Here is a 144,179-nt window from a genome sequence, read left to right as displayed (position 1 = left end):
TAGAGGAAGCTCTCAAAGTTCATCCATTTCTCAAAATATATTTTTTATTCTGGGTCATTTTGCTTACCTGTTAAGATAGCTTTGACCATATACTGAATGGTTTTTACTATACTGTTCTTTGGTATCACACAGATTATTTTTATTTAGAGAAAATTAAAACAAAATACTAACATGCTTATTATTGTTATGTTATAAAGATATATAGGCTAAAATCTGTGCTTCATTCCATCTCTGCAGATATTTATGACAGGGTCCAGCCCCTAGGATTTTCTTGAGCTATCGGTATATTTTCATGTCTCAGATATACTGCTATTACCTATTTCTTGATTTTGCATTTATTTTTGTTAGGAAACCCAGGAATTTCAAGGTCAAAAGTGGGCAATATCATGCCCACTTTTAGAATTCTACAAGGCACCCATTTAGGGATGCTTACTTCATCTCTGAATTTATGTTATTTAACCTAGTCTCATTGTACCCTCACCAAAATATTTGCATAGTCTTTTAAAATTTTGTTTTATTTTGCAAGCTGCCTTAAATGCTTTTAGAATGAGTCATATTATAGGCAAACATTAAAAAAAACAAATTAACCAATCAAATGAATTCTCCTAAAATTATTTATAGTGTATAAATTTCTTTTTAGTATATTTTAACATTTTTGTAAAAAGAAAATTAAAAATCGTTAAGTAGTGAAACAAAAATATTATGAATTTGTGCTTAAAGAAGATGTTTTATTCCTAATATAGTCCAATTATTTTTAAAGTAGTCTATATCTCATTAGAGAGCACACATGACCTAAAGGTTATCAATAGAAAGTTAGCTAAGGTTTTGATTTTCTTTCTAAAATCATTACTTTTATTTCTATTTGGGTTTCTGAAATAGAAGGGTTAATAGGTTGGAGTCAGATAATCACAGACATATTGGGCAAATTATCTAATGTACCATGAGAATCTGTCATATTTTCTCATAAACATCTAACAACTGCCATATTATAATTTAGAAGAATCTCTTCCTTACACCAGTATTATTTTGGAAACCTATGAATTTGATTATATATAATGGTCTATAACTATATAAATACAAATAAAAGAGATAATATAAAAAATGTACATTCACCTTTTTTGATGTCCTTTTGAAAAGGACAGCAAAATAAATGGCAATAAAAATACAATAAAACAATGTAAAAAAATAAAAATTACATTAACTTTTAAAAATTCTGGATAAGTTGTTCAAAAAATACCAGCTTAAATTATTTTATTATGGATAATCCAATAAGCATATTTTACTTAAATTTAACTTTTTTCATATGACAGCTATTATTTAATTTATTTTTATTGTTTTTTCCATTACCATTTGTTCCTCCTAACCATCTTCCATCTCCATCCACCCCTTCCCCCCACAATCACCACACTATTATCCATGTATGACAACTATTAATTTCTTAAAGCTCTAATGCATTAGCAATGCATTAGAGGTGAGAAAGTATTTCTTCACAAAGAATATACAGAAATAAGGTGTCCATTTATGTCAGAATAATTCACAGCTAACAAAAAATAATGGAATTGTAGAATTCTGAAAAAATTACTTCAGAAATAGAAAAATCCCTGCTTTATCAACATTTAAAGTTTTTCTTCAGCATCTCATTGTCTCAATGTATTTTTTCTACTCATATATCACTCATCATTTTGTACTTTAGAATGTTCTAGAAGTAACAAAACATTCATGTCCCATCTATAAAATACTTTGTCCTTCTCCTTTTCATTTTTTTTCCTTCCAATAGTTTGTAAGTGACATGGGCTTACTTGACCCCATTGTTCAGTTCTTCAGAAGAATATGAGAATTCCTAAGTTGAGGAAACCCATTCTTGTAGAGTTTATGTGAATTCTAGAATCCAGTCCAGACATAGAGAAAAACAAATTCCTTTGATAAGTGTCCTCTTATATAGGCTTGAAGTAAGAATTCAGGTGTGTGGATTAGACTTACATGACACCCTGTGCTGTCAACTTCTCAAAACCAGGAGAGAATATACATATACCATGAATTCATAGGCACTCCCTCAAAGTTTATCTAACTGAGACCAGGTAGAGAATCTTTAAAATGGGAGCATCTTAATATGAAAAAAACAAAACACAAAGCCTTCTTTTCAGGTTGAAAACTAATGGCTGTGGATGCTGGTCTAGGTCTGGACAATGTGCCTCACTCTTTTTCCTCCAGGGGTACATACAACTAGTCCTTAATTTAATTATTTATTTTGTTTTGAAATAAATCAACATCAAATCTGACAAAAATAAAAACTTTCTAATTTAACTTATTTGGCTGTAGATTCTTTCATTTCAGAGAACCATAAAAATGAGGAAGTTCCCATAATATGACAGTAAAAAACAAATTTAGAAATGACATTAAACTTAATTCCTATATTCACCTTTAAATATTCATTACTTGACAGAATTAGGTATCAATTAGAAAGTGTGATGAAGTAATCTTTCATTTTATGTTAAGCATGGAATATAATGGATTAACATAAATACTTTAAAAATAAGTTTGATGTCTCTTTGTATGTAAGTGTTATAAACATAATTGCCTATTAGAAAAATATTGAAACCTGGAAGAGCCCTTTTATCTTGTGAGTTTGTTACTGACAACAAAATACTTCTACTTATATGTAATAACAAACAAGAAATGATAAGCCCTGGCTGGTGTAGCTCAGTGGATTGAGCGTGGGTTGGGAACCAAAGTGTCCCAGGTTCGATTCCCAGCCAGGGTACATGCCTGGGTTGCAGGACATAACCCCCAGCAACCACACATTGATGTTTCTCTCTCTCTCTCTCTCTATGTCCCTCCCTTCCTTCTCTAAAAATAAATAAATAAAATCTTTAAAAAAATTTAAAAAAAAGAAATGATAAAACATAGCTGGCAAGTCATACGCCTAAGTCATAAAGTAATGGGAAGTGATGTAGCTTGATGCCCTCTTTGATCATAATAGTGGGTGTAGTTTTTGTTAAGAGTTGGAGAATCCTCTCTTCCAATTATGTAATTTTCTCTCTGTGGAGTCAATTAATAACCTCCCTCTCCACACACATTAAAGTCCTCACAGAAGGAAAAGAGTGCTCATATACAAGCATAAAAATATTTACTTCATTATCGACTGAACTATAACATTCAGCATTCAGTAAAATATTTCAAGTCACACAGAAAGGCAAAGAATAAAAAAGTCTGTAGATAAAAAAGCAATCATCAAAACCAGAGTCAGATTTTTTTACATAAATGTTGAAACTCTCAAATAAGGAAGTTAAATAATTTTGATGAATGTTGAAGATCCTAATGGTAAGATAGACTTGCAAGATTACATAGGTAATTACAGCACAGAAATGAAAATTATGAGGAAGAAACAAGTGGAAATTCTAGAAATCAAAAGGTTCACAAACAGAAAAAGAGTACATTTGATTGGCTCATCAGTAGACTGAACACAGCTCGAGAAAGAATTAGAGAACTTAAAAAATACAGGAAAAATATGTGAATTTAGAAAAGAAAGGGCTGAGTTCAGATACTTGGAGAACATCAGTAGTTGTGTGGGAGAAAGAAGAGGAGTCCATTCAAATAATTTAGAAAAAATAGCTAAAGTAAAATTATAAGAATTACTAGGAAGTAAGTCTGTCTTATTCAATAGGTCCAAATAAAATTGTGCCCCTGAGGCCGCTTTCTTTTTCTATTATAATTTCAAGGCATAATATTAATAGTTTTTAATAATATAATAGTAATGTTAATAGTTGAAGACAAATATGTTAGCCTGTACATATCTACTCAATTAGTCATAGATATAATAATCATTATGACCTTTGCTACATATTTAAAAATGATAGATTACAGAAGAAAATTTCAAAAGCACTGAAAGAGCTGTTGGGACTTAGCTCTTAAAGAGCAAAACCCTCCTGAGTTAAGAGCTAAGTCCCACATGCTTTGAGACTTGAAGGAAACAGTTAAAGTTATGTTGAGATTATCAAATTATTGAAGTATCATATGAGGGAGATGGATAAAGTTTAGGCTTAATGGAGTCAATGTTGTCAATGTTGTCAATGAGGTAAGGGGAAATGTTTTCTAGTGAGATTAGTTGAGAGCTTAAAGAGAGTTGAAAAAGGCAGCTAACTCTAATGCCAACAAGACAGAGCCTGATAAGCAGTCTTCTCTGATGAACAAAGTTTAAAAAGAGACTTACTTTAGAATTCAGCTGCTTGATGCGGTGGCGGTAGAAATCAAGTTTACAGTGTTTTTAAGGTAGGACTAGGTAAAAAAGAGACAGAAGACTGTGTTTAAAATAATCAAGGACTAAGTCTGCGCTGTGTAAGAGAAGTGAGGCTAACAGGGAATAGAGAGAATGGAGTATAATCAGAATGTTAAGGAATGGAATGTTCTGTGATGACAAAGAAAGATTCTTAACTTCTACCTGTTATACCCTTTCAAAATATATGTCATTTGTTACCTCCTTCTCAAAATAAAAGTCCAGCCTGAACAAGAAAGGGAAGTGAGGCTAAGAAGAATTTGAAAGAATGGTTTGAAAAAGAAAAGTCTCCAATTTTCAAATCTTTTCACCAAAGACTCATATCATACAATGTCACTCCCCTGTGACAACTCCTCCAATGTCTTCCCATCACAACCAAATGTTTAACATAAATTTTTAAGCTCAAATAACTTTCATCTTTTTTTCTTCCTCATCCAAGGACATGCCTATTGATTTTAGAGAGAGGGGAAGGGGGCAGGGCGGGGGGGTGGGGGAGAGAGAGAGAGAGAGAGAGAGGGAAACATTGATCCATTGCCTCTTGTATACACATTGATTGGGGACCTAACCCACAACATAGGCATGTGCCCTGATGTGGAATTGAACTCACAACCTTTTGCTTCATGGGACAACACTCCATCCAACTGAGAAACACCAGGCATGGCATAACTTTTATCTTTATTCCTTTTTCCTGATCCACTTCACTTTAACTTTCCTCATCCCTGTATCCTCTCTGGACAAGTTCATCCTCCTAGAGTTTTTTCCTATAATCCATACATGCATCAACTTATTTACTTTTGCTTTTTTTTCATTTGTTGATACCATTCATAAGGGATTTGGAAGATGTATGTTTTTGTAGGGGTTCAAAACATGCCATCCCAAGATACGCCTCAGTAGTATGAGGATTATTTTGAACTAGAGGCAACTGAGGCCATGCGGGATCAAGAGAATCTTCTCTCCACTTAACCATCTAGACGAATTCACATTAGGAGTCTGCCCCATGATAAGAGTTTAGACCAGACATGACTTTCTATCTATCTATATGGTAGGCCAAACTAATAATTACTGAACATATGTTCTCCCTGCAATTATTTTCTAAAGCCCCAAGATGCGTTACCTCATTCTTAGCTTAGAATGTCATATACACTTCATTTTCCCTTTCTGTCTCTGAACCTCTTATGTTGTATGGGGTCTCTGACCCTCTTGTTTTCAGGATTCCCATACACATGTGTATAAATAATTTGGTCATTTTCTTTTGCTGATCTGTCTCATGTCTATTTGATTATTATTATTAGACTAGCCAAAATAACCTTCAGGGTAGAGAAAAGTTTCTTCCTCCCCTACATTCTCAATGCCCGACTCCCTATTGTAGTGTTGAAAATGTGAACTGAGAGAGGCACAAATTGAGGGTTATGGTGAAGGTTTGAGACTAAGGTAAATTGTGGCAAATTGTTATGATGAATAAATCAGAGAGATGGAAGGATGATGGCTAAATGGAAGTGTGAACCCAGTTTTGGTTGGAGAATATGATTTGTAGTGTTCAAGGTTCTCCATTCTGAGAAGTACATTAAAGTACTGAGAAAGTGTCCAGTTGTTTTGGTGGTAGCCAAGCTGGTTTAAATTTAAATCTTCAAAGACAATTTATATTATCATCAGCAGCCCAGTGGGCCAGTCTGAACAATGGAAATGATGATTACACACCAAAAGATGCATTGGAAATTTTATTTTTTGAGGAAAAGAAATGTGGTTCCATAACAGAGTGGTGAAAACTACTCTTAAATAATTATCTGCCCAGCTGGTATGAAATCACAATACAGACCCAGCATATTCAACATGACCTAACAGGAAGAGTTTAAAGAATTCAGGAAATATTCCACTCAGTTTTCTATTGGCTCGATATGTATGCCTTGTTAATAGGCCTGTCCAAACATGCTGGTAGTATGAAGTAGTATCATAGGTAGAAAACTGCAGGAGATAGATTTTCCAGTCAAACCTAAAAGGAAAAAGACAATACTTGTATTATTTATTAGACTTAAAGTGTAGCCCTGCCCTAGGCACCCCCCACCCCTCCCATCCCCATGCACAGTTTTGTCTTCTGCAGTTTCAGTTACCTATGGTCAATTGTGGTCTAAAGATTAAACAGAAAATTACAGAAATAAACAATTCATAAGCTTTCAATTGCATGCCATTCTGAGTATCATGATAGAATCTTGTACTATCCCACTCTGTCCCACCTGGGATGTGACTCATTCCTTTGTCTGTCATGTCTCTGCTGCATGTACTGCCCACACATTAGTCACTTAGTAGCCTTATGGATTATCAGATTACCTTTCATAGTCACAGTGCTGTGTTCAGGTAATCTTATAGTGGCCTAATGCTACAATGCCTATATCATTCACCCTACTCTGTCTCATTATGTAGACACTGTATCATCTCATATCATCATAAGAAGGGTGGGTATGGTAAGTACAATAAAGTATTTTGGGATACTACATTCATATAAAATTTATATAGTATACTGTTATCATTGTTCTATTTTATTTTCATTTATTGTTTTTAATCTCTTACTGTGCCTAATTTGTAAATTAAATTTTATTATAGGCATGTATATGTAGGAAAAATTTAGTATATGTAGGGTTTGGTACTATTTTCTTTGGATTTCTATCATGGCTTTACAACAATGATTAAAGTGTCCAAGAGAGAAACTATGAAAACTAGAAAAATAAGTATTCAGTATTATTTAATAATGATGATTTTCCAGAGAAAATGTGTGGGAACTGGTTTCACAATAACTTGACTTGTATAAGAAAGTTTTGATATTCCTGTATCTTCAAACAAACTGAAATGTTGTATCTGAAGTTTTTGTCTCAATTCAAACATGACAAGTAAACATCTCTGTGAAAATTAGGCTTGTGAGAATTTCCACCCAAAGCCACTGCTTCTGGCTGAATGTATCATCAGTTACAGAGAAAAGTTTTTATATTTTTAAAAGTATTTATAAAACACAGGCATACAAATTACACAGATGCCTTACATTTGTGAGTCAAGAACATATAAACAGAATTTAAAATATTTCATAAGACAAAATATTATTTAATTAAAGTTGAAACTATGTTACTAAACATATAAAGGTCACATTCTTCATATAAATTTTCTATTTAAATTACTGTTTAAATGCTAAACCTAAAGGCACTTACCAAAATCGAGTAGAAGCAATTAACTCAAGAACCTTAAAAGTACCTCTTTAAAAGGAAGAAATGACATATTTTAGCTTTTAATAATAAACAAAGAATATTTACATCTCCATGGAAATACTTAGAACTCTCTTTAGGCATTATATTAAAAAACTACAGAGGGGAAATTCATATTTTCTCTTCTATGAAGAAGATATCTTTAAATGCTACATGTATATCTAAAAAACTAAATCATATTTTAAAGAATCCTGAGAAATGAAGAGATTTGCCCCAAATCAAAGCTTATTTACGTCAGGTCTTCTGATTTTAAATTCCATATATTTTATATTAAATTATCGGTTCTTTGGGTTTGATTTCCTGCTCTTCCACTTATTCTTCATATTAAAAAATGTTTTCAGAGTCACATTTAAAAGAATGAAATAAAATATATGTTACCTAGAGCTTCGCCTAGCTAATTTCTATCATTTCAGACACTTTTGTAAAATGGAAATAATATTTTATATCTTGACCTACCTCTAAGAATTATTGTAGGAGTTAGATGAAATATAATAAGATAACACTTAAGAAATTTAAATCCAATATAAATGCAATTTATCATTATAGTTATTTTTGTTTATCATAGCTATATTTACACTGCAATTTATAATTTAATTTTCAACCTTGAAATTTTCATTTTGTTTCAAGCTTCTACTTGAAAACTTGAGATTTTATTTCTTTATTTGATTTGTTAGCTGCTTTTTCTATAAAAGATAACTCTATTTTTAAAATTAAAAGTAAAAAGAGGACTTACCACAATGGGGATAATTTGGTAAGCATTACTCTTAATTTGATTCCATGGCTTCATAGCTGTCTGGTATTGAACAGTCTTGAAATGTTGAGGCGAGGGGAACTTCTGGTGATATTGGGCCATTTTATTCTACAAATAAATTATAAGTAAGTTATAATATATTTATAACTTATAAATAATTTATAAACAAGTTAATGTAATTTATTTGTCAATTAGAAATCCCATGTGTCAGGGCACACTTGGCCATAACCAAATAAACTAAAACTTTATTTATCTGGATCAATTCTGAATGACATCAAACACACCTAACCAAAATAATATGTATCATACAAATTTAATTCTGTATTCATGTGCACAGAATTAACTGTAGGGATGAGAATATTTGTTGCTTAATTCAGATGCCCAAGGCCAAAATGCCTAAGTAAAAAACAAGAACAAAAAAAAACAACAAAAATAAAAAAAGTGAAAGAAAAGAAGTATGGGTAAGAAGACAAAAAATACATTTTTAATTTATAAAGATAAGTATCTCAGATTGTGGTTTCTTATCTATGTCTAGAGAAAGACTGTGGTTCTTTGAGTTTAGAGAATGTGTGATTTCACTTAGTGAACCTGACACTGAGACAATTGTTATTCTCTCTGAATGGCACTCACCTTGTAGAAGTACATAAATTAATATCAAAAGAGCACTTTGCATAATACCTGTCACTCATTTTATGGTTACATATTCTCTTCCTCCATTCTCTATTTTAAACTATATATATGCACATGGCTATAGATTATTATAGGAATTAAAACTGAAATTGTATACACATTGCTACATGCCTTCAGGATAATTTCCTATTTTTATAAAATGGAAAATCAATGGATTTTCAAAATAATCAGAAACAGTGTTTGGGTGGATACATAACAGGTACAATGGGAGACAAATTATAATTCTCATTTATAGAAATTAGAGTTTATAAAAGAGTTTTTGCTGTTATTGAGAGGATTATAGTACAGCAGTGTCTAAGCAAAGTCTGAATGTGTTATACATGTTTGTATGGAAACTTACCAGAAGATTTAGAATACTTTTGTTTTCTTTAGCCAGCTTAGTTTTCTGTTAGTAACAAAAATAAACCAGTAAATATGCATATAAAAGAAAATGTTATGAGGTGATATTTAATTAATTTTGTTTGAATACAAATGATTTTGTTGAATGAATACTTCAGTTGATTCCTTAGGGAAAGAAAAGGAGAACCAGTTTTACTTGGATGGCCCACCAGTAATATTGTCTCTATCATAAAGTAGAAAGCTAGAGTGAATTATTTTAATGATTTAGGGCCAAGCCACTGCTCTAGAGAATGTGATGTTTTCTAGGAATTTATTGTGAATTAAATGAGTTTAAATATTCATTATCAGAGTATTCTTTGTTTTAAGATAACGGTACTTAATGGAAAATCTCTTATTTCAAAATTTCCTTTTATCTGCATTGTTCATATAATGTCAAGTTGTCATGGAATATAGGGAGATGCCAAAAATAGAGAGAAAATGTGAGAGACAGGGAGGGAGGGAGAGAGTGCGGGCACAGGAAAACTAATGGAAAACTAATCAGGTCTAAGAGGTCTGTGGTAAAGCCTCCATGTCCTTTCTGGGAAGGCTATTGTCCTTACTTTTGGCCTTGGGCCCAAGGTTTGAGAGAAAGGGTAAAAGCAGGATTCTGAAGGCACAGAGGAAGAAGATGCTGGGCTGCAATCCATGCTTTATCTTCTCCCATTTTCCTACTGTCCTTATCCACTTTCATTTTTCTAACACAGTAGGTACTCTTTTACCTGGGATTTACACACTGATAGCCAAATCTAGTGTTTAACTCCCTAAACAATATGAGAGAGAATCAGGGTAAGACTATGGTGAAGGCAATTGACAGGATCTTGATTTGGCATTGGTGTATTTTAAAAACGCATTTTTCCAGTGAACCAGAGTTCACCTATATAAAACAACCACTCTTGCCTATGTAGACAGCTTATTCCAGACTTTTAAAACAACTTTGTATGTATGTTTATTTTTGAAAAGGATTTTTCTATGTGCATTGGACATGTTGAAGTGGCTCTATTAAACTTTTGGCAATACCTAATTTACCAAAGATAGTTAACCAGTAGCATGCAAGCACAGTATTTCTTAATAAAATAGTGAGTCTTTTTATTTTAAAAGTATAATTTCTCACTATATGAAATGCTAGATCTCTTGAGAAATAACAACAACAACAACAACAACAACAACAATAATTTGGGGGCCAGGGTAATTGTGTCTATAGCAATATATTCTTTATATCAGTGGAATGAAAGATCTCTCTCATATTACAATGAGGATATTAATATGACAGATGAAAAAAATTGCAGTAAAATTTCCAGTTCAAAAATAGTAAAATTCTGAGTTTTTAGAAAAAGCAGTGAAAATCATATAAAACTAAGGCTATGTGGAAGAATCTTGCTTACATGGAAGGAATTAATTGAAAGACTTCAGCACAAAGTTAAGAGGTAGAGTGGAATTGTATTATTAAGGGGAAAATATCACTCCATTTTATTAAAAGAAGAGCATTTCAGATAGGCCTAATTAGTAATATTTTAATATTAGTTTTTGAAAATAAGAATTAAATATAGCTTCATGTAAAATCAGTACCTTACCATATCAGTACTCTTGGGGATTTCCTTAAAAAAATAAAAGAAGAATTAGAGATTTTATTCTCACTGTACTAGATATACATAATTTCCTCTTGAATATATAGAGAAAATAACCCTCTTTTATAAAGGAGAAGAATTAACTTTAATTTTACCCATTCTTTTAATCATTTATATATTCCCAAGATCTAGGAACATGTAGTACTTATAGATACATATTTCTTAAATGAATGATGAGTGAAATGTCTCTTCAGTGAACCAATAAATAAATGAATTTTATCTGACTAGTATACTTAACCATATACTTTTCTGCTCATGTTTATACAAAATAAATAATATTTATTATATAGCCATAACAAAATAAAAAGTAATTTTTAAATATAATTAATATGAGTGGTTTTCACTTACTTCCTGAGAGATGCTGGCAGATTCCTTTAAAAAATGAAATAATACATTTTAATCTTATTTATAAAATTTTTATTTTAATTTTATTTTTTTGGACTTTTATTCATTCTCAGGGATTAAATAATTAGGAATAAAACTAAGTTGTTTTTGGGTGTTGTGAAAATATCTTTAGTCATCTGTGATGTGCAGGAATACATTTGGCCGATAGCACTTTGTATACATCTGGATCAACTAAATCCTTATTCCAGAATGACACATTGCATTCCTCTACCATGCTGACAACATTTAAGACATGCACTGTGCTGCTCTGGCTGTGTGGCTCAGCTGGTTGAAACCTTGTCCAGTACACCAAAAGGTTGTGGGTTCAGTCCCCGTCAGGATATATACTGGGTTGAGGTTCAGTCCTCAGGTGGGGTGCATATAGGAGGCAACCAACTGATATTTCTCTCTCTCTCTCTCTCCTTTCCTCTCTCTCTAATATCAATAAACATATCCTCAGGTTAGGATTAAAAAAGTATGTACACCATGTTTCCTAGTGTGATAGCAATATTGAGGTGATATTTTTAAAAAATAGTATTAAAATTTTTGGTAAAGTCTACTGGCATAAATCTCATTCTTTTGTGCTTGGATATATACAATTTTGTTCTTTTTTCCCAAATTTTTCTTAGAAGTATGAAGTTCTAATTCTCTAACATATGTAAATCTAGATTAACTGCTTAAAAAACTAAATTAAAGGATATCTAGTACAGTGTATTATATATACATACATATGTATATAAATTATATACACATATATAATTTCTAGTTACCGTGGTATTGTCTACATATTAAAATGTCTTACCTTGCCTGTGGAAAGCTGTTCTCTGCTCTGTATCCCCCCCAAAAAAGGCCAAGAGAAGTTTTGTTATTTATTCTTCATGTGAGAAAACATACAACTTTTATAAAACAAAATGGAAGAGAGTACTTACACTTGCAAGTTACTTCACTTCCTTACATTGTCTTACATTGTTATTTTCTTGTTATATAGACATAATGATTTCTAACCCCTCCCACACAGGAGTAACCAAGCAAAATGGTATATGAGCACTTAGGACATGTATGCTAAATTTAAATGAAATTGCTCACTTGGTGGTATTGTCATCATTGATATTTGTTACTCCTCTATTTGGACTATATTTCTTGCAATTTAGTTTCTGAATCACAAGGTTATATTCACAATTGTTCTATGGTACTTTCTAAATTAGAACTTGTTGGACACTTTGTCTCTGTTTTACATATCTTTATCCTGAGTTCATCCCTTACCAAAACCAAAAAGAACAAAAGAAACCCATAAACAAACAAATAAACAAAAACCAAAGAAAAAGACAGCACTCACCACAGCTGAGAAAGAGGGGTGGGCACTTGATTTAATCTGATCCCATGGGTTTCTAACAATCTGAGGTTGACGAAGAGCCTGGAGATATTGAAGGAAGTTCTTTTTCTGATAAAATGGATTGATTTTGTTCTAGAGAGACAGAAAATTATCAGATATTCCAATATTGAATTTCTTACAAGGGGGAAAAGCCAATTTTAGCAGAACAAAATTCCTTAGAACTTTAATTAGATGATTTATAAATGGTAGTAAATTTACCTAATGAAAGAATAGTTCAGGCCCGTACAATTTACTATAACTGTCTACATTTATAATAAATTATAGAACTAAAGAAATTATCTTATAATTAAGGCCTCCAAAACATTCTCTGTGTGAGAAAAAATGTATATCAATAATTCCATGAATTAGAAAGTATCTTTCATTTCTTTTCCATGTGTATAAGTAGTCTGGTGTTTGGAGTCAGAACTTATTTTAGATTCCCTTGATCCTGAACACTAGTATCAAGATCCCTTGATCCAATTGCTTAATCTTTCTGAGCATTAGTAACATATAGGATTATATCTGTTAAAATATGTAGCAGTTTGCATAATGTCTTTCATTTTTTATCTATTATCTATCATCTATCTATTTATCTATCTATCTATCATCTATCATCATCTATCTACCTAAACTTTAATCATCTATCAGGCTCAATAAATTGCTTAATAATTTCCAAAGCCTATGATCTAACTCTAAAGATTTTTTTTAAAACAATAAAATATCCCTGGCTGGAGTAGCTCAGTGGATAGAGTGCGGGCTGAGAACCAAAGTGTCGCAGGTTTGATTCCCAGCCAGGGTGCATGCCTGGGTTGTAGGCCATGACCCCCAGCAACTGCACATTGATGTTTCTTTCTCTCTCTCTTTCTCCCTCCCTTCCCTCTCTAAAAAATAAATAAATAAAATCTTTAGAAACAAAAAAAACAATAAAATATGAAACTACATGGTATCTTTCTCAGGACAATTTTCATTCCATACATATTGAGGATAAATGTCAATTGATCTTTAGAATTGCGTTGGAATAATTATTTCAGTGTTCAAAGAAAGGTTGTTTGTATTATGAAGATTTTAGAAGGAATTCTGCTCTGTGTAGTGCTATGATAAGGTGTAACCTTTTTAGATGCATCTAGTTTCTGTGTTCCAACATTTAAAAAACATATTTTACATAGATATCTATTATAACTCTTCAGGGTCAATATAACTATCTTCATTTTTAGTTGAGGAAACAGTAGCATGAAGATGTTAATAATGGTTTGTGGTCTCGGGGTTGGAATACAAGTTCCTGACTGAAGTGTGTGCTCTGCCCTTGCACAGGCAGCAAACTTCTCCAATCTGCAAAGGATGGGGTGCTTGACCACCTGTTTGACTTGAAAACTTTTATTTTCAAGACATCTGTGCATGATGCCATTGTCAAAGAGAAGCTGAATGGGCAATAATGTCATATCTCAACTACACTGGTATCTAACTTGCACCATTTAAACTTGAAAGAAAGTTTCAGAAACCTCAGTTTATGACTCCTTCAAAGTCAGTTAGATAATTATTTGACCTTCATTTTTCCTAACATATAAATCCACACATTTGACAAAACAATAGCAGGAAAGTAAAGTGATATAAATGGAAAAATATATATTACTATTAATATTTCACTGGGATGAAATGAGTTATGTGATCATTTGGGAGAAGAAAAGGCCATGATGTAATGGTTTACTTGAAATTATAAATTATATTAGAAGTTTATCAGTTGTTTTAGGTAGTGTTTTGTCTTTCCAGAGTGAACTTAACTCTCCCTTAAGAAAACAAAAACACTTGATACAAAAATATGCAAAAAACCTCCCAGCATTTAAGTGATAATTATTTTACTTGAATGAAAATTACTTACCTCTGTGGGAACTTCACCAGATTCCTTAGGGGAAGAAAAGAAGAATGAACTTAATTTGCATGACTTAGCCTTAGAGATGTACTACAGGAGAAGGGGCAATTAATTAAATATTTAGGGCTCCAGCAAGTACTAATGAGAAAATATATCATTTAGGAGGGATTTAGTAAGGTAAATATCATCACTCTGTGTCTAAGTAATAACATGTAACTGAAAATGTTTTATTTGAAAGTTTTGATCAATTCTACATTATTCATACAATATCAAATGCTTACAGAGTATAGGCAGATGACGAAAAGTTACTAAGTAGGTATGGAGACTAAGTCCTGTATACTTGTTCTAGAGGACACATTGTTATTTAGAAGTGGCCATTGGCTCTCCTTTTGAGCCAGACTTGCAGCCTAGAGAAAAAATGAAGCTTCCTAGACACTAAACTGAAGGACTTTCGGTTTGTCTCTGGCCTCAAGGCTCCAGGCCACAGCTGTGCTTCCTCCTTTTCCAAACACCTTTCTCCATTGTGCTTGCTACTTGGGTATTTCTACCACAGCGGTTGTTTCCCATGCCAGGGGCCATACATCTCGATCCATTCCTGAATTTGCTCCCTTTAAACACTAGGGTCTCATATTTAAAATTGCCCAGGTGATGCTGATTCTGCATGTTAAGGGAACACCACCTGAGAACTTTGAAGTAAGCAACATTGAGAGATTTTTCAGGGTAAAACTGTTTTGAAAGAAAATGGTAGGCTCTTGATTTGACCCTGACTTGATGTAAAATGCACTTCCTTTTGCAGCTAAACATCTGATATTCCCTGTCAAAGAGCAGCAGTGTAAACCATGGCGGAGAGGGTCACTTTCTATTTCCCCCCCGCAAAACAATAACTTTGAGTAAATGATTTCTCCCTTGCTTACGCTATTTGTGACTTTAACAACAATTAACACTTTGTTAGAAATCACTAGTTCTTCATAAACTTGCTATTTAATGTTTAAGGAAAAGTTTGCTTACCTCACTAGATGAGCCGTCAAAATGTTCCTTGGAAAATAATAATAAAAATAATCAAAATCTGGCAAGTAGAAGAAATCTTCAGCATTCTTTTATTGTTGGTGGTCATTTAGGATATCTCATGTTACGTACATGGTCATTAGTAGGATAAGCTAAAATCACTGAAATAAAAGCAGTATTTGGAAAACAAGTGAAAGAGGTAAAACTGATTTTCTAATTAAATGAAAGTGTCTCAAGAGAATATGGACCAAATTAGGTGAATATTATTCAAGTGGACAGGGAAAATTGTCATTTTGAGGCAATTTATAAATCTTTTTTTAGTTTATTAAAAGAGGGAATTTACAGATAGTTCCAAATGCCATGAATATTCTAATATTACATATTGGTCATACAAATTAAGACATTTTCAAATAAATAAATTTCTCACCATTTCTTTTACATTCCTTGCTCTTTCCTTAAAGACAAAAGAAAAAAATTAGATCTATTATCTCCACAGCATTTTAAATAAAACTTTCCTAAATTCAGAGGGAAAAATTACTCTTTCATAAGGAGAAGCATTAGAATAAATTTATCTTTATTGTATGAGTTTTGTATAAATTATATTAAAACTTCTCATTTGGAAATAAGCATACAACCACTGGTATGCATTGTTCTTATTATATTTATTATTGTAACCCTAGAGACTAAGGCAGTTTTCTGAACAGAGTTCTTATTCAATAAATGTTCTTCAAATAAATAAATGAATATGCAACATTAGTTTAGGCATTACATGGATGAGCTTTTTACTTTTCATTTGAATAGTCATTCTACTACATATTAGAAAAGTATAACACTAAACATGTGTTTTTAAAGGAAATATACATTGTTTCTATGACAAACAGATCAACTATTTTAAAGCTATTTATAAAATGTTTAAATTAATTTCAAGAAAATATTGCAAAAAAGAAAATAATGTTTAAAAAGGAGAAAATGTTAAGTTTGGAGCTTTTACAATTCTGAGAATCAAGTGTATCAATTCATGCAAAAATCTGTTTTCTTTAATAAAATTAAATAATAGGGTGTAATTTTTACCTTATTTTTAAAAAATAATCTTGGTTTTCTAATTTGTTTGAATTGGAATATATTTGGTTCAAAGTACTATAATGTTTTCACATTTTACTATAGATGTGAAATCAATATATACCTCACAAGATGGGGAATAAATGCCTTCCTAAAATAAAACACACAAAACCAAAAGGGATATAACGTTTACTAAAATGCAATTGAATATCCTTGGGCATAAAGTGAAAGCCAAGATAATATGAATTTGTGGACAAAACAGTACAGAACTGAGGAAGAAAAGTAAAGGTAAGAGACCATTAACAAGAATTTTTTTCAAGATATTCTGTTTTAACAATGTGGCTTGCAAATGCTCCCAAATCCTTTCTTAGGATCCCTTTCATGGTAGTCCATAATATTTTGGTAAAACAATGAAACATCACCATTTTCACAATCATAGTTAAAATAATTTTAATTTTGAGTGAATGAGAAAATGATCCATGTTTCATAGAAAAAGATATCAAAGATTAATACATTAAAATATTTAAAATTTACCTTAATGGGATAAATGACCACGTTTTTTTCTTGCTTAAATTTCTACAAAACAAATAAATTTATTTTTTAACCTCAATTCAATAAAAAAGTTGAAATACATGTAATTAAAAAATTAGCACTTACTTCATGTGACATGTTGACAGATTCCTTAGAAAGAAAAACAATGTAATTTATTTACCTAAACTGTATTCATGTTAGCCATAAAGTATCAATCCACAACCCTTATTCATTGTGTAGATAACATATTTAGTTTTTGCTTGGATTACAGAACAAAGTTGACTAAAGTTTCAGTTTCTTTATATAATTAACTCATCATATTTTAGATAGCAAACTCATTTCACACTGTGCTTTGGGTTATGAATTAAAAGCTTTTCCAGATGCTATTTGCAGAGAAGAAAATTTTTTTCTTCTGTACAATTCCCAATTTCCTTTTTTTTTTCATTACTACCTTTTTTTTCTTTTGAGTTTTTAAAAGAGATGAAATACATCACAGGACAATGAGAAAATCTGTAGGTGATGCTGAAGTAGCCTTTGGGCATCTGTCATACACCCATGGCCAAGCAGTCACTTGGAAATCAGCATTTAAAATGAATCCAGAAAAGCATGAGTCCTAATTGCAGAGATATAGATCGGATTCCTGTCACTGTACTCACAAAACATACAATGTTCATAAGGACTTCTGAGCTAATATCATTACTATTGAGAGACTTTTAGGTAAAAAACTCCACAAGTCTAATCTTGGTAATTTGAATGCACAGATTTTTTTGTTTTTATTACTCCATAGGTATTGTTTTATGGTTGCACTTCAATTTTCTAAGACTCTATAGCTCTAGACATATTGACTTAAAAAAGCAAACAAAAACCTGAATAAAACTATTATAAAGACTTAATATTTTAGGGCGCATTATGGTTTTACTAGGTGAAAGGATTTTATGTTTATGTTCAAGTATCTTACCCCACTGGATGAGCTATGTTTCATTTTCTATATTGAAAAAAAATCCCCAAAACAAAGCATAAGTTTCAGTTTTGTGGTTTATTTAAAATACTAAGCTCTCTCACTGTTTGTTTGTTTGTTTCTGTTACTGTTTTGGTGGCAAGGGACTTTTAGAAATCTGGTTCTGGGAACTTTTAGAGTTTAGTTGAATGCTTTCTATAATATTAATAAGCAAATCATTATATACCTCAAATAAATCCTTGTTATGGTTCAATATATTTCTCACTTTTGGGAAGTGGTTGGGTTCTTGGTTTTAAAGCATTAATCCTATCACATTTTAAAATATACATGTAGATGTGCTACAGAATCTTAAAATGCTATACTATAATGATATTATTATTTTCATTTAGTTTGTGTTAATTGCTAGGTTTATTTAATCTGAAAGGAAAGATTGAGGACAATTACTGATTTAGAGAGAAAGGGAGATGACTGGTTAAGGCTAGTAGATTATAAGCAGTAGAAACAATCAAGCTTGATGTAAGATTTATCACCAAAGCATTATTAGTATTTTTTTTCTATTTACCTAACTAAAATTTGTACCCTACTTATATTCTTGAATTGGCACTAAATTTAATAAATAACAAAAAACTTTTCAAGATTTATGTGTGAGAAACAGAAATGTGGAGGAAACAAAGAACCTTGGCCGCCCTGAGGATATGGCGCCCTTGGAGGGGTGACGGTGAAGGCTACGGAGTAAGAGGGGAAAGAGCTCCTCCTGAGGAGCTTCGTAGGTTACTGAGATGTGGTTTCAGAACACAAAGCACCGCGTCCACCTTTGTCATTCTGTGATATGAACATTTTTGTAACATTCTCCCCAGCAGAAAAATATGGTGCTTTGAGAAGGTAAGGATTATCTGATGTTTGTTTATTTGCCAAGGGATTTTTGGAGTTACTGCTCTAACACATCCTTGTTTCCTGTCCAGACATCATGGATGCTGATCTCCTGGAATGAAAATGGTGAAATTCTCACACTTGCTTGAGAGATGGTTTTGGAATCTATATCTTATTTATATGGTTGTCTGGAACTTTCAAATATATCCTAGTTATGGTTTATATGTGGCTATACATGATTTATATATGGATTATATATGGTGGTATATTTCCTATTTTTAGGAAGTAGTTCTTAGAGTGAAAATAGTTGCCCAGTAAATTCAGACATGAATGGAAGTGTATGCCTTTTAACCTATAACTAAAATCTCCCCAAACCTACAAGAAAAATGTTTTGTATAAAGAAGTTTGTCCACCTTGATATCTTACATAAGTCAGGACCAATGCTACTTTTAATTACATAGTTTTAAAGATCACACACTTAAGTTTTTCTTGTTGCCTATTTCTGCTATCACGTGCATAAAAAATTCACTCTTCCTATGTTTAAATATGAATAAAGTCATAAAGTTCTCATTACACTTACATGCTTTGCAAGAGCAACAGCCAAAAGGCAGGTAAAAATGAAGAACTTCATGTTGACTTAGTCCTGTAAAATACATAGAAAGTCAATAGTAGTTTTACTTAAAATCACATATTTCCTTATTATTTATGTTGATTTACCTTTCTTCCAAATAATTGGGAAAGGGGAATACAGACTGATAAAATCAAATTCATTGAGAAACACACAAATATGAATATAACAAGCTCTTTATATGGACAGCTTTTGTTAACAGAACATAATGTAAATTCTGTCAACTGTAATTAAAAACATGAAATAAAAAAAATAAAAAACACAAATTCATAATATCTAAAATGCAGAATTCCTTTACTGGCATAGCAAGCTAGTATTATTTGTATTATGTATAAATGACTAATTTATTTATTAACTTACTCAATGACTATTTGCTACCACAGATCACATTCTATTCCAGACATGAAGATACAAAATAGGTATAAAAATAGTCACTGGTGCTGAAAAATAGGTATAATCTATTAGGTCATATTATTTACAACTCTTGTTCAGTCTTGCGGAGAACAGCTATCAGAAATGCAAAATACCAAAGGAACTAATTTTTTATTAAATTTGTTAGGGTGACATTGGTTAATAAGATCATATAGGTTTCAAGTATACATTTCTATGATACAGGTTCTGTATATTGCATTGTGTGCCCACCCCCTAAAATCATGTCATCTTATATCACCATATATTTGGTCCCTTTTACCCTCTACTACCCCCACCCCCTTCCCTCTGGTAACCACTATACTAAACTAATTTTTTTAAAGATTTTTATTTATTTATTTTTAGACAGAGGGGAAGAAAGGGAGAAAGAGAGGGAGAGAAACATCTATGTGTGGTTGCCTCTTGTACATCCCCTGCTGGGGACCTGGCCCACAACCCAGGAATGTACCCTGACTGGGAGCTGAACTGGTGACCCTTTGGTTTGCAGGCCGGTGCTCAATCCATTGAACCACACCAGCCAGGGCACTGAATTAATTTAATTTTTGATTTTTAAAAGATTTTTGTATTTATTTTCATAGAGGGGAAGGGAGGAAGAATGGGAAGGAGAGAAACATAAGTTTATGGTAGCCTCTCAAATTCCCCCTACTGGGAACTGGGGCCAGAATCCAGGCATGTGCCCTGATTGGGAATCGAACTGGTGACCCTTTGGTTCACAGGCTGGCGCTCAATCCACTGAGACACACTAGCCAGGACTAAATCAACTTTAAAATCAGATTTCTAGTGAGCCAAAACATGCAGTGTGGCTTCCTCATAAAGAGAAGTCGCAGGTGAAAATATTACTGTGTTGGGTACACAGAGATTTACTAGTCTTGTTTGCACCTGGGACTGATTGCTGAAGCCTGTTTAAGTGGCTGTATATCACTGCACCTTATTTCTTACATCTAGCAAAAGAGTTATTTAATGAAGGATGCTTGATTTCTAAGCCTCTTTCCTGCTCAGTCTTTAATACTGTCACTATATATCAATCCACAAAGTTCTCTGACCACATGTCAGTTCAACATTTGCTATGGATAAACAGAGAACTGAAAATGAAATAAATGATTCAAATGCATTTTTGATATGTAACAGTGCTTTGCTCTCTAAAACTAGAAATACTAAATTAATTACTTTTAAAGGGCAACATTTAATTTTATTCAAGCAATATTAAGTTTGCTGGTGATCTGTACCTATGCACATCTAGAATGTATACACACAGATATTTTCTGTTTTAGATTTGCATTGCCTCATTTTGTTATTAATTTTTTATTTCTACTAAAAATTTCAGACATATTTATTTACTTATGATAAGGATGACATGTATAATATTCATTTAAAAGCATTTCACAACAACATTTTAAAGTAAAATTATAAGCATATCATTGCCTCTTAAAATCTGAAATGAATTTTTACATGTTGTGGCTTGCCTTTATTTTACTTAGACATTTCCATGGATAGAAGAAATTGGAACATGAAAAAATGTTAACTGAGAGTTAAAGAAATGCTTTTAGCTGTTGTTAAATGAGAAACAAAAATAGTTACAGTTACTAGGCACCTGTTATATACCAGGTATTGCACTGGGATGTAAAAACATTATCTGTAGTCTGCAGAACAGCTATGTTAGGTTAATGTGTCTGAGTAACAGATGAAGAATGTGATCCAGGAGGTCACACATCAAATGTATAATGCCTGGGATTTCCAAAAAACCTCATTATGATGACTTTGACTTTAAAATTACACTTTGGCACTTCAGTCTAAGATACAGAAGTATAATAGATGGTTTCCATGTGTATATGTTAATTGTATCCAGAAACACTGAAAAGGAAATGCATCAGTAGCTTATGTTACAAAACAACTTCTTAAAGTGTCCTAGGGTACACTGATATTAGTTTCTTTAAAATCTATTTTAGAGCAATGTTGTTAGGTTTTACAATATTAGAAGGGATGTAGAATAACAAAAAGATGAAAAAATATATTACCTTGTTTCCCACGTGGAAGACAAGAAGCCCAGGCAGTAGGAGATCTGCAAAAGGTGACCTGTCACAGCACTATTTAAACCTTGTTCCTCCATGGTATGGTAATTCTGTGGTTTAAAATACCTAAAATGAATTTGAATTCTAAGAAGTCATGATGATTAGAAATTGTTGTTTATCCAATGTTTGTAGCAGATATTCCAAGAAGTACTTCCCCTCAGGTTGATTTAGAAATAGCAAGAAATGAGGATCTTATAATGTGATTATCTATATTCTACATTTGTGTAGCTCACCTCTGTCATATACTAAATGTAGATGTTTAGGACAAATTTTTGTTTTTTTCTAGAGGCATCTTAATGCTATTTCTAGTCTAAAATATCTTGAATAAGATATTTTAAACTGACACTTTGGATAGGTTATTTAAAATGTCATTAGTGTATTAAAAATATCTTCACCATATACTGTGCTTACAATTTGCCAGCACTAAAAATATGATTATCATATGCAAGTTCATGTGAAATTATGGGAAACCCAGCTCTCTTATTAACTGGCACTAACTTTCATATGCATGTACTTTCTTAATGTCTCTCAGTAGTTTCCGAATCTGTAAAATAATAATAGCCATATTTAATCCAATTTATAAGACTATAATGATTACAATAATTTATGTAAAGTGAATTTGTATCTATATGGCACTGACTTTTCAGAAATCAAAATGAAATGGCTACAGTGACCAGGCAGGCACCATAACTGCCTACTTATCGTGGGGTTTAAGAAAAATAAGATATCGTGGGGACTGTGGGTTTCCTGAAAATGCAAACCTGGTCTGAGGGGAACGGTTAATACTCAGCTCCAGTTAATTTTGACACGTAATATAGTATATGCTGCATTGCTGCTGCAACTTCCACTTTTTTAGGATAAAATGTTTTATTATTTATTGATACTATGTTCATATATTGTCAACAAATTAAAACTGTTTATAAAGGTTGTGTCTGCTGACAGAGCCCCAGCACAGATGGATTTTGCCCAATGCTGCCAATCTGAGGCTTCTGGAGAAAATGCAAATTTCTAGGTGCGTGCAATTATTGGAAGATGAATCATTTTGAAAACCAAGTCTTCTGGTTAGCTGAAGCATTACTGTTTAAGAATCAAGATATTAAAATTCCTAATAATTTTATGTAGCAATCATTGCAAAATTTACTGCACATGTGACTATATTCTTAACACTTAGGAAGACTAATTATAGTACTCATGGTATTCAACAGCTTAAAGCTGTTTCTCCCATGGGATTATGTACCATGGAACTACTATTTTTACTTGTTTTTAGTTTTTTTCTTAGTAAATATTTTTATTCCTTAGGTACAAGGTTTACTTTAAAAAAAATAATAAGTTTGTACATTATAAAAAATTAATGTGATCTTTGTGGTCTTTTAAGTGGTATCAATCAAAAGGAATTCCATGACTTAGAAGGGTTGAGAGCCCCTAGAGTAGTCTAAGGGCAATGAGCAAAAATATTTTCTCTTTTTAAAAAACCATTTTACTACAAAATATGTAGAGAGAAGTCTATCATGATGTCTGTAAAGTCATAATTTAAATCAATCTATTATAGTTTCAATCAATGTGTGTTCTCTTTTAATTTGACTTGTAATTTACATATTTTCACATACTGTCATTATTCACGCTTTTGTCATTTTTAATAGCTAAAATGTATCCTATGATTTGCAATTCTCCAATATTCTTTGATTGGTGCTATGAGTCCATGTAACAAAGCGGAAACTGTGTATTTTTTAATTGTTGTTTAATTACAGGTGTCTCCATTTTCTCCTTATTACTTCCCCCGCCCTACACACCCCCCCACCTCCCACATTCAATCCTATCCCACCTTGTGTTTGTCCTTGGGTCCTTTAGACATGTTCTTTGACTTGGCCCTTCCCCTTCTTCTCCCTGTTACCCACCTCCTCACTCCCCTCTGGTCACTGTCAGTTTGTTTTTTATTCCCATGTCTCTGGTTCTATTTTGCTCACTTGTTTGTTTTGTTGATTAAGTTTCACCTATAGGTGAGATCATATGGTATTTGTCTTTCAGTGCCTGGCTTATTTCACTTAGCATAATGCCCTCCAGCTCCATCCTGTCCCATGTGGTGAGAAGGGTAGGAGTGGAAACTATTGTTTTTAATCTGTTTCTAATTTTTTGTCTCCTTTGTTGCTGCCTAGCAACCATCTTGTTGTTATTATTTTAATGGAATTATTTAAATAACTTTGTCCTCCAAAGAAGAAATCTGGCTTTTCATCATTTTTTATCTGCCACTTAGATTGGCCTGACAGTCTATATTTAATTTTCCTTGACAATCAGGACTACTTGCCTTTTAGCAGCAACAATTTCAGCATTTACTTACTGCTTTTAATCTTTAAGGGCATGGTAATAGGACAACCATGCTTTTTCATTTCTGTGACTCTCCAGTGTTTGACCTATGAGTTACTTTTCTAGGAGGTATGAGTCCATCTGCTCCTTCTCATCCTCTAAGAACTTATCTAAAGTTTATCCCTTTTCCCTACTACTTGTTTCCTTTTTAGTTGCTCCTTTGCTAAGACTACAATATCCTGTTTTCCTTCATCCTACTGATACCGTCTCATTCTGTGCCAGCCACTGGCCACATTGCTCATTTTCTTCTTTCAGCCACCACTGAACTTATTGGGAGACTTCTACCTGAGGCTTCCTTCTAACCTCTAAATCCTTCTGTGTCAGTTTATCTTCCATTGCTTAGGTAATTGTTAGGAGCTTCCTAGTAGATCTTTCCACTTCTTTATCTATTATTTCTAAAGTGCATTTCATAGCTCTTTATAAATATTTTCTTTCTAAAATAGATTTTATTGAATCAAAACATTTCCAGGGTTTCTTGCACTGTCCAGGGTAATTTTTAAGATATTTAACATAGAATACAATGTCATTGAAAAATCTTACCAGGAGATATTTTAGGCTCTCTTTCTTGACATGTTTTATGCAGCACTCACAATCTTCCCAGAGCACGCCATGAAATGTCCCTGTCCCATGTTCCTTCTGACTGAGAATGCCCTTCTGTCATATTCTGTGCTTCATAAATGCCTGTGTGTTTGTGAGTATCTAATTGAAATTTAAACCATCTATGAAAAGATCTCCTAATTTTTGATGTACTTGAACTTTTTAGGTATGCTATGAAGAAAATATTTGGACAGATGCTGAAGTTGAAAATGTAGTTAAGATTCTTTACTTTATTCAGTGAATAATTCTTGAATACCTATATGTGCTAGAAATTATTCTTAAGCATCTAGAAAAAAAGCCATGAACAAAACAAAGATTTTTGCTTTCATAAAGTTTATACTTTTACTGAGAGAGATAAACATATGGTAAATAATAAATTAGTGGTTTGTAGTGATGTATGCTGTGGAGAAACTTGAATTGGAGAAAGGAGATAGGAAGTATTGGTAGGAATGGGGCATTCACTCTTAGGATGGCCAGAAAATGCTTCTGTGAGCAAAAGAGAAAAAACTAGAAGGAAATGGGGAGGTAAGCACTGAAGACAGTTCAAGAGGAACTCATCTGCAATGGTCCTGGTATATGAGTGTGCTTGGCAAGTCAGAAATATTGAATAGGCCAGTGTGGTTGGAAAATAGTGAGTTTGGTGGAAATGATCTCAGAAAGGCAAATGTGACCAATAATGCAGAGTAAATAGTAAACAATATTGCTTAAACTACCTAATGGGATTAACGAAAGTGTTAAACGATAGACTAAAACAAAGCCCTTATCAGTATTTACAGTCATCACGGTTTCAGCCTTTCCTGATGCTATTGATGTACAGCTAATGTGAGAATGCAAAGAAAAGGAATCTCATACCATCAGTTAAAAATAAAAGACCTAGAGTAGAGAAGCTCAGTAGGATATAGATAAATAGAGAGAAAGACTAATAATATAGGAAGTCCTGTATTATTTCACTGGGTGTGTGCATATACCTATTGTCATATATTTAATGCCTTACAATGATTATAGCTCATCAAGGCACTTAGTTTTATAAAGAAATGTCCTTATGTAAAAGAAACAGGTCCAGAAAAAAATAACAAATGAAGGAGATTGTGCAGAGTTGAGAGAATTGAGAGGTAGGACATACACAACCAAACAAAAGGCCAGCAGCCCTGTAAGAATGGAAACAAAACTTGAACACAGGTTCATAAGAGCTAGAAATAATTTAAAAGTGTCTATTACCATCAAGCATATTAATAATTGATTAGAGAATGTTAAGTCATTGGAAATAACTTGATAAGTTTCATTAATTTCAGTCTTAGGGGAAATGATCTCTGGTAGAAGAATAATTTATGAGAAATACGTCTAACCATTTGTCTTTCTATAAATATTCAATTCCATATCTATTCTTGACATGCTTTAAAAACCTATGAATTAATTCTTATGCAGAATCAAAACATGAATAGTTACCTCTAATTTTAAAACCATAATTGTTGGGGACTACTTTGTGTGGTATCGGAGACTGTAGTCCTGCGAGAGCAAGGACTTAAAAGAGGCCTGTAAGTCTCGACCCAGAACACCGGGAATACAGGTGGCAGACATGATGCAGTACTGATACTGAGGGTTCCTGTGGGAAATCAGGCCTGAAGAATACATTGTACCCTTTGAAGCTTGTTTTGCTTTGTATGGCACTGTTGGTATAAACTGGATGTTTAAGTTCAAGACATAAGGAGTGAACTCTTTATCTCATGAAACTTGTCTTAAAGACCATCTGGCATCAGCGTGTCTCACAGACCCTGAGGCAGATCTCTGTGTTACTTCAGTCATTATCTATAGATAATACCTATTTTCTATAACTATGGCATTATGGCATTGATCGATGAGCTATGTGTGCATGCTGTATACCCTTACACATACCTATTCTAATAAACTGTTTTGGAGAAGGGCTTGGGGCATTCTCCACTAGAGGGTATCACCACCCCCTTTCCTGCCAGAACAACAGATTGTGTCTGGGAGGACTCATTTTATCCTCAACTGGGAGGACTCTGTGGGACAGGGTTACCCTCACGTATTGTTACTTTAATACACAGAAAAAATACTTTTAAGCTAAAGAGCCCATTGTAATAGCTATATGTATGTGTAGTACAAGTATAATGTATAATACCTGGGAGGCATACATACTAATTTCAGAATCGTGATTACCTCTGAGGAGATATGGTTGGGGACGAAGTTGAGTAGGAAGAACAAAGTTTCAGTTATATTGTTAATACTTTTTATTTTCATTAAGGGTTTTTAAATGACAAAATACACATATATCAACTGTATAGGTCAATTGATTACCAGGGTCAAAGTATGTAACATTTCATTCACCCCAGAAAGTTTCTTTCTGCCTTTTCCCATTGATCACCCCTCTCCGAAACAATCATTCACCTGAATTGATCAATAATCATATTTTTCTGTTTTAGAACATCACTTGTATGTGATCACAGAGCATGGCAAAATGTTTTTGAGATTTATGGGAATTATGATTAATTTAAGAATCTACACGTTTTTTGACTTTGGCCATTCTAACATGTATATAGTAATATCACATCTTGCTTTTAAATTGTATTTTTTCTGATGAGTTAGAGATTGAGCTCTAACTTCTACATCTCTTAGAATTTATTTCTTAAAAGCCACTTGCCTCAGATGCTTTAATTGTACTATTTCTGGGAAAAAATGGCATCTTTTGTTTAGTTATCCATCTATTTATTTTATCAATTAGTAAGAAGAGATTTTTGAAGTCATGGTATACTACTGTTTCATACTAAAGTGTTATGAGATATTTAAGTCACATGTCATTGGAAAGGTTACAAGGAATGAAATTTAGAAGTAACTTCTTGCATTATGCTATGTTATTTATGACAATTTATATAATTACCATCTAAAACATGCTAGAAACATAGTATCACAAATACATTAACATCCTAAATTAGGCATATACTGTAGTTAATAATAAAGAAGCTCAGAGTTTCTTCAGATTAACCCATTTATTTTCCAGATGAAGATGATAGATAATGAAGGTAAATGATTCTAAATTTGGAATTTTGGCATTTTCTGATTCTGAATATAAAATAGTTGCTAAGAGAAAAATATCTTTAGGTAATGTAAGATTATATATTCTATTTTTCTCAGAGAAAGCTTACAAGGTAATGGTTTCTACTATAATAATATACTGTTAAAATAAAACAGAAATATTTGAAAAGTAGATTATGAATAGTTCACGTAAATAAATGTCTTACTTTTCTAGATGAATTATCAGATTTATAGTAAGAGAAAAGCATAGAAAATATCTTTTATAACATGGTTGAGAGTGAAGTTTAAGCTGATCCTGTGTCATTGTAATGCTTAAACGGAGAACTGATGTAGATCATTGGTAATTTGTATACTAACCTTCTCATTTCTATTTGAGGATGTAATATAAAACTAGTAGTGAACATTAAGTAAAGATGTTTCTTAAGTCATAAGAATAAGAGTTTCATAAATTCAAATATTAGCTTTGCTGATTAGTACATTTTTCTGTTTTTACCTTCTTTTATGTAATAGTCCCTTTCCTTTTTTTCTATGGCATATGAAGTGGCCACCATGGTTTTATAATTCATTTCTAAATTTTAAACTCAGGGTAGAGCATCTGCTAGTATTTGGAGTATTTCCACTAATTATGTGTAACTTTCCCAGTAACTAGATTCAAGGAATGTTCAAGGTGGAAGATCCTCTAATTTTACCAGAAGGGGAAAAGAGGCCCCAGGAAGTCATGTGATGGGTCTATGTACACAGCTGGACTCAGAACAGGAATTATTGACATCTATTCTAAGGATCTTTACATTTAAGAACATTCTCTCACCTCACTTCTTTAGTAAGTAACCTTTTCAATTTTGATTTTGAAGTACATCTCAGTGAGTGTGTGTGTAAAAATATATTTGTTATCATAAGGAAGTTTTGTGAACTAATTTTAGAAAAATATTTACATAAAAATTATAGTTTAATAAACAACATATACAAACACAGTGTAGAACATAAATGAGATACCATTAATGTAACTAATAAGAATTTATCCTCTAAATTTTCTTATCTACTTATAGATGTGGCAACTACCAGAACAAGAATAAAAGTAATGAACCAAACTTGGTTTTGAGTCCTGATAAAGTTGATATGATAAAGGAGTAACTCATTCAATACTTTTGTGAAACATGTACTGCCATTTTATGTGCTAATGCATTATGACACTAGGAATAAAAAGAAAATTCAGATTAAACTCCCTGATTTCAAGGAGTTTACTTTCTAATAAACTTGTACAAAATAAGTTAACAAAATAGTATGGCATATACTAAAAATCAAAATGTTATAAGATACTAAAAATGTTTATATTTCTCAAATGATTAAGCAGGAACATTTATGTATGGATCAAAGTAAATGTTGGGCCAGGTCCTACAATAGGAAGGAGTTATAGAAACAAAGAGGTGGTAAATGTAAGTTGTTGGGAGCCTGAAAAGACACTAAAATTAGAGTGGAGCATGGTTAAGAGCAAAAAATTTGAGTACAAAGAAGGATTAGCAAGAGCTGAGGGTAGAGGTCTGCAAAGGCTAAAGATTCTATATCTTATTGTGAGGACTTAGTGTAGCATGAAAGACTTTAAGCCAACGTGTGTGACATTGGGAGAATTGTATTTTAGATTAATGACCATGACATCGATACAGAGAAAGATTAACAGTGGAACAAACTAGCAGACTGGATGACTGTGTAAGGGGGTGTGTGAATAAATAGACTGGTGTAAAATTATGAGAGATCATTTGGAGAAAATGGCATTAGGGATGATGATTAAGAAACAGATTGAAAGACTTCTGGTAAAGGCGGTAGAGTATAAAAATGCTGTGCTCACTTCCTCCCACAACCACATAAAAATTACAACTAATTTACAAACAACAATCATTCAGAAATGCCCGCAATGTAGCTGAACAGAAGTCCTTTAACTAAAAATATAAAGAGGTCACGTAAAGTCAGGAGGGGCAGAGATGCAGAAAAATCTGGTCCCATAACAACAGTGTGGTTAAAAATCAGGAGAAATATCTTGGCTGTGGCAGTCCTCCCTGAGGAGCAAGGGAGGGGGTCCTAGCTCCATACCAGGCTCTCCAGCACAGGGTTCTAGTCTGAGAACACTTACTTCCAGCTGTGAGCACCAGCAAGGATTGTGGCTGGGTGAGACAGAGGTCTTCTGGAGTCCCAGGCAGTTTCTCTCAAAGGGTCCATACACAGACTTGGAGTTACAGCAGCTACAAAGATGTCAGGAATATAAAGGGAGGAAGTGAATTGTGTAGCAAGTGCTATAATGGCAGGTTTCTCCCAGACAGAAGGGCTGACAGAGGCCATTGTTTTTTTCTGAGCCCTCCCCCAACAGAGCAAGCAGGCAGATACCATATCAGAGTCTCCATCAACCTGGCTATCACTGGTTGCCCTACCCTGACACCCAGCCTCACACAACTTGTGGTCCCACCCAAGCTGTTTCCAGTGACTTTTCCATACAGCCTACCTTGGCTCATAATTTAGATTATTCTAAAATTTCTCAAATTTACAGCACCTGGCAACTGCATGCCATATACTTCTCATTAAATGACCTCAGGTCTGGCAGTAGTGATGAATAGCCATGGTTCATAGTTTGGAATCTGCTAGGCACCTCCAAGCCCAGCATAATAGCAACCATCTGAAAACTGCATTGCAACTCATGCCCCCATGCCCTCAGAGAGAGTACAGGTGACAATTGACCTTGGACTGCATGCCTCAGTAAGGCCTCAGAGCCAATCCACCCAGTGGCCAGCTTCAGACCATCTACCATATCCACAGCTGACACACTCTTGGGAACAGCACCCCACGGAAATGAGCGCTGCTCTGTGGAATAAGCCCCTATGCAGTGGTAATGGCCACTACTTGAAGGTGGTTGGCTTGGGAGTAAGCCCCTCCCATTGAGGTGCCAACAGCAACCAAAGATCAAGTACAGCAGGAAAGTGTACACAGCCCACACAGGAGGTGCTCCTGGAGTGTCCAGATAAGGTACAGGCTGTGCCACTGTGTCCTACAGGATCCTGCTATAGTAGACCACTATACCAAGCCTAGGAATCATAGCAGCTCTACCCTAATACACAGAAAGAAACACAGAAAGGAAGCCAAAATTAGGAGACAAAGAAGCATGTCTTAAATGAAAGAACAGAATAAAACCTCAGATAATAACTAAGGAAAATAGAGACAAGCAATCTACTAGATGAAGAGTTCAAAACATAGTTATAAGGATGCTCAATGTCCTCAGTGAGAATTTCAACAAAAATATAGGCAACATAAAAATGGAGATAGAAAACATAAAAAAATAACCAATTGGAAATAAAGACTATAATAATCAAACTAAAGAATACACTACAGGGAATTAACATTGGAGTAGATGAAGCAGAGGATCAATCAGCGATTTGGAAGACAAGAAAGCAGAAAACACTCAAAAGCACAGAAAAAAAGTGAGGATAGTGTAAAAAGCCTTTGGGACACTTCAAGCATACCACCATTCACATCATGGGGAGCCAGAAGGAGAAATGAGAGAGCAAGAAATTGAAGACCTACTTGAAAAAATAATGCCAGAAAACATTCTTAAGAAGTGGTGCATATAGACAATGAGTCATAAAAGAATAAAGTCTTGGCATCTGCAACAATGTGGATAGACCTGGAGGATACTGTGCTAAGTGAAATAAATCAAACAGAGAAAGACAAATGTCAGGTGACTTCCATTATATATGGAGTCAAAAAGAAAAGTAAAACAAGCAGAAGAGAAACAGACTCCTATATACAAAGAACATTTGTATTGCTGCCAGATGGAAGGGGGTGGGAGATGGTTGAAAGAGGTGAAGGGATTAAGAAGTTCAAAAACTGGTGGTTGCAAAGTAGTCACGGGGATGTAAAGTACCGTATAGGCAATGTAGTCAATGATATTGTAATAACTATGTATGGTGTCAAATGGGTAGTAGATGTAGCAGGTAAACACTATGTAAGGTATACAATTTCTAATCACTGGGTTGTATGCCTGAAACTGATATAATATTGTATGTCAACTCTAATTGAAAAATTTAAAAAAGTATTTAAAAATAGAATTAAATTAAACCCTTTTGTTTTTTTCACCTGTCCCCCAAACTCTCCTATCTTACAACTGCCAAATTATTCTGGACCTATGAACCTATTTCTGTTCTGTTTGTTCATTTATTTTCTTTATAAAATTCCACATATAAGTAAGTGAAATTGTACGGCATTAGCCCTCCTCTGTCTGACTTATTTCACTTGAGCAATACCATCTAGGTCCATCCATGTTGCTGCAGTTGGCAAGTTTCATGTTTTCTATGGGTGAGTCATATTCTATTGTATATGTGCACCACTTCTTCTTTATCCATTCATCTATTGATAAACAGGGTGCTTTTATGTCTTGGGTATTGTAAATAATGCTGCAATGAACAATGGATGTATGTATCTTTTTGATTTCATGTTTCAGTTTTCTTCAGATGAATACCCAGAAGTGGAATTTCTGGGTCCTTCTTTATCTCATGTTATATAGCCTTTGTTTTAAAGTTTATTTTGTCTGTTATAACTATTGCTTCCACAGCCTTTGTTGTTGTTCCCATTTTCATGAAATACCCTTTTGCATCTATTTATGTTCAGTCTGAGTGTGTCTTTCAACCTATATATAAACATTATATTAACTAGCATATGGATATGGAGAAGGTGATTAATAATGATTAATCAACTGAATACATACTATTTATTGGTTGTACATACACCATTGTGTCTACAAGTGTGTCTCTTGTAGACAGTATATATAAAGGTTTTTTTGTTACACATTCAGCCTCCATATTTCTTTTGTTGGAGCATTTAATCCATTTGCATTTAAATTAATTGTTGGTAGGTATGTATTTCTACTCATTTTATTAATAATTTTTATCTTTTCTTCCTCTTCTTAAAGAAGACCCTTTAACATTTCTTGTAATACTGGTTTGGTGGCAATAAATTCCTTTAGTTTTTTTTTTTCTTGTCTGAGGAACTCTATATCCATCCTTTGATTCTGAATGATAGCTTTGCTGGGTAAACTTGCCATTCCCTTGTGGCCTGTGAAGTTTCTGTTGAGAAATCAGCTGACAGTGTAATGGGAGCTCTCTTGTAGGTAACTAACTGCTTTTCTCATATTGTTTTTAAGATTCTCTGTTTCATCAATCTTAGACATTTTAATTTTGATGTCTTAGTGTCCTCCTCTTTGGGTTCTTCTTGCTTGGAATTCTCTGTACATCCTGGACTTGTATGTCTGTTTCCTTTACCAGCTTCAGTAAATTTTCTGTCATTATTTTTTAAATAGATTTTCAGTTTCTTGCTCTCTCTTTTCTCATTCTGTCAACATTATGAGGCAACTTTTGGTGTTGCTTGAAGTTGTCCCAAGGGTCCTTTTACTGTTCTCATGTTTTGGGGTTCTTTTTTCTTTTTTCTGTTCTGATTGGCTGTTTTCTGTTTCCTTATCTTCCAAATTTCTGGTTTGAAATTTGCTTTATGTTCTCCACTTTTGCTTTCTTGTGATATACTCTTCACTTCAGTTAGTGTATTCTTCATTTAAACTGGCTCTTAATTTTGTTTTCTCTCTTTGTTTTTATGCTTCCTATCTTTTTTTGACATTCTCACTAAGTTCATCTACTCTTCCCCTAAGTTCAATGAGCATCCTTGTAACCAGTGTTTTCTGGACTCTTGTGTCTAGTAGATTGCTTGTGTCCATTTTGTTGAGTTCTGTTTATGGAGTTCTGTTCTGTTCTTTCATCTGGACCATATTTCTTTGTTTCCTCACTTTGGCTATCTCTTTGCATGTATTTCTCTGTATTAGTTAGAGCTGCTATATATCTTGGGCTTGGTAGGGTGGCCTAATTTAGTAGGTGTCCTATAGAGCTCCATGGTATAGCCTCTCCAGTGACCCAAACTGGGAACTCCAGGTGCACCACCCATGTGGGCTATGTCCACTCTCCTATTGTAGTTCAACTGTTGACAACTCAGTTGAAGGGATTTACCCCCAGGCTGATTGGCTGTCAGGTCCAGTGTCAACTGCTATGAAGAATCAGCTGCATAGGGTTCAACATCACAGAGCAGCACTTACATAAGAGGGGATTTTGTATCTGGGTGGTTCAGAAGAGGGGGTTCAATTTTAGTGTATCTTTTGTGGAGGAGATTGGGTGTTACTTTGATGTGGTCTGAAGTTGTCCACTGGGTTCATGGGCTCTGGGGCCTTCTGGGAGGGCAAGCCAGGGTTATGTGCCAACTATGTCCTACCTAAAGTCACCTGGCATTATTTACAAAACAACCTTTAGGTGGCTGCCACTTCAGATGGTGCTAGGCTAGGAGGCACCCAAGATAGGCCATTGGGAACCAAGGACAGATGTTGCTTGTTTGGAAGGTTTTCAGGAATCTCCACAGCATGAGCCAAGTCATGTTGTTGGTATTACAAAGCTTGGGTTGGGCCCTAAGTTGGGTGGGGCTGAGTCTCAGGAAATCACTAGTGCCAGGTTAACAGTGTTAGCCAGGTTGATGGAAACTCAGATATGGCACCCACCTGCTGGCTCCATGGAGTGATGGTCCACATGGAGTGACATGAATCACCACAAAGTGAAATTGTGGGTTGAAACATTTGAAAAAAAATGTATATATATCTAAGGATATTTCATTGAGTTGGAGGGCATTGATCAGATATTTAAAAGGTGATACTTGAATCTAGGTTCTTTCAAAAGAAAATTACAAAGCAGAGTTACTTGCCAATGCTTAATTTTATCATTAATGACTAATTAATAGAATGTCTACATGACCTCTGTCATTTAAAGACATACATATTTCAAAACCATGCTGTCCTTGATCTTCTTTATGAATAAATCTCACTGTGGTCACAAATAGTGAGTTGAGAAGTTAATCAACTATATACGTTTGTTAATATTAGAGGCAGAGCTTATTGAAGTGCAGAGGAAAAAATTATTATTGTTGGGTTTTGAATGTAAGTAAGTACAGGGCAAAAATTAACTGAGACCAGAGGAGAGGCACAACAAAGAGTTCATTTTTTATTTGTTCAATTTCAGCCTATTTTTGGTACAGTACAACAGGGGGTTCCTCCCCACCTATCTGGGTTCGTTTTGCCCGCTGCCTGAGGAAAGATGTCTCTTAGTACCAGATCAGTGAAAAGGAAAGGAATGTATCATTCATTTGAAATAACACAAACTAAAGTTCCTCACAAATGCACACAATCCTCCCAGCACCCTCCACGTGGCAAAAGGGAGCACCTCCAAAGCGTCATGGTCCTGACTCTCACCAAGCCTCATGATCCCCACCAAGACACCAAAGCCGCGTGGTCCTAAAGAGACCCATGGTCTCCAAAAGAGAGATGCCCAATAGCTGCTGTGCCTCAGTTTAAATCTCAGCGCTAATCTTTCTCTGCAGCCCCATTTCTGGTTCCTCTCACAATTGACCACAGCTGCCCGCATTCTGGGCAGGTGTGGCCCTGTTGTGTGGAGCCAATTATCTCCAAGCTCTTCTGGACCCTATTACAAATCCCTATTTTTGACTCCCCTCTTGGCTGCACCCTGTTATACTTTTACACATCAGTCAGAGTGTACAAACTGGAGGGTCTAAAAGAAATTCAGGAGAAAGCACACAGGAGGTGCAACTCATTATTCTGCTATTAAGGGAGTTAGCTAGTCCCTAATAAAGTAAAGAAGAAAAGGGAATTAGACCTTGTTGAATATAGTCAACTAGGGAGCATAAACCTGCTTGCTTAGCCAGGAGCTGCACCTTCACACACTCCAAAGGATCACAGCATTGTCCTGCAAAGGGGATTAACAACCCTCCCTCTGTGTACTGGGAGGAAGGCCAGTTTTTACAATCTCCTGATTCTACTTCCCCAGACTATAGGTGGAATAGGCATGGGAGCAATAGAAGTCAAAATGGCACAACTGAGGTGCTTCTGTGAGGCATGCATGATAGGAGCCCAAATGAACACCATAGAGTCCTGTCAGTCTAGCCTTGGGAAAAAAGGAATTGGTTGGGAGGTGGACGCATTAGAAGCCCACGAAGCTTTGAAGTTGACTGACTATTTAAAAAAGTCCCTGATGTCCCAAGCCTGAGATAATATAACCAAACTTAACAAAGAAGCCCTCTTTCCCTCAGTGAAACACACTTGCCCCATTCACTCACATATTCTCTCCATAGCAGGCACAGCAGCTGTCTGAACTCCAAGTGCAGGCTTCAGGCAGAAGCCTGGGTACAACAGCAGAGCTGGGAACAGAACTAAGCTACCTGGATGAGGACTGAGACTATTAGCAGCCTACTATGGGCTCCAAAAGACTAAGCTTTAACATGACACAGAAACTCCAGATACTGGCCTTTGTTTTGGTCTTGCTGAAGACACAGTTGGACTTTTTCTATGGAGGGGCAAGAGGAGAAGGATATTGAAAACCCAGAGGCAGTCGAGTAGTTTCACCTGAATAAATCTTGCTACACCAATATCTCCTGTCTGTGGGCCCACGGAAAGATTTCCTTGTGAGCCCAGGAAGTGATATGATCTCAACATGCAGCAATTCTACCAAATTTTCTTAACTCCCACATTTTTGCCTCAGCATCAGAGCCTTACTGTTCTCCTGTTGTTCCCTTCCAATTTCTTTGGTTCCAAAGATGCTTTCTTTGTTTTGTGCCACCCATGTCGGAAAGAGATTCACCATTATTTTTGACAGATTTTCTAAGGAACAGAAGTCCTCTGTCCATGATATTTTGGTAATGAATGATTTAATCTCATAAAAATTATAGTACATTGTAATTTGTAGATTTTAGATGCCAATATTTAAAACATTTATATAGCTGAGATTTTTCCCAGCCACCTGCTAAAAAGAAATAAGCTTTCTCTATAAATATGATTAAAGACAATGTTCTAGTGAATTTCTGCACACGACATGGATTGGAAATTCTTTTAATATAGAATTATTCACAATTAAAATGAGATGGCGTAGATGATCATCTTGCCCTTTGAATAGTCATCCAGCTGTGTCACAACCTGCTTTCTTCCATCCAGGGGATGATAAAATAAAACTATATGTCTTTTCTTTAAAAAATACTAAAACGGTAAAAAAGTATTGTGTGTTGGCATAAAATGTTGCAAAAATGCTAATGAGAATCAACAGAAACACAGGTGCCATGCATTCACTTGTGTCCTTATCCATAGATAAGTTCAAGAATGTGATCTCACTTGGAAATACGGATGTAATTAGTTAAGACCTATTTATCCAGGAGTAATGTGTGTGTCCTTAATTAAATATGACTAATGTTTATATAAGAATAGACATAGAAGGAGAAGACAGCTTTGTAACAGCAGAGATAGAGATTGCAGTGATGGGCTTACAAACCAAGAATTGTCGAGCATTGCCAATAATGCCAGAGAAAAAGTGAAAGCACAGTTGAATTGCACCCTAGACCTATCACAAACAGCAAAGCTCTGCTCTTGTTTTTTATTTTTTGCCACTAGAATTTGTACTTTATTTCAGCAGTGCTAAGAAATTAAAACAATGATATATCTGATATTTGCTTCATAGACTGATTTATTGTGTGAGGAAAGATTTTTTGTATAGTTTTATGATACTTCAATAAAGTGAACAAAATAAAAAACAATCAAATAGTGAAGAGAATATCATTACCACTGCATTAGAAATATAGATCACTGATCTCGGGTGTGTGTTTTTCATCTACCATGATTCAATTGGCTTTTTTTTCACAGCTGGAATTTGTACACAGAAACCTTATTGATGGGTTACATTTTTTAAGTCCCAATCTAATACATGAGAGAATACAAATAGTGCTCTACTTTTGGAATTGTTTTATGAAAGATGCTTTCAAATTCACTTTGGATGCTTTTATTGTACGTGGGCTGATAATATGTTGCTAGAAGGGGAAATCATTCTTGAGTAAGAAGAATGGTCATGAGTAGAGAGCAAAGAAGACTTCTGACCAGGACTGTGGAGAAAGAGAAACATTCCTTTCATTAAACTAAAGACTAAATCATTGGTAATATCAAACACTTTCTTGATTTTGAATTTTATCCATATCTATTTCTTTGTGTCTGACCAAGTGCTTACAATTGTCTTTTTGATATCCTTTACTTGGTCTCCACCAAATGATAGTCAAGCTGTTCTGTGACCCCCAATTCCGCTTGCTCTGCAGCTTGAACACGAACTAAAAGTGGAACATGCCCTTTATATCAGCTTATTCTGAGAACTGGTTGACCACAGCGAACACTATTTCCTACTGGTCATTTACATGCTTGCTCACCTTCCCTTTAAAAGCTAGTGCTATTCTTTGCATACCTCCATGTACACTTTTCAAAAAGGCTTTTCCTGTTAGATTTTGAGATGCTTAAAGATTTCTGAGATTTGAGCACTCACCCCATGACCATGTTCTTTTTTCTGAATAAAATCTTTCATTGTCTGTGTTTGTGTATTTCCTTGACATGACAGAGGATCCTTGACCCAAAACCATGCTTTCGCTAAAATAATTCACATGAGAAAGCTTTACTGAAATTACCTAAACTAGTTATGTAATCAGATTCACTTTAGAATGAATTGCTAGCACCTCTGCCACTTCTTTCTTGGTTCAAGCTCTTATTTTGCTTCTTAAATAACTGTTATAATTTCCCAATGAACTTATTAATGGCCTGTCAGTACTCCCTGTCACCCACTGGCCAGACTCACCCACTGTGAGTCTCCCACTCACCCAGTGGCCACCCACTGTGTAATAGGCCTCAAGAACACATGCAATCACATTACTGCTTTGTCAAATGATGTTCTGACTGCCGATGGCCAGCTTTGATATCCATCTTTATAACTAGGTAATAAGCTGCAACTGTGGAAACTCTGGCTCAATGGTATTTATATTCCAGTGCTATCTCACTGCTTACTCACAATGAGGCCCAGAAGAACTATCTGGTGACTTAATGTATACATATGTCAACCGAACCCCTATTTCCTCAAATAATATCACAAGTAACAGCTTTTATTTCCCATTGTTTTTTTCCAGTCACTTAAAGAGCTCTTAATTTCCATGTCTCTAAGTTTCATGGCCAACTAATTCTATACCAAGCTATGACTTTTCCCTGAACCTATTTCAGGGTCATAAGAAACATTGAAAAAATAATGAAAGACTTGTTGAATAAATTTCTATCATTTTTTTTTCACTTCTCACTTCTTACATGAGGTTCAGGTCTGCATATTAGCCCAGTGGCTTTTGAATTTGAATACTATTCACCTTCAAAACTAACATTTGTTAATACATCCTAATGTAAACCAAGCAAAACATAGGCATTCAGAAATATTCCCTAAAAAAAACCCCAAAACAAAATAAAGCAAAACAACCTCTGTCATGCCAAGAAACAGACAGAAGGAGGGCATTGGGAGAGCATTGATTCTTTTCTAAGAGGCATATTTGCTAAGCACTTCTATGTGTTCCTCCAGTTCTGAGAACTTATATCCATTTCCTCTTCTTCCCCTTCCTTCCCTGGTTTCACCTTTCATTCAGTTCATCATCAGACCTGATGATTCCTTTTCATAGTCTTCTTTCTCCTGTTACTTTTAAGTCTTTCTATCATGAGCCTATCTCAGGTCCCCTGCCCCTTTCCTTAAATACAGTGTACACATTTCATTCATATTTGTGTCTCTCAAATAATATTCTTAATATATTCTTTCTTTCCTTTTTAAAATATAGTCTTTCCTGATCAATTATATTCACCTATTACCTAGTGTCTAGGGAGTAAGTTCAGATTCTTCACCCTGTCAATAATGTGAATTATTTAGACTATATTATCCATGTGCATTCAAAAGTAATTGAAATTTATCAGAAGTATTTCAACTTTGAATTATAGAACTGCTTTTTTTTCTGTAGTGATATTTAATCTTTCCTGAATTTTATATTGGAGCAGTGTCCCTATCCTTAATGCTCATCACAGTGCCAAGGTGAAGTTTCTCAAATTCTCTTGTGGTCTGAAGCAATTAAAATGCAGATTCTGATTGAATAGCTCTGGGTGGGCTTCAGACTCTAAATTTCTGAACAGGTTCCCAGATGGTGTGTGTGCCGCTACTCCAAATGTTACATTTAAAAAGATATCCAGGCACAGATTTAGTGGCAGGGTATCATGGAGTCACAATTACATGCAACTCTATTCACAGGCATTGATGGAATATGTCTGTCAACAGTCTCCCCAATTTTATGAAGTGGTCACATATTGTTATAATGCCTGTTTGTCCATGATTAAAAAGCAGTTTAGAAAAGATGAGGAATAGTTTAAGGTCATGAAACTGGTAGTTGCTGAACCAGGATAAAAAGACACCAGAGCTCCCATTTGAAAATCTCACCTCTAACCATCCCAAGACAGGTGTTCTCTTTTAGAAACTTTTAGATGAATAAATGCACTTTAGGGGAACTACACCTGCTTATGTTGCTTCAGCTGTTCTGCTTTTGTTTTGATGGCTTGGTTTTATTTATTCTTGTTATAACTATCAGCACTAAAATTTCTGGAGAACAAAAAATGTCATTAGATCCTTGGCTGGGTGTTTCAGTTGGTGGAGCATCATCCTTTGCATCATAATGGTTACAGGTTCTATCTCCTGTCATGGTGCACACCTAGGTTGCAGGTTAGATGCCTTATTGGGGCACTTATGAGAGGCAACCATACCACGTTTCCCTGTCACACATTAAAGTTTCTCTCTCTCTGTATTTCTTTTATTTCTTTTTCCATTCCATCTTTCTAAAATCAATAAAAACATATTCTCTAGTGAGGATTTAAAAAGTAATAATAAAAATAAGATAAAAGTATTTTTCAATGTCATTAGTTGTAACTTACCTCTATAATCCATACTGTGCTTACTACTTTCTTCCATATGGATAAGGGTATGGATATGCCGGTGGATATGGATATGGTTGAAATGGATACCCTCCCTGAAAAAACAATGAAACAATTGAGACAATGGCAGTGTAAATAATTCACAGTAATTTCAATTACAGTCTGAGTTTTAAAGTTGGTAGAAATTCATGGATATTCTACATACTTTGATTTTTTCAAATGTTTATTATGCTTTCACTTTATTATAAAAAATGTTTAAAGGAAGAGACAAATAGGAAGCCATTTGCAGCTACACTGTTTGTTGACAGTTCTATTTTTTTATAATGCAAGTAAATCCATGGATTATAGAGGAATACACAAGTTTTAAATAATCATTAAAACATTACCTCTGAGCTCCTACTTTGCCTATCCTTGAATTTTTCAGGGAGAAGGAATTTGTTAATTTCAGGTTTGGTGGAATTGCTACTTCTCACTGTTGACCTATAATGACCTTACTCTCTCTTAAAACTCCTACTTTTTAAAATATCCACTTTGTTAATTTCAATATCCTGTCCCTCTTTCTTCATCTTTTAATTTGGTTCCTTGTTAAAATTCATCTATTTAATATATTAGTGGAATTTTTGAGAACATAGGATATTGATTGACATGGAAAAATAATATGACATTGAGGATATATTTTATTCTAAAAATGCTAGATAAGTGAAATTTTCTATCATATTTAAGAAGATCAGTTTAACTTTTCCTAATGACTTCATCATCCTCCACAAGGACAAAAAGGTGAAAACTTACCACATTATGTTTTTAGGAGACTTTATGCTCTCCCTTAGGCATGTATTATATTTTATGGATTTATAATCTCATTATTCTTTTAAAAAAAGATTTTGTTTATATATTTTTAGGGAGAGGGGAAGGGAAGAAGAAAGAGAGGGGGAGAAACATCAGTGTGTGGTTGACTGTCACGTGCCCCTTACTGGGAACCTGGCCTAAAACCTAGGCATGTGCCCTGCCTGGGAATCAAATCAGCGACCCTTCGTTTCTCAGCCTGTGCTCAATCCACTGAGCTACACCAACAACGGCTAGAATTTCATTATTCTTTGTGTTAAGGTAATTATTTACCAAAGATACTTACATTTTGCTAAATTAATTGGCTTCTTCAGGGCAGCATTATAAGTCTCTATCTAAGTCCTACCAGTGTACAACCTATGGGTCATTTACCAGTATATCATAAAAACTTAATATATACTTCAGCCATTCACCATAAAGATGTTTCAGAGATAAATATTGATTCTTATGATAGAACAAATACAGAAGAAAATGTGTTTCATTATATTCCATTATCCAGGAACACTTACATAGTATCCGCCTCTAAAGAAACGACGTTTCTGTTAAAATAGAGAACAAATTAAAATTGTTATCCATGCTTAATGATCAAGTTTTCCAGGATATGAAAGTGTCTTACCTCTTCAGATGAAGAATCTGCTCCCTTGAAAAAGGAAAAGAAGAAAGAGTGAACATCTAAAATTTATAATTTGATATTGTCGAAAGGTGCTTAGCTGCCACAAGTATGATTAAACAAAGGGAGGGAAAGTCTTAGATAACTGAAACCCTAAGCTAGTTGTTTTATATTTAGTGACATCTTTAACATGAACGAGGACTAGGCTTTGGCTGTAGTTAATTTGCTACATTCTCATACCAGTTCCCTTGGGTCCAAATTTCTTTTGTCTGTGATTTTTAAAAAAACCTACCCCTGTGACTAGGATAGTGAAATTGAAACATTAAAGTATGGGTCAGCTCAAGACCAATGTTTTTTAGGTGGGTATGTTTTAAGTTTCTGAAAAGCCATGTCTGTTTAAATATAGATTGTATAGGTAGTCTGGTATTATGATTATGTTTTCTCTTCTTTGATTTTATTGTTTCTCACATGCACTTCTGTGTGTGCTTAGTGACTCTGTGTGGGCACCTAAGAATTATCCTAAGTCCTTAAAGTACTGATGTAAGCTAATTGAAGGAAAATACTCATTCAAAACTTTAGAATTTACAAACCCACGTTCAGGCAATGTATTCATGTTCTTGGCACAACAGAGACATTCTCTGAATAAATAATGAGCACATATTCCTCTTAAAAATTTCTGCTATACTTACAATCATGGCAAACATGAGAGCCATGATAAAGGCCAAGGCAAGGATCTTCATATTTGGCCGAGTCCTGTGAAAGCACATGTGATAAATCAGTAACATATTCATTCCTGTGCTTTTAAATCACTCATTGATCAGACTATGATCTGCAACTTTTTGAAACTGGCTAGAGGTACAGAGTATTGAAACACATTGCATGACAACATGGAACTTAGAGACAAGTAGGGGACATTGTTGTGGCATAGAGATACTAAAGTATCATGAAACAGAAAAACAGGACATATTAAAGAGACCAAGAGAGGATAGAAACATGAAAGCAAAGAAAAAGGCAAAGCTTATGTGAGATTATATAGAATAGGTAAAGAAAGACTTATGGAACCTGCAAAGAAACAACAATGCAAGAGAGGATCGTATGTAGGAAATGAAATAGTTCTCCAGGTAAGAAGAACAAAAATGAGGACAGGCTGACCATTTAGATAGTTGTGAAATTATAGGGACCTTACATAATGACATATGGAATATTGGTTAAGGCAGAGTTGAAAAAATATTCAGAAGGTAGAATTACAAGAAACAGGGACAGATGTTATAATAGATCTTGAGAAAATAAGTCAGGTTCTCACTTGAGAACTGTGGAGTTGGTGTAACCCTAGTATTAGAAAAGGAAAGATGATGGATAGAGTCACATCAAATTGATAAAGAAGTTTTAGGGAAAATATTTGTAGATACAATGGTTTTGGTAAAAATAATCTCCAAATTATCTTATTCAATGAAAGTAACCTAATCTGGGCCTCTTTGATATATTTTTATAATTCAGTTTACACAATGAATTCAGTACTCTTACTGTTATGTAAGAAGTAAAGCAGATTATTTATTTCTCAGTTATGAACTTTTAAATAAAAATATTTTGCAAAGTATAAGGTAAGTATTAATAAAAGATTTTTTATTCCTGATCATTTTAGCCATCAGTTTTGATAAAACAATACAATAACATCTTTTTTTTTCTGATAATAAAGGAAACTGTTTTTCTGCCTAATAAATTTATCATATGAAGCACAATTTGTGACTGATGGTATTTCCATTGTTCCTTACCTGATGACTTTGCCTCAGTGGTTGAAACTCGGGACTTTGTCACTGGACAAACTGAGAAAATTGTATGTTTCTTGATAACATTTTGAAAATCATCTAATACTTACCCCAATATTCATTTATGTTATGATACAAATAAAGATGCAGCTTTCGGTGTTGTTCATACATGAAATTTTATTGAAAGCAGAGGATTAAGAGTAATTCATAGAAAATGGTCTTCTACAGATGGACAGATGCCCAGATGGATATTTAGCATCTTGGAAAGAATATTATCCAAAGAACACAATGTTGAAGTTTAACATAGCATAAAAACTCATTTGAAACAAAATCTCAAATGAAATGAGTATAGATTAAATAAAATAAATTAATAAAAGTCTGTTTCATAGTGCTAATAAAGCAGAAAATCATAAACTATTTTAATGATAGAAAGGATGATGAAAAGGTAAATAAAATGAGTTAGTGATGGTACTGCAGTAACTTTGATGAAGGTTAATTAAATCTTTAGAATAATACCCACATTTGCAAAAACTTTTGTTATTCTAATGATCGTTTTCTTATAAAATATAACCATGAAACTTAAGTTCAAGGTAAAACAAATGATCACACAGTAGATATTTTATGTTTAATCAAAAGAATAAAAAGACATCTGGGTACCAGCAGAGACCAAGGAGCAGAGACCAAGGAGCAGAGCTCCTGCTTTCCCCTCATCATTCATTTGGTGCAGCATTGCTGTCAATGCACAGGCATTGCAACCCTGTCCTCACCTTCAGATCCTGATGTAGGATCACCATTTCTTTAAGTGTTTCTTCATGAAAAATTATTGATAAATTATATACATTTTAAAAATAGTTTACAATTCATTCTAGCAAGTAAAAATTAGAATAAGACATCATATTAGATTGTCCATGAATACATTACCTTTACCCAAGATGAGATGCAAAAGTTCAAGAAGCTAAAATGGCAAAACCAGAAGAGATGATGTTCTTTTCTAGAAGACTGATGTATTTATATACACTGAAATCCTGCATTTGTTTATCTAAATTATGCCAATTATGAGATCATATTATTGAACTAAAAATAATCCCCAATATCTGTCTTGACAGATACAAAGAATAGACTTATACTTCATAATAGATGATTGTGAAGCAGAGTCACCAAAAAAAAAACTATACCCTTTACTTGTTAATCCCAGTGTTTGTCTAGGTATGCAAGAATAAGACAGAGAAAGGTATGCTAAAGTAAGCGTGGAAATGACTTGAAATGGCACAAGCATTTCCGTAGAACACCATCTGCCCTATTTAAATTAATGCATGTCCAGGATGGAAAAAACTCTATGCCCAAAATGATACCATCTTATCAAAATTTTACTGGTTCTTTAATATAGGGTGACAAATGGCATATTAAAATTGAAGACATTCCATTCAAATGTGTTTCCTAAAATTATTACATTGTATCCTTTTTTCTACTGAATCTAGTGTATTTTAAATCTATTTTTAAAAAGATTTTATTTACTTAATTTTAGAGAGAAGGAAAGAGAAGAACAAAGAGAGGGAGAGAAACATCAATATGCAGTTGTCTCTCCCATGCCGTCTACTGGAGACCTGGCTTGAAACCCAGACATGTGCCCTAACAAGGAATTGAACCAGTGACCTTTTGGTTTGCAGGCTGGCATTCAATCCACTGAGCCACCACACCAGCCAGAGCTGTATTTTAAGTTTTAAAGTATATTCAAATGTTTGACAAAATACAGTAATCCAGTAGAATACAATAAAACAGTTATTTTTAAAGTACAATGACCATAGAAGCTCAGTAATCTATGTCTCACATAGGAACTTGGTGTATATGTTTGGGTGTCGATTTTACTTCCTTTGAGTCTTTAGGGTTCGTGTTCCTCACTGGAAACCATGTGTTAAGTAAATAGGAGGGACAATTAGTGTTCACTTAGTCCCTAGGCAAATTTGTATAACATTCACCTCTTTGCTACTGGTTGGATAATGGAATGTACTCAAAACTAAATGCACCCCCAAAATACCACTTTTAAAGTTTAGGTATACTTTATGTCCTAGAGCATTGTTACTCAAAATGTAATGCATGTGATCATCAGAGCCAGCATCATCATATATCTGGTTGGAAATGAAAATTCATAGGCTCTCTTCCCAGGCACTTGTGTCAGAATCTAGGAGGTGCAGTAGGAATCTACTGTTATGAATAACTCTAGGTGATTCTTTGTTGACCATAAATTTTCAGAAACCACATAATTAACTCAAAATTATATTATGTGCCCATAAGCCTGACCCTATAAATAGAATTTAAGCTATAATTTTGTATCAGATGTTTTAAGGAAGTATTTATTATGTCTATCTTCTATACTATGTTTGGATAAATGCTTTGGAAATTGTTGTTATTCTCTGAGTAGAAAGCAAAACATTATAAATGTTTTATTAAGGTCAATAAAGTCTGATTCTATTTAATCATTCTGATAGTTTTTATTGATTTCTATGCCTTTTAGATATATAGTTGATTCTCAATGTAAAACAAGTCTAATCTATAGTATATTTTTAATGGGAAAAAGTTATACAAGGTTCAATAAGTATTGAGAGAAGTTTGATATTTTAAAGGTAAATCCTGCTTTAACCATTTTGAAAATGTAAAATGAATTTCTTCTTTCCTTCCTCTCACTTCCTCTCTTCATTACCTACTTACTGCACCTTCTTTCTTCACTCATTCACTTCTTTGGTGATATCTGTCAAGCCATGTTAAAAGGCAGTATTCTAACAGGTCTATGGTATTACAGCCTACTGAACAATATGTGAACTAGTGATTCAAAGGCACTACCAAGCAGCAACATCATAAAAGAAAAGAAAAAAAGCCTGCCAAGGTAATAAAAACAGACACATGATAGTATACAGAATTTAAACCTATATTTAATTTAAGTTACCCATATTTCAGGTAGGGACACAAAAGTATAGGTGTTATTCCACACATCATTTACTGCTTGAAAATGTTAGGAAGTGTGGGGATTATGTGTGACAGAAGGAACCAATAACAGGGCACTCTAAAGACAGGAGTACCTTTGTATGTTTCTCATGGTTTGATCCTCCAGGAACAGGTCGACTTAGAATATCGATGGACCTGAACTTATGCTATTATTGTATAATTAAGTAAAACAGGGATCATATCTTCTATAACCAAACACCACACTGTATGAAAATGCCAGGGTCTTTCAATGAAGGGAACAATTCAATAAAAAGTGACTGGTACAACACAAATTTGGTATTAAGTTGGTGGTATAAAGATACTATCTCCAAATGGGGGGTTATGATGATATTTATGCTGGATTTCATATCTCCTTATCCTCTTCCCTGTTATTTTTCTTTCTCATCTTTCTCCACTTTCTCCTTCCTTTCCTGCTTTTCATCTTTTACTTCTCCTACAATGAAAGTATGCTCTAGAGTATATGACATAATCTGGATGTTTATTTATTTAACTAAAACCCAGCTTGTGTTATATTCCTGTAGAGTCAGAAGAGAAGCAGGCAAAAGACCGAACCCTTTGATAACAGAAAAATAATGTGGGACAAAAATAGAGAAGTCCTGAAAATCTCCCAGAAAGGAAAGAGGAACAGAAGAGGAAAAAAATTCCAGACATTAGTGAATTGTGTAAGCTGAGTGTGAAATATCAGAAAGGAAGGTTAGTGTTCATGAACAACTTATACAGTAACCTTGAAGGTTGCTTAAGCTCCTTAAACTACAGTTTTCTTATCTAGAATAGATATAATCAAGTAGGACTGGATTAAATAAGAAGGTATATAATTTACATTGCAGATAGAAATAGTTCAAATATAAATTTAAGTATTATTTTTACATTTTTCATCATAATCTTCATTAGGAAGAACATTCTAATGTAAAAAAGATTACTCAGGATTATGCAGAAAATGAAAACTAAAGCACAGTGACAAAATATCTTTATAAATTATGTGTCACCAGAACTTTCATGACTAGAGTGAGAAAGTTACAAATTTGATCATAAATAAACCAGTTTACAGAATAATGAGGGTGGGAGTTTGAAGTCAGTCATGTCAAATGGATGCAGTTTTTTCTACAAAATTGGTAATTGTTTTCTGTAATTCAGTAATGGGTGTGATGATGTAGATATGTAAGAAATTAATGTTACTTTTGGATAATTTATTGAAGGAAAATGATTAAAGGTGTATGACCAAAAATGAGAAAAATTAAGCTGTATTTTAGTCCATGTTTATGAAACATGGACTAAATTAATTAGTCAATTACTAATGTACTCAATTAATTTTTTCCAAGAACTGAGTGTCCTAGGTAAAACAACAGTATAAGTAAACTGAAGAATTTGCCAAGATTGAGATTTTAACAAGTAGGGTTACTTAAACCTAGAATTTCACAGAAGTCATTTGAGTTATTGCAAGTATGCAATAAGTGATAAACATGAAACCCTAGATTTAAAAAAATGAAATAAGATTTAAAATGAACAGAGAAAATAAAAGTATATGGAAAGGGCAAGGCCTTGAGGTTTCTGTAAGGTCAAAGTCAAGAAGGTATCATTGCTTCAACCTTTGCTTCCTTCTAAAATATAAATGAAGATCATATCCTCTTCCAATGGCCTCTTTATCAAACCAAAGTCTAAACTTGACCTACTGAGCTTTAACAACTTGTATACCCCTTTACCTGTGACAGTTTCTTTCCATCCACTTCCTGCTTTCTTCTCTATCCAGCTGGTCTCCTTGAAATTCCCCAAACCTGGGAAATTTTATTTATACATATATGTGTGTGTATATATATGTATATATATATGTGTGTGTGTGTGTATGGTTATTAAATTGTTCTTACTACTTTTTCCACTTGAGATTTTGTTTCTCCATGCTTATTCCCATACTTAATTTATTTTTCTTAAATGTCAGAAGGATGTTCTGGACTCTCCTATTTAAAATATTCTCTGGGCCTTTGTCCTGTCAGCCTTTTACTTTTTCAGAGCACTTATCACCACTTCAGATACGTGTAGTATTTTGTTACTCCGGTTTGCAATTCCTAACTATAATATAAGCACCATGAAGGCATTGTTTTTGTTCTTTTGTTCTCTGCTGTGTCTTCATCCAGAGCAGCGCTTGACATCCAGGCACTCAACAAATAGATTACTCAATAAATATTTACTGAATGAAAGTCAATGAGGCAGCACTAATGGAGGGCCTTAGATCATTTCCATTTTTGTTACTTGCCTGTTGCGTGGAGTGACATAGGGGTTAATTTTAGGCTTCTATGAAGTTACAGGAAATACGAGACTCCTGAAAAGGTTGAGAATAGATATTGTAGCTAATGGAACCAGAGACATATGAGAGTAATATTTGAAAGAGTAGTTCAATAGAACCCTGCTGAGCATGGTCCAATAAGCTTCACAAGCAGCATAACAAAGGCAGATCTCTTCATGCACGAAACTTGCCAAGGTGAATTCTGTTTTGTGTGGTCAGTACCTGCACAGCAGTTTGGACACTGCAGCTGGGGTTGATCCTCACAGTAAGCCAGCCTCAGGGTCAACTTCAAGAATGAAAAAGTCAATAACAATCAACACTCTGTTATGATAGGAGAACCCACATAACCCACATGAGAAACATTCTTAAACAACTGAGCTCAGGTGATCAAGGTGACTGCACCCCTGGACCCCATAGGACACCTAATTCATAAGTCCACTGCACAAAACTGGAAGTCAGAGTAGATCTACCTTGTACATAAAACAAACACAAAGAGTTAGATAATGTGGAGAGACAAAGAAACAGGCCCCAAATTAAAAACAGGAGAAATCTCAAGGAAGAACTAAAGAAATGGAGGCAAGTAATTTCTCAGATAGAGAGGTCAAAGTAAAGTTATAAGGATGTTCCACAGCATGAAAAAAATGGAGACCATAAAAATGAAGACATCAGAAATAAAGAATACAATATATAAAATGAAGGCTATACTGGAAATAATAAAGAGTAGATTGGACAGAGCAGAGGGTTGGTCGAATCAGTGATTTGTCAGATAAGGTTGCAAACAAACACCCAGTGAGAGCAGCAAAAAGAAAAGAAAGAATAAAAAATAGGGATAGTTGAAGGGACCTTTAGGATGTAGCATAACAACCTCTACCTCATAGGGGTACCAGAATGAGAAGAGAGAGAGCAAGAGAGCAGACTGCAATAATGACTGAAATAATGGCTGAACAAATAATGACTGAAAACTTCCTTAACCTGGTGAAGGAAAAAAGACATACAAGTCCAGGAAGCACAGAGAATTCCAAGCAAGTTGAACCCAAAAGTCCCACACCAAGACATATCATAATTAAAATGGCAAAGGTCCAAGATGAAGAGATATTCTTAGAAGCAGCAAGAGAAAGATAATTATTTAACTAGAAGGGGGTTCCAATAAGAATGTTAGCTGATTTCTCAAAATAAACATTTCAGGCCAAAAGGAATTGGCATAAAACATTTCAAGTGAGGAAAAGGAAGGACCTACAATCAATACTACTTTATTCTGCAAGACTGTCATTTAAAATTGAAGGAGAAATAAAGAGCTTCCCAGACAAGAAAATGCTAAAGGAGTTTGGTACCATCAAGCAAACATTACAAAAAATGTTAAAGGGCATGTTTTAGGAAGGAGGAGGAGAAGAAGGAAGAAAAGGAGAGGGAGAAAGAGAAAGAGAAGGAGAATAGGAGAGAGAAGCAGCAGCAGAGGAAGAGTTAAAAGAATCAAGTAGCAATAAATATGTACCTATCAACAATCACTTTAAATGTAAATAGCTTAAATGCTCCAATCCAAAGGCATAGGGTAAATGAATGGAGAAGAAAAGAAGACCCACATAAATGCTGTCAACAAAGAGCTCACCTCAATATTAAAGATGCACACAGCTCAATAGTAAAGGGATGAAAAAATATCCCATGCAAATGCAAGTTTAAAAGAGCTGGGGTAGCAAATTGGACAAATGAGCACAGTAGAACCAGATGCATGGAAAAATGGAATAGTCTGTCAGTGGCCAGAGGGGAGGCTGAAGGGGGATAGTGGTAGAAAGAAGTGGAAAGGACTTGTCAAAGAACATGTATGATGACCCATGGACATAGTCAACAGTGTGGGGAATGACAGTGGGAGTGGGAGGTGGATTGGGTAGAGGAGGGAAAAGAGGGAAAATTGGGACAAGTGTAATAGAACAATAACATGTTTTTCAAAAACCCTAAAATGCTAGAAGACTGCTTTATAAATAGGTACTTTACTATGTACTTTTGAGGCCTGCTTTAGACTTCTTTATGGACTTTGGGTAAGTCTCTGTTTCTCTCTGGCCTTCAGCTCCCTTTCCTCTTACTAATCTATCCTTCCTTGAACAATAGCTCATAATCACTCACAGCAAAAGATATGAGCTCAAACCTGAAAAGACTCATTTTAATAAATTTTTATCATTATCAAGTATTTCAAGAAGTAGTTATTTTTCAGTGTTACTTTAGTCCTAAAATCCTTCAACCAATCCCCACTCTCTACAAAATAAAATTGATGTTCTCAAGGAGCACAGCATGCTCTGCTTTTCACTATCTTACCTCTTTCTCCTTCTCTGTTCTCATCTCCACCTACCGCCTTTGTTGTAATGCATGGCCCTGATTCACTACTTGACTTTGTTGTAGTTACTTGTGTCTGATATCTAAGACCCTTGTCTTCTTCACTTTTTAGCCTATAATTCTCTCCCCTACTCAGATCAAACTATTCATCCAGCTTCAAGAACTTACTCAGGACCCATACCTTCATGAAGATCCTCTTTAGCTCCCCTATGCAACAACAAATTAAAGTAGGTATTTCCTCTGTGCCTACTGTACCTTATGACAGCTTTATTAAGATGTTTATTACACTTGATGACAAGTAGGTTTCATATTAGTTTATTCTAAAGGATGTGATTTCTTTGGGGACAAAATTTTGCCTTTTTTATTGTTGTATGATTGACAACTAGCAACATTTGGGCAAGCATAGACATTTAATATGGAATATATTTCACTATTGCCTCTTATAACCTTCATGTTCACCTATCTTCAATATACAGTATTGCATGTATGACCATTCTTTGTATCTGGCCATCATCCAGGAGGTCTCTTCTTTCTGATGTTGTAATTCCCATGTCATAAAAAGCTATAATCTATACTTCATGGCATTGCTCACTCTCATTAGGCCTGGTCTTTGCCTTCTTTTCTATCTGTAGTCACTCAAGTCCCTTTGGGGGCACTGGTTCATTACTCAACAGCTGCCACCTCCTCCTCCCTAGAACAACCAGCACTTTATGATTAGTTATTTAGCACAAACAGATTCTATTCCCTGTTCCCACCCCAACAATTCCCTTGATCTATTCATATTATACTGCAACCATCTTAAAATAAATCCACTTAGGTAAAGAAAACAAGGTGATTTCTACTCTCATCTAGGTCTTAATGCTGTGGATAGTCTTATTCAATTTTATTTTCACATTAATCAAAAATATTTCCTGTTTCAAATACCCAAAAGCCACATCTATTTCCCTCACTGTCACTTGAAAATGCCATCCTGCACCTAACTGGAAAAGTAGAACCACTTAATTTTAATTTTTATTTGAAAAATAAAAATTGTGTTTCTAAGTATGTATATTTCCTGATCTTTTCCTTCTTTTCTTTATTCTCAGAGAAAGTGGTACACTCTGTATAGGTCTATTTCTTTTGGTTTTAACTCTGATCCTACTGGATCTTGCTTTTCATTTTAATCTATACCCCTTGGTGTGTTTCAGCCATTTCTGAACACTGGCCTCTTTGTTTTAATCTAAAAATCTGTCTCCCAAAATTAACCCTGTGTGATTCTGTTTTTGAAAGCATAGATGCTATTCCATAGATGCCCTTAGTTCTCTACTTCTGAAACCTATCAAGAGTGGAGTTGCTTTTAATTCCCCAGAAATACTTCTAACAGCTTTGAGTATATCTCAATGGTTACAATGTTAATGACCCTATATGTCCAAAAATCTCTTCTCTGTTTCACCTTGTTCCACACCTGTGTAGCATTTTCACTCTTGCCTTCACTTGCTTTTTTTTTAAAGAAACTTTTTAAGGATTTTATTTATTTATTTTTAGAGAGAGAAGGCAGGGAGAAAGAGAGAGAGAGAGAGAGAAACATCAATGTGTGGTTGCTGGGGGTCATGGCCTCCACCCCAGGCATGTGCCCTGACTGGGCATCGAACCTGCGACATTTTGGTTCACAGCGCGTGCTCAATCTACTGAGCTACGCCAGCCAGGGCTTTTTTTTTTTTTTTTTTTACCAGCTTTTTCTTTCCATGGCTCCAATGAACCTCTGCTTCCTTCTCCTCAGAACTCTGTATTATTCCCTATTTCCGGAAATAGGGCAGCTTTGAGTTCTATTTTTAGCTAATTTATCTTTTGATTTGTTACTTTCTTTTCCTGAAGGCGGTTCATTTATTCCTTTGTCAGAAAATAGAAATTCACTTCTACACTTGCACATATGACTTCATTCAGCATCATAGTTAATCCACATCACATCTTAGAAACATTCAAACTTACCATGTGGGAGATTTAACTGAGTATCTCCTTTCTAATTTCAGCTGTGTTCCAAATTGGCTTATAACATGTATAACTTTTCAATCACCCTGGCATATTCTAGTATTCATTTCCCTGACTTCTCAGATTTTCTTATTTTAATGTCAGTTTGCTTCCCATTGCCTAAGATGCTTAGCATCGTTTCTGTAACTGAGGTCATCATAATGTTTATTATAGCAACCTATCTTTCTAGGTTGTCTCAGATAGTGACATAAAGACATATATTCCAGAAAATTTTACAATCCATTTTTTCTTTGAAATCTCTCATATCTTCCTTATTTTTACTGAATTATGTTACAATGCATGTCTGAAATTCAAAAGCAGCCATGATTTGACTTCACCAAAACCCTGTAACAGTAACTTATAAACTCTGTATCCTCTAGGTTTCCTAAAATACAGAATCCAACACACATGGTGTATTGCTGTACAAATACCCAGAATTCCTTCAGCCAAAATAGTCTATTCACATTTAATTTTGTCTCAAAATTGTCCTCATTCTTGTTAAGTTCCAACTAGAATACGAGCTCCTTAAAGACAAGCAGTCCTGCTCACACTCAGAAAATGTGCCCATTCCTCCAATGCAGTCATAACAAAGGTGCATGTTTATGCCCAAATGCTACATTGATATATAAATTTTATAACAACTCATGGGTTTAATACATGGTCATTGCATATAATCAAATAGAAACACATGTACTCAGATATGGCTTTAAATATGACCTCTTTGCAATTAACAAAAATATGGATTTTGCAAGTTACTTAATTTATTAGTGTTTCAGTTTCTTGTGGAAAATATAGAGAGAAAGCTTTCTTGAAGTTTTTGCTACAATCATACAAGATAAATCTATAAAGGGCACAATGCCAGGAATAGGGCTGGTGCTAAGTAAAAAAGTAAAACTATTCTAATTTTTATGATTGATTATAAAAAGTTAACTAATATTTACCAGAAAAATAGGACTCTATGATATTTCACCAAAGATTTATTAGAGATTTACAAAAGATTTTGCCTATATGGGCCACTCAAATTCCTTTTCTGAGATGTTCTACTAAATAGAAAAACCTAATCCTCTTGAGGAAAAGATACTAGTTTTAAGTTAACTATTTATTGTGCCTAAATCAAATGGCCCTGGGAGCTTTGCAATTTGACTCACATGACAAAGTTACCATCATGGGCTTGTTATCTGTCATTTTTCTCCATGGCAGCATAAAACACTAACAGCTGCTCAGGTTAGCATGCAATTGTGGCCTTTGTAGCCCCTGCTCATGTCCAGTGCTCAGATAGCATCCCCCCAAGTGAGATCTTGAGGGTCCACCAAGTGCTAGAGACCTAATTAAGTCTGAACTTGGGGACTGAGCCAGAGGGTCACTGTCCTCCAATGATTGTCTTCAGTTATTAGACAACTGCATTTCCCTGGCAGATTTTCTTTGTCAGATGTGAATCGTTTCCTTCTTAAAATGCTTCCCAGCATTTCTGAGGACAGATATTGGGTAGAAGTCATTTTCTATTAATGCAGACTTCTTGGAATTGAAGCTTACTGTTGATTTTATCTCAAACCACAAAATTAACATGCCATCGAACACAGTATATAAACAGCCACAAAAGCAGACACAGCATCAGTCACTTAGCTCCTCCTTCACCTCTTGTCCTCCACCTTGCAAAAAGGTAAGAATTTCACGTACAAAATTTGATGTGTCTTCTCTGTAGCTTTATTTCAACTAGGTTGAGATATATGAAGAAAGTAATTTTTTAAACAGTCTTTGAAATAAAGGTATTTAAAGTCGTAGTGACATTATTCTCAACAATTAGGTTAAAAACAGTAGAAGTATCTCTGGAGATTTGGTGAAAGTTATAAGGCTGAATAAGCTTTATAAATCCAAAAAAGTAGTAATATTTTCAAATTGTTGTTATATATTCTTTAGTTTAGGGTAGTTAGCAGGCTATATGAAAAAACTTAATTTCTGATTTATATGTCTTCCAACTTGATTAAACATATTAATGTTATCAAACCAAATATATTTAAGGTATTTTAAGGAAATTATTGTGAAAGCTGTATTCAATAGAGGTCATAGAGGTAGCATATTGAATGAAGATATTATGGGAGTTCTTTAGAAACATGCACTACTTGAAATGCTTTCAAATAATATTTTTAGAAGAAGCATTCATTGAATGCTTCTAGTTTACAACTTATAACCTCCCAGACTACTGTTTGATTTAAGAGATTAAAAAATATTAAAATGGACAGGAAAAAGAAATTCAGTTAAAAATAAACTAAGTTTTACTTTGTAAGATAAATTCTAGAAAAGGTAGAAATAACTTGAAAACAAAAACAAAAACATTTTGAAGAAAGAGTACACTAGACTCTGTATTTTAATCATAATGGTTGCCTAAAAATTGGTATATAAAATGCTAACTATAAAATGTAGAAAATGCAATGACATCTTCTAAAATCATAATGACCTCTAATATAATGAGATATTAGAGGTCTTGAGCAAAATAAAATTAGTAAGAATTATATAATACCCATGAGAAAAATCTAGAAAACATATTTGCCTAGTGAAGAGAAATATTTCAGCCTTAAATATTGCAAGGTATATTTTTCACATGAATTAGGATCTTTTTCATGAAATATTTGTAACAGAAATTTAATTTATACATCTAAGATTGTAGATTGTATATCAAAGTATATTGGTAGCACAAACCTATTTTTTACTAGAAATTATAGAGATGGAACAAAATGGAGCTTTCAGTATACTTTGGTCAAAAGTGTGAATGTGTATTTTATATTATGCTACAATAAGAAGTAGGCTGCTATAGAGACTAGGTGAAAGAACTTGATCCTTTGGTAAATCATCAAGATAACAGAGAAAACAGAAGTGTGGTGTATGATGTCTAAAGCTATATGGCACAAAGGAAAAGATGTCATTAGGTGTGCGGGGATGAAGAGTGTGAAATGGCTACACATAGAGAATAAACAAATGGAACAGTCCTACAAAAACATCTGGATAAATGCAGCAAGTGAAATGCTCAAATAAAATCTCAGTCTTATTAGAAATAAAGACATATGATTAAGCCAAATATTCATAAAATTCTTTCATTCAATAAAGAAAAGGTACAATAAACTATGATCTTCTATGTGTACATTTTTAAATTAACCTGTTCCCAATGGATATGAGGATTCATTGGGACTGAAACCTTAATATTTTTTTCACTGCTTTAAATGCAGACCCTACACAGCTTTGGGCAATTAAGAGTGCTGAATAAATATCACTCATTTTGATGAAATGAATCAATCAATAAATAAAGCTTTATCTGTTTTCAATTTTTTTCTGTCTTTGAGAAATACACAATGTACTGTAAATGAGATAAAAGAAGGGTGAGGTGGGGTAGAGCTGAGAGCTGAAAACTCTGAATGGCTTTCATTGAAGTGTGAAGTTGATAAGTAAGGCTAAGATGCCATAGAAGGTTTTGACTTTAGTTATATAATAAAACTTCTACTAGTAATTTTTCTAACATACAGTCACTTCATTTTTCAAAGAGAGATAAGCCTACTTAATTAAGGAGTACATCTCATTGACAACCACAGTACTTTTTTCCCTCTCACAGGCCTTGAGCACCATGAAGGTCCTCATTCTTGCCTGCCTGGCGGCCCTTGCCCTTGCAACAGAGGTAAAAAAATCTCTAGATAATTAACATGAAGTGAAATGTCTTCCCATGTGTAGAGAACAATATCATCAATTTCATGAGTGTACAAATAAAGCAGAATTTCAGCAGAATTTATAAAAATTCTTTAAAGAAAATCACATACATCGTCTCACTATTTCAAAGTGTCCTGTAAGGCAACAAACCTGAGTTAAATTTCACCAGTCCCTAAAATAAAAACAAACCAGCAAATAAGCAACAGACAAAACAAAAGAAGCAAACATTAAAGACAGTAGTATTGCATAAGTACAATGGCATAAATGTCCAACCTAGAAAAATATACCATATCCAGTGATGAAACTCATGTACCTCTTCCCCTGGGGCATTGGGTCAAATCCTACTTGTGTCTGTCCAAAGACATCCAGAGGCTGAAGTATCAGGCAAAACACATAATTATAAACATATGTGTAATCTCAATAAAAAGTGTTTGATGCCTATTAAAATAACTCTCTGTTACCCATCAAATATGTTCTTCCTTCAGGTAAAATAAAAACATGCCATTTAGAGTAAGCAAATATAAAAGGCACAATTACCTTTCAAGGTTCCCAGAAGACATACATTTTTATTTCTTAAATTTGTGAAGGAGGCAGTTCTTCATAATGAAGGTGAAAAATAAGTAGGAAAAATGAGTTAGTTATGGAAAGTAAATAGTGTTTTCTTTTCTTTTTTTCCCCACAAGGAAGAGCTCCGTGTGTCCAGTGTGGTAAGATATTTTTTATTCGGAGAAAAATTTCACCATAAAATAGTAACATTCTCTGGCAATCTAGTTGTTGATTTTGCTTTTGTTTTTCTTTACAGACTGTAGAAAACCTTTCAAACACAGAGGTAAGATAATGTTCACTCTGAGGCTATTCCCAGTTTTGGAAGAGTAAAATGCTGTGGACTCTTTATATTGTGAAACTTAGGGCATTTAATCAATGCACTCATTCTGATATATAAGTTCTGATGTAAATTTCCATTATATATGTTTAAGGGCAAAATAAACGTCAGCAGAATTCAGTATTCAAACGTTTTCTGTGCCGGCTTGCTAACTCAAATTGCATCACTGTGCCCCACCCCCTTCCTTAAGTGGACTGTGCAGTCTTTTTATCTATCTTGAGCTCTCCCCATGGTGACCTCACTCACTGTGGTGACATTTATTGGTCGCCTTCTGTGGATCAGACATTGACTAGGGGCCAAGGTACAAACTGAAAAGAGGGTGCCCATGGGAAAAAATGGCAATATAGGAGGTGGGTGGACATGCAAATAGACATTTTTGTAATTTCAGTAGTCACTTTAGTGAATAAGAGGCAGTGAGACTTGGTTTCAGTCTTAAATGTGCCTGTGAGAGTCAGGTAGGTATTCATGCTTGCACCACTTTTGGGGTCTGTCAACACCTGCTAAAGGGTACATGGGTAAACCTGACCACGAATGCCATCAGATTCTAGGGCAAAGTATTCAGTTCTTACAATACATTTGAAGCTTAAACATTACAAATAAACTAAGAATGATTCACAAAATGTATCAAGGGTTATTATAATTGCTCATTAATGAGTTACATTCTTATAGAATGAGACGGTACATTAGAGATTATTTGTTGTCACAGAAGGGAACGTAGTGTGAGAGGAAAATGGCACCTAGTAAATGCCTCTTTTTGTACTATGTTCACTAATTTTCTTTTCCTTTTTTGTGTTTTTTACAAATTTTTAATTTTTAATTGAATTTATTGTGGTGACATTGGTTTGCAAAACAACTCTCAATTTTTCTTGACTGCGTTTATCTGTCTTTTGTACAACTCTTATGTAGAAGAGGGCAACTTATAAGTTTTACTAAAAATCCTGAGTTTTTAATGATGTTATCAAGCAAGGTGTCCACATTAACCTATTAAGTGCCTTATTTTCTGATTTATATGGACAGATAAAAATCCGTGAAAACGTAACTTAATTTGATTTTCATTTTTCTGTAGGAATCCATTACACACATTAATGAGGTAAACCTATTTATTTATTTAGAGTAAATTTATTGAGGTGATATTGGTTAATAAGATCATATAGGTTTCACGTGTACATTTTTGGGATACATGATCTGTACATGGCATTGTGTGCCCATCACCCAAATTCAAATTATTTTCCACCACCATATACTTGGCCCCCTTTACTTTCTATATCGGGCCAATCCCCTGCCCTTTGGGAGTGGCTGTACTGTTGTGGGTCTGTAAGTTTTACTTTGATATCCCACATTAGGGGGTCAAATTCTTCTATTTCAAAGTACCTATTTTCATAATTTCCTACATTCAGTTTTTACAGATTATACCATTTCTTTTCATGTGGTTTGTTTTCTAGCAGAAACCTGAGAAGTTTGAAAATGACAAAGAGCAGCAAAGACAGGTAATTTGTTCATAACATTTCTAAAATTTTTATAAAATAGGATAGAATATTTTTCTATTCTAAATATTTAAAAGGTGCTCATGGGTAGTCTAAAGAACTGTAATAAAAAAAATGTCAGTGAAAGAAATGAAATTTGTCAGGATATTTTGAAGACATAAATGCATTTTAGGCTCTCTTTGCAGAAAATAGACATACTTAAGAGTAATGATTAATTTTCTAACTTTACTAATGATATATCAGTTTTTCATAAACACGCATGAGTATATATATTTCCAGGATGGGAACTAGATTCCCCTTATTCTAAAATAGATAGGCTAATGAAAGGAATAAGAAAGCAATATGGCACAAATCTTAATTTGATCACTGATTAGCTCTATAACCTTGGCCCCAAGTTTCTCTGGACTTCAATCACTTCATCTGAAACCTGAAAATATTCCTAATCCCCTAGGGCTGATGAGCTGACACAATAAATATTGAATGGTTTACATTAAAATTTTACATGTTTTATAGTAACATTTATGAATACATGCAGTTAAAAGACTTTCCATTATGCAGATGAGAGCAGTGAGATACAGGACAATTGAGTACACAATTGTGTGCAAGCATCACACAGGAGTTTAGTAGCAGAGCTTGTTTAAAATGAAAGATTTTCTTAGACCACATGAAGTTCTTCATTTAAGTAAATTACACGTGTGCTAACATATTTCTCTAACTGTAATATTTTAGTGCCCTCTCCTATCAGTGGAGTGGGTTTGTTTAGAACTTACAAGTATTTTTCTAAATAAAAATAAATGTAACAATTGATGCTTCTTTTTTTGAATTTTATTTTAATCATTGTTCAATTACAGTTTTCTCCTTTTTACTCCCAATCCAGCCCCCCCACCCCACCCCACTTGCCTCCCATTACCACCCTTTCCTTAGTTTATGACCATGTGTCCTTTAAGTTTGTTCCCGTGAACCCTTCCCACTGTCCCCTGAAATTCCCTCTACTCTCTTCTGTGGGCACTGTCAGCCTGACCTCTATTTCAGTGTCTTTGGTTATATTTTGCTTGTTTATTTGTTTTGTTGTTTAGGATCCTGTTAAAGGTGAGATCATATGGTATTTGTCTTTCACTGACTGGCTTGTTTCGCTTAGCATAATGTTTTCCAGCCCCATCCAAGCTGCTGCAAAGGGTAGGAGCTCCTTCTTTCTTTCTGCTGCATAGAATTCCACTGTGTAAATGTACCATAGTTTTTTGATCCATTCATTCACTGATGGGCATCTTGGTTGCTTCCAGCATCTAGCTATTGTATATTGTGCTGCTACGAACATTGGGATGCATAGGTTCTTTTGGATTGGTGTTTTAGTATTCTTAGGATAGAGTCCCAGCAGTGGAATTACTGGGTCAAAAGGCAGATCCATTTTTAGTTTTCTGAGGAAATTCCATACTATTTTCCATAGTGGTTGTACTAGTCTGCAGTCCCACCAACAGTGCACTAGGGATCCCTTTTCTCCACAACCTCTCCAAAACTTGTTGTTTGTTGCTTTGTTTATGATGGCCATTCTGTCTGGTGTGAAGTGGTATCTCATTGTGGTTTTAATTTGCATCTCTCTGATAGCTACCAATATTGAACATCGTTTCATGTGTCTTTGGATTTTCTGTATGTCCTCCTTGGAGAAGTGTCTGTTCAAATCCTTTGCCCACTTTTTAATTGGATTCCTTGCCTTCTTAGAGTGCAGTCTTGTAAGTTCTTTATATATTTTGGAGATTAAACCCTTGTCTGAGGTATCATTGGCAAATATGTTTTCCCATACAGTTGGTTCTCTTTTAATTTTGATACTGTTTTCTTTAGGTGTGCAGAAGCTTTTAATTTTGATGAGATCCCATTTGTTTATTCTTTCCTTTATGTCCCTTGCTCTAGGGAACAAGTCAGTAAAAGAGTTTCTGCATGAAATATCTGAGATTTTCCTACCTATGTTGTTCTCTAGGACTTTAATAGTGTCATATTTTATATTTAAGTCTTTTATCCACCTTGAATTTATTTTTGTATATGGTGTAAGGTGGTGCTCAAGTTTCATTTTTTTGCATGTGGCTGTCCAGTTCTCCCAACACCATTTGTTGAAGAGGCTACTTTTACTCCATTTTATGTTGCTGCCTCCTTCGTCAAATATTAATTGACCATAGAGACTTGGGTTTGTTTCTGGGCTCTCTGTTCTGTTCCATTGGTCTATGTGCCTGTTTTTATGCCAGTACCAGGCTGTTTTGATTACAGTGGCCTTGTAGTATAGTTTAGTGTAGGGTATTGTGATCCCTCCTACTTTACTCTTCTTTCTCAAAATTGCAGCAGCTATTCGGGGTCATTTATAATTCCATATAAATTTTTGAAGTGTTTGTTCTATGTCTGTGAAATATGCCATTGGTACTTTAATGGGAATTGCATTGAATGTGTAAATTGCTTTGAGTAGTATAGACATTTTGATGATATTAATTCTTCCAATCCATGAACACGCTATATGTTTCCATTTGTTTGTGGCTTCCTTGATTTCTTTCCTGAGTGTTATATAGTTTTCTGAATACAGGTCTTTTACCTCTTTGGTTAGGTTTATTCCTAGATATTTTATTTTTCTTTTTGCTATTTCAAATGGGATTTTTTCCTTGATCTCTGCTTCTGCTGTTTCATTGTTGGTGTACAGAAATGCCTTTGATTTCTGGATATTGACTTTGTATCCCGCTGTTTTGCCAAGTTCATTTATTAGGTCAAGCAGTTTTTTGGTAGAGTCTATAGGATTTTCTATGTATACTATCATGTCATCTGCAAACAATGACAGTTTTGTTTCCTCCTTTCCAATTTGGATGACTTTTATTTCTTTTTCTTGTCTGATTGCTGTGGCTAAAACTTCCAGTTCTATATTGAATAGAAGTGGTGAAAGTAGACAGCCTTGTCTTGTTCCTAATCTTAGTGGAAAGGATTTTAATTTTTGCCCATTGAGTATGATGTTGGCTGTAGGTCTCTCATATATGGCCTTTATTATGTTGAGAAATGCTCCCTCTAGTTCCACTTTGCTGAGTGTTTTTATCATGAATGCGTGCTGTACCTTATCAAATGCTTTTTCTGCATCAACAATTGATGCTTCTTAAAGACTTATGGTAACTACCATCTACCAAGGGAAGTATTGCTTGGAAGTTAGCTGATGTAGAGTAAATCCTTCAATTAAACCACAAATTAAGATTTACTTTTCATTAAAACACACAAAAGCAACCTAGAAGTCATTTATCTAATTATTTTTAAAACAAATCTTCCTTATGAAAACCATTTGGTCCATTATCATCACATTATGTTGAAAATTCAATGCCCTCTCAACACCAAACTGTACAGCTAGCCAATAGTTGCTTAGCTATTGAAGGCAACTTGGAAAAGGAGAAACAAATCTGAGTCCTCAAACATTGATTTCAGTTTGATCTGTGTTCACTTATAAAAGAAATAGGTTATTGAGAAATCCCTCAATGAGAATTTAACTCGTTAGTGTTCATGTGACCCCAAATAATGTCTTAGCCAGCATAAATAAAAGATTTTCTTACTTTCCTTTAATCAGTTATGGTGGTTCAAAAGAGAGGAGTTTAATTCATCAAGAATGGGAATGATAGCTGAATGGTGGACTCAAAGATTCTTTCTCCTTCTCTCCAGGATGAACACCAGGAGAAAATCCAGTCCCCTGTCCAGCCACAGGCTCTTGTCTATCCTTTTGCTGAGCCCATCCCCTACACTGTCCTTCCACAAAATGTCCTGCCTCTTGCTCAGCCTGCTATGGTGCTGCCTGTCTTTCAGCCCGAAATGATTCAAGGTTCCAATTCTAAGGCAACCATCTTTCCTAAGCGCCATGTGATGCCATTTCTTAAATCTCCAGCAGTTCCAATTTTTCAACGCCAAATCCCAAACCTCACTGATCTCAAGAGTCCACAGCTTCCTCTGCCTCTGCTCCAGCCCTTGATGCACCAGGTGCCCCAGCCTCTTATTCAGGCTCCCATGCTTCCTACTCAGCCCCTTCTTTCCCCTCCTCAGCCCAAAGCCCTGCCTCTTTCCCAGCAAATGATCACCTACCCTCACAGAGATATGCCCATCCAAGCCCTTCTGCTTTACCCAGAGCCTCTGATTGACCCTACGCAGGGGTTCTACCCTGTGACTCAACCTATTGCTGCAGTTTACAGCTTGCAACAAGTAAGCCCTAACTTACCAACTCTGCTGTCTTATTCATGGTGTTTACATGATATTAAAGGAGTGAGAAATACAGAATAAATGAATAAGTGAATGATGCATGGAGCCAAATGCAAAACATTTAAATCAGGGATTCTCAACAGTAGTTACACAAATATATCACCTAGGAAATTTTTCCCTGCAAAATCCCAATGTCTACTACTACTCACAGAGATTTAGATACAATATTTCTGGTTTTCTATATAGAAGACACTGAGCATTGGAAGGAAATTATGTCAGAGATTCTGACTGAATTGATCTGTTGAGAATATAGATAAAGAAGTGCTAAAGGCAGAATTAAATTCTCTAATTTGGATGTGAAATAAAAAAGTTTTATTATTTTGTACAGTTTTGAAGTTTTCTTTTTTTCATATCTATTCTGTATATGCTTTAATTCACATCTTGTTTTTGTTATATGCCCATGGGAATGCAAATGATTTAGATGCTTATTTCATTACAGCATTTTTATAAATTTTTATTTTTTATTTTTTAATTTATTTTTTTAGTGAGGGCTTAAGAGAGGGAGAAAGAGAGGGACTAAAACATAGACGTGAAAAACATTAATAGGTTGCCTGTAATACACACTGCTGCTAGAGACTGAACCTCCAACTGAGGACTATGCCCTGGCTGGGAATTGAATCAGCAAACTTTTGTTTTGTGGGATGACACTCAACCAGTTGAGCCACAATGTTCATGGCTCACAGAATTTTTAGAAGTATACTTGTCAAAAAGTGAATTTATTTATTTATTTATTTTCTATTTATTTATATTTAAGATTTAAGAGGATTTCAAAGTTGTTTGTCCCTCAGTTTTGTAAGCTTTGGGAACTTGAAGATTAGACTAATTATGTTTACAGTTAATACATTTTTACATTTCTTTGACCTGAATAAGCCCAAGTAGTGAGAAACTCCATTACTAAATAAGTTCAATAAATATGAACTTATTTATTAATTATCAGTGTGTCAGGGACATCTGATTAGTTGACTATTATGTATTCACTTGAAATTATGTATTTGTATTTTAAATAATTTTAATTGTAATAGTGTTATTGACACATTTGTGGTTTGCTCTTAAGTGCCTATGTCCTTGTGCTTGATTATCATCATTTTCAGGGAAAAAAACTAAAAGCAGTTTCTTCTACTTTATGTAAATATGTGTGAGCTTTTAAAAAAATCAACTTATTGTCATTTTTTCCTTAAACTCCATAGCATTTAATTGTTTTTATTGCATTTAAAATTTGCATGTTATCTTTTAATTCATGGGTCAAAATAAAATGAATTACACTATGAGATAAGAAGGGTAGAGAACATAGCTTTGAGATTCTTATGCTATAAAATTTTTAGTGATTATGGTAGAATAGGTATTTCACTAAAACAGTTTCAAGTGAGAGGTTATTTGGTCTTTGGAGACTTTTCCATGCAATATGGGGCACAAGTTGGTACCATAGTAATAAAATGTTTCTAGTTGGTTAGTCATACTAAATTTACAAATGTAAAGAGATGTATGGTTATATAATAAAATGACTAATTCTATATTTGTTCTCTATTTTCTAGAATTGACTGCGACTGGAAATGTGACATGTTTTCAATGTTCATATCACTCCATCAAAAAATTAACAATTTTTATGATTCTACAGGGATAAAATGCAAATGTATTTCTTTATTTACTTTATTGTATTATATAATATTCATCTGAATTTGTATTTGACTCTTAACCCCTATTTTCTGAATTTTAATTCAAAAAGTACTACAGAATGTCACTTTTGAGTTGGAAGTTCCATAACCATATGAAAAGTATGTCTAAAAATAGTTTCTGGAATTGTATTTATTATCACTATTTCCTAGCCAGTCATTTCAATAAATTAATCCTTTATGCATATTTACATTTTCTTGTGCTTATTACAATTTGTGAAACCTAATTGGGCTGTTTAATGTTAACTTGAGATTATCACTGTTGTTAAAAGTAGCTGTGGCAAAACACAGACAACAGTGTAGTGACTGATGGGGAGAGGGGCATGGTTGGAGGTGGAAGAAGATGTAGGGGGGATAAATGGTGAGGGAAAAATATAAATAAACAAATACACAAAATATTCATGGGAGAATTGAAGTAAAGTGGGATGCTTTAAAGTGAATATTAAAAGATATCAAAGAGTGGAGAGAAAAGATTGTCATATGCTGCTTTTGCTCTAGAAAGTCTTGGTTTATACCCACAGTTCCACTTAAGCCATTACACCTTCACAACTACCCAGCATCAGATGTCAGGTTTTATGGTCACCATGGGAAAAAAAAGTTTCAATTGTGAAATCTGATTCACAGTTCTGTATCATAACAGCTAAGATGTGCTTTAAAAGGTATTTGATTTTTGGAGCTTCAATGTGCACACCTATATGACAGTCAACACACAGGGTTTTATTGTGATTCATGCACTGCACAGTGCATGGTAAGTGTTCTGTTTCTCTGTGTTACTGACAACTTCTATCAGAACAGCAAGAGACAGCACCACAGTCAGTGAGCTGGGTCCCAGTGAGCTGGGTCCTAGTGAGCTGGGATCCTTGCCTTTAGCCAGTAATGCTCCCAAACCAAAGGCTAACAGGAAACTCTGATGCATTGAAGTTGATCCACCTGAGTTTACACAATGATTCATCTCTAGCACTTATTCCATCTTTCTTGCATCCTCAATGTTTTCCTCTCATCAGGATCAAGTGCAAACCAAACTTACGCTATCATATCTTCTAGCTTTAATGAAAAAAAAATTGGTCTTAATAGTAGACTCCAATCCCTCTAATTAACTAAAATTTAAAAAAAATATTCCATACCAAGTATTAAAAAAACAAGCAAAAGGAATGGGTGAGCAATGTAAACTGACACAAGCACCTTGAAAATAAGTGTTGTGGTCTGTCAAAGATAAACATCTACATTTCTCATGACTAGGGGTTTCACTCAAGTATGTAGCAAAGAGAAATATATATGCACTATCAGATGTACCCAATGTTATTAGTGGTATTTTTCTGAAGACTATTAAGCTAAATCAAGCACTAATTTGAATCAACAGTATTTTGTATAAATAAATTGTGATATGCAATGGAATAGAATATTATAATTATGGTTGATGTGAATGAGTGACTGCCAGTAAAAACCAACTGGATGATTCCGTATAAATACTATTGAGTGACAATAACCCACCAAACAAAATAGAACAGTGTTTACAACCCAATAAATAGATTGTACTACAATCTATAAAAGTTAATTTATGGTGAAATAAGTTAGACTAGTAGCTATCTGAGAGGAGATGGATGCAGACACTGGCTCACAGTGTCTGAATCATTATGCATGAAATGAGACATTCACATGGACTACCAAGTCCTGTGGAGAAAAAGAGACAGCATGGCTTTTCTCTCAAGGGGAGCAAGAGCCTTGACCTTTGCTCCAATGAGCTTTTATTGTCTTACTGGGCACATTACAAGAAGATCCTCATTAACTATGCACAGCCTTGCTTTAGGTGGCTACCTTATACAGAAAACAAAGGAGAAGATACTGGTAATCACATCACAGAGGAGGGATATTTCCAAATGAAAACGCAAAAGTAGCTGGGTGGTTACACTCATCCTTGGAAGGTTTAGCATGGTTTTTAGGAAGTTGCTTTGCAGTAAATGTCCTCAATTCAGGGTGAGGGAGTTTTAGCAAAAAGCAAGACTCACAGTGGCCTAGGCACATTGCAGGCCTGATTCCTCACGGGAAAATCTATCTGTGGGTGTGGGTCCTGTGCATCTCTGAGTGGGAGCTGGGCCCACGCCACACAGAGCAGCCTCCCACAGGAGATAGATCTTGGTAGGGAACATCAGGGTGCTTTCAGGTACTAGTGGTATTTCTTTCCATTAACCTGGATGATGGATGCTTTGTAAAGTTTCATTTTGATATGTGAGTTTTCCTAAGTACATGCTTGTGGCTTTAAAATTTTAAATGTATATTAAATTTAAAATCATGTGTTTTTTTCCAGTGTCTAGCCTACTTGCTTTTTCTTCCCTATGTGTGGGGCCTCACTACTGCAGCATAACCTCTTTGACCTTGGACTTGAATGCCTTTCAATAATAGGGCACAGGACCTGGATTCCTAAGTAGCTGTGGAGTGGCTGGATAATACTGTCAGGATGGGCTTGGTAGGACAAAATGGTGCCTGGACTACAATCAGTCATGGTGGCTGAACTATAACCCGGAAGAGATGGCTGACGTCAAACCAGGATGCCAGGGGAACCACCAATGATATGTTGCTGCTTTGTTCATAAGGAACCAATCCCCAGCTCCCACAGAAAGCCAACCCAGAATAAAACCCCACCATTTTTCCTGCTGGGTGCGACTTCTCTGACCCCTTCTCTCTGGATCAGAGAACTTCGCCCAGGAGCACAAACCCCCAAAATAAAGCTCTATTCTGCCTAATTTGGTGGACAACTAGCATTTATTCCCCAGTGGGGTCTAAAAAAACCTTACAAATACTATTGCAAGATGCATAGATTTAGACTTACTGGAGTGAACTTTGAAAAATAAGAAGCAGGATATGGGGGAAAACTTGCAGCTTAGTTCCAGTTTCATTCTCTTCTCCGTATATTTTTCAGAGGTACAGTTTTTCTGTGCAGCCTGTGTTAGTGACACAATCATCACCATAAGTTTTTGATTGCTGAAAGGATTCATGAGGTTTGAACAGTTTACATTGACAAAACAGCTTTATTATGGACCATGAACCAGGTACAACAACATCAGGACAGGGATATGCATTAAAAGAGGTGCTGAGAACTCAGGAGCAAACTTATTTGTCCTTGCACTGTTTGGTAGCAAAGGATAAGCTGTGTCTCCAGGTGGTAAACCATGAATGGAGGGCCTACAAAACTCCTCCTCCCAGAAAGTTGAAAACCGCTTGTTGTGAGGGTCTCTTACAATAGTCCTCCAGGCATATTTTATCCACATGAGCAGTCTTAATGATTATTGAAAATTGTCCCCATTTCAGTCCCCTACTCCTGGATTCTACTGAGCCTGGTGCAAACCATATGCAATTATTAGTAATTCTGAAAGACTGATAATATCCTTCCCTAAGCAACTCACAGACACATGCTTGAATAAATAGCATTTATCTTTAGTTATTAAGAAACCTCAGTGTTGGCTGAGGGCTACTAACTGGAAATAAGTGTGTAGTAAATCTGGACAAGCTGAGATTAACAAATGTTATGCTTTGACCTTCTGGAGAAGTCTTGTATGCTAATAAAACATACCTGCTGAAAATCCTTCAACTTGTAGTGAAGTGGAGAGAAGTTGCTTTGCATCTTTCCTTACCTCAATTTACTTAAGGTGCTGACATCTGCATAAGTCATAGTTGCTTCCAAACCAGCTTCATAAACAATTCCCTTAAACAGAAGCTGAAGTTATAGAAATTTATAAATATTTATAAATATACAAAGTAAATGAACTATGATATATTGTGACAAAGTTGATATTAAATTTAATGAAATACTTCAACGTGACAGAGTGTGTTTTCTCTCAACAATTATCTAAAAGAACCAAACTGAAAGTCAGCCTAATGTATCGCAAAAATATTGAATTTTCTGTATAAATGAATATAGTGGGTGGAATTTTATTTCCTCAAAAGGCCTGTTTAAGTCCTAACCCATGGTACCTGTATATGTGATCTTATCTGAAAACAAGTTGTTTGTAGATATAATTGTTTAGAGGAGGTCATACTGGATTACAGTGGGCCCTAAATCCTATGACTGTTCTCTTTACAAGAAAAGAAAAAGTTGGAGGCAGATATACACAGACAAAGGATTGTCCTGTATAAAGACAGACACAGGCATTGGAGTTGTGCATTACAGGATGCAGCCACAAATATGGGAATGCTGCCAACAAGGAGAAACAAGGAAGAGGCCAGGAAAGATATGTAGGGCCTTCAGAGGAAACTGGTCTAATTCACATATTCTTTCCCTGATGTATGGAGCAAAGAGGTCAAATATGCTGAGTAAAAACCAATGGTATGTCTCCTGCTATAATTAAATGCTAATGTCATATATCTGAAGGAATTTCAGTGACTGTCAAAAGATGCAAAGATAGTGAATTATATCATTATCCTTTTCTTCACTTGGATTTTGCAATAGCTTCCTAGAGAATAGCAATAAATTATGGCAAATTTAATGAAGTGGTACTATCTATTACAGTTGGTATTTCAAATATACTGTTAAATGAATTTGTAATACTTGCATTATAGATAGTAACATGATAAATACAGCTTTCTCCAGTCTGTTTTTAAAACTAAAGAAATACAAGAAAATAATAAAAGAAAAGGTTTACTGCTACCTTATAAAATAGTGGCTTCTCCTTTATGGGACAGTTTTAAAAACTTGTCTGTTCTAATCTGGCAATCCATGTTAGTTTGCAGAAAACACGATTGTCTTATTGTCCTGCTGTTCACGTGCATTCATTAACTTGATGTCTTTATTCCTGTAGAATTTGAGACACAATCAGTATCAAGTACCCTTGGAAACTTGGGAAGTGACACAATGACAGAAGCTAAGAGATACATTATATGAAGACACAGGGGCCAACATCTTTATTAAATTTTTGCAGATCCAATGGTCTGAATACATTGACAAACCTCCAGAATGAAAAACAAACTGTTTCATTTTGTGCTTAACACTGAGAGAAAGCAAAACACCTAATGCTAAATGGCTATATATTTAAGGCAAAAAAATTGTTGTATGGGTGTTAGAAATATACATATAAGAATATATATATAATACCCATTATATATATATATTCAGTAAGATATAGAATAACTGATGACCATCTTGATGGTTTAGGGGGTTATTGTACAAGAGGCCTTGTCATTTCGATTTTATGGCCTGGTGGATACAATGGTGCTGAAAGGGTCATGAGATGTTATTTTGAAAAGTGAATCTCAAAAGAGGGTCATATATATGGTGGTGGAAGGAGATTTAACTGGGTTGTAAACACAATGCCATCTATAGATATATAGATAGTGCATCACATAATGGTATACTTGAAACCTACATGTTTTAATTAATTAATTATAAGACTGAATAAACAGGGATGAATAGTTGGTGTGTGCTATTAATTATGCAAAATGAATAAACATTTAATTATGAAAGAGAAATATAAAAATTTAAACAGAGATATAGAGGTAAAATGACTTAGGAATATTTATGTCAATCTTTAAAGCAATAAATAATTTTGCAAAATAAAACCCCTTTATTCTACCAAAGAGATAACATATGTACAAATTCTGAATTTACTTCAAGGTTAAAGTATAATTAATTTTAGCAAAATATATATTATATTTTCAGGCAATAAATATAATGCTTCTAGGTGCTCACAACAATTAACTAGCAACACATCCTCTACATTGCAAATTGACTCTTTTTTGGATCAAAAGACAAGGAATAAAAATATTTGATTGAGGCAACTGGGTAATTCAAATAAATAATTTTGGTATTTGATTTATAAATATTGTAGCAATGTAGTTTCCCTCTAAATAATTATTGGAGTAAGTGTAACTTTTAAGATATAGAAAGTCATACTCAAGTTTTATTCTTTTTTTTAAGATTTTATTTATTTATTTTTAGAGAGGGAAGTGGGGGAGAAAGAGAGAGAGAGAGAAACATCAGTGTGTGGTTGCTGGGGGCCGTGTTCTGCAACCCAGGCATGTGCCCTGACTTGGAATTGAACCTGCGATGCTTTGGTTCGCAGCTCAATCCACTGAGCTACGCCAGCCAGGGCTTCAAGGTTTATTCTAACACATTTGATTACATTCCCTTCCCCTCAAGTTTACCTCCCTCTTTCCCTTCCTTCTTCCTTCTTTCCTTCCTTCCCTTTCTTGCTTCCTTCCTTTTCTTCCCTCCTCCATTCATTTATTGTTTTTATTTCCCTATTCTTTCAAATGACAGATTTAAGCCCTATTACAGGTGTTCCAGTTGCACTATTGAGTAGATAAAAAGCAATATATGATAAAGTTAATATAAGGAATTTGGAGTTAGTATTCAGAAAATGCTTCTTTAATATAAATACAGATTTATTACAACAGTGAAATTTAACACACTTTATATTTTAAACTAGAACACAAACAATTATAGTGTTACATATTCAACAGGATATATTGAAAATATTTCAGCAAGATAGGACATGTGTTTATTATGTTTGACCTTCAGAAATAAGAACTGACACTTCTAAGCCTAGGAATGGCATTCTTTATCTATACTCATATTCCATGATCAGTTAATGACTTTAGAAAACTAATAGACCAAAACTTGTATTGCTACCTTTATAAAAAAGAAGAATTATTAATTTTCCTCCAAGACTAAATGTTATACCCTTGAAAATATCAAGGTGTTTTATTTACAACACAGCTCTACAAAGAGATGTTGATATCCCCTAAATATGGTGGGGTAAGATTACAATCCATAGCCAACATCTATAAGGTGTTTACCTGTTTTATGTTTTTTTTTAAGAATGTATTTATTTTTCAGAGAGAGGGGAAGGGAAGGAGAAAGAAAGGGAGAGAAACATCAATGTGTGGTTGCCCCTCACACACCCCCAGTTGGGGACCTGGCTTGCATGTGCCCTGGCTGGGAATTAAACCAGTGACACTTAGATTCACAGGCTCGTGCCCAATCCACCAAGCTACACCCACCAGGGCTTTCTTTTATGTTTTTTTTCATCTCTTCCATTTACAAGATGACCTTTTAGATCAATTCTTAACATTGACAAACCCAAAGATGTTGAGTCCTTGCCAGATTCTTTTTTTTATAAGATTTTATTTATTTATTTTTAGAGAGGGAAGGGAGGGAGAAGGAGAGAGAGAGAAACATCAATGTGCAGTTGCTGGGGGTCATGGCCTGCAACCCAGGCATGTACCCTGACTGGGAATTGAACCTGCGACATTTTGGTTTGCAGCCCACGCTCAATCCACTGAGCTATGCCAGCCAGGAGTCCTTGCCAGATTCTTAATGTATACTTCTTAAGTCCTAAACAGTTTAGGTGTATATTATATCACTGCTTCATTCTACTGTGATAAAGAAATGAGAGGTGATACACTAGAAACAATCTTTGAGTGCAACTAATATAGTTGGAATATATGGTTTTGAGTTCTAAGGATTCAAGTGAAAAAAAATGGACACTATTATGTTTGTTAATTTATTCTGTTCATAGATTCTACATATAAACAAAATTATATATTTGTTTCCCTTTGATTAACATTTCACTTATCATGATACTCTCCAGGTTCATTAATGATGTCCCAAAAGGTAAGATTTTCATCTTTTTTTTTATAGCTGAGTAGTATTCTATTGTGTAAACTTCCCTCAGCTTTTTTTTAATCCAGTCATTTAAAAATGGCAATGGGCCTTTGGCTGCTTCCAAATCTTGGCTATTGTAAATAATGCTGTAATGGACATAGAGGTGCATATATTCTTTCAAATCAGGTTTTCAGGACTTTTTGGGATACATTTCTAGAGGTGGGATTGCTGGATCACAAGGCACTTCCATTTATAATTTTCTGAGGCAACTCCAGGCTGTTTTCCACAGTGGCTGCACCAAATCTGCATTCCCAAATACCGTGCTGATGGTTCCTTTTCTCCACATCCTCACCAAGTTGTTTGTTGATGGTAGCCATCCTGACAAGTATGAGGTGATATCTCACTGTGGTTTTAATTTGCATTTCTCTAATGATTAGTGACATTGAACATCTTTTCATATATCTATTGGTCATCTGTATGTCCTAACAGACTCATAGATACAAACAATAGACTGACAGCTGTTCGAGGGGAAAGGTGTTCAGGGGTTAGATTATGTGCTAAGCAAAAGAAACAAACAAAACCCTCATTGACATAGACAAAAGTATGATGATTACCGGGAAGAAAGTGGGAGTGAGGAGAAGTATGTGAGGGTAAAAGGTGGATAGATGGTGATGGAAGGAGACTTTATTTTGGGTGGTGAACACACTATACAATGTACAGGTGATGTATTATAGAATTGCACACCTGAAATTTATATGATTTTATTAGCCATTGTCACCGCAACAAATTCAAGAAAAAAATGAAAAATGAAAAGATAGTACAAAGAAAAAAATACACAGACACTGCCCTCATGTTACTTCTATATGATTTCAAGTGACAAACAAATATTTAGAGGTGTCTAGGAGATAGTTGAATGTGTTTGTGAGTCATAGATATAGAAGATATAGAAGGTGAATAAAATGTGGGTAAGATGTTATAGGGAAAATGTAATCAGATATGTAGTAGGCTGAAGAAAGGACCTTAAAGAATATTGATATCATATATTGGAGAAAGAAGGGAAGTCTGTGAAAATACCTGGCAGAAATAACCAAATAAAGAGAATTATAAGTAGAATTTCCAAGAAGAAAAAAGAACGAAGAGAACTGAATTAAAATAGATACTTTCAGGGGCATATTACATGATCTATTTTGATGAAATTCCCTCATTTGCAAGATGCTATAGTAACAGTTTTAGGAAGAAGTTATGAAAATGCACATAAACACACTGCATATTAAAGTTGGAAAATAAATTTTAGGATGTAAAATTATAATTGTTATTTTTCTTACCATTATTGCCATTCAGAAAATAGATTGGATAGGGAAGAAAGGAAACAAAGTGTGCTTTGAGAAGAGGAGATCCAGGTTTTCATTTAAGACTATAGAAAACTTAATGCTTTATATTTAGCTACAAAAGTGTCCAATTGGGAGGTGATGGTCTTATGGTCTCAATATTTTGCACAAACTAGGGCAAAAAGGAAAACATTATTATAGAATGAAGCAAGCACAGAAAAAAAATTTAAATGAGATATGTGTTTCTGTAGACTACCATCAGTTATATTTTTAAAACACCAGGTTCAAATGCACATTCTAGTATGAAAAGGAGCACCCACAATATTATCAACTCACCCTGTTTGCTCTTACATGGAGATAAATGTCAAAATAAAATTAGGGCCTTATTGCGAATTTTGCCTGTGTTTTATTAAAATTCATATTTCTATTTTGCTATTTCATTTTCTCTCAGTTCTTTACAATAATAAAATAGATTCAACTCCCTCCAAAATTAAATGCCTCACTAGGTTTCATCTGATAAATTTGTCCTTAAAATGTGGCTTCCAGTCAAACTCTGTAGGCCTCAATTAACGAGTTCATCCCTACTACACAGAACTTAAGCTGGATGTGGAGGACTCATGTCCTTTAAGTAAGGCTATATGGTAACATGTTTACATGTCCCAGAAAAATAACTCTTTTCACTGACTTTCTCCACAAGTTGACTTAATGTTATTTCTTGTGGTTGGATAATTTAGTCAAACCAGATAATTATTGTTAGTTTTCTTTTGGTTAAGTTTCCTGGACTCAATAACGTGTTATTTGTCTGTGGGTTTGAGGTCAAAATAAAACTTAAAGCTTGATTTTGTATCATTTGTTTAAAGAATATTTCTAGAGCATACTAACAGAGTACCACTGGAAAGTGTCTCCCTTAGCTGCTTTCTGGCTAATATAGAGAAGAAAGTATATTTGAAAGAGGCAGATAAAGAACTCAAATCGATCATTTAAGTGAGAGAGTTCTAAATATTGTACTGCATAGGCTCTTTCCTGAATGTGCATAATTTCTGTTATACTCTTTGTATTTGTTGGGATAATTTGTAAAGAAAAATATACCCAGCACTACTGAAATGGATTGCGGGATGTTTAACATCCTATTTTCCTATTTATTTGTCCTTTCTCCCATCTTTCTTTTTTTCTTCGTACATTTCCTTTTCATCTAAACAATACTTTTGAGCACTATTCAAGAGTCTGAAAGTAAGAGTTATGTGGCCCTTTGGAGAGAATTCATTGTGACTATCAAGAGACTATAAGACATTGGGAAATTGAAGCTTTAGGTAACTACTGTTATTTAAATAAGAAGTTTAAAAAATAATTTTCAACTGAAACTAGACCTCTGGTTTAGTTTGGAACATATTTAGTTTGAAGTAGAGGCAATATTGCTCATTCTTCTTAACTCAGCTTTATAGGAAGTGTGCAGATCATGCCTGACAGAAATAAGAACACACAATAAACACAAAGTGGCACTTTATATATCTACAATCTCACACTTCACAAAGACGTGATCATTTTAGAAGACTGGTGGGCAAGAACATGTCCTTCCATTTTTTTAGTTAAAAAAGGAAAATGCACTTTTAACTCCGTAACTCATTTCCATGTCCTTTAAAAGGAAAAAGAAATCATTTAAATAGAAACACGTAAGAAAGTGCTAATGCAATTTTATAAGATTAGTGCCATGGTTTTAAACTACCTTTTTTGTTTTAATTTTTTCTTTTTTATCCATTTTACTTAGAAGTATAATATTTTAAGTAATTTTATTTTTTTAAATCATTTTATTGTTGTTCAAGTACAGTTGTCTCCATTTTCCCACCACCATTTCCCCCACCCCACCCATACCACCACCACCCTCAATCCTACCCCCTTTGGCTTTGTCAATGGGTCCTTCATACATGTCCCTTGATGACCATTCCCTTCCCTTCCCCAGTTATCCTCCTCCACAACCCTCTGGTTACTGTCAGTTTGTTCTTTATTTCAATGTATCTGGTTATATTTTGTTCACTTGTTTGTTTTGTTGATTAGACTTCTCTTATAGATGAGATCATATGGTATTTGCCTTTCACCGCCTGGCTTATTCCATTTAGCATAATGCTCTCCAGTTACATCCATGCTGTTGCAAAGGGAAATAGTTCCTGCTTCTTTCTGTTGCATAGTATTCCATTGTGTAATGGGGTAGTTTTTTGATCCACAAATTTACTGATGGGCCTTTGGGTTGCTTCCAACACTTGGCTATTGTAAATTGTGCTACTATGAACATTGGGGTACATAGGTTCTTTTGAATTGGTGTTTCAGGATTCTTAGAGTATAATCCCAGCAGCGGAATTGCTAAGTCAAAAAGCAGTTCCATTTTTAGTTTTGTGAGGAAATTCCATACTGTTTTCCACAGTGGCTGCACCAGTCTGCATTCAAACCAAGAATGTACTAGGGTTCCCTTTTCTCCACAACCTTGCCAGCATTTATTGTTTATTGATTTGGTTATGATGGCCACTCAGACCCATGTGAAATGGTAAATCCTTCTGGTTTTAATTTGCATCTCTCTGATGGCTAGTGATGCTGAGCATCCTCTCATATGTCTATGGGCCCTTTGTATGTCTTCCTTGGAGAAGTGTCTGTTCAAGTCTTTTGCCTAATTTTTAATTGGATTGTTTGTCTTCCTTGAGTGGGAGATCAAACCCTTGTCCAAGGGAACATTGGCAAATATATTTTCCCATATGGCTGGTTCTTTTCATTTTGCTGATGTTTCAGTTTTCTTTAGCTGTACAGAAGCTTTTTAATTTGATGAAGTCCCATTTGTTTATTCTTTCCTTTATGCCCATTGCTCTAAGGAACATATTGGTAGAAATATTGCTGTGTGGAATATCTGAGATTTTCTTGCCTATGCTCTCCTCTAGTACTTTTTTGGTGTCATTACTTATATTTAAGTCCTTTATCCATCTTGAGTTTATTTTTGTGTATGGTGTAAGTTGGTAATCAAGTTTCATTATTTTGCATGTAGCTGTTCAGCTCTCCCAACATCATTTGTCGGAGAGGCTATTTTTACTTCATTTAATGCTTCTGCCCCTTTGGTCAAATATTAATTGACCATAGAGACTTGGGTTAATCTGTGGGATTTCTATTCTATTCCATTTGTCCATGTGTCTTTTCTTATGCCAATACCAGAATGTTTTGATTGCCGTGGCCTACTAATACAGTGTGATGTCAGGTATTGTGATCTCTCCTACTTTGTTCTTCTTTCTCAAAATTGCTGTGGCTATTCAGGGTCACTTACTGTTCAATAAAGTTTTTTTTGAAATGTTTGTTTTATATCTGTGAAATATGTCATTGGTATTTTAATAAGGATTGTGTTTAAGCTATAAATTGCTTTGGGGTAGTATGGACATTTTGATGAAGTTAATTCTTCCAGTCCATGAACATGGTATATGCTTCCATTTATTTTTGTCTTTCTTAATTTCCTTCTTTAGTTTTCTGAGTACAGGTCTTTTATCTGCTTGGTTAGCTTTATTCCTAGGTACTTTATTTTTATTTTTGCTAAGGTACAGAATACTTGTCAATTAAAAGGTGACTGCCTAGATTATTACATTATCTTTTGAGTAGTTATCTAGTGATGTCATGACCTGCTTCAGTCCTTAATGATTATCCAGATAATCACAAAACTCAGATTATAACAACATAAAGGCGTAGAAAAACATGGCTGGCTTCCTATCTTGCCTCCTTACCCAGCCTTAGAGAAATTTACAACTAAATGACAAAACAACTCTTACTCCAAATAGAAATTGTGCTGTATGGGAACCCTGACAACCAAGGAATTAAAAAAAATCACATCCATCCAGATATGTAGGAGGGGCAGAGAGATAAAGATGAGGAATAGGTGGTCCAAAACCCATGTGTGGTTGATAAATACCAGGAGGGATACCTTAGGGGCAAGGGGTCCTAGCATCACACCAGACAACCCAGCCCAGGGTTGCAGCACCAGGAAGATAAGGTCCCATAACTTCTGGCTTTAAAAACCAATGGAGGTTGTGGTATTGGAAGAAACTTTGGGATTCTTAGGCATCTCTTCTTAAAGGGTCCCAAACAGACTTAAGGTGTATGAAGACTCATTCCCTCTGGTCTCTAGCACTGGACAACAGCTATAAGGGCACCAGTGACATATGGGGAGGAAATGAAGTGTCTGGCCGAAGAGCAAAGGCAGTGGGGTGGCTTCCTCCTGGACAAAACTCCAGAGCTCAGGCAGAAGCAATTGTCCCTTTTTCTAGCCCTCTCCTACACAGAGCCACAGAACAGTGACACCATATCTGATATTCCATCAACCTGGTTCACATGGGTTGCCCAGCCCTGGCCATTACCTAAGGCTCTGTCCCATCCAACTTATGTGTGCATTTTCTGCAATAGCCCATGATACTAAGACAAGAAATAAGTCAGCTATGCCTAATACATAGAAACACACAGGGAGGTTGTCAAATTGAAGAGACAAAGGAATGTAGTCCAAATGAAAGAACAAAAACAAACTTGAGAAGAAAAATAAACAAAATGGAATTAAGCATTCTATCAGATGCAGAGTTCAAAACACTTGTTATTAAGATACTCAAGTAACACATTGGTTAATTTAACAACATAAAAAAACCAAGGCATAAATGAAGTTTACAGTAAGTAAAATTGAGAAAAAATTACAGTGGATCAACAGTGGAGTTGATGGAGCAGAGAATCAAATCAATATTTTGGAATGTAAGGAAGAGAGAAACATTCAATCAGAACAGTAAGAAGGAAAGAAGAATACAAAATAAATGAGGATAGGGTAAAGAGCCTCTAGAACAACTTCAAATGTATCAGCACTCAATTCATAGGGATCCTAGGAAGAGAACAGAAAAACAATAAATTGAAAACTTATTTGAAAAAAATATTCAAAGAAAACTTCCCTAACTTGGTGAAGGATATAGACATACAAGTCTAGGAATCACAGAGAGTCCCAAAAAAATAGACACCAAGAAGACCACAACAAGACACATTGTAATTAAAATGCCACAGGTGAAAGATAAAGAATCTTAAAAGCAGCAACAGAGAAGCAGATGGTTACCTACAAAGGCATTCCCAAGAGACTTTTAGCTGATTTCTCAAAAGCAACTTTGCAGGCTATAAGGGATTGGCAAGAAGTATTCAAAGTGAAGAAAAGCTGGGACCTACAACCTAGATTACTCTATCCAGCAAAGCTATCATTTAGAATGGAAGGGCAGATAAAGTGCTTTCCAACAGGGTAATATAAAGGAGTTCACCATCAGCAAGTCATTATTATATGAAATGTTAAAAATGATTATTTCAGAAAAAGAAGGATATTAAACTACAAGCATTAAAATGACAATTAATTTACCATTTACCACTATAAAAGCACACTAAGCAAAAAATCACAATGGAAATAATCATAGATATAGAGATCATTTGGAGGATCATTATTTGGGAGGGGGAAGGAGGAGAATGGGGGAGAAGGTGCAGAGAGTAAGAAGTACAAATTGGTAGGTACAGAATAAACAGGAGTTTGTTAAGAACAGTAGAGGAAATGGAGAAGCCAAAGGACTTATATGAGTGATACATAGACATGAACTAAGTGGAGGGTTGCTGAAGAGAAAAGGTGGTACCTGAGGAGGGGTCCAAAGAAGGAAAAATTGGGACAACTGTAATAGCATAATCAATAGAATATATCAATGTTAATGAGAATCAACAGAAACACAAGTACCATGCATTCACTTGTGTCCTTACCTGAAGATAAGTTTCAGTCCTACCTCTCCATACCTCAGAATGTGATGTCACTTTGAAATATGGGCAATTGCAGATGTAATTAGTTAAGACCTGGTTATCCAGGAGTGAGTTGTGTGTCCTCAATTAAATATGACTGCTGTTTTTATAAGAAGAGGCACAGAGGGAGAAGGCAGCTTTGCAACTACAGAAACAGAGATTGCAGTGATGCACTTACAAACCAAGAATTGTCAAGGATTGACAATAATGCCAGAGAAAAAGCAAAAGCAAAGTTGAATTGTACCCTAGACCTATCACAAAATGCTGTTGTTTCTCTGCTTTTCTTTCTTTGCCACAAGTTTTTGCACTTTGTTTCACCAGTGTTAGGAAATTAAAACAATGTATATCCAGTATATGCTTCATAGATTGATTTATTGTTCCAGGAAAGATTTTTTTCTTTAATTTTATGATATTTCAATATAGAGAACAAAATAGAAACAATCAAATAGTGAAGAGAATATCATTACTACTGTTAGAACTATTGATCATTGATCTCGGGGTGTGTTTTTCATCTAACATGATTTGATTGACCTTTTTTTTCTTCACAGCTTGAATTTGTACACAGAAACCTTATTGACGGGGTTACATTTTTTAAGTCCCAATCTAATACATGAGAGAATACAAATAGTGCTCTACTTTTGGAATTGTTTTATGAAAGATGCTTTCAAAGTTACTTTGGATACATTTATTGTACGTGGACTGATAATATGTTGCTAGAAGGGGAAATCATTCTTGAGTAAGAAGAATGGTCATGAGTAGAGAGCAAAGAAGACTTCTGACCAGGACTGTGGAGAAAGAGAAACATTCCTTTCATTAAACTACAGATTAAGTCATTGTTAATACCATTATGCCTTCTTGTTTTTTAATTATTTCCAGACTAGATCCTTTGTGTCTGACCAAGTGTTCACAATTGCATTTTTGATACCCTTAATTTGGTCACCACCAAATGATAGGCTCTTCTGGGCCCTATCAATTCTGCTTGTTCCATAGCTTGATAAAGAACTGAAAAATGGAACATGCCCTTTTTATCAGCTTATCCTCAGAATTGGTTGACCACAATGTACATGATTTTTTACTGGTCATTTATGTTTGCCCACCTTTCCTGTAAAGCTAGTGCTAATCTTTGTATACTTCTGTGTACCCTTTTTAAAAAGGCTTTTTGAGTTGGATTTTGAGATGCTTTAAGATTTCTGAGATTTGAGCACTCTCCCCATGGCCATGGTCTTCTTTCTGAATAAAGTCTTGTCTCTGTTTGTATAGGTATTTCCTTGACATGACAGAGGATCCTTGACCCAAATCATGCCTTGTTTAAAATCATTCACATGGAAAAGCTTTACTAACATTATCTAAAATAGTTACGCAATCATACTCTGCTTTAGAATAAATTGCTGGTACTGCTATGCTACTACTTCTTTCTCAGATCAAGTGATTTTCATCTTAAATAACTGATATTTTCCCAATGAACTTCTTGATGTTCTGTCAGTACTCCCTGTCACCCATTTGCCAGACTCCTGCCTGTGTAATAGGCCTCAAGAACACATGCAATCACATCACTGCTTTGTCACATTATATTCTGACTCCTGATGGCCAGCTTTGATATCCATCTTTATAACTAGGTAATAAATTGTCTTCTGCAGAGACTCAGGCTTAATGGTATTTATATCCCAGAGCTATCTCACTGCTTGCTCACAATGAGGTCCACAAGTATCTCTTGACTGAATGAATACATATTTCAGGTGGATGTATATTTCCTATCATAATATCACAAGTAACTGCATTCATTTCCAATTGTTTCTTCCCAGTCACTTAAAGCACTCCTTATTTCCATGTCTTTAAATCTCATCAAAATTATATGCCAAGCATGACTTTTCCTTGTACCTATTTCAGAGTCTTAAGAAACATTGAACAAAAAATGAAGAATTCCTTAAATTAATTTGTATCATTTTTTTTTCACTTGTCACTTCTTACATGAGGTTCAATTCTGCATATTAGGCCACTTGGCTTTTGAATTTGAATGCTATTCAATTTCAAAATGAACACACTTTTAATGTTCCCTAATTTGCACCTAGCCACAGAGGCACAAAACAAAATTTTCTAAAAAACAAAACAGAACAAAAGAACCCCCACCACCTCGACAGAGAGAGACCACGGGACAATGTTGGTTCTATTCTGAGAGCGTATTTGCTAAGCACTTTTATGTGCCAATCTAGTTCTGAGAACGTACAGCCATTTCTTTTTAAAAAACATTTTATTTATTTATTTTTAAAGAGAGGGAAAGGTAGAGAAAGAGGGGAGAGAAACATCAATGTGTGGTTGCTTGTGTGCCCCATGTTGGGGGCACCACTTGGCTTACAACTCAGGCATGTGCCCTGACTGGGAATCAAACCAGAGAACTTTGTTTGCAGGTGAATGCTCAATCCACTGGGCCACACCAGCCAGGGCTCCATTTCTTTTTCTTCCCCTTCCTTCCTTGGTGTCATCTTTCATTCAATCCATCATCAAATCTGATGATTCCTCTTCATAGCCTTTCTCCTACTACTTTTAAGTCTTTCATCATAGCCTATTTCAGGTCTCCTGCCCCTTTCCTTAAACACGGCATACATATTTCATTCATATTTGTGTGTCTCCAATTATATTCTTGATATATTCTTCCTTGATCAATTATATCCACCTATTACCTAATGCCTAGGGAGTAAATTCTGATTCTTTGCCGTCAATAATGTGATTTTTTAAAAAATATTATTCATATGCAATCAAAACTAATTGAAATTTGTTAGAAGTATTTCAACTTTGAATTATAGAACTGCTTTATTCTGTAGTGATATTTAACCTTTCTTGAATTTTTCATTATTGGAGCAGTGTCCCTATCCTTAATGCTCACCACAGTGCCAAGGTGAAGTGGCTCAAACTCTCCTGTGGTCTGATTCAATTGGGGGCCTTATTAAAATACAGATTCTGATGGAATAGCTCTGGCTTGGCTGATTCTAAATTTCTGACAAGTTCCCAGATGGTGTGTGTGCCGCTACTTCAAACATTACATTTTAGAAAGATATCCAGCCACAGATTTAGTGGCAGAGCATCATGGAGTCACAATTACATGCAACTCTATTCACAGGCATTGATGGAATATGTCTGTCAACAGTCTCCCCAATTTTATGAAGTGGTCACGTATTGTTATAATGCCTGTTTGTCCATAATTAAAAAGCAGTTTAGAAAAGATGAGGAATAGTTTAAGGTTATGAAACTGGTAGTTGCTGAACCAGGATAAAAAGACACCAGAGCTCCCATTTGAAAATCTCACCTCTAACCATCCAAAGACAGGTGTTTCTTTTAGAAACTTTTAGATGAATAAATGCACTTTAGGGGAACTACACCTGCTTATGTTGCTTCAGCTGTTCTGCTTTTGTTTTGATGGCTTGATTTTATTTATTCTTGTTATAACTATCACCACTGAAATTTCTGGAGAACAAAAATTGTCATTACATCCTTGGCTGGGTGGTTCAGTTGGCAGAGCATCATCCTTTGCATCATAATGGTTACAGGTTCTATCTCTTGTCATGGGGCACACCTAGGTTGCAGGTTAGATGCCTGATTGGGGCACTTATGAGAGGCAACCATACTATGTTTTCCTGTCACACATTAAAGTTTCCCTCTCTCTTTCTTTATCTCTCTCTTTTTCCCTTCCAGTCTCTCTAAAATCAATAAAAATATATTCTGCAGTGAGGATTTAAAATTAATAATAAATAAAAATGAGATAGAAATATTTTTGAATGGCATTAGTTTGTAGCTTACCTCTATAATCCATCCTATGCTTACTAGTTTCTTCCATATGGATAAGGGTATGGATATTGCTGTGCATATGGTTGATATGGATATGGGTTATACCCTCCCTGAAAAAACAATGTCAGAGACTTGAGACAATGGCAGTGTAAATATTTCACAGTAATTTCAATTTAATCTGAACTTTAAAACGTAGATCCTCATAGATCATCTACCTGTTTGTTTCTTCAAATTTTTTGTTAGGTTTTCACTTTTTTATAAAAAAATGGTTAAAGGAAGAGATAAATAGGAATCCATGTGCAGTTATACTGATGGTTGACAATTCTATTCTTTTATAATACAGGTGAATCCATTGATTCTAGACAACCACTCATACAATTTTAAATGTTCTTTAAAACATTACCTCAGAGCTCCTACTTTGCCTATCCTTGAATTTTCCAGGGAGAAGAAATTTGTTAAATTCTGGTTTGGTGGAATTGCTGTTTCTCACTCTTGACCTATAATGACCTTGCTGTCTCTTAAAACTCCCACTTTTTAAAATATTTGCTTCTGTTCATTTCAATATCTTTCATTTATCCCATTTGATCTTTTAATTTGGTGCCATGTAAAATTCATTCATTTAATGTATTAGTAAGAACTTTTGAGACCTTATTATATTGATCTGGAATGTGAAAATAATATGATATCAAGAATATGTTTCCTTTAAAAATGCTAGATAAATGAAATTTTCTATCTGATTTAACAAGATCAATTTAACTTAACCTGATGGCTTCAGCATCCTCCACAAGAATCAAAACAGTGAAATCTTACCATGTCTTGTGTGTTTTTAGTAGTCTCTGTGATCCCTTAGGCATGTATTATATTTTAGAGATCTAGAATTTCAATTATTTTTTAGGCCAAGGCAAGTAATTACCAAAGATACTTACATTTTGAGAAATCACTTGTCTTCTCTAGTGTAGCCTTATAAGTCTCTATCTAAATGCAACTAGTACTCAACTTGTGAGTCCTTTACCAGCACATCATAGATAAATAAACTCAATGTAGAGTTTAGCCCATCTCTCAAGAATCATGTGTCCCAGATAAGCTTCGATTCTTCTAAGAGAACAAATGCACAGAGAAGATGTGTTTCATTATACCACATTATCTGAGGAATACTTACCTCGTATCTGTGTTTATAGTGATGATGTCTCTGTTAAAATAAAGAACAATTAAAATTGTTTTCCACGTTTAATTATCAAGTTTTCTAGAAAATGAAAGTGTCTTACCTCATTCGAAGAATCAGCTCCCTTGAAAAAGGAAAAGAAGAGTGAACATCTCAGTTTCATAATTTTAGATTGAATGTCAAAGGGCACTTAGCTGCCACAAGTATGATTAAACAAATGGAGGCAAAGTCTTAGGTAATTGAAACCCTAAGCTAGTTGTTTTATGTTTAGTGACATCTTTAACATGAACAAGGACTAGGCTTTGGCTATAGTTAATTTGCTACATTCTCATACCAGTTCCCTTGAGTGCAAGTTCCTTTTGTTTGTGATTAGAAGAAATCTATCCCTGTGACTAGGAAACTGAAATTGAAAAGTTAAAATGTGGGTTAGCTCAAGAGCAATGTTTTTTTCGGTGGGTGTGTTTTAAGTTTCTGAAATGCTATGCCTGTTTAAATATAGATTGCACAGGTGTGTGGTGGTATGATTATGTTTTCTCAGTTCTTGGATTTTCATTTTTTTCTCACTTGCATTTCTGTGTGTGCTTAGTGCTCTGTGTGGGTACCTAAGAATGATCCTAGGTCCTTAAAGTATGGATGTTAGCTAATTGAAGGAAAATACTATTCAAAACTTTAGAATTGACAAAGTTTTTGTTATGTTTAGGCAATGTAAATATGCTTCTTAGAGCAAGAAAATAGAAACATCCTCTGAGTAATTACTTAGAACATACTCTTCTTCAACATTCCCCGCTATACTTACAATCATGGCAAACATGAGAGCCATGATGAAGGCCAAGGCAAGGATCTTCATATTTGGCTGAGTCCTGTGAAAGCACATGTGACAAATCAGTAACATATTCATTCCTGTGCTTTCAAGTCATCTATTGATCAGAGTATGTCTGTGGCTTTGTGAAACCAGATAGAGGTACGAGTATTCAAACATATTGCATGACATCATGGAACTTAGAGACAAGTAGGGGACATTGTTGTGGTATAGAGACACTAAAGTACCATGAAAACAAACAAAATGGACATCTTTAACTGACCAAGGCAGGAAAGGGATAATAAAGTGAAGAAAAAAGGTAAAGCTTGTGTAAGAGTATATATTGGGTTGGTCAAAAAATTTTATTTTTTTTCCATACGATGGCTTTAGTAGTGCTTAGTTGTCTTTTACTTCATTTGAAACAATTTTGTTAGATTGTATTGTGACAGTTGTCATATCAGAGTGCCTTTCTAAAAAACTTGTCAAAAATTGTTGCTGTGTAGCCATTTTAATAGTGAAGATGGAAGAAAAGCAACATTTTCAGCATATTATGCTTTATTATTTCAGGAAGATAAAATGTAACTGAAATACAAAAGATTAGTGCAGTATGTAGAGGAGGTACTGTGACGGAGTGAACTTGTCAAAAGTGATTTGCAAAGTTACTTGGTACTATTGACATTTTGGCCAAATAATTCTTTGTTGTGGGGATGCATTGGAGGATGTTTAGCAGCAACCCTGTCCTCGACTCACTAGAGTCAGGAGACATCCAACATACTCAAAATATCCAAATCAACAAAGTTACTGGTGAAAATGAAAAAAAAACCTGTGTCTTTTTAAACAGAAAATAGTAAATGGACTATTTCAACAAATGATAGATAAGGCACTGTTTGGGGAAGCTGCAAATAAATAAAACTGAGAGAGAAGATAGCACGTAGAACATGAAATAGTTCACCATGTAAGAAGAACAAAAATGAAGACAGGCTGACTATTTAGGTTGTTGTGAAATTATAGGGACTTTACCTAGGACATATGGGTAATGGTTAAGGCAGAGTTTAAAGAACTATTCAGATGTTAGAATTATAAGTAACAGGGACTGGTTTTGTAACACAGAGAGGGAATCAGTCAAGTTCCTTGACTTGAGAATTGTGGAGTTGGTATAACTCTAGGATTAGAATATGAAAGATAATGGATAGAGTAAAATCAAATTACAAAGAAGTTTCAGGGAAAATATTTGAAGATACTTTGAGAAATTCAATTGGTAGAAATGTTTTAATCTCCAAATTATCTTGTTCAATGAAATGACCCTACTCTTGGACTCTTTCATATGTTTTTATAATTCAGTTTAGACAAACGAACTCAGTTCTGTTGCTGTTGTATAAGAAATAAAGCAGACTATTCACTTCTCAGTTATAGATTTCTAGATGAAGACTCTTTGTGAACTATAAAGGTAAATAATGGATGAAAGCTTTTTTCTTCCTCATCATTTTGGCCATCAGTTTTGACAGAACAGGAGTGACTTCTTTTTTCTGATGATAGGGTAACACTTCTTCTGCCTAATAAGTTTAAATCTCTAATATTGAAACAGATTGTGTGACTGATGTTATTTCTCTTATTCCTGACCTGCTGATATTACTGCATTAGTAGAAACTCAGGACTGTGTCATTGGACAAATTGAAATATATATATATATAATATATATATAATATATATATAATATTTCTTGAAAACATTTTTTATTGTCTGCTACTTACCAAATATTCATTTCTGTTATGATATAAACAAGGATGCAGCTTTTAGTGTTATTCATACCTTAAATTTTATTGAAAGTAGAGGATTAAGGATAATTCACAGAAACTGGCCTTCCACAGATAAACAGATATCCAGATGGAAATTTTAGGATCCTTAAAAGAATATTATCTAAAGAAGACAATGTTGAAGTTTGACATAGTATAAAAACTTGTTTTTAACCAAATCACAAATGAAATGAATATAGATTAAATAAATTAATAAAAGTCTGTTACATAGTGCTAACAATGAAGAAAGTCAGAAACTATTTTAATGATAGAAAGGACGGTGAAAAGGTAAATAAAATGAGTTAGTGATGGTACTGCAGTAACTTTGATGAAGGTTAATTAAGCCTTTAGAATAATACCCACATTTGCAAAAGGAGTGCTTCTGCTATTGTAAAGATCAGTTTCTTATAAAATATAACCATGAAACTTAAGTTCAAGGTAAAACAAATGATCACACAGTAGATATTTTATATTTATTCAAAAAATAAAAGACATCTGGGTTTTTTCACCAATAGAGTCCATGGAGCAGAGCTCCCCCTTGCTCCTTGTCATGCATTTGGTGCAGCGTTGCTGTCAATGCAGAGGCATTGCGACCCTGTCATCACCTTGAGATCCTGACATAGGATTATTATTTCTTTAAGTTTCTTTAGGAAAAATTATCAATAATTTATATACATTAAAAAATAATTTACAAGTCATTCCGGCAAACAAAAATTAGAATAAGACATCATATTAGATTGTCCATGAGTACATTACCTTTACCCAAGATGAGACGCAAAAGTTTGAGAAGATGAAATGGCAAAGCCAGAAGAGATGATGTTCTTTTCTAGAAGACTGATGTATTTATATACACTGAAATCCTGCATTTGTTTTTCTAAATTATGCCAATTATGAGATCATATTATTGAACTAAAAATAATCCCCAATATCTGTCTTGACAGATACGAAGAGTAAACTTATACTTTATAACAGATGATTGTGAAGCAGAGTCACCAGAGAAAACTATACCCTTCACTTGTTAATCCCAGTGTTTGTCTAGGTATGCATGAATAAGACAGAGAAAGGTATGCTAAAGTAAGCATGGAAATGACTTGAAATGGTAGAAGTGTTTCCATGGAACACCATCTGCCCTATTTCAACAAATGCATGTCCAATGGAAAGAACTCTATATCCAAAATGATACCATCTTATCAAAATTTTACTGGTCTCTAATATATAGAGTGGCAAATGGCATACTAAAATTGAAGCCATTTCATTCAAATGTGGCTCCTAAAATTATTACATTGTATCCTTTTTCTACTGAATCTAGTGTATTTTAAACCTTTTAAAAAAGGATTTTATGTATTTATTTTTAGAGAGAGGGAAAGAGAAGGAGAAAGAAAAAGAGAGAAACATCAATGTGTCGTTGCCTCTCCCATATCCTCTATTGGCCTACAACCCAGACATGAGCCCTAACAGGGAATTGAACCAGCGACCTTTTGGTTTGCAGGCTGGCATTCAATCCACTGAGCCACCACACCAGCCAGAGCTGTATTTTAAGTTTTAATGTGTATTTAAATGTTTGAAAAAATACAGTAATCCATTAGAATACAATAAAACAGTTATTTTTAAAGTCCAATGACCACAGAAGCTCAGTAATCTATGTCTCACATAGGAACTTGATGTATATGTTTGGGTGTTGATTTTACTTCCTTTGAGTCTTTAGGGGTTCGTGTTCCTCACTGGAAACGAGGTGAGGAACCATGTGTTAAGTAAATAGGAGGAACAATTAGTGTTCACTTAGTCCCTAGGCAAATTTGTATAACATTCACCTTTTTGCTACTGGTTGGATAATGGAATGCACTCAAAACTAAATACACCCCCAAAATACCACTTATAAAGTTTAGGAATATTTTATGTCCTAGACCATTGTTACTCAAAGTGTAGTGCATGTGACCATCAGAGCCAGCATCATCAGAGATCTTGTTGGAAATGTGTTGGGAACCGCCCTGACTGGTATCAGAAGCTGAAACCCCCGCCTAGGCTAAGGCTAAGGGAACACCCTTGGAACCATAAGCCAGCAAGGAGACAAAAGCTTATCTCCCAGGCAGGAATGCTGCTTCTGCTGCTTTATTCATAACTGAACCCTAAAAAGCTTGGTCGGTTAGCCAAAGACGGGTAAGATTCCCCACGGGGGGAATGACCTAAGCTAGGCACGATCACTTTGGGAGGCCCTCCAAAAGAAGGACTTGGGGGGCTGCAGCAAAAGAGGGTGACGGACCCTTGCTCCTCGGCTTTGACATAGCCTGAGTTCTCATGTCTGGGAGAAAATCTCCTTATTGCCTTAGTTCCGTGCTAAGCCTGAAACAATGACAGGGTGGTGCAGCTCTGTGCTGAAAAGGGCAGATTCCCTGGGTGATCAGGCCTAAGAAAAACATGTAAATTACTGTGAAACCTTCTTTGTTTAGAATGTTCTCAGTTGAATGAGAGGGGTCCAAGGAGGAAGTTAGCTTGTTCCTCAAAGTCTTACAGCTCGTTGACTCCCACTCAAAATAGACCAGCAGAGTTCCTTGTTTTCTATAGCTCCTTACTTCCCCCTGATAAGTACTGTACTTTACCTGAATTATTATGCAAAATGAGCCCAATAAAAGCAGGTATGGACGGTAAATCAGGGCCCTCCCCACTAGGGGGGGTGGCCATTTTGTCCCTACTTCCCCACAGAAACTGGTCTGTCTCTGTGCATGTGTGTTTTTTTCTCGCATGTTTTTCGGCGAGCCATCCACAGCGTTCCGCGGTCACTGCTGGCCGGTGACCCACGCGCAACAGAAATGCAAATTCATCGGCTCTCTTCCCAGGCATTTGTGTCAGAATCTAGGAGGTACAGTAGGAATCTAATGTTATGAACATCTCCAGGTGATTCTTTGTTTGCACCATAAATTTCCAGGAACCACATAATTAACTCAAAATTATATCATGTGCCCATAGGCCTGACCCTATAAATAGAATTTAAGCTATAATTTTGTATCAGATGTTTTAAGGAAGTACTCATTAGGTCTATCTTCTATGCTATGTTTGGATAAATGCTTTGGAAATTATTGTTATTCTCTGAATGGAAAACAAAACATTCTAAATGTTTTATTAAGGCCAATAAAGTCCAATTCAATTTAATCATTCTGATATTTTTTATTGATTTCTATGCCTTTTAGATATATAGTTGATTCTCAATGTAAAAAATCTAATCTATAGTATATTTTTAATGGAAAAAAGTTATACAAGGTTCAATAATTATTGAAAGAAGTTTTATATTTTAAAGGTAAATCCTGCTTTAACCATTTTGAAAATGTAAAATGGATTTCTTCTTTCCTTCCTCTCGCTTCCTCTCTTCATTACCTACTTACTGCCCTTCTTCTTCACTCATTTATTTCTTTGGTGATATCTCTCAACCATGTTAAAAGGCAGTATTCTAACAGGTCTATGGTATTTACAGCCTACTGAACAATAGGTGAACTAGTGATTCAAAGGCACTACCAAGCAGCAACATCACAAAAGCAAAGAAAAAAGCCTGCCAAGGTAATAAAAATAGACACATGATAATATAAAGAATTAAACCTATATTTAATTTAAGTACCCATATTTCAGTAGTGACACAAGAGTATAGACATTATTCCACACATCATTTTCTGGTTGAATGTTAGGAAGTGTGGGGAGATTATGTATGACAGAAGGAATCAAGAACAGGGGACTCTAAAGAACAGGAGTACCTTTAGTATGTTTCTCATCTTCCAGGAACAGGTCAACTTGGAATATTGATGGACCTGAACTCGTGCTGTTATTATATAATTAAGTAAAACAGGTATCATAACTTCTATAATCAAATACCACACTGTATGAAAATGCCAGGGTGTTTCATTCAAGAGAAAAACCAATAAAGAGTGACTAGTACAACACACTTGTGGTTTAAATTAAAATGTGGTGGCATTAAGATGCAATCTCTGAATGAGTATTTATGATGATATTTATGCTGGATTTCATATCTCCTCTTCTTCCCTGTTGTTTTTCTTTCTCATTTTCTCCACTTTCTCCTTCCTTTCCTGCTCTTCTTCTTTCACTTCTCCTACAATGAAAGTGTACTCTACAGTATATGATGTAATTCATGATGTTTATTTATTTAACTAAAAACCAGCTTATGTTAATTTCTTGTAGAGTCACAAGAGAAGGAGGCAAAAGACAGAACCTTTTGATAACAGCAAAGTAATGTGGGAGAAAAATTAAGAAGTCCTAAAATCTCCCAGAAAGAAAAAAGAGCAAGAGATAATAAATTCCAGACATTAGTGAATTAGCAAACCAAAAATATGAAATATCAGAAAAGAAGGTCAATGTTCGTGTACACATTGTACAGTAACCTGGGAGATTGTTTAAGCTCCTTACACTATAATTTTCTTATCTAGAAGAGATATAATAAAGTAGGACTGGATTAAATGAGAGGTATGTAAATTACATTGCAGATAGAAATGTTCAAATATAGCCCTGGTTGGTGTAGCTCAGTGGATTGAGCATGGGTTGCAAACCAAAGGGCCGCCAGTTTGATTCCCAGTTGGGGCACATGCCTGGGTTGTGGGCCAGATCCCTAATGGGGGACACTGGAGAGGCAACCACACATTAATGTCTCTTTCCCTCTCTTTCTCCCTCCCTTCCCCTCTCTATAAAAATAAATAAATAATATCTTTCAAAAATTTTAAAAGGAAATGTTCAAATATGAATTTAAATATTATTTTTACATGTTTCATCATAATCTTCATTAGGAAGAGCATTCAAATGAACACATGGATGAAATCAAGGAAGGGTAGGGTCAAGAGTTGGGAGTGGGGATGGCTAGGGTGGGGAGAATGGTGGGGGTAAAATGGAGACAAGTGTACTTGAATAACACTTAAAAAACCTACAAAATGAAAAATTAACTCAGGATTATGCAGAAAATGGAAACCAAAGCACAGTGAAAAAACATCTTTAGAAATCAGGATCCTGAACCTTTAAATTCTGCTAACCTCAGCCTGATGCCTCCCTGAGACCCTGGACTAACGCAAAGATTGCAAGCACCCAGTATGTGGCAGCTAGACTTAGTATACCGGGGGCATTTGCTAAGTGGCCTCTGAACCACCACTGGCACTGAATTGAACCTGTATCAGTCTGGTGAATACCACTAGTCCCTACCTGGTGACTCATTGTGAACCTACCATCATGCAACTCAAGTAAACAAAGTCTCATCCAGTGACTGAACATAAAAGGCAGTCAGCAGGTGGAAACAGGTGGAAGCAGAACCTGGGATGCCTTGTGACCTTAACGAATTTCCCATGGTCCCAGTACTGGTAAAAGCCAATCTTCATGCGAACATTCAGGCTCAGAAGAATCAGCCACAAACTATGGATTGCTTGTATCTCCAAGAATGTTTCCAAGAGACAGTCTCAAACAGTGTCTTGCATTAGCTTGTACCAGAGTCCCTCCCAACAAGTCCAGAAACAATACGGCCAGTGGCCAGCTTTGGACAACATTGGAGCAGGATTTAATAAGCTTCACAAGCAGAATAACAAAGGGAGATCTCTGCAGGCACTAAACTTGCTAAGGTGAATTCTGCTTTGTGTGGTCAGTACCTGCACAGCAGTTTGCACACTGTGGTTGGGGTAGATCCTCTCAGTAAGCCAGCCTGAGGGTTAATGCCAGGAATGAACAAGCCAATAACAATCAGCACTGTATTGTGACAAGAGAGCCCACATAATCCCCACAAGAAACATTCTTGGTTAACCAAGCTCAGGTCATTAAGATGACTACACCACTAAACCCACAGGACACCTACTTCATAAGTCCACCCCACAAAACTGGAAGTCAGAGTAGATCTACTTTGTACATAAAACAAACATGAGCAGGCAGCCAATGTGGAGAGACAAAGAAACAGACCCAAAATTAAAAGAACAGGAGAAATCTCCTGAAAAAAGAACTAAGGGAAATGGAGGCAAGCAATTTAGCAGGCACAGAGGACAAAGTAATGGTTATAAGGATGCTCTACAGCATGAAAAATGTAGAGGCCAGAAAAATGAAGAAGTCAGAAATGAAGAATACAATACATGAAATGAAGAATCCACTGGAAAGAATAAACTGTAGGTTGGATGAAGCAGATGGTTGAATTAGTAATTTGCAAAATAAGGTTAAAAACAAATACCCAGTCAGAGCAGCAAGAAGAAAAAAAGAATAAAAAATGGATTTAAGGGACCTTGGAGATGTCATAAGGCATAAAACATCTACATCATAAGGGTATCAGAATGACAGAGAGAGAACAAGAAATACAGAATGTATTTGAAGAAATAATGACTGAAAACTTCCTTAACCTGGTGAAGGAAAAAGACACACAAGTCCAGGAAGCACAGAGAATCCCAAACAAGATGAATGCAAAAGTCCCACACCAAGATAAATCATAATTAAAATATCAAAAGTTCAAGCTGAAGAGATATTCTTAGAAGCAACAAGAGAAAAATTGTTATTTAGCTTCAAGGCAGCTCCCATAAGACTGTCAACTGATTTCTCAAAAGGAACATTTAAGGCCAGAAGGAATTGGCATAAAATATCCAAGTGATAAAAAGCAAGGACTTACAATCAATAAGGTTGTCATTTAAAATTGGAGGAGAAATAAAGAGCTACTCAGACAAGAAAATGCTAAAGGAGTTTGGTACCACCAAATAAACATTACAAAAAGATATTAAAGAACCTGCTTTAGAAAGGAGGAGAAGAAGGAGGAAGAGAAGGGAGAAAAGAAAGAGGAGAATAGGAGAGAGAAGAAGCAGCAGAGGAACAGAGTTAGAAGAATAAAGGAACAATATATATGTACCTATTAACAATCACTTTAAATGTAAATAGCTTAAATGCTCCAATCCAAAGGCATAGAGTAACTGAATGGATAAGAAAACAAGACCCACGTATATGGTGTCAACTGTCAATAAAGGACCCACCTCAACTGAAGATACACACAACTGAAAAGTAAAGGGATGGAAAAATATCCCATGCAAATGCAAGTTTAAAAGAGCTGGGGTAGCAAATTGGACAAATGAGCACAGCAGAACCAGATGCATGGAAACATGGAATAGTCTTCGGGTGGTCAGAGGGGAGGCCGGAGGGAGACAATGGTAGAAAGAAGTGGAAGGGATTGGTCAAAGAACATGTATGAATGACCCATGGACATAGCCAACAGTGTGGGGAATGACAGTGGGAATGGGAGGTAGATGGGTGGAGGAGGGCAAAGGGGGAAAATTGGGACAACTGTAATAGAACAATAACATGTTTTTGAAAAACCCTAAGATGTTAGAAGACTGCTTTATAAATAGGCACATACTATGTATTTTTGAGGCCTGCTTTAGACTTCTTCATGGACTTTGGGTAAGTCTCTGTTTCTCTCTGGCCTTCAGTTTCCTTTCCTCTTACTAATCTATCCTTCCTTGAACAATAGCTCATAATCACTCACTGCAAAAGATATGAGCTCAAACCTGAGAAGACTCATTTTAATAAATTTTTATCATTATCAAGTATTTCAAGAAGTAGTTATTTTTCAGTGTTACTTTAGTCCTAAAACCCTTCAACCAATCCCCACTCTCTACAAAATAAAATTGATGTTCTCAAGGAGCACAGCATGCTCTGCTTTTCACTATCTTACCTCTTTCTCCTTCTCTGTTCTCATCTCCACCTACTGCCTTTGTTGTAATGCATGGCCCTGATTCACTACTTGACTTTGTTGTAGTTACTTGTGTCTGATATCTAAGACCCTTGTCTTTTTCACTTTTTAGCCTATAATTCTCTCCCCTACTCAGATCAAACTATTCATCCAGCTTCAAAAACTTACTCAGGACCCATACCTTCATGAAGATCCTCTCTAGCTCCCCTATGCAACAACAAATTAAAGTAGGTATTTCCTCTGTGCCTACTGTACCTTATGACAGCTTTATTAAGATGTTTATTACATTTGATGAGAAGTAGGTTTCATATAAGTTTATCCTAAAGGCTCTGACCTCTCTGGAGACAAAAATTTTGCTTTTTTATTTATTGTTGCATGATTGACAACTAGCAGCATTCAGGCAAGCATAGACATTTAATATGGAATATATTTCACTATTGCCTCCTATAACCTTCATGTTCACTTATCTTCAATATACAGTATTGCATGTATGACTATTCTTGGTATCTGGCCATCATCTAGAAAGTCTCTTCTTTCTGATGCTGTAATTCCCATGTCATAAAAAGCTGTCATCTATACTTCATGGCATTGCTCACTCTCATTAGGCCTGGTTTTAGCCTTCTTTCCTATCTGTAGCCATTCAAGTCTGTTTGGAGGTACTGGTTTATTACTCAACTGCTGCCCCCTCCTTCTCCCAGAACAACCAGCACTTTATGATTAGTCATTTATCATAAACACATTGTAATCTCTTTCCCCACCCCAACAATTCCCTTGATCTACTTATATTAAACTGCAACCATCTTAAAAATTAATCCATTTAGGTAAAGAAAACAAGGTGATTTCTACTCTCATCTAGGTATTAATGCTGGGAATAGTCTTATTTAATTTTATTTTCACATTAATCAAAATATTTCCTCTTTCAAATACCCAAAAGCCACATCCACTTCCCTGTCAGTTGAAAACCCCATCCTGCACCTAACTGGAAAAGTGGACCATTTTTTTTTTTCAATTTTTAACCTGTGTTTCTAAGTATGTATTATATTTACTGATCTTCTCCTCCTGTTCTTTATTCTCAGAGAAACTGGTACATTCTGTATAGGTCTATTTCTTTTGGTTGTAACTCTGGTCCTACTGGACTTTGCCTTATCTATTTAATCCCCACTTCTTCAGTGTGTTTCAGCCATTTCTCATGACTTGCTTCTTTCTTTTAAGTGAAGAATCTCTGTCCTGAAATTACCTTCATATGATTTTGGTTGTTCCTGATTCATAGATGCTGTTCCATAGGTGCCCTTAGTTCTACTTCTAAAATATCTGAAGTGCAGTGTTGCTTTTAATTCCTTAGACATTACTTACTTATTAACTACTTGGAGTGTATCTCAATGGTTACAATGATAATCATTCCATATGTCCAGAAATCTCTTCTCTGTTTCCACCTTATTCCACACCTGTGTAGCATTTTCACTCTTGCCTTGGCTTTTTTTTTTTTACTAGCTATTTGTTCCCATGGTGCCAATGACCCTCTACTTTCTTCTCCATGGTTCTCTGTATTATTTCCTATTACCTTTTGCTGGACCAGATTCTGAAAAACAGAGTACACTTGAACTCTAATAGACAATTTCTCTTTTGACTTGCCATTTTTTCCCTGAAAGAAGTTCATTTATTCCTTTGCAAGAAGATAGAAATTACTTTCTACTCTTGTACATATGACTCTATTGAGTATCATATTTAATTCATATCGCATCTCAGACACATTCAAACTTACCATGTGAAGATTTAACTGAGTATCTCCTTTCTAATTTCAGCTGGGTTTCCAAATTGACTCATAACATGGATAATTTTTATGATTCATTTCCCTGACTTCTCAGATCTCTCTTCTTTTAATGTCAGTTTGCTTTCCATTGCCTAACATGCCTGGCATCATTTCTGTAGTTGAGGTCATCATAACATTTCTTACAATAACCTCTTTTTCTAGGTTGCTTGACATATTGTCATAAAAACATATATTCCAGAAAATTTACAATCCATTTTTCTTTCAAATCTCTAATACCTTCCTTATTTTCACTGAATTATATCACAATGCAAGTCTCAAATTCAAAAGCACCCATGATGTGACTTCATCAAAACCCTGTAACAGCCCTGGCTGGTGTGGCTCAGTGGTTGAGTGCTGCCTGCACATCAAAGGGCTGCTGGTTTGATTCCCAGTCAGGGCACATGCCTGGGTTGCAGGTCAGGTTCCCAGTAGGGGTTGGGTAAGAGGCAACCACACACTGATCTTTCTCTCCCTCTCTTCCTCCCTCCCCCTCTTTCTAAAAATAAATAAGTAAAAATCTAAAAAAACAAACAATCCAAAAAATTAAAAAAACATCCCTGTAATAGTAACTTATACACTCTGTATTCTGTGTTTTCTAAAATACAGAATCCAACAAACATGGCATATCACTGTTCAAGCACCCATATTTCTGTCAGTTAGACTGATTTATTCACATTAATTCTGTCTCAAAATTGTCCTCATTCTTTTAAGTTTAAACTAGAATAATAGCTCCTTAAAGACCAGAACGCCTGCTCACATTCAGCAAAGGTGCCCATTACGCCAATGGAGGGATGACAAATATGCAAGTTTAAGCCCAAATGCTACACTGATAGATACATTTTATAACAACAACTCATGTGGTTAATACATGGGCATTCATATAATCACATAGAAATATATGGACTCACATATGGCTTTAAATGGCATCTTTGCAATGAACAAAATACACAAATTTTGCAAGTTACTTATCTTACTGGTGTCTCAGTTTCTTCATAGAAATTATGGAAAGGAAAGCTCTCAAGAAGTTTTTGTTACAAACATACACGATAAGTCTCTAAAGGGCACAAAGCCTCCCATAGGGCTGGCACTAAGTAAAAATGTAAAACTGTTCTAGTTATTATGCTTGATTTGAAAAAGGTAACCCATATTTTTCAGATAAATAAGTCTTCATGACATTTTACAAAAAATTTATAACAGATTTATAAAAGATTTTGCCTATATAAGCCACCGAGATTCCTTTTCTGAGATGTTTCATTACATAGAAAGGCCTAATCCTCTTGAGTAAAGGATATTCGTTTTAAGTTAACTATTTATTGTGCCTAAATTAAGTGGCTGTGAAGCTTTGCAATTTGACTCACATGACAAAGTTACCATCATGGACTTGTTATCTGTCATTTTTCTCCATGGCGGCATAAAACACTAACAGCTGCTCAGGTTAGCATGCAATTGTGGCCTTTGTAAGCCCCTGCTCATGTCCAGTGCTCAGATAGCATCCCCCCAAGTGAGATGTTCAGGGGTCCCCAAGTGCTAGAGACCTAATTAAGTCTGAACTTGGGGACTGAGCCAGAGGGTCAGGGTCCTCCAATGATTGTCTTCAGTTATTAGACAACTGCATTTCCTGGACAGATTTTCTTTGCCAGCTGTGAATCGTTTCCTTCTTAAAATGCTTCCCAGCATTTCTGAGGACTGTTATTGGGCAGAAACCATTTTCTTTTAATGCAGACTTCTTGGAATTGAAAGCCTACTCTTGATTTTATCTGAAACCACAAAATTAACATGCCATGGAATACAGTATTTAAACAGCCACAAAAACACACAAACCATCATCCACTTAGCTCCACCTTCACTTCTTGTCCTCCACCTTGGAAAAAAGGTAAGTATTTCCCATGTAAATTTGATGTGTCTTCTCTGTAGCTTTATTTCAACTAGGTTGAGATATATGAAGAAATCAATTTGTAAAATATAGGCTTTGAAATAAAGGTACTTAAAGTACTACTGACATTATTCTCAACACTTAGGTTAAACAAAGTAGAAGTATCTATGAAGATTTGGTGAACATGATAAGATTTGGCCGAATAAGCTTTACGAGTCCAAGAAAATGTAGTAATATTTTCAAAATGTGGTTATATATTTTTCCATTTAGGGTTGATAACAGGCTATATTAAAAGATCTAATTTGTGAATTATGTGTTCCAATTTGGTTAATCATATTAAAGTTATAAAACTGAATATATTTAAATTATTTTTGAAAATTATTCTGAAAGCTTTATTCAACAGGTAGTCATAAAGGTAGCATAGTGTGAATCAAGATATTATGGGAGTACTTGAAACATATACTATTTGAAATGTTTATAAATAATATTTTAGAAGAAGCATTCATTGAACTAGTTTAGAACATGTAACACCCCATGTTATCATTCAATTCATGGGATTTAATAAATAATCAAATAGATAGGAAAAACAGAGTTCAGTTAAAATGAAACTAAATTTTACTTTGTAAGAAAAATTTTAAGATAGAAAAAAGTTGAAAAAAAGATTTTAAAGAAAGTGTATATTAGACTCTGTATTTCAATAATAAAGTTTGTCTAAAAATTAGTATATAAAATGTGAACTATGAAATGTAGAAAATGCAATGATATCTTCCCTACTTGTAATGATCTTTAATATAGTAACACAATTTTGAGAACTGAAATGAAAATTAATTGGAAACTTACAGAGGTCTTAAGCAAAGTAAAATTAGTAAGAATTATATAGCACCCTTGAGAAAAATGTAGAAATCATATTTGCCTAATAAAGAGAAATATTTCAGTCTTAAATATTACAAAGTATATTTTGCACATGCATTAGGGACTTGTTCATGAAATATTTGTAGCAGAAATTTACTTTATAAATCTAAGATTGTAGATTTTATGTCAAAGTATATTATGACACAAGTATTTTTTTAACTAGAAATTATAGAGATGGAAGAAAATGAAGCCTTTAGTAGATTTTGCTCAAAAGTATTAACACATATTTTATTTCATGCTACCATAATAAGTAGTCTGCTATGGGGAGTGGAAAGAGAACCTGATCCTTTGGTAAATCATCGAGAAAACAGAGAAAACAGAAGTGTGGTGTATGATGTCTAAAGCTATATGGCACAAAGGAAAAGACATGTCATTAGGTGTGAAGGGATGAAGTCTGTGAAATGGCTACAGGTAGAGAATAAACAAATGGAACAGTCCTACAAAAACATCTGGATAAATGCAGCAAGTGAAATGCTCAAATAAAATCTCAGTCTTATTAGAAATAAAGACATATGATTAAGCCAAATATTTATAAAATTCTTTCATTCAATAAAGAAAAGGTACAATAAACTATGATCTTCTATGTGTACATTTTTTAATTAACCTGTTCCCAATGGATATGAGGATTCATTGGGGCTGAAACCTTAATATTTTGTTCACTGCTTTAAATGCAGACCCTACACAGCTTTGGGCAATTAAGAGTGACGAATAAATATCACTCATTTTGATGAAATGAATCAATAAATAAAGCTTTATCTGTTTACAATTTTTTCTATCTTTGAAAAATACACAATGTACTGTAAATGAGATAAAAGAAGAGTGAGGTGGGGTAGAGCTGAGAGCTGAGAACTCTGAATGGCTTTCATTGAAGTACAAAGTTGATAAGGAAGCCTAAAGTGCCATAGAAGGTCTTGACTTTAGTTATATAATAAAACTTCTATTAGTAATTTTTCTAACATACAGTCACTTTGTTTTTTTCAAAGAGAGATAGGCCTGCTTAATTAAGGAGTACATCTCATTGACAACCACAGTACTTTTTTCCCTCTCACAGGCCTTTAGCACCATGAGGGTCCTCATCCTTGCCTGCCTGGCGGCCCTTGCCCTTGCAATGGAGGTAAGAAAATCTCTAGATAATTAACATGAAGTGAAATGTCTTCCCATGTGTAGAGAACCATATCATCAATTTGTTAGATGTGCAATAAAACAGACACAGCAGAATTTTTAAATCTTTAAAGAAATCATGAATAGTCACTCACTATTTCAACAGTGAGTGTTGTACATAGGGCCACAAATCTGGGTAATATGCTACCAGTCCCTAAAGTAAAAACAAACCAGCAAATAAGCAACAGACAAAACAAAAGAAACAAACATTAAAGACAGTAATACTGCACAAGTACAATTGAATACCATAGATATCCAATCTAGATAAATATACAATATCCAGTGATGAAACTCATGCACCTCTTACCCTGGGGCATTGGACCAAATCCTACCTGTATCTGGATCCAAAGACAACCAGATGGTGAAGTATGAGGCAATAATCATCATTATAAACATATGTGTAATCTTAATAAAAAGTGCTTGATACATATTAAAATAACTCCCTCTCTGTTACCCAACAAATATGTCCTTCCTTCAGGTAGAATAAAAACATACCATTGAGAATAACCAAATATAAAAGACATAAACCACAATTACCTTTCAACGTTCCCAGAAGACATACAATATTTTTATTTCTTAAATTTGTGAAAGAGGTAGTTCTTCATAATGAAGGTGAAAAGTAAGTAGGAAAAATGAGTTAGTTATGGAAAGTAAATGGTGTTTCCTTTTCTTTTTTTCCCCACAAGGAAGAACTCCGTGTATCCAGTGTGGTAAGATATCTTTTATTCAGAGAAAAATTGCACCATAAAATAGTAACTTTCTTTGGTGATCCCATTGTTGATTTTGCTTTTGTTTTTCTTTATAGACTGTAGAAAGCCTTTCAAACACAGAGGTAAGCTAATGTTCACTCTGAGGCAATTTCCAGTTTTGGAACAGTAAAATGCTGTGGACTCTTTATATTGTGATACTTAGGGCATTTAATCAATGCACTAGTTCTGATATATAAGTTCTGATGTAAATTTCCATTATATAAGTTTAAGGGCAAAATAAACGTCAGCAGAATTCAATATTCAAGCATTTTCTATGCAAGCTTGCTAAGTGAAATTGCATCACTGTGCCCCACACCCTTCCTTAAATGGACTGTGCAGTCTTTTTATCTATCTTGAGCTCTCTCCATGGTGACCACACTCACTGTGTTGACATTTATTGGTCACCTTCTGTGGATCAGACAAAAGAGGCTGCCCATGGGAAAGAATGGCAATATAGGAGGTGGGTGGACATGCAAATGGACATTTTTGTAATTTCAGTAGTCACTTTAGTGAATAAGAGACAGTGAGTCTTGGTTTCAGTCTTAAATGTGCCTGTGAGAGTCAGGTAGGTATTCCTGCTTGCACCACTTTTGTGGTCTGTCAACACCTGCTAAAGGGTACATGGGTAAACTTGACCACAAATGTTATCAGATTCTTGGGCAAAGTAATCAGTTCTTCCCTAACAAATAAACTAAGAATGATTCACAGAATGTATCAAGGGTTATTATAATTGTTGATTAATGAGTTACATTTTTGTAGAATGAGACAGTATATTAGAGATTATTTGTTGTCACAGAAAGGGAACGTAGTGCAAGAGAAAAGCAGCACCTATTAAATTCTTCTTTTTGTACTATGTTCACTAATTCTTTCCTATGTTATTTGTTCTTTTCCATGTTCTATGATTCTATGATCACGATTCTATGTTCCTTTTCGTATTTTTTAAAAAAAAATAATTGAATTTATTGTGGTGACATTCGTTTGCAAACCAATACTTGATTTTTCTCTACTGCATTTACTTGTCTTTTATACAACTGTTTTCTGTAGAAAAATAAACATATAAGTTTAGTAAGTATCCTGAGTTTTTAATGATGTTATCTAGCAAGGAGTCCACATTAATGTATTAAACACCTTATTTTCTTATTTATATGTGCAATTAAAAATTTGTAAAAATGTAACCTAATTTTATTTTTATTTTCCTGAAGGAATCCATTACACGCATCAACAAAGTAGACCTATTTATTTATTTATAGTAAATTCATTGAGGTGATATTGGTTAATAAGATCATATGGGTTTCACATGTACATTTTTGGGATACATGATTGATACATTGCATTGTGTGCCCATCACCCAAATTCAAATTCTTTTTCACCACCATATACTTGGCCCCCTTTACTTTCTACTATCCCATCAACCCCCTGCCCTCTGGGAATGGCCATTCTGTTATGGGTCTGTAAGTTTTAGTTTGATATCCCACATTAGGGGGTCAAATCCTTCTATTTCAAAGTACCTATTTTCATAATTTCCTACACTCAGTTTTTACAGATTACACCATTTCTTTTCATGTGGTTTGTTTTCTAGCAGAAACCTGAGAAGTTTGAAAATGACAAAGAGCAGCAAAGACAGGTAATTTGTTCATAACATTTCTAAAATTTTTATAAAATAGGATAGAATATTTTTCTATTCTAAATATTTAAAAGGTGTTCATGGGTAGTCTAAAGAACTGTAATAAAAGAAATGTCAGTGACAGAAATGAAATTTGTCAGGATATTTTGAAGACACAAATGCATTTTAGGCTCTCTTTGCAGAAAATAGACACACTTAAGAGTAATGATTAATTTGCTAACTTTACTAATGATGTATCAGTTTTTCATAAACATGCATGAGTATATATATTTCCAGGATGGGAACTAGATTCCCCTTATTCTAAAATAGATAGGCTAATGAAAGGAATGAGGAAGCAATATGGCAGAAATCTTAATTTGATCACTGACTAGCTCTATAACCTTGGCTCCAAGTTTCTCTGTACTTCAATTACTTCATCTGAAACCTGAAAATATTCCTAATTCCTTAGGGTTGATGAGCTGACACAATAAATATTAGTTTACATTAAAATTGTACATGTTTTATAGCAACATTAATGAATACATGCAGTTAAAAGACTTTTCATTACGCAGATGAGAGCAATGAGTGAGATACAGGTTAACTGAGTACACAATTGTGTGCCAACATCACACAGGAGTTTAGTAGCAGAGCTTGTTTAAAATGAAAGATTTTCTTAGACAACATGAAGTTCTTCATTTAAGTAATTTACACATATGCTAACAATTTTCTCCAATTGTAATATTTTAGTGCCCTCTCCTATCAGTGGACTGGCTTTGTTTAGAACTTACAACAAGTATTTTTCTAAGTCAAAATAAATGTAACAATTGATGCTTCTTAAAGACTTATGGTAACTACCATCTACCAAGGGAAGTCTTGCTGGAAGTTAGCTGGTGTAGAGTAAATCCTTCAATTAAACCACAAATTAAGATTTACTTTTCATTAAAACACACAAAAGCAACCTAGAAGTCATTTCTCTAATTATTTTTAAATAAATCTTCCTCATGAAACCCATTGGTCCATTATCATCACATTATGTTGAAAATCCCATGCCCTCTCAACACCAAACTGTACAGCTAGCCAATAGTTGCCTAGCTATTGAAGGCAACTTGGAAAAGAAGAAACAAGTCTGAAATCCTCAAACATTGATTTCAGTTTGATCTGTGTTCACCTGTAAAAGAAGTAGGTTAATGAGAAATCCCTCAATGAGAATTTCATGTGACCCCAAATAGTGTCTTAGCCAGCATAAATAAAAGATTTTCTTACTTTCCTTTTGGTCAGTTATGGTGGTTCAAAAGAGAGGAGTTTAATTCACCAAGAATGGGAATGGTAGCTGAATCATGGACTCAAAGATTCTGTCTCTTCTCCAGGATGGACACCAGGAGAAAATCCAGTCCCCTGTCCAGCCACAGGCTCTTGTCTATCCTTTTGCTGAGCCCATCCCCTATACTGTCCTTCCACAAAATGTCCTGCCTCTTGCTCAGCCTGCTATGGTGCTGCCTGTCCTTCAGCCTGAAGTGATTCAAGGTTCCAATTCTAAGGCAACCATCTTTCCTAAGCACCATGTGATGCCATTTCTTAAATCTCCAGCAGTTCCAATTTTTCAACGCCAAATCCCAAACCTCACTGATCTCAAAAATCCACAGCTTCCTCTGCCTCTGCTCCAGCCCTTGATGCACCAGGTGCCCCAGCCTCTTATCCAGGCTCCCATGCTTCCTACTCAGCCCCTGCTTTCCCTTCCTCAGCCCAAAGCCCTGCCTCTTTCCCAGCAAGTGATCACCTACCCTCAGAGAGATATGCCCATCCAAGCCCTTCTGCTTTACCAAGAGCCTCTGATTGACCCTACCCAGGGGTCCTACCCTGTGAGTCAACCTATTGCCACAGTTTACAGCTTGCAACAAGTAAGCCCTAACTTACCAACTCTGCTGTGTTATTCATGGTGTTCACATGATACTAGAGGAGTGAGAAATACAGAATAAATGAATGAGTGAATAATGCATGGAGCTAAATGCACAAAATTTAAATCAGGGATTCTCAACACTAGTTACATAATAATATAACCTCGGAAATGTTTCCCCAGCATCCCAATGTCTACTACTACTCACAGAGATTTAAATACAATTTTTCTGGTTTTCTATATAGAAGACACTGAGCATTGGAAAGGTATTGTTTCAGAGATTCTGATTCTATTGATCTGTGGAGAATATAGACAAAGAATTTTGAAACTTTCTAAAGGCAGAATTAAATTGGTAATCTGGATGTTAAATAAAGAAATCTTATTTTTTCTACAGTTTTGAAGATTTCTCTTTTTTCACATCTATTCTTCATATACTTTAATTCACATCTTGTTTTTGTCACATCCACATGGGAAGGCAAATGATTGAGATGCTTATTTCATTACTCATAGAAGTTTTATAATTTTTATTTTATTTTTACTTGTATTTTTTAGAGAGAGGGTAAGAGAGGGAGAAAGAAAGAAACAGAAACAGATGTGAGAAACATCAATATATTGCCTCTTGTAAACTCTCCTACTAGGGACTGAACCCGCAACTGAGGCATATGCCCTGATGGGAAAGTGGATCAGAGAACTTTTGCTTTGTGGGATGGCACCCAACGAACTGAGTCACAATGGTCATGGCTCACAGAATTTTTAAAAGTATTTTTGCCAAAAAGTGAATCACTTGTTTATTTTCATGTTTGTTTGTTCATATATTTATTTTTTAAGATTTAAGAGGATTTTAAAGTTGTTTGCCCCTCACTTTAGGTAAGCTTTGGGAGTTTAAAGATTAGAATAATTATGTTTATAGGTAATACATTTTTACATCTCATTGACCTGAATATGCCCAAGTAGTAAGTAACTCCACCAATATATGAACTTATTTATTAATTATTAATTTGTCTGATTAGTTGACTATTATGTACTAACTGAAATTATGTATTTGTATTTTAAATAATTTTAATTTTATAGTGTTACAGATATATTTGTGGTTTGCCTTTAAGTGCCTGTGTCCTTATGCTTGATTATCATCATTTTTAGGGAAAAAAACTAAAAGCAGTTTCTTCTACTTTATGTAAATATGTGTGAGCTTTTAAAAAAATCAACTTGCATTCCCATTTCTACCTTAAAGTCCATAGCATTTAATTGTTTTTATTGCATTTAAAATTTGCATGTTGTCCTTTAATTCATGGGTCAAAATAAAATGAATTACTCACACTGTGAGGATTAAAAAGGGTAGAGAATATAGCTTTGAGATTCTTAAGCTATAAAATTTTTAGTGATTGTAGTAGAATAGATATTTCACTAAAGCAGTTTCAAGTGAGAGGTTATTTGGTCCTTGTAGACTTTTCCATGTAATATGGGGCACAAGTTGGTACCTCAGTAATAAAATGTTTCTAGCTGGTTAGTCATACTAAAATTACAAATGTAAAGAGATGTATGGTTATATAATACAACAACTAATTCTATATTTGTTCTCTATTCTCTAGAATTGACTGCAACTGGAATTGTGACATGTTCTCAATGTTCATATCACTCCATCAGAAAATTAACAATTCTTATGATTCTGCATGGATAAAATGAAGATGTATTTCTTTATTTACTTTATTGTATTATATAACATTCATCTGAATTTGTATTCAACTCTTAACCTCTATTTTCTGAATTTTAATTCAAAAAGTACTACAGAATGTCACTTTTGAGTTGGAAGTTCCATAACCATATGAAAAGAATCTCCTAAAATAGTTTCTGGAATTGTACTTGTTATCACTATTTCCTAGCCAGTCATTTCAATAAATTAACCCTTTATGCATATTTACATTTTCTTGTGCTTATTACAATTTGTGAAACCTAACTGGGCTGTTTAATGTTAACTTGAGATTATCACTGTTGTTAAAAGTAGCTGTGGCAAAACACAGACAACAGTGTAGTGACTGATGGGGAGAGGGGCATGGTTGGAGGTGGAAGAAGATGTAGGGGGGATAGATGGTGAGGGAAAAATATAAATAAATATTCATGGGAGAATTGAAGTAAAGTGGGATACTTCAAAGTGAATATTAAAAGATATCAAAGAGTGGATAGAAAAGATTGTCATATGCTGCTTTTGCTCTAGAAAGTCTTGGTTTATACCCACAGTTTCACTTAAGCCATTACACCTTCACAACTACCCAGCATCAGATGTCAGGTTTTATGGTCACCCTGAAAAAAAAATGTTTCAGTTGGGAAATCTGATTCACAGTTCTGTATCATAACAGCTAAGATGTGTTTTAAAAGGTACTTGATTTTTGGAGCTTCAATGTGCAGATCTATACGACAGCCAATGCACACAGTTTATTGAAGTTTTAATGTGATTCGTGCACTGCACAGTGAATGGTAAGTGTTCTGTTTCTCTGTATTACTGACAGCTTCTATCAGAACAGCAAGAGCCAGTACCACAGTCAGAATGAGCTGGGATCCTTGCCTTTAGCCAGTAATGCTCCCAAACCAAAGGCTAACAGCATTGAAGTTGATCCACCTGAGTTTATGCAATGATTCATCTCTAGCAATTATTCCACCTTTCCTGCAACCTCAATGTTTTCCTCACATCAGGATCAAGTGCAAACCAAACTTATGCTATCATATCTTCTATCTTTAATGAAAAAAATTTGGTCTTAATAGTAGACTCCAAATCCCTCCCTGTTCTTCAGGTTAATCTATGACAATTGTCATGGAAGTATCCTTACATCCTCTTCAATTATCTTACATGTTGTTCTCTCATCAACCTGTCTCCAGGAAGCTTTTGTTCCTTGAATAAATAAACCACTTTTTTTCAAGGTCACCAACAACTTTCACCTTGTTATATTGTGTTCATGTTACCCTTCCTCTCAGTGCTATCTGGGAGAGTTGATCATCTTTCCAGTTTGAAACATACGTCTCTTCATTTGAAACCCTAAACCTGTTATGCTCTTGGTTTCTCTCTTTACCCACTAGTGACATCTTTGTGAGTCTCCTTCTGATATTTCCTTTTCCAAGACTTTCAGAGTTGTAGTACCCTAGGAGTCAGCTTTACTCAGTTTGTTGTCAATTTATTCAATGGCTTTAAGTTCATCCACAGTCTATGAGCATCTAAATGTATATCTTCAAATTTATTTCTAGTTTCATCTCCAAAGTCATACGTTCCATTTGCCTTTTTAGCCTTCATACCTGAGTACTGATTTAATATCTCAAGTCTGGCCTGGCCAAGCATATCTCTTCATCTGGATCCAGTCTCTAACTTCCTAAAATTTTACTGAGCATACTTCAGTGAGAAAGGCAACTGGTACAATACTATGTAGGCAATAGACTTGAACGGGCATTTCACTAAAAGAGGATATCTTAATGGCACACAATCATGTGAAAAGTCATTCAACAACATTAGTCCTCAGAATAATACAAATGAAAGCTGCCATATAATATCATGAAAGAACCATCAGAATGACTAAAATTAAAAAAATATTCCATACCAAGTGTTTGCAAAAACAAGCAAAAGAAATGTTAAGCAATGCAAACTGACACAAGCACCTTGGAAATAAGTGTCGTCTCTGTCAAAGATAAACATTTACATATCTCATGACTAGGGGTTTCATTCAAGTATGTGGCAAAGAGAAATATAGATGCACTATGCAAATGTACCCAATGTTATTAGTGGCATTATTCTGAAGATCTTATATGAAATCAATAGTAACATGAATCAACGGTATTTTTATACATAAATTGTAATATACAATTGAATGGAATATTATACTGTCGTTGACGTGAATGAGTGACTGCCACACAAACCAACGTGGATGATTCCATATAAATACTATTGAGTGGCATTAGCCAGACACAAAATAGAACAGGGCTTACAACCTAATAAATAACTTTTAGAATCTATAAAAATAATTTATGGCAAAACAAGTTAGACTAGTAGTTATCTGAGGGGAGATGGATCTCGATAAGGAACTTCAGGGTGCCCTCAGGTACTAGTGATACTATTTTCCATTAACCTGGGTGATGGATGCTTTGTAATGATTCATTTTGATATGTGAGTTTTACTAAGTGCATGTTTGTGGCTTTAAACATTTTAATGTATATTATTGTGAACCACCTTGCCTGGTTTCAAAAGCTGTAACCCCACATGGCTAAGCCTGAGTAAACCACAAAGGACACAAAGCTTATCCTCCCAACAGGGGTGCAGCCTCTACCCCCTTTACTTCACCCTGCTTGAGCCCAGGCAGATAACTAGTTAGCCAATGATGGGTAAGATTCCTCAAGGGAAGGACCATCTAAGACAGGCAAGGTTGGGTAGAACCATCAGGGAAGGACTTTGGGGACTGTAGAAAAGGGTTGATGGACGTTCACCCTTTGGCTTTGTCACAACCTGAGTCCTCATTCTATCTGTAAAAAGTCTCCTAATCTCTTGGCTGCCTGCATTTCCCACCTGACTTTAAGCCTGAAACAATGCAGGAGGCAGGTGTGGCATTGTGCTGGAACTGGTGGTCTCCAGGGGCAATCAAGCCTAAGAAAGAATGCATAAAATCCTGTAAAATTTGCTTTGCTAAGAATACCCTCAATTTAAATGATAAGGGTCCAGGCATAAAATGAGTTTGTTCCCCAATGTTTTAGGGCCCTTTGGCTTCACTCTATCTATTTGACCCTGACTCAGAATAAGCCGTCATAGTTGTTTGAGTGTTATCTTTTGTTTGATCATTATTGCCTGACAATGATTTATGAACTATATGTATACACCCTGTATTCCTATGCAAATTAAACCCAATAAAAGCCCATTGAGAAACAGACTCAAGGCCCTTCTCCTCTGAGAGTTTAGTCACCTTTCCTCCCCAAAAGGATCATGTCTCGATCATCCGTGGCTGCCAGGAGGGCTCTTCAGGACGGAGCCACCTAAAGTATATTAAATTTAAAATCATGTGTTTTTTCTCCAGTATCTAACCCACCTGCTTTTTCTTCCCCATGGAGGGGCCTCACCAAAGCAGCATAACCTCTTTACCTTTGGACTTGAATGTCTTTCAGTAATAAGGCATAGGACCTGGATTCATCAGTAGCTGTGGCGTGGCTGGATAATACTATTATGAGCTGCATGAATTTAGTCTTGTTGGGGTGAAATATGAAAAATAAGAAGCAAGATATGGGAGAAAACTTGCAGCTTAATTCCTGTTTTCTTCTCTTCTCTGTATATTATTCAGAGGTACAGTTTTGTGCAGCCTGTGTTAGTTATACAATCATTGCCTTAAGTGTTTGATTGCTGAAAGGATTGACAGGGTTTGAACCATTTATACTTACAGAACAGCTTTATTATGAACAATGAATGAGGCACAGCAACATTACGACAGGTATATGTGTTAAAAGAGGTGCTGAGAGCTCAGGAGCAAACTTATTTGTCCTTGCACTGCTTGGTAGCACAGGGTAAGCTTTATCCCCATGTCTTAAACCATGAATGGAGGGCCTGCAAAGCACCTCCTTCCAGAAAGCTTAAAACTGCTTATTGTGAGGATCTCTTACAATAGTCTTCCAGGCATATTTTATCTGTATGAGCAGCCCTAATGATTATTGAAAACCACCCTCATTTCAGTCCCCTACTCCTGGATTCTACTGAGCCTGGTGCAAACCATAGGCAGTTATTACTAAGTAATTCTGAAAGACTGATAATATCCTTCCTTAAGCAACTCATAGACATATGCTTCAAGAGTAGTATTTATCTTTCAAAGGACCAATAAATCCAGGAGCTGGTTCTTTGAAAGGATAAAATTGACAAGGCTTTCACCAGATTCACCAGGAAAAAAGGGTAGAGGACACAAATAAATAAAATCGGATCAAAGAGGAGAAATTACAACTAATATTACAGGTATACAAAGGATTGTAAAAAATTACTATGAACAACTACATGCCAAGAAATTTGAAAACTTGGATGAAATGGACAAAATTTTACAAAAATATAATCTTTCAAAACTGAATCAAGAAGAAGCAGCAAGCCTGAAGAGAACAATAACAGCTGGTGAAATTGAAGCAGTAATCAAAAACTCCCAACCCAAAAGGATGGTTTCACAACAGAATTTTACAAAGCATTTTATGAAGAGCTAATCCCTATTCTTCTCAGACTATACCAAAAAATCCAAGAAGAGGGAATACTCCTAATTTTTTTTTTTAGGCCAGCATCATCCTAATTTCCAAACCAGACAAAGACACAAGAAAGAATGAAAACTACAGGCCAATATTGCTGATCAACATAGATGGTAAAATCCTCAAAAATATTGGCAAACCACATCCAGAAATACATAAAAACGTCAAACACCATGATCAAGGGAGATTCATCCCAGGGGGGCAAGGATGGTACAATATTTACAAATCAATAAATGTAATACATCACATAAACAAAGGGAAAGACAAAAATCACACAGTCATATCAATAGATGCAGAAAAAGCATTTCATAATGCTTACACATTTATGATAAAAACACTCAGCAAAATGGGAGTAAAGGGAGTATACCTCAATATAATAAAGAGCATATATGATAAACCTACATCCAGAATCATATTCAATGGGCAAAAACTAAAAACTTTCCCACTAAAATCAGTAACAAGACAAGAATGTCTGCTTTCACCACTTCTATTCAACATATACTGGAAGTCCTAGCCATAGCAATCAGAGAAGAAAAAGAAATAAAAGGCATCCAAATTGGAAAGGAGGAAGTAAAACTCTCCTTGTTTGCAGATGGCATGATAGTGTACACAGAAAACCCTACAGACTACACCAAAAAATCTATTCAATCTAATTAATGAATTTTGCAAAGCAGCAGGATACAAAATCAATATTCAGAAATCAAAGGCATTCCTGTACACCAACAGCAAAATATCAGAAACAGAATTCAGGGAAAAAATTCCATTTGCTATAGCAACAAGAAAAATAAAGTACCTAGGAAGAAACCTAACTAAGGCAGTAAGAGATTCAGAAAACTACTAAACTCTGAAGGAAGAAATTAAGGAAGACACAAATAAATGGAAGCATATACTGTGTTCATGGATTGGAAGAATTAACATCATCAAAATATCCATACTACCCAAAATAATTTATAGATTCAAAGTAATTCCTATTAAAATACCAATGACGTATTTCACAGATATAGAAAAAACATTTCAAAAATTCATATGAATGATTCTGAATAGCCTGAGCAATTTTGAGAAAGAAGAACAAAGTAGAAGAGATCACAGTTCCTGATATCAAACTGCACAACAAGGCCACTGTAATCTAAACAGTCTTGTATTGGCATAAGAATAGATGCATAGACGAATGGAATAGAAGAGAGTGCCCAGAAATTAACCCAAGTCTCTCTGGTCAATTAATATTCAACAAAGAGGGCAGGAGTATAAAATGGGATAAAAATAGCATCTTCAACAAATGTTGGGAGATCTGGACAGCTACACACAAAAAAATTAAACTTGATCACCAACTTACACCATACACAAAAATAAATTCAAGGTGGATAAAAGACTTAAATATAAATCATGACACCATAAAAGTCCTAGAGGAGAACATAGATAGGAAAATCTCAGACATTCCATGCAGCAATATTTTCACCGATATGTCCCTTAGAATAGGGGACATAAGGACAGGTATAGGAACCATTCTGCATGGCATGGGGAAGGTAGTGCAGCCCCTCATTCAGAAAAGTGATGGGGAATGAGGTAGGCACACACGACCCATGCCCATGGATAGGTTTTCCTGTGGGGAATCAGGCCTGTATTGTACCTAGGCTGCTATGAGGCTTCTTTTTGCTAAAACTCCCTCACTTTGAATTAAGGCAGAAAATGTTTACTGCATATCTCTAAAGTAACTTCCTAAAATCTGTGCTAAACCTCCCAAGTACAGAGTGTAACCAGTTCAGCCACTTGTCCCCTTGATCTGTAACATCCTTTCTTTTGAAGTAATTAGCAACATTCTTTCCTTTGTTATCTGCAAAATGTAATCACCTACAGCAAATCTATGCATAGTAAATGAGGACCATCCTTGATATAATGTACCCAGAAAAACAATAAAAGCCTGTCCAGGCAGGGGTTGGGGCCCTCTCTCCCACTTAGAGAGCAGCCATGCTCTCTAAGGACTTCTGTAGTCCATGCAAATCTGTTCATTGCAGCCACAACACATGGACCCCACGGCCCAGAGTCTGCATCAGGACAGAATAAACAAATAGGACCTTATGAAAATAAAAAGCTTCTGCGCAGCTAAAGAAAAGAGCAGTAAGATGAAAAGGGTACCTTTTTCTGTTTTAATTTTTCTTTTTTATCCATTTTATTTAGAAGTATGATATTTTAATTGTTTTTGTTTTTTAATTACAGAAGACATATGATGTTAGTTTATGGTGTACAATGAAGTGATTAGACGTTATATAACTTACTAAATGATAACTTTGATAAATCTAGTACGCATCTCAAACCATACATCAATAGTACAGTATTATTGACTATATTTCCTATGTTGTACTTTACAACCCATAACTATTGCCAATTTGTGCTTCTTAATCCCTTCATCTTATTCACCTGTCTCCCCAACTTCCCTCATATCTTGCAACCTTCAAAATATTCTCTGTATCTATGAACCTGTTTCTGTCATTTATTTTGTTTCTCAGAATCCACATATCAGTGAAATCATATGGCATTTGTCCTCCTCTGTCTGTCTTATGTCACTCAGAATACAACTCTCTAGTTCCAACCATGTTGTTACAGATGGTTAGATTCCACATATTTTTTATGGCTGAGTCATGTTCCATTAAAAATGGGAATACAAAAAATATATAAAGAATATATATTAAGAAAGAAAATGAAAATATGGGACAAATATGGAAGATCGCAATTACTTATGTTTTAAAACTTTAAAAAATTATACATTTTTAGCCCTGGCTGGCATAGCTCAGTGGATTGAGCTCAGGCTGGGAACCAAAGTGTCCCAGGTTCGATTCCCAGCCAGGGTACATTCCTGGGTTGCAGGCCAGAACCCCCAGCAACTGCACATTGATGTTTCTCTCTCTCTCTCTATCTCCCTCCTTTCCCTCTCTAAAAATAAATAAATAAAATCTTTAAAGAAAGATTACTTTAAAAAAATTTATACATTTTAAAACAAAAATAATAACCATGTGGTATGAGTTTTAGTGTATCAAAAATTTGACAGTGACAACACCAAGGGAGGGAAGCATATGAAAGTTACTGTTGTAAGATTCCCTATAAGGATGGCTAAGAAGGAAGGAAGGAAGGAAGGAAGGAAGGAAGGAAGGAAGGAAGGAAGGAAGGAAAGAAGGAAGGAAGGAAGGAAGGAAGGAAGGAAGGAAGGGGAAAATAAGAAAGAATGAATAGAAAAGCCAAAAAGAAAACCAAATGATAAGTCCTGGTGAGGCTGTGGAGAAAAGCGAACGCTGGAGCCTTGTGAGAAGTAAATTGACACAGCCATGATGGAAAATGTTATTGAGGTCCCTCAAAAAATAAAAATAGAACTACCAGCTGATCCAGCAATCTCAGTTCTGGGTATTTACCCAAAGCAATTAAAATCAGGGTTCAGAATGATACCTACCTTCACTCCCTTGCTGATGCAGTTTTGTCACACTAGCCAAGACGTAGTAATAACTTAAAAGTGCACCAATGGACGAAAAGATAAAGAAAACATGATATGTACATAAGTAATATATTATTTAGGTTTGAGAAAAGGAAGTCTGACATTTAGAGTAAAATGGATAGACCTGATGATATTATGCTAATATAAATATGCCAGATACAAGAAGAAAAATATTGTATGATCTCATTTATATGTAAACTCTAAAACTGTCAACTCATAGAAGCATAGAATATAATGGAAGCTTTCAGGGAGGGGGCTGGAAACAGGGTTGTGATGTTCAGAGGGTACAAAGTTTCAATTGTGCCTGATAAGAAAGTTGTAGAGACCTACTTACTGTACAACATAGTTCCTATAGCTAACAATATTATGTACTAAAATTTGCTAAGAGGGTAGATTTTATGTTATGTGTTCTTACCACACACATTCTCATAAAATACAAACAATAATCACAGGGGCAAGAGTAAACTTTGAGAGTAGATGAATAGGTCTGTGTCCTTGATGGTGGTGATAGCTTCCTGGGTGTATACTTACCACCTAACTCTTACCTCAATACTGTATTTTTAAGTTTGTATTAAAATGTTTGCATTGCTTTAGGCTACTAGGTTTCTGGTAATTTGTTATAGCACCAATAGGTAACTAACACAGGCTATGTAGAATTTTTGTTTTATAATAGCATGGAATCTGATAAGCTGCATGTTAATTATTTTCACTTACGATTTACTACTGTGTAATTTGGAGTAAGTAACTTAATTCTGTTTGATGTCATATTTTTTATGTGAATGCAATAATACTCAACTTGACAGACTGTGTACAGATTTAATAATTAATTGTGAGGAAGCCTTTAGCCCCTAAGTATAAAAAGTGATAATCAATCTGGTTGCCACTTTAAGTACTTGCTGTATGTTGAGTATTGATTGCATGGGTGCCCTATATATGTTATTGCATTCATTCTCCAGCACCTCCTGTAGGGTGTCACCACATAAGATATAATGGGTATCATATCAGTTGTTACTTGGCCAGAACCATGTAAAAGAGTCTGTTGAAACATCTGAAAAAAAATATGTAAGTGTAAGCATATCTTTTTAAGTGGTAGGGCATTGATTGGTTATCTAAAGGCTAATACTTGAATTTAGCATCTTCTAAAAGAAAACCACAAAGCAGAGTTATTTGTCAGTGCTTAATTTCATTAACAATGGCTAATTAACACGATGTTGGCATGACGTCTGCCATTTAAAGCCATACACGTTTTGAAGCCATGCTGTACTTAAATGTTATAAATAAAACTCACTATGGTCACAAATAGTGAGTTGATGGGTTAATTTTATATATATACTTAACTGTATATATTTATTAATTGTAGAAGCAGAGGCTATTAAAGAGCAGAGGAGAAAACAAATGCTTATTCTTAGGTTTTGAATCTGAGCAAGTATAAGGCAAAAATTAACTAAGAATGGAGGAGAGGCACCACAAAGAGTTTCATTTTTTATTTGATCAGTTTCAGCCTACTTTTACACATCAGTCAAAGTATGTAACTGGAGGGTCTAAAAGCAATTCAGGAGAAAGGACACAGTATATATAACTGGACATTCTGCTACTGAAGGTAATTAGTTACTAATAAAGGAAGGAAGCAAAGGAATCAGACCTTGTTGAGCATAATCAAACTGGGAGGATAAGCCTACTTGCTTAGCCAGGAACATATACCTTAAAACATTTCAGATGATCTCAGCATTGCCCCTCAATGAGGATTAACAACCCTTCCTCCACCATACTGGGAAGAAGTACAAGCTTTACAATATTATGATTCCACTTCCCTAGACTATGGGTGGAATAAGCACATGCAAAGTACAAGCAAGTGCAAAATGGTGTAGCCTGAAGTGCCTCTATGAGGCATGTAAGCTAAGAACTCAAATGGAGACCATAAAGGCATTTCAGTCTACCCTGGAAAAAGAAGGCATTGGATGGGAGGTAGACCCATTTGAAGCCCTTAAAAGCTTCAGAAGTTTATTGGTTATTTCAAAAATGGCCCAGTCTCCAGGCCTGAGATTACTCACTTGCCCCATTCACTCACTTGTTCTCTCCAAAGTGACTGTGAGGGTCTAGTAGCCCTATGTACTTGAAATGCATACTCCAAGTGGGGGCTGGGTACAACAGCACAATCTTGAACAGTGCTAAATTAACTGAATGGGGAGTGAGATCACTTGGCAGGTGACTGTGGGGTCCAAAGACTGGGCTTTACCCTGAAACAGAAACTCTAGACACTGGCCTTTGTTTTGGCCTTGCTGAAGACACATTTGTACTTTTTCTTTGGAAGGACAGAAGGAGAAAGATATTAAAAACCCAGGGGAAGCTGTTTAATTTCACCTAAGTAAAACTTGCCACATCACAATATCCTGTGTGTGAGACCATGGAAAGGCTTCCTTGCGATCTCAAAAAAGAACGTTTCAACCTGCTGCAAATCTATCAACTTTTCTTAACTCTCAGATTCTTGCCTCAGCATAAGACCCTTACTACTCTCCTGCTGTTCTCTTCCAATTTCTGTGATTCTAAAACTTGCTTTCTTTTGATGTGCAACCCTTCTGTGCAACCCTTGAGGGATGGAGACTGGCCTTTAGTGTTGATTGCTTTTCTAAGAAACAGAAGTCTTGTATCCATGACTTTTAGGTAATGTATGTTTCAATCTCATAAAAATTGTAGTACATTGTAATTTACAGATTTTAGCTGCCAATATTTAAATCATCTTGAGGCTGAGATTTTCTTTCTTCCATGCACTAAAAGTATATTAGCTTTTAAAATAAATATGATTAAAGACAATATTTTGCTTACTATTCTATTGATTTTATTGATTTAATCCATCCAACTGCATGGATTGGGATTTATTTAGTACAGAATACTTCTCAATTGAAATGAGATTGCATAGAAGATTATACTGACCCTTGAAAAGTCATCTAGCTATGTCATGATGTGTTTCCTTCCTTAATCAGTACACAGAAAATTACATTATCCAGAAAATCATAGGATTCAGAAAATCACAATACAGAGGCCTAGGAAAACATGGCTTACCTCCTTACTTGCCTCTTCACACAACCACAGCACAAATTACAACTAAACAACAAAAAAACAACTATCACCCAGAATTGAGAAAATTGAACTGTATGAATGCCCAATAACTAAGGAATTAGAAATAACATCCACTCAGATAGATAAGAGGGACAGAGAGGCAGAGATGAGGAACACGTGGTCCCACACCCATGTGTGGGTGATAAATACCAGAAGGGATACTTCAGGTCAAGGGATCCTAGCACCACAGCAGACCACTCATAACAGGGTTCCAGTGCCAGGAAGATAACTTGAGAGATATAAACTGTTGGTAATTAAAAACACAAACTTGCATTAACTTAATAGAGAAGTGAGTACAGGCAGAAAGGAGAAGTCCAAGATCTAATCACATGTCCTATGAAGGAGGAAATTTCAGTGCATCAGAGACAGAGTGGCCAAAACGGTAGAATAACCTGAAGCTAAATGAAGAAACTGTCACAAATGTCAAATGCTGCTAAAAGCATAAATAAGAGGAAGATCTAGAAATAACCATTGGATTTAAGAAAACTAATGTCAGTTTTGATCTTGCTAAAAATTTTTGTGGATAGTAGATATGAAAGTCTGATTATAAAGAAATGAGAACAGAGAAATGAGATACCAAGTATGGATAATTTTTGAAAAAGTTATTCTTCTTACTTCTGCAAAGAATAAGAAAGAAATGGGGTAGTGTAACTAAGAGAATAGGAATGGGGTCCAGAGAAGGATTTTTTAAAATTTTACTAAATTTATTGTGGTGATATTAGTTAATAAAAGTATATAGGCCTCAAGAATATGATTCTATAATACATCATCTGTATGTTGCACTACATGTTCACCATCCAAAGTCAAATTTCCTTCTGTCACCATTTTTCTGGACCCCTTTTCTACCTCTACCCACCCCCTTCCCTCTGGTAACCAACATGTCTGTGTCTTTGTTTGTTTTTCTTGTTTGTTCATTTGTTGCTTTCAATTTTATATCCCACCTATGAGTGAAATCATGTGTTTCTTAACATTTTCTGTATAACTTATCTCACATAACATGATATTCTCAAGTTCCTTTCATGTTGTCTTGAATCTATATACTGAAACCTATATAACATTATTAAAAGAAGCCAAAGAAGACACAAAGAAATGGAAAGATACTTCATGACTGTGGATTGGAAGAATCAAAGTAGTTAAAATGACCATATTACCCAAAGCAACGTACAGAATTAATGCAATCTGCATTAGAATCCAGTGGCATTTAAAAATAAAATATTTGTATGGAACCACAAAAATCCTGAAAGCCAAAGCAATATGAAAAAAAAAGAACAAAACCAGAGGGATCATACTCCATGACTTCCTTCAAATTATGCTACAGAGCAACAATTACCAACAGAGCATATTGTGGGCAAACAGACACATAAACCAATGGAATAGAATTGAGAGCTGAGAAATAAATCTTTATATATATAAGCAAATAATTTTTGACATAGGAGCCCAATACATAGGATGGAAAAAAGAAAGCTTCTTCAATAAATGATGCTGAGAAAATTGAAAACCACATGCAAAAGAATGAAAGTGGATTGTTATTTGTCATCATACATAAAACTTAACTCCTAATGGACCAAAGACTTAAAAATAAGACCCAAAACAATAAAATAAAACATAAGTAGTAAACATATAAATGTTGGTCTTAGAGAGGACTTTATGCATTTAACATCAAAGGCAAGGGAAATAAAAGAGTATGTTTTTTAAGGTCAGAAGAATTACAGAATGTTAAGAGAAAAGATGTAAAGAGAGGAAAATAGTAATGCCGTAAAATTTCCCTGAGTCAAAAGGAAGGTATGGTTTCTTGTTCATAGTGTAGTGTTTAGTATTGATAGAAGCAAGATAAACTCTTTGAAAGTAACTGGCAAAGAATATGAAAAAATAAATAGATGGGGCAGTTACATGTTGACACAGTTTTGAAGAGCCCATTTCTGTCTCTGTTTTCTCAGTAACATAGGAAGAAAAGCATCTGCTGTTTAGTGTGCAAATGGGGAAGAGGCATTGTTATGTTGAATATTCAGTGATTATCTAGGAAAGTGGGAGTAAATATATAGTGTGACAGCTGGACTTCACTTGGAAGTGAAGAGAGATACATAGACATAAGGAGTTTAAAGAGCATAGAAAAATTAACAGGATCATTTTAAAGTCTTAGGTTCTGGTGGAACCCAATAGTTCTTTTTCAAATAGTAAGAGGGATTTATTCAGTAGGTAGGAAATAGTATAGGAGAGGAGGAAGGGTGAAATTAAGATTATGGAGTGATGAAGTTTTTTACATGACCGAGTATAATTATCTGTCTTTCCACATTTATGATCAGTTTGTTAGCAGGACAATGTTGTCTTTATTTTTGTATCACTGGATGATCTTTTGCATCATCCACACAGTAGTTCTAAACTGAGGATGATTTTGCCACCCCAGAAGATTTTTGGAAATTTTTTTGAGAAAGTTTTTGGTTCTATTAGTGGTATATCATAAGTGAAGGCCAGTGGTGCTGCTAAACATCCTACAATGCACAAGGCAGCCCTTACAACAAAGAATTATTCTGTCCCCCCAAATGTCAAAAGTACAGTTGAGAATCCTTGGTGTAGCATATCATGTGTGCTTAAAAAATGCATCATGAACCTAAAGTAAATTTTATAGCAGTCATGCAACCCACAAAGACTTTTTGTTCAACAACAGATGGCATATATGACAGCAGTCCTGTAAAGTTATAATCGAGCATAAAAATTCCTATTGCCTAGCAGCATCATAGCCATCATAATGTGGTGGAGCAATGCATTACTCACATGTTTGTGTGCATGTGGTGTAAACAAACCTACTGTGCTGCCAGTTGTGTAAAGGTATGGCACTGTCATATATAGTACATAATACTTGATGATAATAAACAACTAAGTTACTGGTTTATCTCTTGGCTGCATCATTTTCTCTTTTCTTAATTTAATTTCATGTTGTTTTGTATAGTAACATGCAATACAGGCTTGTAGCCTTGTAGCAATAGGCTGTATCATATAACCCAGGGGTGTAGCAGGCTACACCACCCAGGTTACTGTACGTGTACTCTATGACATTCACACAATGACAAAATCACCTAACTATGCATTTTTCAGAATGTGTCTTCATTGTTAAGCAGAACATAGTTATATATGTAAAGTAAGAATAAATGGGATTGGGCCTTATATTTTAATAGTGTCTACCTGCTCAGAGAACATTTTTCTGACTTCCGGCAAGATGGAGGAATAGGTGGACGCACCGTATCTCCTCACACAACCTAGATTAGAACAACAATAATTTACAACAATAATTTACAGATAGAATAACGCCCAGATCCGGCAGAGGATTTATCTGAATGGAAGTTGGGCAGCCAAGGAGTTGAAGTAGACGCGTTCATCTGGACTGGTAGGAGAAGATGAGCCGGGCGGGCGCGGGGCTGGCGCGAATCGGCGGCGCGCAGAGGTCGGGGAAAGTTTGGTGCGAAATCAGGGCGACAGCCATCCGGGGCGCAAGAACGCAGCGGTGATCCCTGAGTACACAAGCTGCGGCTGGCAGACCCAGAGGGGCAGCGATTGTGGACCAGGGCAGAACTCGCAGCCCGGGAGCCCAGAGAAGGGTCTGAACCCAGGAGAACAGAACTACCGCCATTATTTTCTCCCATCCCTGCTCCTGCCCCGCCCCCACATATAACGTCACAATCTAGTGACTGAGGTGCCCAGCCCTGGTGAACACCTAAGTCTACGCCCCTCCACCGTAACAAGAGCAACCAGATGGAAAAAAAAAAAAGGAGAGACAGGGGGAAAATATGTTTTCAACAGAGCAGATCAGTCCCCCAGGACTCATCCTTTTGAGCGACCAAGAAATAGCCAGTCTATCAGATGCACAGTTCAAAACACTGGTGATCAGAAGGCTCACGGAATTGGTTGATTTTGGGCGCAATTTAGATGAAAGGATGCAGGTTACCATAAAAGAGATGCAGGAAGATACGCGGAGGAGAGCCAATAGTGAAAGGAAGGAATCTGAGTCTCAAAACAATACCGTGGACCAGAAGGAAGATAGAATCAACCAAGCAGGAAAGCATGATGAAATAAGAATTCAAAAAATCGGGGAAACCTTAAGAGCATCCAAGACACCTTTAAATGTTCCAATACCCGAATTATAGGGGTACCAGAATCGGAAGGGGAAAAGCAACAGATTGAGCACGTATTTGAACAAATAATAAAGGAGAACTTCCCCAATCTGGCAAAGGGAACAGTCTTCCAAGAAATCCAAGAAGCTCAGAGAGCCCCAAAGAAGTTGGACCCAAGAAGAAACACACCAAGGCACATCATAATTACATTAGCCAACGTAAAAACGAAGGAGAGAATCCTAGAAGCAGCAAGAGGTAAGGGGACAGTCACCTACAAAGGAGTTCCCATCAGACTGTCAGCTGATTTCTCCAAAGAGACCTTACAGGCAAGAAGGGGATGGAAAGAAATATTCCAAGTCATGAAAGACAAGGACCTACATCCCAGATTGCTCTATCCAGCAAAGCTCTCATTTAGAATGGAAGGGCAGATAAAGTGCTTCTCACATAAGGTCAAGTTAAAGGAGTTCATCATCACCAAGCCCTTATTTTATGAAATGCTAAAGGGACTTATCTAAGAAAAGAAGATAAAGAAAAGACATGTATAGTAAAAGGACAGCAAACTCACAAATATCAACAACCACACCTAAAGCAAAACCAAAAGAAACTAAGTAAACAATTAGAACAGGAACAGAACCACAGAAATGGAGGGCACATGGAGGGTTAGCAGCAGGGGGGTGGGAGTAGGAGAGAGGGGGAAAAGGTATAGAGAATAAGTAGCATAGAATGTAGGTTGAAAATTGATCCGGGGAGGGCAAGAATAGTACGGGAAATGTAGAAGCTAAAGAACTCATAAGTATGACACATGGACATGAACTAAAGGGGGGAAATGTGGGTGCGAGGGGGATACAGGGTAGAGGGGAGAGAAGGGGGGAAATGGGACAACTGTAATAGCATAATCAATAAAATATATTAAAAAACATTTTTCTTATTCTGTAATCTTTAATTAACTTTATAAATTAATTTTAATAGCTATATTTTTATACAAGACTATTTTATTATATTTGAATAGTTTCATGAAAAGAATTAAAATAATCCATCTATATAAATAATGTTAAGATGTCTATCTTTACCTAGTTGGTCAGAGTTAATCAATTATAAGTTATATTGCTCATAAACCTGAATCATTATACAAGTCCACATGCTATGTGATTATTTTATGTTTCTTCCCATCCCTCCCCATGTTTTAGAAATTATTAAAGTTCCTCTAATATTATTAAAAAAAAAACTGAGGATTTTGTTACCAGCTCTATCTCTAAATAGCTGTAGTACCCTGAGAGAATAATGCACAATTCCCACAACCTCAGTTTTTTTGTCTCTAAATAATCTTTAACATACCATATGGATGATATTTAGGGTGTCTTACCATTCCTTTATTTTTTGAACATTTTTGCTTCCTTTATTGCACTCTTAACTTGCTTTTCTATCTGCTTTTTTTCTTGAAGGTGTTATTTATATGGTTTTCATTCTTACCTTTTTGTTGCACCCTAATTTCATGTCTGAATCTTTCCAATCCATCATCCAATATGGAAATGAGCTTTGAATGATCAAATTCCGTTTATGACAAATAGTCCTAGAACTACTTGCTTTGATGATATCTTGCTCCTGACACAGGGTTGTCTTATAAAGTTTCAATGTATAATATTCATATTTTATGTTATATAATGGCAACCAAAGTTATACCCTGGGAAATCTTGGATTGTTCACATGGCACTTTGCTTCTTACTTATCATTGTGTTCTGATACTTACTTAGCCAGTGGCAATCCATGTTTTCTTAAATCTCTGACTTTTCAATATTTTTGGGGGGGCAAACCTTTTTGCTAAGTATGGTTCATGATTTCTTTGATCAAGATTTTGCATACATTTCTGACCCAATTGAGTCTTTAACTATACTGATTAATGCAATTCAAAATAAAGTGAGTAACAAGAAAATGCTGTATTTATTGCACAATATGCAAATCATTTGCTGAGAAAATGAAAAGGAAATGTTGAATGGGTAGGACATGCTTTTGTAATTCATTTCTTAGAAATTGCACTTTTTTTTTTTTGCCTATGACTTGGCAACACGGACCTAAAACTTATGGCACGCAGGACGGCCAGGGCTTTACTTGTTGGACCTGTGACATTGGGATTATTTCATCGTTTCTTTCTTGACTTCATATGGGATCAATATGAACATAGTCTTAGAATAAGTATTAGCTGAATAGTTCAAGTAGACAATAGGCATTGACTTCTAAGCAACACAAAACTTAAATGACTATTAGAAGTATTACCTTCCCTCATTCATCTTCCATAATATCAATAGAAGTTACATTATAAAGGAAAATGACTAATCATGTCAATATTTTATTTATTCATTTTGAAAGGTATCCAACAGTGCTAAAGTCCTGAATGGATCTATAACATGCAGTGAACAGAAGAAAACAACACTGTAAAATTGAGCAGTGTTAAACACAACTGACAATTATATTTATGAACATCAATCACTGAAGAGACAGAAACCTGAAGACTACTTTTGTAAATAGGAACATATTAAGTATTTTTGAGGCTGACTTTAGAGTTTACTGTGTACTTTGGCTAAGACCCTTCTCCTCCCTAAGTTTCAATTTCCTTTCTTTTTCTATCTTCTGTCCTTCCTTGAACCTTAGCTGATAAACATTCACATACTGCAAAATACATAAAGACTGAGATTCGTTTTCAAAAATTTGTATTGTTATAAATTATTCTCTATAAGTAATTATTTTTTAATGTTACCCTTTGTCCTAAAACACTTCATCAAATCCCCACTATCTACAGAATAAAATTCATGTTCTTTATGAACACAGCATGCTTTGCTCATAATTATCTGACTGCTTTCTCTTTCTCTGTTCTCACCTCCATCTACTCCCTTTGTTATGCTTCATGACCCCATTCACGACTTGATTTAGATGCAATTACTTGGTTCTGATATCCAAGACCCTATTCTTCCTTTTTTTTCTGCAGCCCATAATTCCCCTCCTTAGGTCAAACCCTTCATTTGGCTTCATAATCCTACTCAGGATCATGTGTTCATGTAATTCCTCTTTGCCTCTCTTCCATCAGCTAAAATAAACTAGATATTTCATTTGTGTCTATTGTACATTTTAACACCTTCATTAAAATGCTTTTTATATTTCATGATAAGGTTTCATGTTAGTTAATCCTAAAGGTTTTTTATTTCTTTAGGTACAAGAATTTTGCATTTTTGTTTATTGTTGCATTACTGGCAACTAGTAAAATGTCTGAAAAACATAGACATTTAATATGGAATACATTTCACTCATTATCTTAACAACCTCCTAGTCTACCTATCTTCAATATACAGTACTGCATGTATGACTATTTTTTGTATCTAGCCATTATTCAGAAAGTCTCTTCTTTCTTATGTTCCAATTCCCCTCTGATAAAAAAAAGCTCTAACGTGTACTTCTTGATATTGCTCACTCTAATTAGGCCTGATTTTTGCCTTTTTTCCTGTTTCTAGTCATTCCAGCCCTTCTGGGGGTTCAACTTTACTACTCAACTGCTGCCACTTCCTCCTCCCTAGAACAACCAGCACTTTATGATTAGTCATTTAGCACAAACACATTCTATTCTCTGTTCCCACCCCAACAATTCCCTTGATTTATTCATATTATACTGCAGCCATCTGAAAATAAATCTACTTAGGTAAAGAAAACAAGCTGATTGCTACTTTCATTTGGGCATTAATGCTGTGGATATTTGTGTTCATTTTGATTTTCATATTAACCTAATATGTTCCCAAAAGTCATATCCTCTTCTCTCACTGACAGTTGAAAACTCCATCCTGCACCTAACTGGAAAAGTAGGACCATTTTTCCCCATTTTTAACCTGTGTTTCAAAGTATGTATTATATTTACTATTTTTCTCCTCCCTTTATTCTTAGAGAAACTGGTACATTCTGTGTAGGTCTATTTCTTTTGGCTGCAACTCTTATCCTACTGGGTCTTCCTTTATCAATTTAATCCCCACCCCCTTGGTGTGTTTCAGCCATTTCTCACCATCGGCTTCTTTCTGTTAAGCTAAGAATCTCTGTCCTAAAATTACTTTCATGTGGTTCTGGTTGTTCCTATAGTCATAGATAACATTCCATAGGTACCCTTAGTTCTACTTCTAAAATCTCTGAAGAGTAGTGTTGCTTTTAATTCCTCAGAAATACTTTTAACCACTTAGAGTGTATCTCAACAGTTACAATGATAATGACTGCATATGTCCAAAACTCTCTTCTGTTTCCACCTTATTCCACCCCTGTGCAGCGTTTTCATCCTTGCCTTCATTAATTATTTTCCAGCTATTTCTTCCCATGACTCCTCCAATGACCCTCTACTTTCTGCTCCGTTATATTCTATATTATTTCCTATTTCCTTCTGCTATACCAGACTCTGAATAACAGGGTAGACTTGAGCTTTTTCTTAGACAATTTCTCTTTTCACCTGCCACTTCTTCCCTGGAGCAGTTCATTTACTTCTTTACCAGAAAAAAATCATCCCTACAGTTGTACATAGGATGCCATTGAGCATTATATTTAACAACAACACATCTTAGACACCTTCAGACTTACCACATATAAGACTTAACTGAGTTATTTCTTTTCTAATTTCAGTTTGGTTTCCAACTTGGCTTATGACGTGGGTAATTCAATTATCCTGGCATATTCTAGTCAATCAATTCCCAGATGTCTCTCATTTCTCTTATATTAATAATAAGTTTTCTTTCCCTTGTCTAAGATGTTCAATACCATTTCCATAGTTGAGGTCATCATGATGCTTATCCTAGACTACTATAGTAACATATCATAACAATCTCTCTTAATAGGTTGCCTGAGACATTTTCATAAAAACATATAACCCCAAAATTTTTAAATCCATTTTCTTTCACATCTCTAAAAGTATTATTTTCAGTGAATTATGTTACAATGCATTCTGAAATTCAGTTCATCCATGATAGGACTCCAAAAAACACCTATAAAGTAATATATTCTGTATCCTTTATGTTTCCTTAAATACAGAATCTACCAAATGTGGTGTACTGCTGTATAAGCACCCATGTTTCTTTCAACCAAATACTTTATCCACATTTAATTATGTCTCAAAACATTCATAATTCTTTTGTTTCTTTTTACCATTTTCCTCCACTATTCTCCCCCAACCCAACCACTTCCACCTTGACCCTCGATCCTCTCCCACTTTGGCTTTGTCATTGGGTTGTTTATACACGTTCCTTGATGGCCGTTCCCCTTCTTTCCCCCATTACCCCTCTCCCCTCTCCCTTCTGGTTACTGTCAGTTTGTTCTTTATTTCAATGCCACTGGTTATAAATTGCTTGCTTGTTTGTTTTGTTGATTAGGTTCCACTTATAGGTGAGATCATATGGTATTTTTCTTTCACTGCCTGGCTTATTTCACTTAGTATAATGCTCTCCAGTTCCACCCAATGGTGTCTCCGAAGGTCAGGAGCTCCTTCTTTCTTTCCTCTGGGTAGTATTCCATTGTGTAATTGTATCATCGTTTTCTGATCTACTCATTTACTGATGGAATTTAGGTCACTTCCAGCACTTGGCTATTACAAATTGTGCTGCTATAAACATTGGGGTGCATAAGTCTTTTGAATTGGTGTTTTATGATTTTTAGGGTATAATCCTAGAAGTAGAATTGCTGGGTCAAAAGGCAGTTCCATTTTTAGTTTCAACTAGAATAAGAGCTCCGTGAAGACTAGCAACCCTGCTCACACTCAGCAAAAGTGCCCATTCCTTCAATCAGGCATAACAAATGATGCACGTTTAAGCCCAAATGCTACATTGATAGTTAAATTTTATAACAGCATCTCAGAGGATTAATACAAGGGCATTTCATATAATCAACTACAAATACATGTACTCAGACAGATCTGGTTTTAAATGGAATTTTTGAAATTAACAAATAATATAGAAATTACAAATAAATTTTGTAATTTCAAAAAATTACAAATAATTTTTGTAAGTTATTTAATGTATTGGTGTCTGAGTTTCCTCATCAAAAATATGGAGAGAAAAGCTCCCGTGGTGTTTTTGTTACAATCATACACAATAAGTCTGTAAAGGACATGACTTCTGGCATAAAGTTAGTACTCAGTAAAACAATAGAATAATTATATTATAGTGTTTGAAAAAAAAGGTAGGTTATATTTATCAGGTAAATAAGTCTCCATGATATTTTACAAAATTTTCACAACAGAATTACCAAGGATTTTGCCTATATGAGGCATCCAGATTCCGTTTTTGAGATGTTTTATTACAGAAAAGATTATTCCTCTGTATACAAGATAATGAATTTAAGTTAAGGATTTATTATACTCAAATCATGTGGCCCTGGAAGCTTTGCAATTTGACTTACATGACTAAGCTACCATCATGGACTTGTTAACTGTCATTTTTCTCCATGGTAGCATAAAACACTAACATCTGCTCAGGTTAGTGTGCAATTGTGGCCTTTGTAAGCCCCTGTGCATGTCCAGTGCTCATGTAGCATCCCCCCACAATTGAGATCTTGAGGACCCACCAAGGGCTAGAGACCTAATTGTCTTAGATAACTTGGGGATTGAGCCAGAGGGTCACTGTCCTCCAATGATTGTCTTTAGTTATTAGACACAATTGTATTTCCTGGACAGATTTCCTTTGTCAGATGTGAATTGCTTCCTTGTTAAAATGTTTCCCAACATTTCTGGGGAAAGACATTAGGCAGAAATCATTTTCTATTAATGCAGACTTGGAATTGAAACCTACTATTGATTTTATTTCAAACCAAAAAATTAACATGCCATCAAACACAGTATATAAACAGCCACAAAAGCAGACACACCATCAGTCACTTAGCTCCTCCTTCACCTCTTGTCCTCCACCTTGGAAAAAGGTAAGAATTTCACGTATAAATTTGATGTACCTTCTTCTCTTTAGATTTATTTCAACTAGTTTGTGATATATGAAGAAAATATTTGTAAAATATAGTCTTTGAAAGAAAGGTATATAAAATAATGTTGACATTATTCTCAATAGTGTTCTCTGATAATACTATTAGGTTAAAAAAAGAAGAAATGAGTATGAAGATGTGCTAAAAATGAAAAGGCCAAATTAACTTTATGAGTCAAAGAAAATGTAGTAATAGTGGTTAATATATTTTAGTACAGGGAAGTTAACAGGCTACATTAAAAGATCTAATTCATGAATTACATATCTTCCAGATTGATTAAACTTATCATAGTCATAAAATCAAATATATTTAAAGTATTGTAAAAACTTATTGGGACAAATTTATTCAATAGGTAGTTATAAAGGTAGCATATTGAATAAGGATATCATGAGAGGTTTTTTGGGAGTATGCACTACTTGAAATGCTTATAAATAATTTCTTTTACAAAAGTGTATTAATTGACGTTGTTTACAATCCCACTTTATTGTTCAGTTTATAAGATTGTAAAAATTATATTAAAATAGACACAAAAACAGAATTCAGTTAAAAAAACTAAATTTTATTTTGTAAGAAAAATTGTAGAAGAGGAAGAAGTAACTTGAAAAGGAAAACAAAAGAGATTTTAAAGAAAAATATATTAGACTATGTATTAATATTAAAGTTTGGCTTAATATTGATGTATAAAATGTTACCTGTAAAATATAAAAACTCAATGAGATCTTCCCTAGTCATAATGACCTCTAATATAATAACATATATTTGAGACCTAACAATGAAAAATTAATTGGAAACTTATAGAAGTCTTAAGCAAAATAAAATTAGTGGGAATTACATAATACCCATAAGAAAAATCTAGAAAATACATTTGCCTAGTAAAGAGAAATATTTCAGCCTTAAATATTGCAAAGTATATTTTGCACATGAATTAGGGACTTTTTAAAAAAAGTTCAAGGATCTTTATTTATTTTGTTTATCATTCAGTTGCAGTTTTCTTACATATTTCCCATCATTCTCCTTTGCCCTGCCCACCTCCACCTCCACACCCCGACTCCAACAATCAATCCCCACTCTGCTGTCTGTGTCTATGGGTCTTTAATATGTGTTCCTTGACTTGTCCCTTGTAGCAGAAATTTAGTTTACATGTCTGGGGATAAATACTATGTTGAAGTATATTGGTGGCACAAACCTATTTTTTATTAGAAATTATAGAGATGGAACAAAATGAAGTATTTAGTACCTTTTGGTCAAAAGTGTTAACATATATTTTATATTATGCTACAATAATAAGCAGTCTGCTGTGGGGACTAGGAAAGAAAACCTGATCCTTTGGTAAATAATTAAGAAATCAGAGAAAACAAGTGTGGTGTATGATGTCTAAAGCTATATGGCACAAAGGAAAAGATATGTCATTAGGTGTGCAGGGATGAAGACTGTGGAACAGCTACAGGTAGAGAATAAACAAATGGAACAGTCCTACAAAAACATGTGGATAAATGCAACAAGTGAAATGCTCAAATAAAATCTCAGTCTTATTAGAAATAAAGACATATGATTAAGCCAAATATTCATAAAATTATTTTATTTAATAAAGAAAAGGTACAATAAACTGTGATCTTCTATGTATACATTTTTTAATTAGTCTATTCCCAATGGGTATGAGGATTCATCAGAGCTGAAACCTTAATATTTTGTTCACTGCTTTAAACCCAGATGCTAGACAACATGACTAATAAATATTACTAATTTTGAATAAGTAAATCAATTAATAAAGCTTTATTTACATTTTTTTCTGTCTTTCAAAAATACACAATGTACTGTAAATGAGATAAAAGAAGAGTGAGGTGGGGTAGAGCTGAGATCTGAAAACTCTGAATGGCTTTCATTGAAGTATGAAGTTGATAAGGAAGCCTAAGGAGCCATAGAAGGTTTTGACTTTGGTTATATAATACAACTTCTATTAGTAATTTTTCTAAAGTATAGTCACTTTGTTTTTTTTCAAAGAGAGATAAGCCTATGTAATTAAGGGAATATATCACATTGACAACCATAGTACTTTTTTCCCTCTCACAGGCCTTGAGCACCATGAGGGTCCTCATCCTTGCCTGCCTGGCGGCCCTTGCCCTTGCAATGGAGGTAAAAATATCTCTAAATAGCTAAATGAACATGAAATGTCTTCCCACAGGAAGAGAACCACATCACCAATATTTTAAATGTACAAATAATGCAGACTTCTAGCATATTTTTTTTATATTTTTAAGATAATCATGTATATTTCAATAGTGTCTAATGGGGCCAGAAATCTGGGTAAAATGCTACCAGTCCCCAAAGAAAAACCAAATAAGCAAATGAGCATGGGACAAGAGAAGCAATAAACATTAAAAAGAATGATATTGCACAAGTACAATGGCATGCATGTACAACCTATATAAATATACCATATCCAGTGATGAAACTCATGCACCTCTTACCCTGGGGCATTGGGCCAAATCCAACTGTTTCTATCCAAAGACATCTAGAGGATGAAGTATCAAGCAATAATTAAAACTATAAACATATGTGTAATCATAGTAAAAAGTGTTTGATACATATTAAAATAACTCCCTCTCTGTTACCCATCAAATATGTTCTTTCTTCAGGTAAAATAAAAATATACCATTAGAGTTACTAAATGTAAAAGACATAAAAGCAATTACCTTTCAAGGCTTCAAAAGGTACACTACATTTTATATTTCTTAAATTTGTGAAGGGAATATCACTTCATGAAGAAAATAAAAAGTAAATAGGAAAGATGAGTTAGCTAAGAAAACTAAATGGAGTCTTTTACTTTACAGAAGGAAGAGCTCAGCATAACCACTGAGGTAAGATTTTTTTATTCAGAGAAATTTTTCAACCATATAACAATAACATTCTCCAATAATCCAGTTCTGATTTTTTTTTTCTTTACAGACTGTAGAAAGACTTTCAAGCAGTGAGGTAAGATAGTGTTCATTCTGAGGCAATTTTCCATGTTTGGAACAGTAAAACACTGTATTCTCTTTCTACAGGGTTATTATTGGGCTTTAGCCAATGCACCTAGTTATGACATATCAATTCTGTTGTAAATTTCCAGTATGTATCTTTAAGGGCAGAATTAATACAGCTTTCACTATTCAAGCACTTCCTAAACTAGCTTTCTACTTAAAATTGTGTCACTGTGCCCCGACACCTTCTTTACATGAAATGTGCAGTCTTTTTATCTGCCTTGAGCTCTCTCCATGGTGACAAAATTCACTATTTTGACACTTATTGGTCGTCTTCTGTGAATCAGACATTGACTAAGAGCTATGCTATAAACTGAAAAGAGGTTGCCCATAAGAAAGAATAGTAATATGGGAGGTGGGCAGACATGCAAATGGACATATTTTTGTAATTACAGTACTTACTTTACTGAATAAGCAGTGAAACTTAGTTGTAAATCTGCCTGTAAGAGTCAAGTAGATATTTATACTTGAATCACTTTTTAGGGTCTGTCATTACCTGTTAAGTCCATCATGTGTATACTTTATCTCTTCACAAAGGTTTTCAGATCCTTAGGGAAAGTATTTATTTATAATTCTTATAATTCATTTGAAGCCTAAACATAAAAGACATTAAGAATGATGAAGAGAATATATCTATGGTTATTATAATTTATTATTAATATATAATTCTTTTAGAATCAGATGGGGTATTATACATTATTTGTTGTAATATGAAGGGTATATAGTGATATAGAAAATTAGCACTCATTAAATTCTTCTTATTGTACTATGTTCATTAATTTTCTATTCTTGATTGTATCTGTCCATCTCTGCTACAGCAGGCTTATACAAAGCAGTGAAACATACAAGTTTCAGTATTATCCTGTGTTTTTGGTGTTACCAAGCATGGTGTCCACCTTAACTTATCATGTCTTCATTTTCCGATTTATATTGGCAAATAAAAATTGTTCATAAAAACTTAACCTAATTTTATTTTTATTTTTCTGAAGGATTTCATTGCACAGGTCAATGAGGTAAAACCCTCATGTTTAAATGTAAATATTTTCAAAATTTCCTCCATTTAATTTTTATAAATGATAACAATTTTATATGATTCATTTTTTAGCAAAAACCTAAGAAGTCTGAACATGACAAACAGCAAGAAAAAGAGGTAATTTGAACATGACAAGACTATATCTAAATTTTTTATCAAATATATAACATATGAAATACTCATACGTGCATGTTCACTCCAAAGTATGGTAAGAAAACGCATGCAAATACAAGAAATGAAATTTTAAGTCAATGTATTTTTAGTACATGGATGCATTTTAAAATGTATAATTGACTTGCAAAATATAGAATAAATACTAATTATTGGTTTGCTCACTTTTCTAGTGGCATAAATGCACACTAGTAGATATATTTCCACATTGGGAACTAGGTTCCCCTTATTCTCCAGATAGAAAAGCTGATGAAAAAAATAAGAGGGCAATGTGGCACAAATTTTAATTTCATTATTGATTAGCTCTGTAACTTTGGCCCCAAGTTTCTCTGTACTTCAAATTCTTCATGTGTAAACTGAAAATACTCATAAGCCACTATGGTTGATGCTATGATACAATATATATTCAATGATTTACATTAAACTTTTGTTTTATATTAACAATATTAACACATGCAGTTAATAAAAGGATTTCCATTACACAGATGAGAGAAGTGAAGTGTAAGACAATTGAGTACACAATAATGTGACTTTATCACAGTTATTTATTAGCAGAGCTCACTGAAAAATATTTTCTTAGACTACATAAAATTATTTATTTCATTAAATGACACATGTAATAACGTATTGATCTAACTGTAATATTTCAGTCTCTTGTTCTAACAGTGTCATGGATTTGTTTGGAACTTAAAACAAATACTTTTCTAAATCAAAATAAATTTAAAAATTGATGTCTCTTTTAAAGACTTATAATAACTACCATCTACCAAGAGAAGTATTGCTGGAAGTTAGCTGGTGTAGAGTAAAACCTTCAATTAAACCACAAATTAAGATTTACTTTTCATTAAAACACATAAAAGCAAACTTGAAGTCATTTCTCTAATTATTTTTAAAATAAATCTTCTTTATGAAAACAATTTGGTCAATTATCCTCACGTTATGTTGAAAACCCCATGACCTCTCAATACCAAACTGTACAGCTGGCCACAGCTATTGAAGGCAACTTGGAAAAAGAGAAACAAGTCTGAAATCCCCAAACATTGATTTCAGTTTGATCTGTGTTCACCTGTAAAAGAAGTAGGTTAATGAGAAATCCCTCAATGAGAATTTAACTCATTAGTGTTAATGTAACCCCAAATAATGTCTTAGCCAGCATAAATAAAAGATTTTCTTACTTTCCTTTTAGTCAGTTATGGTGGTTCAAAAGAGAGGAGTTTAGTTCATCAAGAATGGGAATGATAGCTGAATCATGGACTCAAAGATTCTGTCTCCTTCTCTCCAGGATGAACACCAGGAGAAAATCCAGTCCCCTGTCCAGCCACAGGCTCTTGTCTATCCTTTTGCTGAGCCCATCCCCTACACTGTCCTTCCACAAAACATCCTGCCTCTTGCTCAGCCTGCTATGGTGCTGCCTGTCCTTCAGCCTGAAGTGATTCAAGGTTCCAATTCTAAGGCAACCATCTTTCCTAAGCACCATGTGATGCCATTTCATAAATCTCCAGTAGTGCCATTTTTTCAACGCCCAATCCAAAATCTCCCACAGCTTTCTCTGCCTCTGCTCCAGCCCTTGGTGCACCAGGTGCCCCAGCCTCTTATCCAGGCTCCCATGCTTCCTACTCAGCCCCTGCTTTCCCTTCCTCAGCCCAAAGCCCTGCCTCTCTCCCAGCAAGTGATCCCTTACTGGCAGAGAGATACGCTCAACCAAAAGCCTCTGCTTGAGCCTACTCAGGTGTTTTACCCTGTGCCTGAACCTATTGCTACAATCTACAACTTACAACAAGTAAGTCCTAATTTTCTATCTCTATTGTTTAATTAATGATGTGTATTGTATATGATATTAGAAGTGAGAAATCCAGAATAAAAGGATAAATGAATAATGAATGGATCCAAGATGCAAGTAGCTTAGATAAGGGTTTCTCAACACTAGTTACACAGTTGAATAACCTAGGAAACATTCCCCCCTAAAATTCTAATGTCTAGGATTTAGACACAATTGTTCTGATTTTCTGTGTAGAAGATACTGAGCACTGGAAATAAATTATTTCAGAGATTCTGATGTAATCAATCTGTTGAGAATATAGATAAAGAAGATTAAAATGTACTAAAAACAGAATTAAATTTGGTAAGCTGGGTGTGAAATAAAAAAAGTTTTATTATTTTCTACAGTTTTTAAGTTTTTCTTATGTGCAACTAGTCTCCAAATGCATTAATTCACATCTTGTTTCTGACATATGTAAATAGGAGGGTAAACAATTTAGATTCTTATTTCATTACTCATAGAATTTTTAGAAGTGTTCCTGGCAAAAAGTGAATTGCATATTGATTTATTTTTTAATTTTTTTATTTATTTTTAAGGTTTAAACGATTTCAAAGTTAATGTTTGTCTCTCACTTTGGTAAGTATTGGGAGTTTGGAGATTAGACTAAATATTAGACTATATATTATACTTAATATATTTCAGCATTTCATTAGCCTGAATAAACACAAAATAATGAGAGAGTCCACCAATACATGGACTTATTTCTTAATTATCAATATGTCAGGGACATGTAAATAGTTGGCTACTATGTATTCACATTAAATGATGTATTTTTTTATTTCAAATCTTTTTTAATTTCAGTTATGTGTTACTGACAAATTTAAATGGATTGTTTACAAGTGTCTATGTCCTTATCCTTATCATCATTTTCTTTTTTTATTTTATTTTTTATTTTAATGATTATCGTCATTTTCTAGAAAAAAATTGAAAGCAGTTTTTCTATTTTGCAAATATGTTTGAGCTCTTTTTAAAAGTCAACTTGCATTCTAATTTCTATCTTTGGCTCCAAATGTTAGGTTACAAAAAATTTAATTGTTTTTTAATTCATGGATCATAATAAAATTAATTAGTCCCATGGTAAGGATAAAAAGCGAGAGAGATTCTTTAGATACAAATTTTTAGTGATCATGGTAGACTATATATTTCTCTAAAACAACTCCAACTGAAATGCTATTTGGTCTTTGGGGACTTTTATTTTCATGAAAGGGAATATGGTGAATTTGTAATAAAATTTCTCTAGTGCATGAGTCACACCAAAATTACAAATGGAAAAAGATATATGGTTTTATCATAGAACATAACTAATTCTATATTTGTTCTCTATTCTATAGAATTGACTGCAACTGGAAGTATGGCATCTTTTTAATATTTGTATCATGCTATCAAAGTTAACCATTTTAAATGATTCTACATGGAAAAATTGAATATGTATTTTTTTATTTTATATATTATATGACATTTATTTTAATTAGAGTTCTACTCATAACATCTATTTTCAAAATTTTAATTCAAAAGTACCACAAAATATTGATTTTGAATTGGAAGTCCCACAAACTTATCAAATATATGTATAAAAATAATTTCTGTAATTGTGCTTATTATTAATATTTCCTAACCAGTCATTTCAATAAATTCATCCTTTATGCATATTAAAGTTTTCCTGTCTTCATTTTAATTTTTAAAACCTAATTAGACTCTTTAATGGTAATTTTAGTTTATTAGTGTGGTTAAAAATAGTCATGGAAGAATTGAAATTAAATGGAATGCTTTGAATTGAATATTAAAAGATATCAAAAAGTAGAGGGAAATTATAATCATCTGCGGTGTTTGCCCTACAAAGTCTTGATTTATACACACAGTCCCAGTTAAACCATTACTTCTGTGCCTTTCACCCTCAAAAGTACTCAGCATCAGATATCAGATTTTACAGTCACTTTAGAAAAAAAGTTTCAAATGTGAAATCTGATTCACAGCTTTTCAACACAGTAGCAAAGTGGTGCTTTGAAAGTTACTGGATTTTTTTTTTTGAAGCTTCAGTTTCCACAAGTGTATACAGCCAATCCATAGAGTTTTATTCAAGTTTTAGTGTGATTAGTGCACTGCACAGTGCATGATAAGTGGTCTCTGTTGATCCACATTACTGACTTAGCACTGCAAGAACTTAGTTGTATGGTTTTAGCCAGTAATTCCCAATAACAGAAAATTTACAGGAAGCTCTGACATTCACCATCTCCAACTGTGGAGTAATTGTTGGATTATGTTGAATTATCCCTCTACTGACTCCTGCACTATATACTCAAGTTCATCCACCTAAATTTATACAGTGATTCATCTCTAACAATTATTCCATCTTTCCTATCCTCAATGATTTCTATAAGTCAGGATCAAGTGCAAACCAAACTTATGCTATCCTATCTTCCATCTTTAATGAAGAAATTTCCATCTTTAATGGTAGACTCCAAATCTCTCCCAGTTCTTCAGGTTACTCTATGGCAATTATCATGGAAGTATCCTTACAGCTTCTTCAATTGCCTCACATGTTATTCTCTCATCAATCTGCTCCCATGAAGCTTTTGTTTCTACTGAAACCACTTATTTTTACAATATCACCAACAACTTTCACCATTCTAAATTGTGTTTATGTTACCTTTTGTCTAGTGCTATTTTGTAGAGTTGATCATCCCTTACAGTTTGAAATATACTTCTCTTCATTGGAAATCCTGAATCTGTTAAAATTTCCATTTCCCTCTTAACTCACTATCCAATTCTTTTCAGCATCCTTCTGCCATGTCCCTTTCCAAGACTTTTAGAGTTGGAGTACCCTAGGAGTTAGCCTTACTCTAGCTGATATTGTTTAGTTCAATGGATTTAAGTCCATCAATAGTCTATGAGCACCTAAATGTATATCCTCAAACTTATTTCTATCCTCATCTCCAAACTCATATATTCCACTTGCCTTCTTGTCCTTCATACCTGATTACCTAATATCTCAAACCAGGCTTGGCCAAGCATAACTCTTCAACAAGATCCAGTTTCTAACTTGCTTAAATTTAATTAAGCATATATCAGTAAGAAAGGCAACTGATACAATACTATGTTGGTAATGGACTTGAATAGGCATTTCACCAAAAGAGGATATCTTAATCACCAAAAAACATATCAAAAGTTACTCAACATCATTAGTCCTCAGAAAAATGCAAATTAAAGCTGTCATATAATATCATGAAACAACTATCATAATGATTAAAATCATGGAATAACCATGAAATGATAGCTAGAGAGAAGTCTTATAACCATGGACAGACAGAAGACACTGCTTCACCACAGTGTGACTGTATGGAGTGTAGAGGAGATGTGAGCAGTCTGGCTGGGCTCCCACTGGTGGCAGCTGAAAGGACAGAGGTAAATTACAGTGGTCAGAAGTTTCCCCCTGAGAAGTGTGGGGACTAAATCCCAGGCTGAGCTTCCCAGTCTATAGCACCAGAGCTAGAAAGAAACCCAGATAACATCAAGCTGTGAAAAGTGGCAGGGTTTCTGTCTGCCATGGAGAGACAGCTAGAGCCACAGATAACCTCTTAAAGGGTTAATACATAAAATTTCGTTTTCAGCCACTTACCCTAGGCTTCAGCAAAGGGGGAGCAGAGCAGACTTGAGACACTTTAGAAAGTTTGAGGATGGTGACATTGGGGAAAGGACTCAGGGAACAGCCACCAGAATCCCTGTGCTTAGTCATACCTCATGATGTAGGAGCCATCTTGCTCAGGCAAAGCAGTCCCTTCCAAGTGGCATCAACCTGAGGGGAAGCAATAGCCCTGCCCACAGGAAATTACTCTGCCCCACCCTGTGGTAACTTAAGCTTGCTGCTGATTACAGATTGACTAGATTAATAACTGAAGGAAATAGGTACAGACTGTGGATCACTAGTGGTCTTGAACAGGCTGGCTATGGCCAGACTGGGACATGATCTGATGTCACCAGGGGCAGATCCAGAAAGAGAAAATAGTGATAAATACTAAGTACTACTGAGACAAATTCCACTGTGGTCTTCTTCATGATTTGAATTATTCTCTCTCCTGCATAGCTTTTTAACATTCATTTTTTATCCTTCAAGTTTGTTTGTATTATAGTTTATTTCAAATCTCATATTTTGCTCCTTCCTTCTCTTACTACATTTTACCTTCTTATTTCCTTTTCTTATTTTTGTTTTAAATTCTATTTTCTCTCTTGCTATGTCTTGTTTCCATTCCACACTCTTACTATTTTCCCCTCTTTAACCTCTCAAAATCATTTTTGTCATTAGTCATCTCACATTCTTTTTCACATTCTTAAAATACTCTTATTCTCTCCCCACTTTTATCAGTCTTTGCTCATTGGTTATGGATATGCTGGTTGTTGTTGCATTTCTTCAATTTTATTTCTAGATCCTCATTATTTTTGTATTTTAAACCTCAAATTTTACAATTCCCCAGTTCAACTCCATTTTGCCTTCCTTCTGCCTTTTTTTTGTTTTAAATTTTAATCTTTCCCTCTTTTAGCCTAGTTTTCATTATTTACTCTTAGTATTCTTTCTCTCTCTTTCATCTCAAAATCACTTCTTTTTCCTCTAGACATCTCTTAATAAGCTTTTCTTTCATTCTTTTTCCCATCTTATTCCTTACCCACCTATATTAATCTTTGCTCATTTGTTATTGATAGTGCTGTGGTGGGCCCTTTTTTCCAATTTAGTTCCTATTTTTTTCTTTCTCTCTTCTTTTTTTTCCTGTCACATACTATATTTTTTTTCTTTTAAATCTATGTTTTAACATAATACTGCACACTTCCCTTCTTTTAATCTATTCTGTCTCCTTCCTTCTTTTTTTAATTTGCAATGTAATTTTACTTTCTTTCTGCACCTTGTCCTTATTACTTACTCTTATTTCTGCTCTTCCTTCCACCTTCTTAAAAGCATTTTTCTTATAGTAGTCATCTCATATTTGTTTTTCCTTTCTTATATTAAGAAAGGAAAACTGATTTGTTTTTGGTAGTATGATTGTGGATGGAAGTTAATTTTGCCAGTGTGGTTTTGTTTCCTGGGAAGTTTGATATTCTTTTGGAAGCATATGTACAGCATATACAAGACTGGTGGATTGAATGACTCTCAGTAAGCAGACAGTGATGGAATCACCAAAGGATGACCCAACAACAATCAAAACCCAATTATGACTGAAGGGCTAACCTAAACAACATAAAGGGCATCCCAAGAGCATCAAGTTCAGGAAATCAAGGAGATGGCACCACTGAATCCCACAGTTCTGCTACCACAGAAGTTCACACCATGAAGCCATGGAGTCAAAGCATATCAATCTAAGTAACAGAAATAAACAAGAAGTGTCATTTAAAATGGAGAGACAAAGAAACAACTATCAATCAAAAGGAAAGGAGGAATCCCTAGAAAGAGTGCTAAATGAAATAGAGGCAAGCAAACTATGAGACATTGAGTTTAAAATAAGTGTTACAAGGATGATCAATGAGCTCAGCGAGAACTACAAAGAACTCCAGGGAAGATACAAGGAACTTATTGAGAAAGACAACAGTATGAAAAAGGTTATAGAAAATATAAATAAGAGCTAGGAAGAAATGAAGAACACAATGTCTGAATTGAATAACACAGTAAAGGAATTAAAAGCAAGTTAGATGAAGCAGAGGATTGAATCAAATCAGAGAGCTGCAGAACAGGATATTAAAAAATTCCCAGACATAGTAACAAAAATAAAAAATACTCAAAAAAAAGAAGAAGGCTTAAAGGAGCTGAAGAAAAACATGAAACACAATAATATCCATATCATAGGAATGCCTGAAGGAGAAGAAGAGGAGTAAGGGGTACAAACCCTGTTTGAAAAAATAAAGAGAGAAGACTTCCCAAACTTGATGAAAAAAAAAAGTCATGCAACTCCAGAAAGCACAAAGGGTCCTAATTGAGATAAATCCAAAGAGGCACACTCTAAGACACATGATAATTAAAATGATAAAACTTAAAGACAAAGAGAGCAGCAAGGAGGAAACAGACAGTGACATAGAAGGGAGCTCTGATAAGGCTAGCAGCTGATTACTAAGCAGAAACATTATAAGCCAGAAAGGAATGACAAGAAATATGCCAAGTAATGAAAAGCAAAGCCCTGCAACCAAGACTACTCTACCCAGAAAGACTCTCATTTAAAAAGAAGGCAAAATAAGGATGTTCTCAGACAAAATATGGCTAAAGGAATATATCTCTGCCAAAACAGCAATGCAAGAGATGCCAAAGGGACTGCTGTAAGAAGAAGAAAAATAGAGAGAGGAACACAGATACATCTTTCCAAAGGGGAAAAAATGACAAGGAATAAGTACATATCAATAATAACTATAAATATGAATGGTTAAAAAGCTCCAATGAAAAGATATAGGGTAGGTGAATGGATAAGAAAATATGACCCACACATATGCTGTCTACAAGAGACCCACCTCAGAACAATGATCTTCACTGACTGAGAGTGAAGGGCTGGAAAAAAATATTCTAAACAAACAGACATGAAAAAAAAGGTGGAGTAGCAATACTTATCAAACAAAATAGATTTTGAAACAAAAGCTATAATATAGACAAAGAAGGACTCTTCATAATTTTTAAGGGAATAACCCATCAAGAATACATAACCCTTGCAAACATATATGAACCCAGCATAAGAACACTCAGTAATATAAGGAAAATCCTGAAGGACTTCAATAAAGATATCAACAGCAACACAATCATAGCAGGGGATTATAACACCCCATTGTAAACAATGGGATAGATCTTCCAAGCAAATAATCAACAGGGATATTGAGGCATTGAATAATATCTAGATAAAGTGGATGTAGTTGATATATAGAAACTTTTACCCCAAAGAGGCAAAATATACACTCTTTTCAAATGCACATGCAACATTTTGAAAGACAGACCATGTGGTAGGGCATAAAACAAGTCTCAAGAAATTCAAGAAAATTGAAATCATGTCAAGCATCTTCTCAGATCACAGTGGCTTGAAATGAAGCCAACCTCAAGGAAAAACCTCAAAATATCCAAATTCATAGAGACTAAATAACATGATAATAAATAATAAATGGGTTAACAACAAGATCAAAGAAGAAATCAAAAGGTTTCTGGAAACAAATGAAAATGAACACACAACAGCCCCAAGCCTAAGGGATACAGTGAAGGCAGTCCTTAGAGAGAAGTTCATAGCAATACAGGCCTACCTAAAAACAATAGAAAAATCTCAAACAACCTAACCCTACATCTACAAGAACTAGATGGAAAACAGAGAACAAAGCCTAGAGTGAACTGAAGCAAGGAAATGATCAAGATCAGAGCAGAATTAAATGACATAGAGACTGAAAGAATAAATCCAGAAGCCAGTTCTTTGAAGATAAACAAAATTGACAAGGCTTTAATTGGACTTATAAAGAAAAAAAGAGAGGACCCAAGCAAATAAAGTTATAAATGAAAGAGGAGTAGTTATAACAGATACCACAGAGATACAAATGATTGCAAGAAATTACTACAAACAACTATATGCCAAGAAATTTGACAACTGGGTGAAATGGAAAAATTTCTAGAAACATGTAATCTGACTGAATTAAGAAGAAACAGAAAGCCTAAATAGACTGAAAACAACTAATGAACTGGAAGCAGTAGTTAAAAAACAACTCCTGGCACACAAAAGCCCTGATTTGGACAGCTTCACAGGTGAATATTACCAAACATTTAGGGAAGAGCTAACCCCTATGCTTCTCAAAGTATTCCAAAAAATTCAAGAAGAGAGAAGACTCCCAAACACTTTTTATGAGGCCAATTTTATCCTAATTCCAAAACCAGGTAAACACACAACAAATAAAGAAAACTATGGGCCAATATTGCTGATGAACACATGTTAGGAACAGCCCTGCCTGGTTTCAGAAGCTGTAACTTCCCCATGGCTAACGCTGAGTGAGCAACCTTTGGACCATAAGCCACTAAGGAAACAAAGTTTATCTCCCTGGCAGGAGTGAGGCTTCTGCTCTTTTTACTTCATCTATAACTGGCCCCAATGCTTGATCAGTTAGCCAATGATGGGTAAGATTCCCCAAGGGGGGAATGACCTAAGACAGGTGATCAGGCCTGAGAAAGAATATGTAAAATCCTGTGAAACCTGCTTTGCTAAGAATGTTCTCAATTAAATGATAAGGGTCTGAGCAGGAAATGAGTTTTTTGATGCAGACACTGGCCCGCAGTGTCTGAAATGAGACCCGCAGTGGATGAAATGAGGCATTCACAGACTACCGAGTCCGGTGGAGGAAAATGGACAGCATGTCTTTTCTCTCAAGAGGAGCAAAAGCCTTGGCCCTTGCCATGACCAGCCATTATTAGGTTTCT

General features: G+C 34.8%; 3 protein-coding genes and 2 long non-coding RNA genes across 11 annotated transcripts; 3 read left to right on the top strand and 2 right to left on the bottom strand.

The window, feature by feature from the left end:
* Positions 1-31,017: 31,017 nt before the first annotated feature.
* Positions 31,018-88,964, bottom strand: LOC114493058. 5 transcript variants are annotated; one of them, XR_004902169.1, is made up of 7 exons: positions 88,872-88,962; positions 86,320-86,383; positions 42,483-42,506; positions 42,376-42,405; positions 41,024-41,118; positions 37,395-38,145; positions 31,018-31,028 (listed from the first exon to the last, which is right to left on the bottom strand). It is a non-coding gene; the product is annotated as an uncharacterized LOC114493058 (long non-coding RNA). The 5 variants fall into 5 exon arrangements; XR_004902167.1 differs by lacking the exon at positions 31,018-31,028 and having other exon boundaries at positions 37,883-38,145; positions 88,872-88,964; XR_004902172.1 differs by lacking the exons at positions 31,018-31,028; positions 86,320-86,383; positions 88,872-88,962 and adding exons at positions 43,166-43,229; positions 45,164-45,261 and having other exon boundaries at positions 37,883-38,145.
* LOC114491868 (beta-casein-like) lies at positions 57,436-66,026 on the top strand. Its single transcript, XM_028506198.2, has 7 exons — positions 57,436-57,516; positions 58,348-58,374; positions 59,495-59,518; positions 59,874-59,915; positions 63,582-64,112; positions 64,924-64,961; positions 65,701-66,026. The coding sequence occupies exons 1-6, from the start codon at positions 57,466-57,468 to the stop codon at positions 64,927-64,929; spliced, it is 681 nt and encodes a 226-aa protein (XP_028361999.2). The 5' UTR covers positions 57,436-57,465; the 3' UTR covers positions 64,930-64,961; positions 65,701-66,026.
* LOC118499663 lies at positions 71,922-84,498 on the bottom strand. Of its 3 annotated transcripts, none has more exons than XR_004902176.1 (3): positions 84,374-84,496; positions 81,160-81,366; positions 71,922-71,935 (listed from the first exon to the last, which is right to left on the bottom strand). It is a non-coding gene; the product is annotated as an uncharacterized LOC118499663 (long non-coding RNA). The 3 variants fall into 3 exon arrangements; XR_004902174.1 differs by lacking the exon at positions 71,922-71,935 and adding an exon at positions 80,877-80,888; XR_004902173.1 differs by lacking the exon at positions 71,922-71,935 and having other exon boundaries at positions 81,161-81,366; positions 84,374-84,498.
* A 10,459-nt stretch (positions 88,965-99,423) lies between the features above and the next one.
* On the top strand, positions 99,424-106,668 carry CSN2 (casein beta). Its single transcript, XM_036021568.1, has 7 exons — positions 99,424-99,488; positions 101,452-101,514; positions 102,367-102,393; positions 103,513-103,536; positions 103,893-103,934; positions 105,281-105,811; positions 106,636-106,668. The coding sequence occupies exons 2-7, from the start codon at positions 101,464-101,466 to the stop codon at positions 106,639-106,641; spliced, it is 681 nt and encodes a 226-aa protein (XP_035877461.1). The 5' UTR covers positions 99,424-99,488; positions 101,452-101,463; the 3' UTR covers positions 106,642-106,668.
* A 22,930-nt stretch (positions 106,669-129,598) lies between these two features.
* On the top strand, positions 129,599-136,343 carry LOC114491866 (beta-casein-like). The gene is made up of 8 exons (XM_028506196.2): positions 129,599-129,672; positions 131,800-131,862; positions 132,561-132,587; positions 132,676-132,702; positions 133,739-133,762; positions 133,855-133,899; positions 135,236-135,733; positions 136,309-136,343. Exons 2-8 carry the CDS (start codon positions 131,812-131,814, stop codon positions 136,312-136,314), a joined length of 678 nt encoding a protein of 225 aa, XP_028361997.1. The 5' UTR covers positions 129,599-129,672; positions 131,800-131,811; the 3' UTR covers positions 136,315-136,343.
* Positions 136,344-144,179: the final 7,836 nt, after the last annotated feature.

Source organism: Phyllostomus discolor, chromosome 1, assembly GCF_004126475.2.
Source record: "Phyllostomus discolor isolate MPI-MPIP mPhyDis1 chromosome 1, mPhyDis1.pri.v3, whole genome shotgun sequence".
NCBI classification, from domain to species: domain Eukaryota; kingdom Metazoa; phylum Chordata; class Mammalia; order Chiroptera; family Phyllostomidae; genus Phyllostomus; species Phyllostomus discolor.
This window is presented reverse-complemented; position numbering and strand designations above follow the sequence as displayed.

Excerpts from the sequence above, each read along its gene's own strand:
- LOC114491868 (XM_028506198.2), top strand. The coding sequence starts at position 57,466 with ATGAAGGTCCTCATTCTTGCCTGCCTGGCGGCCCTTGCCCTTGCAACA. Across the intron at positions 58,375-59,494 it reads AAAACCTTTCAAACACAGAG|GAATCCATTACACACATTAA; the intron begins GTAAGATAATGT and ends ATTTTTCTGTAG. Across the intron at positions 59,519-59,873 it reads CCATTACACACATTAATGAG|AAACCTGAGAAGTTTGAAAA; the intron begins GTAAACCTATTT and ends GTTTTCTAGCAG.
- CSN2 (XM_036021568.1), top strand. The coding sequence starts at position 101,464 with ATGAGGGTCCTCATCCTTGCCTGCCTGGCGGCCCTTGCCCTTGCAATG. Across the intron at positions 102,394-103,512 it reads AAAGCCTTTCAAACACAGAG|GAATCCATTACACGCATCAA; the intron begins GTAAGCTAATGT and ends ATTTTCCTGAAG. Across the intron at positions 103,935-105,280 it reads ACAAAGAGCAGCAAAGACAG|GATGGACACCAGGAGAAAAT; the intron begins GTAATTTGTTCA and ends TCTCTTCTCCAG.
- LOC114491866 (XM_028506196.2), top strand. The coding sequence starts at position 131,812 with ATGAGGGTCCTCATCCTTGCCTGCCTGGCGGCCCTTGCCCTTGCAATG. Across the intron at positions 132,588-132,675 it reads AGCTCAGCATAACCACTGAG|ACTGTAGAAAGACTTTCAAG; the intron begins GTAAGATTTTTT and ends TTTTCTTTACAG. Across the intron at positions 132,703-133,738 it reads AAAGACTTTCAAGCAGTGAG|GATTTCATTGCACAGGTCAA; the intron begins GTAAGATAGTGT and ends ATTTTTCTGAAG.